The sequence below is a fragment of the Mesocricetus auratus genome, unplaced genomic scaffold (assembly GCF_017639785.1).
Source record: "Mesocricetus auratus isolate SY011 unplaced genomic scaffold, BCM_Maur_2.0 Super-Scaffold_100707, whole genome shotgun sequence".
Classification (NCBI taxonomy): domain Eukaryota; kingdom Metazoa; phylum Chordata; class Mammalia; order Rodentia; family Cricetidae; genus Mesocricetus; species Mesocricetus auratus.
In genome coordinates, this window is record NW_024429269.1 from 7,222,675 (window position 1) to 7,366,853 (window position 144,179).

At 43.0% G+C, this 144,179-nt stretch overlaps 2 protein-coding genes across 8 annotated transcripts; one reads left to right on the forward strand and one right to left on the reverse strand.

Annotated features, from left to right (window-relative positions):
• The first annotated feature begins 12,081 nt into the window (after positions 1 to 12,081).
• LOC101836537 (short coiled-coil protein-like) lies at positions 12,082 to 12,474 on the forward strand. The gene is given in 1 exon segment (XM_040740529.1): positions 12,082 to 12,474. A coding segment is annotated over 1 exon segment (273 nt). The 5' UTR covers positions 12,082 to 12,107; the 3' UTR covers positions 12,381 to 12,474.
• Positions 12,475 to 14,561: 2,087 nt separating this feature from the next.
• Positions 14,562 to 100,263, reverse strand: Sacs (sacsin molecular chaperone). Of its 7 annotated transcripts, none has more exons than XM_040740522.1 (11): positions 99,990 to 100,258; positions 91,968 to 92,435; positions 53,121 to 53,271; positions 48,077 to 48,164; positions 45,681 to 45,766; positions 42,781 to 42,892; positions 39,259 to 39,405; positions 36,416 to 37,913; positions 35,509 to 35,600; positions 31,765 to 31,791; positions 14,562 to 27,390 (listed from the first exon to the last, which is right to left on the reverse strand). In XM_040740522.1, the coding sequence occupies exons 2-11, from the start codon at positions 91,985 to 91,987 to the stop codon at positions 15,830 to 15,832; spliced, it is 13,782 nt and encodes a 4,593-aa protein (XP_040596456.1). In that variant the 5' UTR covers positions 91,988 to 92,435; positions 99,990 to 100,258; the 3' UTR covers positions 14,562 to 15,829. The 7 variants fall into 7 exon arrangements, with proteins under 7 accessions (XP_040596456.1, XP_040596458.1, XP_040596457.1 ...); XM_040740528.1 differs by having other exon boundaries at positions 27,208 to 27,390; positions 31,765 to 31,786; positions 99,990 to 100,263; XM_040740524.1 differs by lacking the exon at positions 31,765 to 31,791.
• Positions 100,264 to 144,179: the final 43,916 nt, after the last annotated feature.

Consider the following 144,179-nt stretch of genomic DNA (forward strand, 5'->3'; position numbering starts at 1 on the left):
CAGGAGAAAGGTGAAAAGTGAATTCATTTAATTATGTTTTAATAAGGTATTTATCTAATGCTCTCTTCCAAACCACATCTTAAGGACTATCATACAGCACACAGGAAACAGCAAAGTAAAAATACAGTACTTCTGTGAGTCCGGGGCAAACACCTGTATGTACAGTGCTCCTGGGTGTAGGAGGAAAGAGTGTGCCGCCATTAACCATGTGACTTACTAGAGGTGCACACAGATGAGGTAATAAAAGGGCTGTTTACCACACCACTAACCACACCCACTTTAGGCATGACTAAAGACGTATATGGACCTAGGCAGTGAACTACGTCACTAGCCAGGCCCACTTTTGGGCATGGCTAGGGGTGTTACGGAGGAAGGTATAAAAGCCTGAACAGCAGAAGTCTCGCTCTCTTTTCCGGCTTTCCAGCTTCCAGTTCGACAGTACACTGTTTCCTCCTACACCTGGGTCACAGTAGTGGCATTTGGGTTAAATCTTGATTTTTCTTTTTAATCTCTGATTTCTGTGACATGTCTCTCGTCAAAGTCAGTCAGTCATCTATTTTGTCTTTATTAACTCTGCTGCCCTATGCTTTTGCCTAACCAGTGTCTTCAAGACCACATAACACAGAATCACATTTATAAGTAAACTTTGTTCTCATGCAAGTCCACAAAGGCTCCAATGGTAAAGTGAGGCATAAGAGGAGGCATGAGGACAGACGATAAGATCTGGGGAGGTGGCTCAGAGGGCTGGAGTCCTGATTCCCAGAACTCACTAAATACCAGCCTTGGAATGTGGAGGCAGAATGCCCAGAGCAAGCTAGCTGGTGAGCTAGCTCTGTGTCTGACTGAGAGACCCTGCCTCAAATAAATACAATGGTAGAGCACTCAAGGAAGATTCCTGACATAAAAACTTTGAGCCTGTATAGGCAGATGCACATTGGTAGTGGTGTACACACACACACACACACACACACACAGAGAGAGAGAGAGAGAGAGAATAAAATGTTTAATTTTTTGTGCTCTTTGGCTTTATAGACTTACATTAGAAGATTTTTTTGCAAGGAGCCCATTCTCCAGAGTGATAAGTACTTTATCCTTTGTTAGGACCAAGAACTTCAGATGAATCCTAATATAAAATTATAGATACTTGTAATTAAAACTTTCACACATTCGGTCCAGGGAAACAGCTCTTCCGGCGGCAGCATCAGGTAAACAGGCCTGCTTCTGGGCCTGTGTTCCATTGCCTGGGGTTTGCCTGGGAAATGCACAGAGCTTCCAATCCTGGTGGGAGCTAAGCACCCCAGACTCCAGGTCTTCTCTCCCACCAAGGAGACCAGGAAACCAGAGGAGCCAGGGAGACCAGGGGAGCAGCTGTTCCAGCCACAGGATCAGGTACAACAGGATCCAGCATAGGGTCCAGGGGACCAGGTAGGAGGCTAAGCGCCCCAGATTCCTGTTCTTCTTCTCCACCCACGGGACCAGAACAAGGACAAGGAATAGAAGAACCACCAGATTATTGGACTTGCTAGCACCCACCAAAAGGGAACTCTGGTCCCCAGACCAGTAAGGGGATCTTTCTGCACCCACTAGAAGAAGAGATGGGAAAGAGACAACACAAAAACACACTCAGCAACAGAAAAACAAATATGACACCACCAGATTCTAGAGACTCCACACCAGCAAGACTCCAACATTCCTATGCGAACGAAGCAGCAAAGAACGACCTTAAAACCACTTTCATGAAAATGATAGAGGCCCTAAAAGAGGATATAGGAAAATCCCTCAAAGAAATGGAAGAAGAAACGAAGCAAAAAAATGCAAGAAATGGAAGAAAAAACAAAGCAAAAAATGCAATAATTGGAAGAAGAAGAAACATACCAAAAAAGGCAGGAAATGGAAGAAGAAACAAAGCAAAAAATGCAAGAAATGGCAGAAAAAACAAAGCAAAAAATGAAAGAAATGGAAGAAGAAACAAACCAAAAAATGCAAGAAATGGAAGAAGAAACAAACCAAAAAATGCAAGAAATGGAAGAAAGAACAAACCAAAAAATTCATAAAAGGCAACAAATGGACGAAAAGATAAACCGAAAATTGCAAGAAGCAAAGCAAACACTGCAAGGGTTGAAAACTGAAATAGAGACAACAACAAAAAAAAACACAATCTGAAGAAAGGCAGGAAATAGAAAAGCTGGGCAAACGGTCAGGTACTACCGATACAAGCATTACCAACAGAATAGAAGAGCTGGAAGAGAGAATCTCAAGTGTTGAAGATACACTAGAGAAATGGATTCATCAACCAAAGAAAACCTTAAGTCCAACAAATCCTTAACACAAAACATCCAGGAAATATGGGACACCATGAAAAAGACCAAACCTAAGAATAATAGGTATAGAAGAAGGGAAGAAAACCACTTCAAAGGGGCAGAAGACATATTCAACAAAATCATAGAAGAAAACTTTCCCAACCTTAAGAAAGACATGCCAATGAAGGTACAAGAAGCTTACAGAACACCAAATAGAGTGGACCACAAAAAAAAAATTCCCTCGCCACATAATAATCAAGACCCCAAATATACAGAATAAAGAAAGAATATTAAGAGCAGCTAAGGAAAAAGGTCAAGTAACATATAAAGGCAGACCTATCAGAATTACACCTGACTTCTCCATGGAAACTCTGAAAGCCAGAAGGCCCTAGATACCAACACTAAGAGACCATCGATGCCAGCCCAGACTACTATACCCGGCAAAGCTCTCAATCACTATAGATGGAGAAAACAAGATATTCCATGACAAAACTAGATTCAAGCAAAACGTATCTACTAACCCAGCCCTACAGAAAATTTTGGAAGGAAAACTCCAACCCAAGGAAGCTAACTACAACCAGAAAAATATAGGCATTAGAGAATCCCTCTCTACCAACAGCCAAAAGAACAAAGTGGTGAAATTCCACACATAATTCCACCAACAACAACCATTGCAAATCGAAGAAGGATGAGCAATCAATAGTCATTAATCCCTCAACATTAATGGCCTTAACTCACCCATAAAAAGACACAGGCTTGCATAATGGATTCTAAGACAGAACCCTTCCTTCTGCTGCATACAAGAAACACACCTCACCCTCAAAGACAGACATTACCTGAGAGTTAAAGGTTGGGAAAAAATTTTTCAATCAAATGGACCCAAGAAACAAGCAGGGGTAGCAATCCTAATATCTAACAAACTAGACTTTAAAATAAAATCAATCAAAAGAGATGAAGGAGGTCATTACATACTCATCACAGGTGAAACCCACCGAGATGAAGTGTCTATCCTGAACATCTATGCCCCAAATACAAAGGCATCCACATTCGTAAAAGAAACATTATTAGAACTTAAATCACATCTAAAGCCCCACACAGTTATAGTGGGAGATTTCAACACACCACTCTCACCACTAGACAGGCATACCAGACAGAAACTCAACAAAGAAGGAAAGGGTCTAATAGAAGTAATGACCCAACTGGGATTAACAGACATCTATAGAACATTTCATCCACAAAAAAAAAAGAATATACCGTCTTCTCACCACCACATGGAACCTTCTCAAAAATCGACCGCATACTTGGCAACATATCAAACCTCAGCAGCTACAAAAAATTGGAATAACTCCATGCATCTTATCAGACCACCATGCTTTAAAATTAGAATTCAACAACAACACAAAATGCAGAAAACCTACAAACTCATGGAAATTGAATAATGCTCAACTGTACCATCCCTGGGTCAAAGAAGAAATAAAAAAGAAATTAAAGACTTCTTCGAATTCAATGAGAATGAAGACACAGCATACGCAAACCTATGGGACACTTTGAAAGCAGTGCTACAGGGGAAGTTCATAGCACTAAGTGCCCACATGAAGAAACTGGAGAACAGTTATACTAGAGAATTAACAGCACAGCTGAAAGCTCTAGAACACAAAGAAGCAAACTCCCCCAGGAGGAGTAGACGCCAGGAAATAATCAAATTGAGGGCTGAAATCAATGAAGTAGAAACTAGGAAAACAATACAAAGAATCAATGAAACGAAGAGTTGGTTCTTTGAGAAAATCAACAAGATAGACAAACCTTTGTCCAAACTTACCAAGCAGCAGAGAGTGAACACGCAAATTAACAAAATCAAAAATGAAAAGGGGGACATAACAACGGACTCTGAGGAAATCCAGAGAATCATCAGGTCATACTTTGAAAACCTGTACTCCACAAAATTTGAAGGAAATGGACGACTTCCTGGATAGCTATCACTTGCCAAAACTAAATCAAGAACAGATAAGCAATTTAAATAGACCTATAACTCCTATGGAAATAGAAGCAGTCATCAAAAGTCTCCCAACCAAAAAAAGTCCAGGTCCAGATGGCCTCAGTGCAGAATTCTACCAGAAATTCAAAGAACAGCTTATACCAATTCTTCTCAAAGTATTCCACACAATAGAAGCAGAAGGGTCTTTGCCAAACTCTTTCTATGAAGCTTCAATAACCTTGATCCCCAAACCACACAAAGACACAACTGAGAAAGAGAACTTCAGACCAATATCCCTCATGAACATTGATGCAAAAATACTCAATAAAATACTGGCAAATCGGATCCAAGAACACATCAAAACAATCATTCACCATGATCAAGTAGGTTTCATCCCAGGGATGCAGGGATGGTTCAACATACGAAAATCCATCAACGTAATTCACCATATAAACAATCTGAAAAACAAAAATCACATGATCATCTCACTAGATGCTGAAAAAGCCTTCGACAAAATCCAACACCCCTTCATGATAAAGGTCTTGGAGAGATCTGGGATAGCAGGGACATACTTAAACATAATAAGCTATATACAGTAAACCAACAGCCAACATCAAACTAAATAGACAGAAACTCAACGCAATTCCTCTAAAATCAGGAACAAAACAAGGCTGTCCACTCTCTCCATACCTTTTCAACATGGTACTTGAAGTTCTAGCCAGAGCCATATGACAACAAAAGGGGACCAAGGGGATGCAAATTGGGAAGGAAGAGGTCAAACTTTCACTGTTTGCAGATATGATAGTTTACATCAATGACCCAAAGAACTCTACCAGGGAACTCTTACAGCTGATTAACACCTTCAGCAAATTGGCAGGCTACAAGATCAACTCAAGAAAATCAGTAGCCCTACTATGTACAGATGATAAAAGGACTGAAAAAGAAATCAGAGAAACATCACTCTTTACAATTGCCACAAACAACATAAAATACCTTGGGGTAACACTAACCAAACAAGACCTGTATCGCAAGAACTTTGAATCTTTAAAGAAAGAAATTAAAGAAGCCCTCAGAAAATGGAAAGATCTCCCATACTCTTGGATAGGTAGGATCAATGTAGTAAAAATGGCAATCCTGCCAAAAGCAATCTACAGATTCAATGCAATCCCCATTAAAATCCCAGCACAATTCTTCACAGACCTTGAAAGAACAATAATCAATTTTGTATGGAAAAACAAAAAACCCAGGATAGCCAAAACAACCCTGTTCAACAAGGCAAAGTCCGGAGGCATCACCATCCCTGACCTCAAGCTCTATTATAGAGCTATAGCCCTGAAAACAGCTTGGTGTTGGCACAAAAATAGACAGGTAGACCAATGGAATCAAATTGAAAACCCGGATATTAACCCACACACGTATGAACATCTGATCCTTGACAAAGAAGCTAAAAATATACAATGGAATAAAGAAAGCATCTTCAACAAATGGTGCTGGCATAATTGGAGACTGGCACGTAGAAGAATGCGGATCGATCCATGTTTATCGCCATGCACAAAACTTAAGTCCAAATGGATCAAAGACCTCAACATAAATCCAGCCACACTGAACCTCTTAGAAGAGAAAGTGGGTGGTACCCTTGAATGAATTGGTATAGGAGACAGCTTCCTGAACATAACACCAGTAGCACAGACAGTGAGATCAACAATTAATAAATGGGACCTCCTGAAACTGAAAAGCTTCTGTAAGGCAAAGGACACAGTCAGCAAGACAAAAAGGCAGCCCACAGAATGGGAAAAAATATTCACTAATCCCACATCTGACAGAGGGTTGATCTCCAAAATTTACAAAGAACTCAAGAAGCATGTCTCTAAAACACCAAAGGACCCAATTAAAAAGTGGGCTGCAGAACTAAATAGAGAGTTTTCAATAGAGGAGTCTAAAATGGCTGAGAGGCACTTGAGAAAGTGCTCAACATCCTTAGCCATCCGGGAAATGCAAATCAAAACAACTCTGAGATACCATCTCACTCCTGTCAGAATGGCTAAAATCAAAAACACCAACGACAATTTATGCTGGAGAGGATGTGGTGAAAGGGGGACACTCCTCCATTGCTGGTGGGAGTGCCAACTGGTTCAGCTACTTTGGAAATCAGTATGGAGATTCCTCAGAAAAATTGGGAATAAACCTACCACAAGACCCAGCAACTCCACTCTTAGGCATATATCCAAAAGACGCCCATTCATACAACAAAGATGTCTGTTCCACTATGTTCATAGCGGCATTACTTGTAATAGCCAGAACTTGGAAGCAACCTAGATGCCCCTCAACTGAAGAGTGGATAGAGAAAATGTGGTACATTTACACAATGGAGTACTATTCAGCAGAAAAAAACAATGGAATTCTGAGGGTTAGGGTTAGGGTTAGCAGATCAGTACCCATCCGACTATACACACGGACTTTGGACTCCCATTCAACAATGTGAGGTGCACTCTCACCCTGAACTCTTGGGGAAGGGTCTAGGCCCTGCCCTATATGAAATGACAGACTATGGACACCCCCATGGAGGGCCTCACCCTCCCTGGGGAAATGAGGGGATAATGGGGGAGGTTGGGGGGGAGGGCACGGGAGGAGGGGAGGGAAAGGGAGAGGGACCTGGAACTGACTTGTGAAGCAACCTTGTTTCTTATCTAAATTTAAACTGAAAAATAAAAAAAAAAAGAATTTCACACATTCAAGAACATACCTATACTTATAAAGGCTAATACTTGGTCTTGGGTTTCTTTTTGTCAACTTGACACAAGGTAGTGTTATCTTAGAGGACAGAGTCAGACCTGAGAAAATCCTTTCATAAGATTTCCCTGAAGGCAGAAAGATTATAGGAGCCAGAGTTTGTTATGAGACTGAGAGAAAATATGAGTTTGAGAGAGAGCAAGGAGAGGTATATGTGAGGATTCACAGGGAGGGAAGAGAAGTGAGAAATGATGTAATTGTATTATAATCTCAAAAGTAAAGAACAATATTGGCTTTAGCCAAACCTAGAGGGCATTTTAAAGCTAATGAACAACAGGGGATGGCCCAGCCCACTGTGGGTGTGGCCAGCCCTTTACCTGGGTTCTATAAGAAAGAAATCTGAGAGAGTCATGGGAAGCAGACCAAAAAGCACTGCTCTCCCATGGTCTCTGCTTCAGTTCCTGCCTCCAGGTTCCTGACTTGAATTCCTGCCCTGACTTCCTTCATGATAGATTATGATGTGGCTGTGTAAGCTGAAATAAACTCTCCTCCAGAGTTGCTTTTGGTCATGATGTTTCATCACAGAGTTAGAAAGTGAGACAGAAATTGGTACCAGGAAGGGCTATTTTTGTGACAGATCAGTAAGTTTTGGTAAGATTGTGGAAGGACATTAGGACATTGGATTAGAGAAGCCACTGAGTGTCTGGGACTTAATGAGCTGTTGTGGAAACACAGAAGATCATACCAAGAGCAGTGCAGACAACAGACCCCTGGCTGTGAAGCTTCAGAGGGAGTTTGAGAGTCCTTTGAAGACTTTATCAGGCATGATCATGTAATTGTGAATTAAGAACCACTCAAGTGAAAATTTTGTTTTGCTGGGACAATAAATACTGGTCATCTGGGCCTGATGAATCAACTGTGATTAAGAAGAGACCAGCATCCCCAAGGTAAATCTGCTGGAAGAGACTTGATCCACTCCAGGTCACAGCTTCTGTGTGCTGACACTGAGGAAACATTTCCTACAAGATTTTGCTTCATCCATCTCTCTCTCTCTCTCTCTCTCTCTCTCTCTCTCTCTCTCTCTCTCTCTCTCTCTCTCTCTCTCTCTCTCTCATCACAAGAAGCTGTGATCCAGAGGGGGTCAGGCTGAACCTGTGCTGGCAGGTGAACATGGTAATGCATGAGAGTCTCCCAGGTCTCTTCCCCCTTCTCCAAGGCAGGAGGAGGTCTTGGAGAACATCTGGGGCTTGCTACCAGGAGAGGCCATCGGTGAAGCTGCAGCCTTGGTGCAGTAGAAGTCTCAGTAGTTAAAGGGGTCATAAACTGAGGTTTGGCACCACGTGGCAGGGTCAGCAGAGGCTACTGATGAAGGTACAGCCCAAGTGCAGCAGAGAGCTCAGAATTTTGGAGATGCTAGTACCATGAGGCAGTCACCAAGGACAGCAGCACATCATCTGCTCATGGGCCCCATGCAGCCCCAGCCAGGGACCTTGGAAGGCCCCTTTACCCACAAAATAAATAACCACCACTATTGATGGCTGACCAAGGACGGGCTCCCTTCTGATGATTTCACCCCCCTAAGACAGGAGCTTTGAAGGCTGACAAAGTAATCCGATGACAGGTAAGGGGTGAAACCTCTCAGATCGATCCTAAGGCAGGCTCCATCATCCTTGTGGTTTTTCAGGTAACTTACACTCCGGCTGCACCTAATTTTTGTTTAACCAGAAAGGGGGAGATGTCAGGGGCCTCCAGCCATCAGTCAGCTAGGCTGTATCACGTACTCATAGAGAAGTCGTGACACTAAGACCACCCTGCCACCTCTTCTGACATAAAGCAAATTCCAAGAAACAAGCCTGCAGTTTATCTGTTAATTAAAGATTAGCCTAATTGGAAAGTCCTCAGGAGATAGGCCTGAGCAACAGCAAATTGTAATAGATAGGATAGGACCCTGCTGTCAGGTTAGCAAACAACATAGAAGGTCTTACCCCTGACCTCTTGCCCTGTAGATTAGGCCGCCAGGCAACACAGTAGACCACCTCTCCCACTGACCTCTTGCCCTGCGGTTACAAATACACCTTAACCCCTTTCCCCTCCCCACTTCTCCTATATAAATCCCTTTGTGATGAATAAAGATATCGCCTTGATCAAAATCCTGTCTTGGCATCCATTCTTGTATCCCCCTGTCCCCCATCTTTCTCCTAGGTTCCCTCCAGCCCCCACGTTGAATGTCCCGAGGATCGGGGCAATAGGGTAGAGCCATGATGGCAGAGCTCTCCCTCAATTCACCCATAGCTGTCCTGAGGAACAGCAAATAAAGGTAGAATGTCTGATATGGCATGGTTTTCATGTATCTGTTTTGTGTGGGTGTTGTCCCTTCCCTGATTTAAAATAACAGTGGGTGTAGACTACATGTTTTAAATTTCACTATCTACATTTTTATAGCTTAGAACACAATGAACTTTGCATCAAATGTAAGCCAACAATTTAAATAGTGTGAGCACTGCATATGAAAAGCATACTATTAACAGAGTAGAGTTCAAGCTCATTTCTGGCTTCTTAGAGGCTTTGGCTTGTGTTATCCCCTTTCCCCTCAAGGTCTGTTGGCCACCAGTCTGTAAGGACAAAGGGGCAAAAGGGGCAACAGAGAGTTTTGTATGGACTGTGAACACAGGTGGAAATAAGCTTCTGGGAGCCAGCTTCAGTGACAGCTCTTTATTCCAGAGTGAGGAGAGATATAAAGGATGGGGACAGAGACTGGAGCATCGCCTAATTTGCATTAAATGGCATGTTCCTATCATAATGCTCCTAGTGCAAATCTGGTTACCATATGGGCAGCAGAGGGAAAGCTTCTGTAGGGGCCTGTGTCCCCTCCCACACTGGAAATAAGTCAGGCATCCAGGCCTAGAGACATTCTCCAAATAAAGGCAAGAGAGCAGGAAGTCTCACTGGGGAAGGAGTCCTCCAGGCTACCAAGCTTGGAGAGAGCTGCCTGGGCTGGCCATCGTAGACTGCAACCTCTAACCAACAGGTCCTCCCAACAATGGCTTTGTATTCAGAAGAGGTAGCAAAGAACATACTTTCCTGAACCATGTTCCACAATTCCTTTTTTTTGGGGGGGTTGGTGTTTTGAGACAGTGTTTCTCTGTGTAACAGCCCTGACTGTCCTGAACTTTGTAGCCCAAGCTGGCCTCGATTTCACAGAGATCTATTTGTTTCTGCCTCTCTAGTGCTGGGATTAAAGGTATACACCACCACTGCCCAGCTCCACTATTCCCCAATTACACTCATGATCTTTAAAGTTAACTAATTTGGCTTTAGAAAGTATGCAGATCATTTTTGTAATGTTGATAGGTAAAGCATGCCAGGCTTTTGTCTGATTGAGACAGCCAGGCTGGAATGCCCTCACCATATGCCCAGGCCTAATACAAGGGACACCTACAATGTGCTAAGGGGTTTGTGTGATTGTCAACTAGATTACATTTGGAAGCAATTAAAACTCAAGCAGCTGGATGCACTCATGGGGGATTTTTCTTGGATTATTTGAGGTGGAAGACCCACCCTCCATTGCAATCATTTGTGATGAGAAGACCCACTTAAATCTAGGCCACATCTTCTGGTGTTAGCCCACATAAAAGGACACAGAAGGAAGCTTGTAATCTGTCTACTTACCCTCACTTCTCACTGGAATGTTCATTTATCCTGACCCATTTATTCTTTTACTGGTGTTAGAATCTACTTCTTTAGGGTCCCAATGTGAACTGAACACTGGCAGCTCTCTGGGACTTCTAAAACATCCAGTCTCAGGAACTGAACAACTACTGGATCACTGGCCTTTCCATCAGGAGAAAGCCACTGTTGAACTACTCAGACCACAGCCTGTAAGCCACTCTGATAAATCCCTAACATTTAAGTATATATTAGTTTGTTCTATCAGTTCTGTTCCTCGGAGAACCCCAGTACAATTTTTTTTTTGTAAATGAGTTGTAACCTTAAGTCATAGTAAGACAAATGGGCAATAAATTTAGAAATCAAAGTGTTGAGAAATCCTATCTGTAGAATGTGCCTGAGCCTTTCCAGCCTTTAGGTGAATCATTATATTCTAGATTTCTGCCCAGTCACCAGGCAATGCCAGGCAGTGAATCTCCTCACACACACACACTATTGGTTCTGACTGATACATAACTAGAAGTTACAATGACTTCCATTTTCTATGGGAACTACAGATGAATCATGGGGGTGGTGTAAGATTTAAAGAGCACAGCTTATGAGCAGCACTGATAGAATAAACGTCACCCATCCCCAAGTCAACTAAACATTTCACTGGAATACTTCTTTGGGCTCAACATCCTTGTTCTCCTCTCTGCTGTACTGAATTTAGTGTACAGACTTGCCTGTTTCACCCAGGACACCCATCCTTGCTAGATGCCCTGTCTCATCCCGAGTGAAGGCATTACTCCTACCCCATCTTAACCAAGAGCTACCCAGGAGCACCTGCTTCTGGCATTCAGTTTCCATTATCATAAAAAGAAAAGAAGCAAATAGATTTTTTAAATCATAAGACATAAGTGTATAAATTTATTCAGGGTAGAAATTCTTTATTCTCAATTTCAATATCTGGAGGGGAGAAGACTTTTCAAATACACTTGCTACAGCAGCTACTGCTGCTGCTGCTGTCAAAACCTGATCTCAATTCTGCAAGGCTATTTATAAAGATTTTGTAGTCAAGCTAGGGTGAATATTCACAGGCTTACTGCAGAAGATTGAAGAGTGTTGTCAAGCCCCATGAAGATGTTTCATTAAAAGTACACATGAGCTCACAGGCCTAGAGAGATGGCTCAGCAGTTAACACACCTGGTTGCTCTACGAAAGGACCCTGGTTCAATTCCCAGTACCCACATAGTGGCTTATAACCAACCATAATTCCAGTTCCATGGGATCTAATTCTTCTGGCCTCCATGGGCGTTCAACATATGTACATGGTGCATAAACATACATACAAGTAAAGCATCCATACACATAAAATAGTGAAATAAAATAAATTAAAAATAGGAGAGCCGCAGCCTGAGGCATCTCACCCATCCCGCCCCCTCCTGCCACCTCAGATGCAAGACCATTCATCAAAGAGTGTGCATCCAAGAGCTGAAAGTCTGTTACCCAAGATGATGAATGCTGACATGGATGCAGTTGATGCTGAGACTCAGGTAGAACTTGAAGAAAAGACTCGACTTATTAATCAAGTGTTGGAACTCCAGCAGTTAAGGAAGAAAATCTGAAGCTAAAAATCAGAAAATCAAGCTCTTGGACAATATATAAAGAACCTCATGTCTGCTTCTAGTGTTTTTCAAACAACTGATACAAAAAGCAAAAGGAAGTAAAGGGTTCACTTCCCTCTCTTCTATGGAGTTGCTTTTTTTCTTAAAGCTTAGGTATGATTCAAAAGATACAGTATTCTTTGCTTCCTTGAGTATTTATAAGGAGAATGTCAGATATAGGTAATATTAACTGCTTAACAGGAAACATCCCTGAGTTAATGTTAGTCTATGAAAATGTGTAAATGTAGAGACTTTGTAATTAGAATGACAGATACTTATAAAACTTGAAGAAAAATATTTTGCCAATGCTTATATATCTATAGGTTTAGCACTGTCCTTTATCGTATGCCTAACTAGTAAACTATACAAGAGAATAACCATGTTGTGAACAGTGACCAAAAACATGTACTGAATGCACAGCTTCTGTACCCTGTCCACCATCATGTGCCTCTCCCCCATCTGCCTCTTCCTCCCCATCTCCCTGATGGTAACTTCAGTAGTTGTCACTTACCAGAGTAACCTGAACTGTAACTGTTGACACTTAACCAAAATAAGCTACTTTCTTAGCTAAGGCTTGCCATTTGTAATATTTAGTAATAAGATAGGATCGATGGTTTCTCTTTAATCAATTGAAGATAGATTGAAGCTATAAAAATGAAGGGTTTTCTTTGAAATGTAAATTGTCCCATTGAGAAGCTAAAACTCCCTTTTTATACAAAATAGCTCATTTGGTGTTGAAAAGATAAGAGTGCCGGTCACATGTATGTGAGAAATAGAAAATCTTGAGGAAAGATAGAAATAGGGAGGAAAACTGGATAACAGAAGTAACCAACTCCAAATATTTTCTCTCCAGATGCATGCCACCTCTGGCCCACAGCTGCAATTTTGGGACAGTATGAAATCAGACTAAGTCTGATGTAAGCAGGTTAAGTAAGTCACAAATAAGAGGGACCAGTTAAGAGTTTGGTCTCAAGGTTTGTACCCAGGAAATAAACTTTTGCAAAAATTGAGAGTATGTTAGTATATGAATCATAAATATATAAGAGAGTTTTGTATATGTGATAATTGTTAACCTTAGTATTTTATCTCAGTTGTTTTTCCCAGAATTTCTGTAAACGCAACGACTTTGCAGAATTTTAGTAATTTCTTTCAACAATTTTAAAATTGTTTGGTTTGTAGCTTCCATTTGATAAAGGAGTTGATATTAAGAATAATGTTAAAATGTTACAATAGGAAAGACCCACTAGTGCAGCTGATGGCTCTCAGGTTGGGCTGTGTTGACTTGTGGGATCATCTAATGTATTAGTGACAGTAGCTATATGGACATGTAATCATCACATTGCAGATATATTGCAACCCTTTTTTTGACTGCATTACAAATATTTAAAATTGTGTTCTGATTTGCTGTTTAATAAAAAGCTGTTTCAGAAAAAAATACATTAAAAATAAATCTAAAAATTAAACAAACATCCTAACATGCTCTCAGATTAGCTCACTGAAGTGAAAATCTGAATCACATCTGGACCCAATATTTCATATAAGGGATTGTGAACCTGAGTTGCTAGGTTTGTTTTCAACTAGATCAAATGTCACAAAGGCCAGGCAGTTTCCTGTATAATTTTAGTGCTGAAATTTCTAAGTACTAAATCTAAACATCAAAATAACACACTTTTTAAGTAATTCAGAATTTGCTAGTACAACATTACTTAGCATCAGAAGTCTGGTGCCCGAAATGTGAACCAGCTCCAAATACATTGCTGTCCTAAGACACAGGAACTGTCAAGAAATGGTAGACATGGTGCAGTTATTTTCAAATCCACACCAACAGAAGTATCAACTAATTCTGTTTCCTACAGAGGCAAAGCAAGCTCTTAACTAAATCAGTGAACACCTAGTAAGGCTGCACACATCATGTACTTTCTATTAGTTAACCATGAGAAAAACCTAACATCTCAGCATGAAACATACAGGACAATGCTATCCAGAAACTCACAATGAAAGAACACATGCAGATGCACCCCAAAACTCAAAACGTGGGAAACACTAAGTTTGATTTCCAACAACTGTATTATTTCTCAGGTTCAGTTCCTAGTATCCCCATGGTGGCTAACAATCATTTCTAACTCTTGTCGCAGAGGATCTGATGCCCTCTTCTGGACTCTTAGGGCACTGCATGCAGATGGTACACAGACACATAAAATAAAAATAAAATCTCAAAACAAAAATTTAAAAAACAAATCAAAATGATTTTCTATATACATTTTCTTTATTAAAATTATGGCATTTAATATTAACAGCATAAAATATTCATGATTCACATCCAGAAGCAATTAACATTCCTTATTACAAATGAAGTAAAAAAAAAAAAAACTAACATGTTCTGTAAGCCCTTAATTGCCTAAAATATATTTAAGCATCATTTACAGCCAGTGCACTTATAAGCTATTATTTCCTTTCTTTGACATTATGCAAAAGAATATGTTACATATGTATGTTAGGACATTTGAACTTCATGAAAATTAATTGTCAGTTCTCAGTCATCTGGGGGACAGGACACACTGATAATTCCCTTTGTAAACTACTGCACATCACCTCAATGATCTGAGCAATTTTAATGTACTTAAAGTAAAATTTTTTTAAATTCCTGCTAAGTTCCATATTGAAAGACAGTTCTTTTTCACTGAAGCACCTTTAGATAGCAAAAGATTGCATCCTGCTCAGCCGTACTATACAAATATTGACATTTGTGAAAAGTATGTACACAAAACATAATGTTAATGTTATTTTGATAAATGTCATGTTGGTAAGCAGTTTTAGAAACAATTATCTGGTAGTAGGAACCAACACTTTGAGATTCCCATAAGTTATATCTTCATGAGTCAGGAAGCTTGCAAACACAAGGTATAAAAAAATCAAAATAAAGATGTAAAGTACACCCAGTGCACTCCAAGGACCATCTTCACACTCTTAGTCAAGTAATAATCAGGGTTAAATACTGTACCATTTTAAAATGTACAACTTAAGATGTGAAACTGCAACAAATTCATAATCAGATCCAGCTGATAAGAAAAATTGCATCTAAAAGTGTCCACTTAGAAAGTGATAAGTCCCAAAGACCTAATTCCCCTCATATATCCAAATCAGTATGTCCAGTGTTTCCTTAACCACTTCAAAAACATGTTTAAAAACATAAAATTAACCTCCTCCTTACCAGAGATGCGTAGGCTCTTATCTAACAAACTGCTAAGCTTTGGTTACATAAAGTGCAGTTCACTAATGTGCCACCCAACTGTTCAAACACACCTAGGAACTCTGCAGTTCACTGCCATCCTCAAAGTCCATTTTCAACTCTGTGAAGGTTTCTGTAAGGAGTCATACAGCTTCACAATGTTTTCAGCACACTCCACTGTGTGCTCCACAGTTCCCAGATACTGGCAATGAAGATGAATGAAGTACAGAAATCATATTTGTGCTATAACAAGATTTGGCTCTGCTTTTTTCTTTAAATACTTTCATGCTTTTTGTTGTATAAAATTTTCAAGTTTTATGATGATACAGGCTGTACATTCCATCACCCTCATAGCAACCTCAGATGTGAACCTGTCGTTGGGAATCTGTGGAAAAGGAAGCAAATCGGGATATCTAGTTTTTAAGCTATCTACGCCATAAGCTTCCAATGTGTGGACATCATTCGTCAGTCCTTCCAGCTGCTCACTGTACTCCTCTATCTTCTGTGCAAGTGCAGCTGGCTTTACGTCTTTATCGGATTTCCCCCTAACGGCATAGTCAGCTGCAATCAAAGCTAACTTGGTGGAAAGGTAGCACTTGAAACACACCCATTCATTGGCGTTCTTGTGAAGGTCATTCCTGGCAGCTGAGAAGTTTGCTCTGGCTTGTCTTAGCCATCTCCGGGCTTCCACTGGATTGCCCACACATTTGAAGGTGGGAGGGACAAAGAACCTTTGAGAGTATGTCTGTCCAGCAGAAGGAGGACATTTTTCTTTACTTTGCTGTTGCCTTTCAGATTTATGGCTTGTGGCTTCTTGATTCCATGAAGTATAAAATCTTTGAAATGAGTACTTGTCTGACTGAAATCGGGTTGCAGAGGTTGAAAATGTTCTTCTCGAAGCTCTGTCTGCATTTTGATCTAGAAAAGCCTGTTTTTCTAATCTGTTGATTTCATTCTGCAGATGTTTGAAAACTTCATTAGCAATGTCATGATTCTCTGGATTTTTGTCAGGGTGCCACTTCAAATATAACCGTCTAATGATCTTTTTTCGTTCTGATTCTGGAAGTTTCCAAGCTTGCTCAACCACTGATGTCACTTCTTTTAAGATTTCTGGTAAAGTATTCACCTTGAGCTTTTTGGGGGAGTGGTGTTTGGAGGAGGGAGACTTGTGGTTCTCCCTGCCACAGAAAAGAGGAGGAATGCTTCTCAGACCAGGAGTCAGGAATTCTGTGGGGCTTGTTGGTGTGGTAGGAGCACTGTCTCTGTTTTGAGAGCTTTCATCGGGCCTTGAGAACTTGTACAAATCAAGAGAGCTGACTATCTTATATTCACTGTAGCCAATATCAATCTGATAGATCTTTCCTAGGAAACTAGTATTGTCAGCATCTTCCCTTTCAACTTCTTGCACAATAATTGCATATGTGTATGTTGGCTGGTATGACCCATAAATATCACCACCTTCAGCATCCACAAGGTACCCAACATATTCTCCAGGATAAAAAACATTCATTGGATCCATAAGCAGAGTATAATGGATCTCAGCAGGTATTGGTGTGCCAGGCATGGGAAGTTCCAGTTTTGATGGTTCAGAAGAGTCATATTTTACCCCTAAGCTGTCAAGTTTCTCGCTGATCCTGTAAATGTCGTTGCATCCCAGCATAGCAATTAAATATGATGTGTCAGAAATCAAGTTGTCAGTTGCTGATTTAAGCGTCATTGCTAAGGCTAGCAGGAAGTTAATGTCTTTACTGTCTGAATGCTGGATGTACAGCAAGATGACTGCATTGCCAAATCGCTTCAAGAAAGCAAAAGTTTCACTCCTGCTATGGGGAATAGGATTAAAACCTTTAACCCTTAATGTTGTTTGAAGCTTTTCAAAACAGGACACTTTCAGCCCTTCTCTTAGAGCTTTGCAAAGTCTGATGGCTTTTTCTTCATTGGCCAGGAAAGCATTATCATTTTCATGCTTCATGATTCTGATGAGGCCTGTGATGAACTGCTCTGAAGACAAGAGAAGCTGCAGTCTTCCCTGAAGCGAGCACAGGGCTCCAAACTGGCACACTTTGGGGGTCTCTTCATCGAGTTGCTCTTCAAGTATACTGCTCAGCAGACGAGGTCGAAGTTTTTGAGGAAAAAGCATTATCAGCTTAGTGTGGAACCCATGGTCTTTCCCTAAGTAGCACTGGCTAAGATCAACTAGCATTTGCACCCCAATGTTGCCTTGGATTCTACTCTTATAGTGTGGTGCATCATCAAACACCAAGATGCTGGATTTCACCAACCTACCATCTTGGCTTGGAAGGTAGAGTGCGAGATCCCGGACATTCTCCAGATCACCCCTCACCTTGACTGAATCATTTTGTAGACTCTTGAATAGACCAGAAACTACTCTCTTAACTGTACGCATTTCATTAGGATCCAACTGCTTTCCTTCAGAGTTTTTGAATATGCGGCTTAATACTTCAACATATTGCTTAGTTGAAATAATATCTTCAGTGCCTAAATGTTTGAACAGCTGATGAAATGTGCCAAGCTCTAGAGGCAGCTTGTACAAATAAGGTTTAAAATCAGCTTCATATTCTAGGTTTATCACTACTTCCTCAGGCTTCAGAAGTTTCCAGCCATCTTCAACCATCACAAAGGCAACACCTCGAAGCTGAAAACGGAACTCCCGTTTTTCTGCACTGAGAAATTCATATATGCTCCTTAAGACCTTTGCTCTAGTTTTTACCATTTCTTCATCCAAAGTTGTTATGTTGCATATGTTTCTGCAATTATTAATGACTTTATCAAGAGGGGGGTCCAAATTAACATTAAGCATATTTAAAACTTGTTCAAGCTGTTCCTGTGGACCAAGGTCACTGCCTTCTTGTTCTTTGATGCTCAAGGGTGTGGCTTTCTCTGGAAGAATAGGGCAGGATGTCCACAGCAGCTGGAGCACATCACACTGCTTGAACTTTGGATTCACTTGTGCTCCATTGAACTTTATAAGAGGAAGTGTCCCATTTACTTCCTGGTACTGAGGGTGAAATCGAATGTATTCAGCAGGTGCCCGTTCAGGACACAAGAATGGAATTAAGGATAGTTCCTTCAGAAAATTTCCAGATAACAAATCCATTCTTTCTTGGAATATGTGATGGAGAAGAATGTCAACTGTATTCTGTAGTGTTTCTTTAGACCAGTTTTCTGTATTTGCCCTCACACTGATTTCCTTGGCAAACTGTAACAACTGCTGCTGGGAAAGTATGTACTTTAGTCCAACATTTCTCAAGAATTCCACCCAAGATGTCATAAATGCAACTTGATTTTTAGGTTTTATTACTTGTTCCAATTTTTTAAAGAACTCCTTAGGAATAAATAATTTTTCAGGAAGCATAACTTCAAAAACTCTCACAGTTCTATCATAGAAATGTTTTGCTTGTTTTAGTCGATTGTTGGCATCATGGATAATCAATAAGCTTTCCAGTTTTTCAAAAAGTTGTTCCTTAATCTCTGACAGCTCTTCAATGCTTGACAATCTATTCTTCAGATAGATCAAGTGCTCTAATTTTGCATCATAAGAGAGATTTTCAATTTTTGGCAGAAGGTGTTTCAAATACACCTCCAGATCATCTACTGGCACACAGCCAAGGACCTCGTACAGTTCTTTTAAATGTACCTTTTCTTCAAGAAATGCAGATGATGATGACTGTGTCCATTTTTCCACTTCAGCTGAAGGGATACTTTTGGTAAGCACATAGCACGTTCCAAACTTTGCAATGCTCATATAGCGGCCACTGATGGATTTGTAGCATGGAAGGGACTTTAAAATTTTTATGTCATCTTGGGACATCAAATGACTCAAATTACAGTTGAAATACATCAAAAGTGCTTCAAAGTCATTTTCTACTAGTTTTTCAGTCCTAAATGTTGAAGTCTGAACCATGTAATGTACAGCCTTCAAGATGCTTGTGGGGCTATCTATGTTTGCTGTGTGGCATGACAACAGAGGAACTAATGCACTGTCTTTTGAGCAGATTTTGTTCAAAGCAAGCTGAATGCAGCCAGCTTTCATTAGAGCATGAAACACCTTATCACTCTGAGCATTTGGGAAAACGGCAATGTGCATGAGACTCAGGGGAATCAGCACATCTCCTTCAGGAACCACAAGCTGACTGGACGACACAGTGAACTTTGTTCCTGGAAGCAATGCCCAGTCTTTGAGGATGTCAACAATGACATCAAATGATGGCTTTGGTTCTTCCTGATCTTCTGTCACACTTACAGATTCACTGATAAAATGCCAAGCATTCTTAAGCCAAGATTCACTGGCAAAATTGTCTTTCCACTTTGTACAGTTTTTGGTCTTATATTCACGAGGCAACACAGAAGAGAGTAAGTCAGCAAAGCTGGAAATGTCAAATACTTTTGCAACTTTGCAGTTCAACAAAACGCTACTATATTTCAAGTATAAGGTGTTCATAAATAAGTCTTTACGTGATGGAATTAATTCGTGATATGTTGTTAGAAATTTGGGTCGTTTACCATCAAAAATCTGTAAAACACTGTCCAGTGTGATGAGCAGGGGCAGTCCCTCAACTTCAAACTCATTTTCTTCAGCATCTTTAAAACAGTAATCAACTAAAAGTTTTAAACTATGAAAAAGTTTTAGGTTAGTTTGCTGAAGACGACAAGGCAGCTTCCCAATATGGCAGTTAGTATCAGGAGAAGAGAAAGTCATTAAGAAGGACCTAACATCAGCAGGAGTCACATAGCTAACAGGAATGTCTGCATCTATAAGGCAATGGTAAAGATTAGCAGTTTCATCACAATTATAAACCAAGTTGAAACCAATTTCTAAAAGCAAGTGCTTTAGCCTGTAGACATTCTCTGCAACTGTTTTTCGAGTTGTGATGTTGTAATCTGCATTTTTAAGGTGCTGTAATTCATCTTGTAGCAAGTTATCAAAAAATGGTTTGGTTTTATTCAAAGTAGACATATTGATCCAAGTAATTATGACTGCAGAGTGCAAATCAGAGCCATCAATATTTGGAGCACGAACAACAGGTAAAAGACGTTTCATGTCTTCATGAATGCAACAGTAAAGTGCCTTTACTAAGCAATATAAATCTGGCTGCAGATCAAGCCTGTTAACTGGAAAGAAGGACAGAAACTTCTTTAATGTGTCCTTTACAACATGAATGGGTGTGTTCTGTAAAACTGATAATGTTGGGTCAGAACCAGGGAAATACCTTTTTTTTAGTTGAATTAGTAATTCAACATAAGCAGGTGCTATTAATGCTGTCATTAAACTATTATTCCAGTCACTTCGAACACCAACCCCATTATCATCACGCCACAAGTTTCTTCTGGCTGAATCTAGAGCAAAGTGGCCATTCACATGAAATGGCAGCCCTGTTTCCAAAGAGAGAGGCAGAAAACAGAAGGCCCTGTGGGGCTTTTTATAGTTGTGAGTAACGCAGGCAGCTACTCCACCACGTGGGAAGAGGGTGATATCTTGATTCTTGTGAGCTGATATAACACTCTTGGATACTTTGTCCATACTTGAAAATCCTGATCTATTGCAGATCAGCCATGTGGTCAAATTTCCTTCAGAATCCTCAGTATCCATAGTGTAGGTTATTTGTTGAACTGGTATGTCCTTGAGCTGCCTCTTTTTAGTAACACTATCAATTACAGATGCGTGGAATTGCTTTCTCTTCAATCGGTCTCCATCTGTAATCTTGCCTTTTACTGAATAGAGAACATTTAAACCTCCTGTGGCCTTATCTATTTCACAAATAGATATTTTTTCCATGTGATTGAGAAACATAAGAAGTTCTGCCCCATCAGAGCGCAATTTGTCCAAAAGATTCTGAACCATTCTGTCTGATGATGGTACTGAGGAAATTTCTGAAACTTGTGCCATTTCTGCATTACGCAAAGGAAACCTAAACATTGTACAATTGTCCAGTTTAAAGTGATCTCCCAAGTAAAGATCCAGAACATCCGAAAACTGGGTTCTAAAATCTGCATCCAAATCTCTAAACATGCGTCCAGGACTAACTGATGTGGCTCCTGGTGCATATCTGGCATGGGGATCAAAAATACACAGGATATCATTGCCAGAAATAAAAGAAGGGCAGTCTGTAATGTGATACACAGAATTGAACCCAATTCCATATTGTCCTGTTTTGCAAGGGTTTCCTTCTTTGGTGCCTTTCCCAAGATTCTGAATTCCTCTTACATCATCTTCTGTAAATGGCTGGTTGTTGTACACACACAGCGCTGGCCCTTGCAATGGGGCCCACTTATCATCAAATATTCGGTCAACAGGATGTTGTCTGGGATCAAACACAAAACAGATTTCTGTGGCCTTTGCATCATCAGCATTTTGAAGAAGCTCTTTCAGCATTTCCTTTTCTGAAGGATAGGCATTGAGTATGCTCTTAATTCTGCTGGTCAGTTTTTCTTTCTGCCCAAATTCCGTACCTAGAGCTGTGAAACAGATGTTGGATGCATATCTTTCTAAGGCTTTGTGTCTCTTTGGTATTGCTCCTAGTTTTACCGCTACTTCACGGGGTATGTCAGCATGGCAATATTTAACAGTAGAATCCTTTACTTTTATCCAAGGACAGTCATTATAGCATAATGACTTAGCAGGGAGAAGTAGGAGATTAGTATCTGGCAGTAATATTTTGCCATAATTTTTCTCACAGAATTCTTGTCTCTTTTCTCTAATGAGACTCCAGATTCCTTCACTGATTATTCGTCGGCAAAGTTGAAAATTCTCTTCTGTTATTTGTTTTCTTCCTCTTTCTTGATCAATAGTCTCTAAAACTAGGGCAAAATCTTCAACTGTAAATGACTGACGCACACCCACACTTTCAAAAAGTTCACGGAAATTATTTTTATACTTGTTAGGTAACTGATAAAGGTATGGTGCTGCTTCAAAATTCAAATGAAAAGAAACCTTTTCTGACTCAACATACACATTCTCAACCAGAATGAAATGAAATGGTTTTAGCTTTTCAATAATTGCTGCCTTGGCCATTTCATTCTGCATCATTGCTTCATGGAGGTACTTGTAGCAAGCATTGGTGATATTTTCCTGATACAATGTAATGCCATCGTCTACTGATTTTGCAACTTGCTTCAACTGCTTTATTACCAAATCAACTGTTGGCTTCTTCAGTAAACCCAAAAACTCTTTAACAGCCAATGACACTGAACCACAGCCTCTAAAAGAATGGGAATTTTCATTGAGAATTGGTTGCAAAAGACAGACTGTATCTTGATGTTCAGCTGTGTAAAGGTCAGTTGCTGCAAACATGGTTTCAGGCTTAAAACTGTTTCCTTTCCATTCTAAAGAGAAACCTGCTGGCTTTGTTAGAAATGGAAGGAAGGGAATTGTTTGGTATTTTGCAGCAAAATCCTTTGCTCTAGGATCCCTTATTTTTAGCTTCTCATCAATAAGGCTTAGTAGAATACTACTCCTTAGACAGGCAGCAGCATGGTCACTTTTATTAATCTCAGCTACTGACTCTGCACGCTCTAGCATGTCATCCCACAGAATATCATCTTTTGCCATACCTAACTGAACTAGTTTAATCAAAATAATAGGATTGAGGTAATCCTGTGTAGATCCATAAGGGAACCTCCCATCTTTAGTATCAAATAACTTTGCAACTCGTCCTTCTGGGTGGATCAATCTTGATGGTAAAACCAAAGGATGGCCCTCCAAGGAGCAAGGAACACATGGTGTAACACGAAGAATTCCTGAGAATTCATCAAGTTTCTCATTTAGGACAAAATTCATTAAAGGATCTCTCAGTTCTGCGTCAATTTCCTGAATATTAGGAAAAAAGACTTCTGAAAAAAACTGTTTTTCTGAAAATGTATTTTCAAGCAGTATCTGTTTGCAGCCAGCCTCCTCAAATCCTGCCTTTACTGATGAAGGAAGCTCAACAGCACAGAGGTTTTTAGAGCCTGTTTTCTTGAGGTACTTCAGAAATATCTTGAAGGCTGCTGAACCAACATCTTTCCTTTGAAGTATAGAGTCATCTAGAAATCTCACATTCTTCATGGAAACCCAAGTAGAGCCATCAGAGAAGACTCTGGTCAACTCCTTCCCCTTCCCATGAGCTATATCTTCATAAAATCCTTGACAAATCACAGAGAAGTCATCATGAACCTGATCGGGATCAGGCCACACAGCATAGTAAGTATAATCAGTCAGCTCACCACTAGTGGCTAGGTCCCGCAAGACACTGAGTGCTTGTAAGTAAGCTTTCACAATGACATGCCTCATGAATGTGGTATTCCATCGCCCTTTTGTATCTGTCTTCCAGATTTCTTTCCTATTTGAAGTAACAGCAAAGCACCCATTGATGTGAATTGGCAACCCTGTTTTTATTCGTAGAGGTAAATAGCAAAACACCTCTCCTATGTGTGATTTCACGGCCCACTTCTGTTCCTGGGTTTCATGCAAAAGAACACCTACTGCCCCACAAGGAACCAGCCCTAGTCTCTTTCCACTTTCATTCAAGGAAAACTTGAGAGCCTCTCCCGTATCCATGCAGGTGCATATAAGCCATGTGGTGCAATCTACTGTCTTCTGTGGCAACTCATCTGATGGCTTTTTTGGTTGGCCAGACTTAGCTATTTCAAAGATAGTAGCTGGGTCATCATCTGGACCTCTAAACAGTGGTGACTGCAAGTCAGCAATCCTCCTAAACACATGGTGAAATTCTTCAACTGTGATCTGAAGAATGCAAGATGACTTTGGCACATCAGTGGGAAGCTTCTTGCTGCTGCTGTTGCTACAAGTCTTCATGAGTTTAGCAGCTTCTTTTAAAACACTTAAAACTGGTGTACTCAGTGCTTTGGAGGGGCAGACTTTTTTCTTAATTATTATTGTGTCTTGTGCTAAGCTAGGATTGCTTTCTTCTATCTTCAAATATTTCAAATACATTGAATTTACACTCTGAGTGAAAATGATAAGTCTGTGCCCACAAAGGCTAAATTCATCCACTAGGGAGTAAATATCTGCAGTGTTGTAACAGGTACTGCTAACTTCACTTACTTTTGCTTCCTGTTGTGTCCTAAAGGACAGTCGGAAAAGAGTTCCATTGTAGCTATAAGGGGCTTCTACAGCCAAAGGTAACTGACACCCAAATACATCTATAAATGGTTTGAACTGATTTGGAAATTTCCTAAGTCTTTTCTGCTGTTTACTCCAATTAATTTTGATTCCAGGATTAGATCTATCTTTTATGTGTTTACTGATATGATTTATGTTCGGATCAAACATAATCATAAATTCCCGACTCATAATGATGGGAATATCAGTGATGTGGTACACTGAATTAAATCCAAGACCAAATTTTCCAACTTTGTCAACTTCGCCTCTTTTCAAAGATTCCCCTAATCTGGTTATGTTTATGAAATCTGAATCTGAGAATTCAGAGTTGTTGAATGACCACAAAGCAGGTCCATGGCAAGCTGCCATTCCTGGGTCTAGGAGATTCTCCCTGATGTCCATATTTCTTCTCATATCAATCATGAAACTGCATTCTGTAGCATTTGCATCATCAGCATTTTGAAGCAGCTCTTTAAAAATATCTGACACAGAAGGGTATTCTTCCAAAATATTTTTAATCCTTACAGTAAGAGGCTCTCTTTGTCCTGACTGCTCAAACCCCATGTTTTCAGGGTTGATCAGCCTTGTACTAAGACAGGGAACTTTTAGCCACTCTGCAGTTTTCATGGGTATGTCTTCATGTACCAAAATGATTGGTTCCACTGAATCTTCAAGTAAATCATTGAGATCATCAACTTTGATGTCACAATAGCAGCATTCATGAATTGGCTTCATGACAAGTTTGGAAGTATTTTTGCTATGATAAATAGGAACTGGTGTATTAGGGCTTGCTGGAATCTGGTTGCTATAGAGCCATCGCATAATATTCAACATAAGATGAAGATTTTGTTTACTTTCTTGTTCACTCAACTCCTGTTCACTTGTGAGATAAACCTTCTGAATGACCATAGAAATATGATCTGATGTCAACTCTTCTATTGAGCCACAGGCCTTAAATAGCTGGTGGAATTTTGCCATCGTTTTAGGCACATTATATAAGTAAGGCTGAAGATCCAGATCATGGATTGGTTTTATCACAGCCTGGGCAAGAGGACAAAAGTTTTTGCCAGTCCAAACCCATGGAAATTTCAAGGCTTTAAAAGAATCCTTCCCTTCATTCAGATGATCATGCATGAACCCATAAATTTCAAGCAAAATATGTTGGAACTGATAGTAATCTTCATCGCTAAAGGTTTTTGAAGTATACCAGTCAACAACAATCTTAAAGTGTTTTAAGACAGCACTGATGCTAGGCTTTGTGAAGATGCCTAGCGCCTTCTCCAAGTTTACATGAGCACTTTCAACAAGAGGAAGTGAGGAGCCCACAAGAACTGCATGGGCTGCATCACACATGTCTGGAGGTGCACAGAGATTACAGAGGTCCCCTTTCCAGACCAAGGATCCTGGGTAATTTGGAGGTCTTTCCTTGTAGGCTGGAACCCATTTTATTTTTTTCAATGTCATCTTCCCTTCAGACGACTGTAAGAGTGCAGGGTTTTTACTCAAGAATAGCAAGAGCGTTTTCGCTTTCTTCAGGAGAACATCCTGATTCTGACAGGAACTGACCTGCAAAGCTTCGATTGTTTTTGCCACTTGCACAACATCTTTCTCTTTCAGGCTGGCTTCATTTTTTAAACCAATCTGTCTCAAAGAGTGAAGAATATCTGGTGAGGTAAAAATTGCAGGTGGGAAACAGGCTTCTTCCTCACTGTAAAAGAGATCCTTTAGTACTTCTATATCAGGATCAAAGAGTTCACTGGCTGCTACTACACGCTCCTGTGACATTTGAATGAATTTTAGTGGCATCAACCAATCAAGCACATTTGGGTTCTCGTTTTTAAGAGAGGATAGATTCTCTAGGATCCACAGCATAAGATGTGTTACCTCTTCCTGTGTATAAAATGCATTTTCAATATCTTTTAAAACAAACTTTAAACAGCTTGTAGTCTTTAATTTTTCGATTTTCAACATGTTTGCCAAACGAATGGTAGCTTCATCACTACTATCTATTACTGAAAGAGACAGTCGCAGATCTGCTGGAAGTTTGGCAGTATGATCCAAAACTTTACATCCTTTTAATTTAGTGTAAGAGGAAATTCCTTGATCCGATGAGTGATTAATTCTTTTGAATACTGTCAATTCTTGAATTATTCTTTTTTCTTTTTCACTGGCATCAGTTAAGCTGGCCAAAAACTTCCTTAGAGCATCTTTGTGGGTTGGAAGTAATGATGCTATTTGGTTACATAACTTCTGCAGTGGTATCTTCTCCATTATCTGCAAAATAGCACTAGGTAGTGGCGAATGAATATATTTTTTAACAAGTGGATGCTGAATAGAGGTATCTAACTTTTTCAGTACTATCCCCCCAAGTTTTTGTACAATATCTGCTAAGAATTCTGGAAGCTGGCCTTCAGTTTCATCATCTAAAATGACTACTGATGGGATCCTGAGTCTAATGAGTTCCACACACGTCTGACCTTCATCCAATGTAGCTCTGGGGATAAGTGGCATTTCATCAAATAAAGTCAAATCATCTGAAAAATGTATATATAGATTCTTCCAAACCATTTTAAGCCATGAAATGGATGGGTGGTGTTTGTCTTCACTGAATGGATACCACTGAACCACCAACTCTCTGCCGGGCCAGAATGTATTCATTACTTCTTTAATAAGACGTGCAAATCGCTCTGGATTTAGAAGCTGCAGCTGAGTACATGGTCTTCCTGTAAATCACACACAGAAATGTTATACACAATTCCACTTTAAACTCTTCTGGTCTCACATTTAAGATGGCACTAGGAAGCTGTTTTAAGAATATGCAAAAATTCAGTATAACCAATTTAAAAACAATGATAGCCTATACAGAAAATAATGCTTATAATACCTCTAAAATAAGTCATTTTCTCAACAAAGTGCTTATTTTATGTATTCAAAAGTATCTAGTGTTCTGCAGATGGAATCAACATGAAAAACGATGTGTAATGTTTAGCTGTCCACAAGTAAACACACCAAACAAATGCAGATAAATTTACATCTTTTCATTTAATGGGTAAGCATCAATAAGCAGACACAATACAAGTATCTTTGGGGGTTGTGTGTACGTACTTCCAGCACCTCACCTGCATAACTGTGTAGGAAGAAGAGAAGGGCTCAAAGTCAGAGAAAGAGACTGAGGTTTTTATTTCAGAAGCTAACACTTACTGAAATGCAGGTAGCAATGGCCCTCAAGGAATTTCCTGTCAGCCTCTAATCAGATATGAAACTGGGTGTCAGCTAATGTCTTGGAGACTGGAACTCACTCATCTGGAAAAGCAATGGGAATGAGATTCTACACTTAGACTATTCTATACAGAGCACAGCTGCAGTTTTGCCATGGTTGCTATTTACTGAAGTGTGCTCTGTAGAACCAGGGATTTTGTAGAAATGCTTCAGGGCAAACAAACTGAACATGTGGGGTGTTGCTGTCGGGGCAGATATTTCTTACCACCAAAATAACTCTATTTCTAAATGCTTGCAAACTAGGAGAGTAATAGAATTTTGCCTCCTTGTGGGGACATTTGCTTAACTTAATAGACTGTCTAGAAATTAACATTCATTTAAAATGTATTTTGTATGACAGAGTATTTTTTTGATATTTAACATCACTAACAACAAAATAGAAAACTACATACCTGTAGGTATGTGTTTGCCCATATATAGAAATAAAAAATCTCAATATTAATTCTGTGGAAACTAACATTTATCTTTCCTTTATGTGCAAGTGATTCTAGATCCTTATGAGCAATCCTGGGAAATGCTGTAACAAGAGGTGTACCTGCGGCTCTTGGGACTTTTGTATGTAACTTTGTTTGAGAATGTCATATGTGAGGTGCTTCAGAGTCCTTTTAATAGAGGCATGGAGAGTCCTGTGTGAACAGTTAAAAGCTAAACGTTTTCAGTATGAAGTAGCTAGAACTCGGAACTTCAGATTGAAGATACTGTATTCATCATCCTTCCCTCTCTGCATTCTAACACTTTTTAATCAAGGAAGGACATCTTTGTTCCAAAGGCTTTACTCTCTACTCCAAAATTACCCATCATGTTATTTTAAAAGCACTGCCATAAAAATCCCAGCAAAGACTCACTTTGGGAACTTTAGGAGAGTGATAATACCCAGATTCAGAACATTTTCTGTATCTATGTCATGTGACAGAATAATTCAAGTAACATTTTTAAAATTAAAATGTCAGTAATACAATCAATGTAGTTTTTTTGGGTTATAGAATGAATTAAACTTAATTTTACAATAATGTTTCTTAAAGTGCTTACTGAATAAAATTAGCTATAGCTTAATATCCAAGTCATAAGTAAAGGAAAGATATAATTTTAAAGATATAAAAATGTTGACAATTAAAATTCAGAATACCTAGAAAGCAAAAATTTAAATATACACCATATATGTTCCATGTAAATTGCCATATCACATGCATTCTATAGATAATCCTGCCTAATATCCTGGCATAAAATTTGGCAATTTATATAACATACCTACCTTTAGGAAAATTACTTGGTATGAATATGTAAATAAAATGTCAAGACACACACACCTCACATATAGCATGCAACTAACACATCAGTCATGCTCAACTGGAAAAACAAGAGGAAGTAAAGGAGAGAGAAAATACAGCAAGGCACAACTCTAAGTACATTAAATTAATTTAGGCTGACGTCCCGAGTTCTAGCTACTCTGTACTAAAGACAGTTAGCTTTTAGCCCTGAAATGTAAATGTTTGTACAGTCATCTCCATGCCTTCCATTAGAAGGCCTCTAAAGCACTGTTACTAGGACGAGCAAAACAATTTATAGACATTTTAATAAATGACTTGTGGGCTTTGTGGCTTTCACAACTCTCATCAATGTCAAAACACATCTAACTACGCTTCTGAAAAAAATGTTCCTAGTGACAATAAACTATTACATTCAATTTTAACTTTGGAAAAATTCTTGTGCATAGGTTTGGTTGCCATAGATGAGTCCATCTCAGATACTGGAAACAGCATCAATACAACCAGTCTCTACTGTACTATTTTGTTTCCACCTGTTTGCATGTTTATGTTCCTTGCTAACTTGGAGAAATAATAAAACATGGTCAGAAAGTAGAACTACCAATCAGTGTAAAAATTCTCTTACAACGATGTTTTTATTCTAAATGCTTTTAAGTAAATAAACTCCTCCAGAGGTGCCACTCTACTGGACAATGCTAACTCAAGGCACTGGGTACATGGCAGTTCTTTTTGCTTTTTGAGTATACTGTGGCAATGGCAGCTTTGATAACTGGTGAGTTCTAATAATGCACTACTGTATAGAAGATTCAAGTCCTTGTAACACACACAAACAACAAACTTCCAATTAAATGATTACTGTATATCAGTTATACATTTAAGGAAAAAAAATAATGAAAAAAAAGAAAAGACCAATGTAGGGGGTTGGGGGAAGTAAAGGAAAAGGCAACCCAGTGTCCAGCACTCAAGTCTAGATATGGTGCTATGGGCCCCTGGGTCTTTTAGAAGCATCTTATTCTACCTCTAATGGTTCACTGCTTCCCAGAAAGTCTGTACTGATATTCTGCCACTGACATTTTGCCTTTGGCCTTTTGTTGTTTTTCTTGTAATACTGGGCACTGACTACAATGTTTCATGCAAGCTAGGCAAAAACCCTACCACTGAGCTATGTCCCAATCCTCTTTTTTTATTAAACACATTAAGCTGTTTAATTAGGTTGATAGCAATTTAGAAAACCAGGTTGTGAGGATACATCCTGTTTGTCAGAGACCACAGGTAGCTCTGGAGCTGAGAAACAGCTTTGATCTTTGGCAATAGCTGCGAGTCCACGGTTTTCTGATCCAATCCTCTTTTTAATTTACTTTTCATAGATTCTCGCTAAATTGCCACAGGCTGGCCTTGAACTCACTTTGTAGTTCAGGTTGGCCTTGAACTTACAATCTTCTTGCCTTATCATCAGGAACAGCTGGTATTACAGGCTTGGACTTGAATAGGAGGAGATGCAGCAAAAGAGATTCAGTAACCAAAATGGGACAGTCCCCAGGGCAGGCAATAACAGGGTAGCTACTCACATCAAGGCTTTGCTGCCTCTTTCACTACACTTTCCCAATACAAGGGCATTAGATACCTTTAATATAAAGTAGAAGCCAAATTTAATATTTATAGAAATTGTCACTCTAATAATGATCCAGTTTCCAAACTAATTATACCTATGTATGTATGTATGTGTGTGTGTGTATATATATGTATATACATATATATCCTGCTTCAAATAATATATATAAAAACAATTTCTTAACAGATTTTTAGAAAAATTTTGAGATTTATGTATAGTCTACTCTATCTACATGTACAACTGAATGTCAGAAGAGGGTATCAGATCCCATTATAGATGGTTGTAAGCCACCATGTGGTTGCTGGAAATTGAACTCAGGACCTCTGGAAGAACTAGCTACCAATACTCTTAGTCACTGAACCATCTTCTAAACCCTAAAAAAAATTCTATAAATCAAATCTTACATCCTTTAAATTTCCAAGTAAAACATAAACTTGGGAAAATAATACAAAAATAATAATGATATTTATTAAAGCAAAACAAAAAGAGTGGGCAATCAATAAAATGACACACCCAGCACTGTATGATCATCTGACTGTCCTAATGAAAGTGGACTTTGGTGCTCCATGTAGTTAGACGGGGCTTTCTACTTCCACCAGTCTCTACACTGTGCTACAATCCACAGTCCAATTCTCCTCTGAGCATTTGCGGGTATAACAGAAGTGCATTCATGCCACACTCTCCCATATAAGCAGTATAAAATACAAATTTCACATGTCATTTAAACATATTTTTATCAGTGTGTGCAATAACAAATGCCTATATTAATAGTTTCCTCTCTCCTTTAAAGTTATTTCCAGCAGAAAAAAAATGGTTGACATAATTTCTAGCTATTTAGGTTAAAAACAAAACAATAACACAGGATTCAAACAAGCCAACAAATGACAATAAATCAATCAATCAAGTGTCAAATGAACACAACATTCAGTCGGTGATCCTACCTGAGTATCCCCAGAGAAGCTGCTGTGCTAGAATATAATTAAATCCATTCTTAGAAAGTCCAGAGTGTTCAATATTTCACAAACTCACTATAGAAATTACTCTACACCTTAAGGCAATGCTGTCTGCAGAATCTCCACATAGCATTATACAAAAGAAAAGGCAAAAACAAAGCTCTAAACAGTATATACAGTTACAAATTAATAATCTATTCAAATGCAAATTAACCTAAACCTTGTAAGAGCTAAGACTTAGTTCAGAAAGTAGTGACGGAGAATGCATGTGTATAAGCACAAATCACACTACATTCACAGCAATCTGCAAGCTAACCAGGGGCTATTTCACAGGCTATCACTATAAAGCAGTCAAAGGGCCTACAGAAGAACTGAGAAAGGGAGACAGAATTTTTATAAATGCCCTCATATCTATACAAAGTAAATTTACACATAATTCTCAGTTTATGATAAGGAAAGGTAAATTTATCAAACAAATTCTACTGCTTGCTTCTGATAACCACCAATAATCACAAAGTTCTAAGAACTGCTCCTATGGGCAACTAACCCTCCTATGCCTAAGGCAAGCCATTTATTCCATCAAGTATACTACTGCATCTTTGTGGAATATGTTTGTGCACTAGGGTACCTTGGACTCAATTTCAAGGCTAAGACAGGGACTGCAAGTCTTACCAGAATAATTTGTCATTCAACACCTAGACATGTTCTCAGACTTTGTGTGTATCTAATGAGGAAGGCATATTAGAGAAATTATTACAAGTAACCACACAAGTGCAGGTGTGTGGTGCTGTGTTGTGTCCAGTGTTATGAAAACATGCACAGGTCACATGAAACAAGAAGTGAAGGGGGTAGGCACAGGGAAAAAGAAAAAACAAATGTCTGCACCTAATGGAGAATCATCAGTAAACACTGATTTTAGCATTCCTGTGTACCAGGCATCTTTGTAATGCCCAGAATAAAATGAACAATGCCAAGGACTTTTTTTTAAATAAGAAAAAAAGAAGCCTTCAAAAGGTTTTTAATAAAGGTAGAAAAACGATGTTTTAGAAAAGTAAGTTCTCATAATGCTATATGAACTAGAGAAGTAAGAATGGCTGTGAGAGACACAAGGTTCTGCTTGTGTTCCAGGGAGAGATGGCAGTGGCCCACATACTGGTGAAGGTAGGTTTAGAACAGACTCTCCTAGCACAATTATGGATGTGGTAGTTCCAAACATCTCCACAGTACAAATACAGTGTCAAATACAGTGATCTGTATGCCAGAGACTAGCAATCAAAAGTGTAACCTTCGCAAGATTTGTATACATGCATATGAGGTTATCATCCTTTCAACAAACAGTGTACATCATGGTGAAGTTGTGTCAAAGTCATCACTTAAAACATGCTATCCCTGAAATATGAAGGCTGCGGTTTCTCCCCTGTGTGCACCAGACAGAATACAAAACACCCTCCTTGATTTGCCACCCAAGTCTGTAGGCCCAGTCCATTCTTAGCAGTCCCCATTGTATGAACGGCAGTGCTGATTGATACCCATGTCCTGTGCAGCTATGATCTCTTCCATCTATTTATTAATTTCATCTGGCACAAGGCTTGGTATATACAGGAAACAAACATTTAAGGACAACTCTTAAGTTACTAATTGTAACAGAGCATGTAAACTCTCTAGTAAAAAAAAATTGAAAATTAAGGAACATGTAAATAGGATCCTAATGCCACTCCAATAGGAATTTGTCTACTCGATTACTTTTTTTTCTAGTTTTTTTCCATCTAAAGCCCATTTACTAGCAGAATTTTCCAACTATTCACCTCTCATCTAATTTCTGATAATCATCCATTTACTCATGTAATTTAAACTGCAAATAATCTAATTTGCAAATAAAATGAGAAAGAACAAAAACAGAGCTGTGGTTCCAACTCTACATTTAAAGTTATCTAAACCCTTTCATTTCCTTGAGCTTTTCAAATGGAGATGATAACAGAGACTGTGCTACTTAAGGGTTGTGGAGAGCTAACAACAGAAGATACTCATCACAGATAATGTCTCCTACCTAGGGAAGGGAGAAGGAACTAAGACAAGGCCTTGGACTTGAAGCCCACTAACAAACCCACCATAATTAACATCCAAAACCAGACAGAGCTCCAAGACCATTCGCCCACACTACTACCCACAGACCTCTTAGGGTCTGCAGAATCACATTTACTGTGTGACTCAAGGGCTGCCTTCAGGACCCCTCTTCCACACTTAGGCAAAAAAAGAAATGGCAAAGATTCCATCCACTAGGAAGCATTCTGGAAAGACTAGGCCAGAACTTCACTCTGGAGTTCAGTGTTAGGTCTGCAACAATGAGACTCAGCCCCAGGCACAAAACAGAAGTCTTAGAGAACCTTCCAAGCACTGGGCAGAGATCTGTATAACAGCAGAACAGACTAATGTTCCAGTGTGTTCCACTGTCAACCTTACAGCAGGACTTCTTCCCCAGCTATCTTTTACTTATCTATTACTATCTAGCTCATGAGTACCTCCCAAGCTTTCTCTGTGGTTACCAGATGCTGGGAGAATGGGGATGGAATGTGTGGGATAGACAGATAGAGGCTGGTCAATTAGTATTGCTACAGGTCAGATTAAGTTCTGGGTACTACTTACTGCACAGTAGGGTAACTATAGATAATAATAGTATATTGTATGTTCAAAGAGCTAGACAATTCTCTATCAAGAAATAGAAGGAGGGAGGGAATCCATGTTTAGATACCTCAAAGACTTTTTGAAAAGAACAATTCACAACAAATGAGTCAAGCAGATGCTGGAAATCTGTATCCCTCTGACTCTCACATGCACAAATCCTTGTGGCAAGAAACATTTACAGGGTCATTCATGGTCTCATTTTTAACTCCAACCTTGTTTCCCTGACAAACCCCAAATCCTTTCATGAATATTTTAATGAATAAGGATATATAATGATTAACAACTCCTTGAAAAGAAAAAATCATGTAGTTTAAGACATCAAAAAGAATAAGCTCCTTGGTGGGACAAAATCTGATATCTGGGAGGCAAATATATAACCTAAGAAATTCCAGATAGTAGTTTTATAAGTGAAGGGATGTTTTCAGAAGTTGGAAGATAGAATTAAAGTCAGAACTGTAGTAATTTTTCTTCCAAATTACTGTCATTTCCCAAAAAAATCATTCCCAATAAAGGGCCTCTGTGACTTTCTAGGTCTCCTCAGTCCCCTTTCCTGGTAGCATTATGGAGCTGGATGGGCACACATTTCTTGAAAGTTGATCACATCTGGTAGCTAACAGGATCCCCCAGAATAACCACCTGTAATTGTGTCACGATGTAGTACAGTAAATAAGAGAGACAAGGTAGAACCCCAGACTTCTAGTACTCATGTGAAAACCCCGAACTTAACCTTTTTCTCCCATCTGTGAACTAATAACTTCTAAATTATCACTGATGCCGCAAGATCTAAGGATAGGAGGGTCCAAAAAGAACTAGCAAGCACTGGGAAAACACAAGAGCACTGTGCAGGCTATGACACACTTCCTGCAAATGCCCACCACCAAGAGCCATGGCATTGGATTCTTTTAGACACTAGAATGGCTCCTGACATACCTCCAACTGGACAATTCTCCTAGGTTGAGTCATGTGAGCTCAGATTTAGAGGTCTAAAATGGATCTTTTATATTTTTATAAAGAAGGTTGTTTAAGAAAAGCACTAAATGACTATAATACCTCGGGTCTGGGCAGCTTCTTTCAAAGCAGCTAGAAGGTGAGGCTTCAAGTTCTCCAAAATAAGTCTTGCTTCAAGACCTGGGAAAAGGGACCTAGAACGTGAGAGGTGTACAGCAGTTACAATTCTAAGGTTTAAAACATCCACTATATAATTTTAAGCCAGTTAAACCTGCTATTTCATTTTACATGAATTATAGTATACACATCAAACTACATTATGCAGGGTTTGTTTTAAAATATGAGAGTATCATACACTGTCAATTCAAAAACAGCCTAAATACTTAACAATAAAATGAATTTTATTCCATGAAATGTCAATACATGCCCTCAGCTGTAAAAACTTAGTTGCTAAAGCCAAGTAGGATGATGTACACCTGTAAACCCAGCTTTTGGGAGGCTGAAGCAAGAGAACTGTGCTTTCTAGGCTAGTCTGGGCTACACAACCATACCCTGTCTTAAAGATACAAAGAAATAGCTATTTCATATACTATTTTAATTTAAATTTCATCAAAAAATTCTACTAGTTAATCTTTCCTCTATTAGTACCTTATAATAATTGTTTTCAGTGTTGTGACTGAAAGGGGGCTTCTATAATAATTGTTTTTTGAGACAAGGTATTACTATGTTGTCTTGGAACTCCCACGTTCAAGCGGTCTTCCTCAGCCTCCCAAACAGCTGGGACTATAGACAAAAGGCAATAAATCCAGCCTTTATGTCATCTTTTAGCTGACAAATACTAAAATTCCTTTTACTTTTAAAATATAACATTTATCTCTTAATATTTTATGAAAAGACCTCCTAACCACACAACCCAGATACCTGGTGAATTTGGCAGTCAAGGACCCTGTGGGCAAGATAGCCCCCCCCCTCCCTAGATCAGCCAGTGTCTGAGCCACACAGTGTCTACCTTGGGAATTCTTCTGAGGTGATGTAAACAACATCTTGATCAGAGATAGATGAGGAGAAGGGGACAAAAGCCCCACTTTGTAAAGGCAGCAGCTCGAGCCCAAGAAGCTCACTGTAGGCTTGGTCAGAAAGCACGAATTCTAGAAGATGAAGCTTTTCTTCAGCATTGCCCAGGTGTGCACACTTCCGCAGCACCTGCCGCACCCATGCAGGTGTCACCTTCCTCACAGGAGTCACACTGGAGGTGGCAGAGGCTGCACTGAGCTGAACAGCAGCAGCCAGGTTCTCTGGTACCTTGGCAATCTGCTTCCCTGAGCTCTGGAGGTAGTTGAGCACAGACTGTGTGTATTCTAAACTTCTATCAAGTTCTGAGAAGTACACCTGCTCCAGCTTTACCCACTCACCACCAATTGAATAGATCACAGCATGCTGAAAAAGTTCCCTAAACAGAGGCCCCAACACTGGCTGCCAGTGTGCCTTGACTTTGCTGGCCTCAGGCCAAAGTTTGTAGATGGCATCAATGGACAAGGGGAAATCGGAGCTCTTTTCTGTCTCCAGGTGTTTTATTGAATCTAGGATCAGAGTAGCATAAGCTTTGGGAACAACATTCACAATAAGAAATTCATTCCACAAGGCTGCAGGGTCCCTCCATTGGTCCAGCTCTCTCCATTTTATGCTCCTGCGATTGTCAGTCAAGCCAAAGAAGCCACTGATATGAACTGGAAGTCCTGTTCTGCTTTCCTCACCAGGAGGCAAAGGAAGAAAACAAAATGCTTTTCCTGAGAAATCAGATACTGCTCCTTTGTCTTCATCATCTCTGCCTGATAAAGACATGGCTAGTCCAATGATTGGGATAAATTTCAGTTCATCAGCCAACGAATCCAGTTTACTACTAATGCCTCGTCCACCCACACTGTTACACACCAGCCAAGATGTCTTCTGGGCATCCTTTGCACTCTCATCCTCTAGAACTATGTTTATATGATATGTTACACAGGTGACACTGTTGCTTGGAATCTTTTTACAATAGTTGCTTATGGCTGTTCCCAGGATCTTGATAGAATTCGGCCGTTCATGTTTCAGGGCCTTATTCTCACTAGCAGTCACTCTAAATATCAGTTTTTCTGTCCCATCGGCCTCTCGGACATGTAAAGACACAGTCTGCACACTCTTCAAGAAGAGCAGCACTGTGTCTGCATCTGTCCTGAAAGAGTCAAACAACTCCAGAACCTTCTGCTTAGTGTAGAGATTGCTGCTAAGCTGAGAAGGCTGTAAGCGAAGAGGGAAACGGAAAAATGTCCCTGGAAAGCTGCCATTTGTAAATGTTTCCTTGGTGCTTCCAAAAACTCCAATGAAGGGTGCAAATTGATCTGGAAGCTCATTAATTTCTTTGCTGTCATCTTTGAGATTCCAACATTGGCCTGATTCATGGGGGCCAAAAAGTGTTTGATGAGGATCTAGCATTCCTATCTGGTCACCACTAAAGATACAAGGAACATCTGTAAAAAATGAAAACCAAGGCATAACCAACTCAGAGATCCAATGAATAAGTGTAGCCATAATGAAATGATAACTACCATAAAAATATTACATAAGAAGTAGTATGACACATAAAATTCTTCAAAAACAAGTGAATTAATACTTTGAAAGTAAGGCATAATGGCTTCTGGTTTGAGACAATCTAGTGAGAGCCAGTTATAGAAACCTTCATGATTTTGGGGAAAATCTGTGCTGTATCTTTAAACACTCATCAAGTGAAACATAAGAACACTATTTAGATATTTATACTCAGTGGTAACTGCCACAAATGCACACTTAGAAAGAGTCAAAATTTATGTTCAAAATTAAAGATTCAATGTTGTCTATGACAACGTAGGCTGTTCCACTGCCATGTAGCTCAGCAAGCTCAGACCCCAGGGGGAGTGAGAAATGAATTTTCCTGGGGAAGGACTCACAAGGTGTACAGCTAACAGTTCTTAAAGATCCACAACTTACAACATGGCCTCTAGACTGATGTCAAATGCTTCCTCTGTTCCTCAACTAAAGACAGTGGTATTTCAATACTGGCAAAACTAGATGTGTCAGATTTATTATTCTGAAAGAAACTTTTATCCATGGTACTGCTCAAACCCCACATGGATAGTTCTGATGTGCTTTGTCTCCCATGCAGACTTTAACCCCTAATCTTCATGCTCAATGTAACTCCAGTAAGTCTGTCATCTCTTTAATATCTGTGGTTGTCAAATCCAAGTTCAATTGTGACAATCACCAATTCCTAAATTCTTATGTATCTTAAGTAGCAAATGTTATATCCATTGAATCCATCAACAGTACAATCTAGGATATATTTGTCCTGAGTTCCTTCACACGGTGCCACATACCTATGCTGAAATCAGATTAGAGAGACTCTTGATATTGTAAAAGCATGACCTATGGCTTTCTCAAATCTTCAGATTGCCAAAGCGCTTTCCAGCAAATGGCCCACATCAATGTGTTCACTGTTAACTAGGGGACAAAAATAACACTGAGCTGCACACCCAGGGCAAGTGACCTGCTTTAAAATCCTGCATAATAGTCTCCACACTTGCACAATCCTCAACAGCTCCTCAACATTTATAAACCATCACCTGGAGCCCTGAAGGTGAACTTCCAAAAGGTGAGTATATAAATATAAATATAAGATTTATGTGTAACATCAACATCTTAGTATATAACCATGTAATTTTAATATATAATATATAGTTTACATTAAATATCAACATCAATGAAACACAGTAGAGTTACTAAAATTTATCTACAGTTTGGCTGACTTTACTCCCCACTTGCCCACAGTCAATACTGCACCTGTTATATGGTAGACAGAATTAAACCCAATTCCAAATCTTCCAACCTTCAAAGGATCATCTTTCTTCCTGCTTCTTGCTATTTCCTGAATTCCATGCCAGTCCTCTGGGGTGAAAACCGCATTGTTGTACACATAGAGAGCTGACCCTGGGTATTGGAATGCACAGGCAGATACTCAGCAAGAAGCATGGTCAGCTCTGTTTCAAGAGCTTCATCCGTGCAAAAAAAAATAAAGCAACAACAACAACAACAAAATCTTATTTGATGAGAAAACAGAGACAAGTGAGTACAGCAACTAAATTCTACATCATCATTCCTATTGTTTTCACGATAATAATAAAAACAAACTTGGTAAATGCTAACAGCCAGAGAAATACATTGTCGAAAATTCTGAAAGAAGAAATTAAGAGAATTATGGAGTTTAAATGCCAAAAAATACAGCTCAAACAAGGATATTATTACAGTGCACTATAATCTGTGAAAACTCTAAAAATTATTCTTTGTAGATGGAATTTCTTGAAAATAAGTGCATTAGACATCAGACTGATAAACTGTTATGGCTGTTTGAGCTCACCACGAAGCTGGCTCAGTGAGGCCCCCTTCCACTTTCGACCCAAGAATGCTTGTGTCAGTGTCTGTTCCAAGGCCTCTTGTGAGGATGGTCTAAGGCCCCCTATCTCTGTGACAGGGAGGTATAAGAACAGCAAAACAGTCCAAGAGTAAACATGCTGTGTCCTGGAGAACAGCTAGAAGGTGAAGTGTTTCTGACCAATGCTATTACCATTTTATATATTCCAATGATATAAAAAAGTTTTCAAGTGGGAAAGAGAAGCCAGTTCCACTGTGAGAGGCTAACCCTTGGAGAGAGCATTTCATGGGGAATTCCAGCCTGATTGTCTCAACTTCCTTTCTGTTGATATTGTGTCCAGTTTGATGATATCATCTCTAGCAGTTGTTATTTGTTCTTTTACTTAGACACCCATACAGAGACTCTACTCTGCCTGGAATCTCTTTTGAGAACTCCAACTGGCTGCCCTAAAGGGGCTTCTTCAGTAGATTTCTACTGGATGTTTTCAGCAAGTGTCTGTCTGTCTATCTATTTGTTGATATTTATTCTTTTACTTTTTGTGTATACTGAATAAATGCATCCATTCAAAACTGAAAGTATAGCAAGCACAGATCATTCTCTAAGACATACAGAACAATGTATTAAGGAAACAACCTACAACCTAAAGAGATGTTATTACTGTATTTTTCATAAAGTAGAAATTAATCCCTTATTAATGTCAACAATCATCTTGTAAGTATTTGGGTTATATGTTTTTGATTTTGCTTTACTTGATTCCTCTTCACAGCACTGATGGTGATTTAAATAGTCATGAATATGGTAAATATTTAAATAAGTTATTTGGAATTATAATGCTATCTTCAAAGTGGTTTCTTTAACAATATATTGTATACATAATTCTGAGCAAATACTTTGGCACTCTCCTTTAAGACCTATTTTCATAAATCCTAACATTCTCTGATTATAAACAACTATATCAACTCATTATGCTTTAAATATGGTCAATGTTTTCCTTTGAAAATTCGCTTAAGAATAACATAGACACAATTAAGTGCAGAGTCTAAATATGTACCCTTGGACCTGTGCAACCTCCATGCTAATGAACTATATGGGATGTTGGCCTGGTCTTTTTTCAATTAGTGCAACTGCTATCTTTACAGTAACCAAAGTCAGGACACGAAATTGGTCAAGGCTACAAAAGCTATTCTGAAAAGGACAAGCACACAGCTGTGAAAAACTACTCAGGAGTCAAGGGAGTCTGGTGTCACCAGATTCACTGTTACCAATTACAGCCACAGGCTCAGTTTCTTCATCTATACTGAGATAAGAGCTTTATCTCCCCAAAGGGGAGTGCTAAGGATCTATTGTGGTATTAAGAAGGACTTGCCACAGCACACATCATAGAGAAGAGCCCTTAAATTAAATTATTAGCAATTTCTATTACAGTAACTCTTCAATATAATATCAATCTTTATATCATATATAATTTTACATTATATGAAAAAATAGTCGTAAATGACTTGTTATTATCTCAGTTAACCACAGTTCATTTAAAATGGAATATGTCGAGCCAGTCGGTGGTGGCGCACGCCTTTAATCACAGCACTCGGGAGGCAGAGGCAGGCGGATCTCTGTGAGTTCGAGGCCGGGCTGGACCAACAGCCTCCAAAAGAACACAGAGAAACCCTGTCTTGTAAAACCAAAAAAATAATAATAATAATAATAATAATAAATAAATAAAATGGAATCTGTCAAATACTATACAGTTCTGCCTGCTCCGTGTTCACAAAAAATACCAGACACAGAAGGAAAGATTACAGAACAGGCCCAGGAGTGAATCTAGAAAGAACTATGTAACTTTAAGATCTATAGCAGGGAATTAAGAAATTCAGCATGGCTACCAGCACTCCAGCTGACCACCAGGGAAAGGAAGAGAAATCTTCCCTCCTAGAATCAACAGGAAAGATAAGAGCTCCTCAGTTCGGGGTGGGACTTCCTGACCACCTCCCCTCTCTATCCTGGAACACTGTTTTACTGCTGCTGCTGGCTCTTACAATATTCCCACCTCCACAGGAGGCACAGCTTTAAAAAAGCTTTGGAGGAACCGTTAAACATCCAGGCCGATTTTCTTCAAAGGAAGAAAAATGACTGAAGCCTGGTCACCTGGAAAGCTGGAGTGGATGCTGCTCTATGGAGACAGCCTTCCTGAACCCCCAAATTCTGAGCATTGTTCCGGCCCTTATCCTGAGCTTGGTCTCTCAGTGAGTTAGAACCTATCCTTAAGAAAGATGTTCCGTGCATTCTGCATCCTCCATCAATATACTCTTAGGTGACTTATATGAAAATACACCTAAGAAAATGAGCTAAGACTTCTTTTTCATGGTAAGTGTTCATCCTATGCAAGTATTCACAATCATCCATCAATTTCAGAGCTGAGCTGAGCTAAGCATGTACATTTCCCCACATTTTAGTGTACAAACAAGCTGGCAAGTCTACAGGTGATGGCTCTCTCACTGCTTTTCCTCTCATCCCCCTTCTTCCCTCTTCCTATTAAGCCTATGTTCCCACCCACAGCAGAAGGGAAACTCTGAAGTAGAAAACAATATAGAAAAGCACAGCTTCCTACAACTTCTTTCCAAACGCAGAAGAAGTGATACTTATTTAGAAGCAGTGTCCTTTATCTTATTCATAATATAAAGTACAGGCTGACTGAGAGGAATGGGAGGCTACGTAATTACACCACTAGCCATTTTATTTTAACTTTTTTCTCTAAGGATACCAACTGGTAGAAACATCTCACCAAAAGCAGAAAAAAACAAACAAACAAAAAAAAACCTGAGGTAAACATGCCAAGAAGTACAAATGAAAATTACACTGTCCATTAAATAAAGTATTATAAATCACTAAAATCATCATTAGTACAAAAAATAAAATTTACTTCAAATTATCCTTACCCTGATATTGTGCCATATCCTTTGACCAAAGAGTCTCCGTTCCATATTGTGTTTCATCATACAAAAATTTAACCTCTGTGGCCCCTGCATCTTCGGCATTCTGAATTAATTCCTAACCAGGAAAATACACCAAAAAGATATTAATATAGTCATCTACTGTCCAACTTTGTATTTACCTATAATATCTGAAATGTAAGTGGATTAAAGTGAAGAAACCTCACTATCACCATGGGTAAAGTTAAGCTCTGGTAAGGTTCCTATTGGAAGTAGTTCCTACATATACAGCAGTTGGGAAGTCTTTCCAGCAATACACACCTGCAAGCCAGCTCTGAAGTAGTTATTTTTAGCCTCTAACTACAAATCCTAGAAGTACCAACAAATCCTCACAAAGCCTTTGTTCAAAGGAAAGTACACTAGTTCAAAGACCTATACAGATTATTCTAAGATACCTTATGCTTGGATGCTTCCAAAAAAATCAACCATTAGTTCTCATTTGCTTATCAAACTTAAATGCTCTTAGAGAAAAGGATACTCAATGGCATCGTCTACATGCACCCTAACAGGCAATAATCTTGACAGCCTGCCATGCCTGAGGCAGAAAGCATGTTGGTGATGACCACCATTCAGAAAGGGAGTAATAGCGATCATTTGCAGGACTGTGGGTGAGTGGGTGGGTGCCCAGACACCTGTGATACATAAAGGAAAGGGCAAGACAACAACATTCTCAGTCCTAACCACTCCAAATACTTCTAAACACCTCACAAAACACTATGGTCAACTAGAAGTGAGTTACAGCCAAGATGAGACTCAAGTCCTAGAGATTCACCCACAATCATCAAAAGTTGATGATTGGAACTCTGGAGAGCCACCCCCGCCTTATTCTCTAGAGTCTGAATACAGTAAGGGAAAATCATCAGATGGTAAATTCATAATAGTTTCCTACTTAAAAAACAAAACAAACTGAAGGCTACTGCTTTAAATGGTTACATGGGTAGTTAGACAAACACACATACACAAATTACCCTGTATTACCAAACTACATCTGACTTTAGGGAGAGGAACGTTTTTGTCTCCCTGGAACCTTGGAATTACTAAACTGGAGAGCACTTAAGCTGATTAAAAAGCAATGTCAACAGGAAGGCCTCTAGAGGAGTACAACTGTGAAGCAACTTGGGGAAGAAGACAGACTTAAAAGCTATTGGGTTTATTAGGTTCATCAAGTGCATCCAAAGGCCTGGCTACTGCTTTAACATAGCTCAGGGTATAGTGCTCATCTAGCAGATGAAAGGCCCTGCGCGTGAACCTCGGGAGCAAAAAATGGGGGGTTCGAATGTTTAGGCCAGCAGCCAGAGGTCTAACCCTGAATGTGAACACCTGAGCCTTCTCTAACTACCCTCACATCTATGCGGTTCCTGTTTACACAGCTGCCCATTTCTCATAGGCATTTTAATGGCTTAGCCCTCATTCCTTCTCTGTTCAGTCCAAGAGAGCCTTCAAAAATGAGCAAGCTGTTAATATGAGTTAATATTAATATGATAGGCAGACATACGTAAGGACTAAGTGGCTAGCAGAATATGTCAACGTATAAAAAAATGAGAGCGCTTCAGGGATCAGAATTTGTCTTCACTATGTATGTGCATTATATATATTACATATTATTATGCATTATGTATGTGTAGGGATTGAGAAAATTGGAAATTACTAAGTTCCAGGCCCCAACTACCAACTGCAGGCTGTACAAGGGATAAAGAGCTCCCCCAAGTCAAGACTGGGCTGGTGAAACCCCCAGAAACTGCTGACCTGAACAAGAGGGAGCACATGGACCCCAGACTGAAGGCTGAGAGGCCAGCATGGGACTTATCCAGACCCCCTAAATTTGGGTATCAGTGAGGAGGCCTCGGCAATCTATGGAGCCTTGGGTGGCAGATCAGTATTTATCCATGGCATACAATGGACTTTGGGAGCCCATTCCATGTGGAAGGATGCTCTTCAGCCTGTCCTGCCTCAGATGAAATGACAGACTCTGGAGATACCCCTTAGAGGGCCTCCATAGAATGTGGAGGTTGAGCTACAAGCAATTCTAAAGGGAAAAAAATCTCTACTGCACCCATCATTAAAATAGGCCGTGCCTATCTGAGCATGACTACAGGAGCTAACAGACCTTAAAACCTTGCTAATCTAGAAGAGAAATAAGGGCTAAGACACTGAAGATGAGAATAACAAGGAAGATGCATAATAATTCATCAACTGTCCAAGTTCATTAAGGAGGTTCCTATTAAACACCAAACCTCATTTTCATAAAATCTTTTTTCCCTGCCTTTTTTGCGGATATTTAATTTTTGTTTTTCTACTAATGAGTACATTCAAACTTAAAGAACGTATCACAAACCATGTCCATAACCCTAGCACTAAGACTGATGTAGAAGCACTATGAATTTGTAGTCAGTCTGGACTACACAGAGAGTTCCACTCTATCCTGGGGAAAAACATTTCAGTATGTCAAATACAAATATAAATAAGTAAGTATTCTACTAAGGTCTCTCACAAAAACAAACCTCTAAGTCCGGAGGCCAAGCAAGCATGTGTTCCTGGCCTCTAACATGAACTTGTGTTAGGCTGCTGCATTGCTGGTTGGTTTGTTGATTGGTTGATGGCTGGTGCACAACACCAGAGCTCAATGCTCTACAAAAGCATTCCTAGAGAATACTGTATTTAAAGAGAGCATACAGCAGCTTAGTGTAATCCTATACCCCCTAACCCTATTCCCTTCATGCCAACTGTACTCTCAAATCGACTCCATTCAGCTATGTACTGTGGCTGAGGAAGCAAGGTACTACAATCAAATAAGGATCAAATGCAAACACTAAGTTTTCCCTGAAAGTAAACCTCAGATATCCTACCTTAAGGATCTGTCCTCCTTCTGGGTATCTTCTTAAAATATCCTTGAGAAAATCAACAAGTGGAGGAGTTGTTTGACCAAATCGTCCTAAAATGCAGAATATATTTTAAAAGAATTAGAAAAACAAGATTTTATGACTTACCACCTATGTGTGATTTAGACCAAAATCTACCAGGTAAAGCAACTTAATAGAAAATAAAGCCAATTCAGTGCTACCAAATCTCAAGACTTTTAACTAAATGACACATTAGGTTCCAAAAGATTTTTCCAAGATATTCTATCACAAAAGGTTAATTTAATAGCAAACAAGCAAGCAGCATGAGAGAGGAATAAAAGTGTTGCCATCTTCCAAAGAGATTAAATAGCTGGTGCTGTTTATTGTTCCTGTGCTGAAAAACATGTCAGAAATAATGTCATTTATCGTCACATTCTTACTGCTCTCAAATTCAACTGATATTCTGATGGTTCTGAAATTCACCAATTGACTAGGTTAAGAACTAAGAGCAAGACTAAGCCTAAGCAAATCAGAAGGTGGCACACACCTTTAATCCCAGCACTTGGGAGGCAGAGGCAGGTGGATCTCATTGAGTCTGAGGCCAGCCTGGTCTACAGAGTGAATGCCAGGACAGCCAGAGCTGTTACACGAGAAACTGTCTCAACAAAACAAAAAGCAAACAAGACAGAACAAATAAACAAACAAACAAAAAAAGGAAGAACTAAGAGCTGCCTACACTGTTCTACACCAACTGACCCAGCTACTTTCCAATAGGTAGCAAAAAGGTATAAAGAGAAAGAATAAGCAATTTTTAAAATCTACCTAAGAATAAAAGTAATACATAAAAAGTGCTTATACAAAGAAACTATCGCTATAGACTGGACCCAGAGTATTCCCCACTTCAGACTTCAGAATGTTTGCACTAGTTAATGAGATATCTTAAGAAACGCAAGACCAAAAATGAAATCCATGTATATTTAATACACACCTTATACCCATAGCCTGAGAACAATTATATATAATTGTTCTCTTAGTGTGCCTGAGTTTTACTATAAACTGTCATATGAGGTGAAGTATTGAATTTTTCATTGTTGACATCATGTCAGATGCCTTTGGACTCTGAGATTTCTCCATTATGGATTCTCAACCTCTATGGATTTTTGTAATTTTGACAGACTTATCCACCAAGACCAGGCCTAAGCAAGACTACGTCAACAGACTTCTTTCACTCATCACACAACTAGCTCCATCCACCTCTGGCTTGTGCTGCCCTTCCCTGAATTCTTATTTCAGTTTTAAATACAACCTTTAGTTCAGGCTACTTTATTATAGTATGCTGTGGGATATTTGCACTGTGTGAAAACATATTGCTGTGATTGGTGTAATAAAAAGCTGAAGAACCAGTATCTAGGCAGGAGGCATAGGTATGATTTCCCAGGAGAGCAGGAAGGAGCAGGATTCGAGGTCACAGGAGATGCAAAGAGAAAACAGGAGGCACAAGACACAAGAGAGAGAACAGCACATGATAGAACATATATTAATCAAATGGGTTAATTTATGTTATAAGAGCTAGTTAGGAACAAGCCTATGCTATAGGCTGACTTTCATAATAATAATAATTCTCCATGTCATTATTTGTGATCTGGCAACCCAAAGGCAAGTCCAACTACAAAAGTACATACAAAAAGCTACAGATACTTAATGCATGAGCATGAAGGTCAGCATATACCCATGAGACTATCAGATATCATTATCACTACCATGCCCAAACTTTTCTCCCAAATCCCTTTTGGTTTGATTCTTATTCTTTTTGTGGAAAAGCATTTAAGAGCTCCCTTCTTAGCAATTTTATTTTTTGTTTATATATTTATTTTTATTAATTTTTTTGTTTTTTGAGACAGGGTTTCTCTGTATTGTTTTGGAGCTGGAGTGTGTCCTGGAACTCACTGGGTAGACCAGGCTGGCTTCAAACTCACAGAGATCCACCTGTCTCTGCTTCTTGAGTGCTGGGATTAAAGGCATAAGCCACCAACACCCGGCTGTTTATATATTTATTTTAGGGCAGGGTCTTGCTAGGTAGCATAGGCTGCCTCACACTCCAAAGATCCTCCTGCTCGACTTCCGATATCTGTGATTACAGGCATGCACTACCATGCTCCACTTTTCTTAGTAGGCTTTTAGGTACATAGTACAGTAGTAGCATCGGGCCCTTCACTGTGCAGCAGATATCCAGATCTCATTTGTTTTGCATAGCTGAAATTTCATACTCTTGGAACAACACCTCTTCATCTCACCCTCCCCACAGTTCTCGGCAGCCACCATCCTCCCCTCTGTCTGCATTAAAATAAAATCTTCAATGGACTGAATTATGGCATATGCTTCTGATAGAATCAGTATTATACCTCCCCCCTTTAAGCCTTTTGATTGAAGGTTCACAAAAAGATGGCAGCTTTTGGAAGTCAGATCTCCAATCTTGATCCAGTCAGGTAACTGAAAAAGAGAACAGAAAACATGTAAGAAACAACATAGCATCCAATACTGTTATTTTCAAAACCTTACCTCAAATGCTTTTCATTCAAGTAATGCTTGTTAACCATTCTTACGAAAACGTAAGTTGCTCTGAAGGGAATGTTTCAGAAGATAGAACAAAATGCTAGTTAAAACATTTTTCTAAGCGGGGCGTTGGTGGCACAAGGCTTTACTCCCAGCACTCGGGAGGCAGAGGCAGGCGGATCTCTGTGACCTCTGAGTTCGAGGTCAGCCTGGTCTACAGAGCGAGTTCCAGGACAGGCTCCAAAACAACCCTGTCTTGAAAAACAAAACAAAACAAAAAGTTTTCTAATAAATATATTATTTAAATTTAAAGTTAGAATTTTTCTTTAAATAATTATAATTAAAAATATACCTATTTCTTCTCTACCATACAATTCTTCCCTTCCTCTGTTTCACAAACTAGACAAGCATTCTATTACTGATCTATACCCCCAGCCCAAATCATCTCAAATTCAGTTTTTAATATGCATAAGATCCTTAACATAAGCAAAACCATCTTTTTGAAAAATACTATGATTATGTATTTGGTGTGTAGCATAGATCCAGGAAAGTGCAACAGATCAAAGGACAAAAATTTTGGCATATTAATATGCATGGTAATTTTCTTGGGATTAATGTAGGCAGCATTCCCCTGAATTAGCAGCATCTTTTATTTATTTTCAGTGGTATCCCATAGACTCATGTTTCTAGGCATTCCCTTTGGGAAGCATTACTACAGATGCTCCCCCAGTAGACAGGGAGTAAGCTGTAGCTTCCTTGAAAACTGCCTCAGTGCTTGTCCCCTGCTTCTAATAAAGGCGGGTATACGATGTATTACCATGACCCTCAAAGTAGACCTCAAAACCAAATTACCTTGCTCTCCTATATGGTCTACCTAGACTGACCTCTTCAACAGTCCAAAATTCACAAATGTGACTCCAAAGCTTACCAGAAGGACACTTTCTAAGATACACTTCAGTGACAGGACCAACTGTCTCCATGTTTGAAAACTGGACCAGGGGAAAGGTGAGCTCACTAGCTTTCCCTCTAGCACCACCTTTATTTTACATTTCAACCAATAGTGTCACCACCCACCATCACTGGTGGGGTGGGACACAACGGTCCCCAAAGCTCCTCTGCAGTTACTTCTAGATCCAAGCACACAATCTTTAGTCTCTCCAATCTATCCGGCATTTCTCCACTTCCTGCAGCAGCTGTTCCATGGCTCCTGGATTTTAATAACCATCTCCCATTTGATCTCTTTACTTTCTGTTTTGCAATCCTTCTGATGGCCTTGGTTATAAAGCATATTCACATCATATAACTGCTGAAACTGGAAACTATTCTGTGAAAACTAGTGCATGTCTTGTGCAGGTGCTTAAAGAAATATAGATGAGAATATTGATGGCCATTTGCAAAAAAACTTTCTTAGAATAACCCAAATGCTATAATGTATTTGTATAGCAAAATAACACATATTAATGAATACTGAACAGCTAAGCTACATACAATTTAGATGTATATTAATATGAAATATTAAGTGAAAAATCTATCCAGCTTATTACATAAAGAATAAGCTCCTTATAATAGCATTACAAACAAAAGTAAATGGAATATTATTTGGATAATATATTTAGGTTACATACATATGAAATGCAAGCACATACACACACACACACACACACACACACACACACACACCTATAGAACAATTAAGACAACGGCAACAAAAAGGCAACAGAATAGATACAGACATGAAATAGAAAGACAGGCATACAGGAAGAGGAAAGTCAAAAGGATATCCATAACATCATCCATGGGTGATCATTCCACTGGTTAATTAACTAAAAGAAAAGTCATACATAAACCAATGATCATTAGTTCAATTTAGGACCACTAAGGTGCACTTCAAGAAAAAATGGCAGAGCAAAGGAAGGAAACCTAAGAAGTTTCCAGGTTTTAAAGAGAAGCATTGCAAGAAACCAGACACCTAATATAAGTACATTAGTTTAGCCAGACATAACTGAGGATCTGGCAATAGACAATCTGTAGACTATAATCTGTGTGGCTACACAGGGCAGTGATTCTCCTAAAGAGCCACTGGGCAGTAGAGATGTCTCCAGCAGTACTATCTTCTATGGAGTGTGCCATAGGAGCTTTGTACAGGCCCTCTCCCTTCTGTCCTGGATACTACAACTAAGCAAAGACATGTCCCTATTCTCCCCCATATGCAATGTGCCCCCTATTCAAAGTGCCCATCTCATTGTTTTTAAAATGCTTATAAAATCCTTAGAACCTTGGTCTTGTCAATCTCATTCTCCTTTACAAACCTCAGAGATATGCATCTTCAATTACTAGCAAACAGTAACCCTATCCTATTATTAAACACTATGATAATATAACTGTTCAGCAATCACCCAGCACCTCTTCCTTTTTTCCGTATCAAAGACACAGGGAGAAGTTTAAGACTCAAAAGCTGGGATTTGGGGAATGGGGGATTGGAGAGGGACATGATACACTTGTGATGAATTAAAAGACAGAAAAGCTAAAGCAACATCTACTGTCTATTATCATCTGCTGCTCACCCTGAAATATTTAGAACTTAGTAATATCAATCTAAAAAAGTTGTGAGCAGCACGGGACTGGAAGGTAAGCTCCACCAGTGGAAAGAATGCCAACACACAATGCTTCTTCTGAGCACTAAATGAGGCTGTAGATAGAGAGGTCACAGGACAGTGCCTGGAGGACAGCAGGGAGCAGAGGGCATAGAGCAGGGCACAGGAGCTCAACAGTCCTCTTCCCACACACTTTCCCAAATACAGAAAGAGAGAGAGAGGTTCTAAGCATCAGTCATGCCTTAGAATTCTATCTCCAACGCTAACCTCTCTCTCAGTTTCAGATCTGCAGCTGTGAGCTGACTTTCACTGTCTTTAGAGTCACAAACCTTAGAACTGGCTACATTAGAAGTGGGAAAGCAGAAACTGACATGGATTTTGTATACACATGGCAGCCGCAAGCAGGATCTTCTCCATTATGTGCATTTTCCCAGCTGCTTCCATGTCTCACCATTAGTTGAACAACACATAAAAGCAAACTGAATGCCACACTTCTTCCAGAGTGAGCTGCCTCTGCCATCTACTAAGGAACTGTTGGTCTCCAGACTTGGTAACATGCTCTGTAAAGGCTTTTGCCTTATTCTACATCCACTGTCCATCTTTTAGGTCAGTGGTTCTCAACTTTCCTAATGTTGCAGCCCTTTAATACAGTTTCTCAAAACATTACTGTTGTGGCTACTTCATAACTAATTTTGCTACTGTTATGGATTGTAATGTAAACATGTGATATGAAAGATGGTCTTGGGCAACCTGTGTCAAAGTGCTACAATTCTGTCCTTTACAAAGTGTCCTGTATATCCTTCCATTTACTTATTTATGGTGTGTGTGTGTGTGTGTGTGTGTGTGTGTGTGTGTGTGTGTGATGGGGCACATGTGTGGAGGTGAGAGGAGAACTTTGTAGAGATAGATCTCTCCTTTTACCTTTACATGGGTTTCGAGGATTAATTCAGATGTCAGGCTAGCACAGCACTGAACCTTTTCACTGCCGTCTCCCTCCCCACCCCATGCTTCAATTTCAGCTTCACAGTCATAGACTAGAACCTCATGACCTCAAACCAGATCAGTGCTGGACACCCAGCCCAAACAATATGGCCACTTCCACCAACCACCCCAAATCTGAGCTTTGCAAAGGTACCTGCAAAAATGGCAAGAGCTACAACTGAGTCATTTGAGCGGATGCATCTAGGGGACACAATGACAAGGTAGAAGCAGGAGTAGGTGGATACAGATGCAGAAGAGTGGACCCATAAAGGTGGACAAGGCATGGAGGCCACAGAAAGCAAAAGCAGTGTGTGCCTCTTTTCAGTTCTGCCTCAAGCCCTCGGGCAAGCCAGTGTCTTCACACCAGCAAACAAAACATCCTGGGGAAAGTGATAAGGAAGGACCTCCCTGTACAGGTGCCTAAGGACAGCAGGAATCCATGTTTAAGTGTGCGGGAAATCAGAAAACTGACCCAGGTCAATAAAACGTCAAGACCACACTGGAGAGTTCTCATTTGAGCAGATGGAAGACCAGCTAGAAAAGAAATGCCATGTATGTCGCTCAAGTTACTCCTGTAATTTCATTTGACTCTTTCAGTCCTGGGAATGATGTTCTTTATCGAACGAGAAAGGAAAGATACTAGAATTAAAGAATAAGATCATCTTCGTTAAAAAGTCATTTAAATTTCCCGTTCAAGGAAACTATAGGATTTGTCCCATCACTTAAAGAGGCATTTGAACATGTGAAATGTTGCTATTTTCCAAAGTTGTGGCCTACTAAGTCATTCATTAGCACTAAAGTTTTAAGATTTTCTCCTCAAAATAGCAGTCTGGGTATAAAATAACGTCTAAAGTTCTTTTTCAGCTGTAAATTTCCTCGATTCAAAGAAATTAGTGTAGCACCGGCAAAAATAAAGGTCTCAGCCCCTGAACCACCACGGGAGTGGAAGGGCTCCAAAATAGACCTTTTTATTTTTTAAATAGTATTCTTGTTAAATTTAGGAACAAAAATATATGAATGATGAATTACTTCCTACCAATGGCGATGTCTGTTAATTAAAAAAAAAATCCTCGGTTCACAATACCCATCAAAATACGTTCGTTTTAGGCTATGAAAATTCACAAATGTGGAAACTGCAAACGCCAAACAAACAAAAAGCCCCACAACTACCGGCAGGCGCATGCTCCTGCCATTCCGCTCCAGCTATTTGCAAAGCTCTCGTGAATCATCTGAGCATCAGTCTTCCGTGACAGACAGGAGCCCCGTTGAGTTTCCTGCCGCCCGCGCATCCACCAGGGCAGGCCCGGAGCCGACCTACCTCCCTGCCTCCGCGCCACAGCCGCTGCTCCGCCACCGGGAAGCCGGTCTCGGCGAAGATGCTCTCCTTGAGGTCCCGCGCGGTAGCGGTGGCCGGCACCTCCACGGTCCTGCAGCCCACGCAGCCGCGGAGCACGGTCACGCGGACCCACCTGCGACAGGCAAAGGGATGGTCAGCGGGGTTCGCGCGCGGCCGGCCCGCCCTCCCACGCGGGGGTCTCGTCACCTGTCCCCCATGGCAGGCTCCTCGTGGCCCCCGGGCCGCCGCCTCACACCCAGCCCGGCCGCTCTGCCAGGCCCGCCGCCGCTGGCCCTGACGCGGGGATCCTCATGGCGTAGGCCTGCACCGCCGCAGCGCTCTGCCGCAGCCCGCACGAGAGGCCGAGGAAGGCGCCGCCGCGGAGGAGGGGCGAGCCCCGGCGCGCCGCGCGCTCCCGACCGCAGACGGCCCGGCGGGCGTCGCCCGCGGGCACGCGCGGCCCCTGGACCGTTAGCTGGCGAGCCGCTCCTCCGCGCAGCCGCGCCTGCCAAGACGCGCCCTGAGGACCGCAACTGTGCCTGGAGGAACCTCAGGCCCCGCCTCAGGTCAGCCCCCTCCCGGGTGGCCAAGGGGGCCCCGCCCCCGTCCTCAGGCCACACCCCTCCCAGACACACCCCGCGGACTGCGGCAGTTCTGAGACTCAAGCCCCGCCTTGGCTCCGCCCCTCCCGCCTTGGCTCCGCCCCTCTCCTGGGAGGTTAAAAAAACGTTCTGAGTCTTCCGCTAAGCCACGCCCCTCCAGGAGCGCTGGCAGATGACAACCTTTCTAAGGAGCCTTGGGCCCCGCCTCTGCCACGCCCTCTCTCCCGGGTTAGACTCTTAAAGAACGACTCCGCCGCCTCCCACCAGGCCACGCCCTTTCCGAGCCCACGACACACCGACGTGACAGCTGCAGAGCCGCCTGGCCCTACCTAGCCTAACCGCACTGAGCAGCTGCACGACCCCACCGGCTACGCCCCACCCCACCCTGTCCAACCTGGACAGTTAACTGACAGTCTTCCGCCCCGCCCACCTGCCAGGCCCCGCCCAGTCCGGCCCAGCCACCTTCTGCGGGGATTTCAAACTGGAATTCGCAGGAAAAGAGGTGTATTGCCCTGGTTAGAGTTAACTCTGTGAGGACCAAACATTTCTACGCAAGAGCCTCATCTCCAAACAAGCAGGAAACGCTGAATTGCAATATGATTTTTTTCCTGTTTGTTTTTGAGAGCAGTAGTAGGATGGATGTTTCACACATGGAGGCAATCATTCCTGTAAACCTGGCATTCCGGAAGCCGAGGCAGGAGGATAGCCGCTAGTTTGAAGTGAGCCTGTGCTGTCTGCGAGACTGTCCTAAAGCCAAAGCATATTTGGGGGACTAGGCAGAGATTCATACATGAACTTTGCTGGAGGCAAAAGAGTACGAAACAATACCAGATAATACACATAAGATGTTTTGACATCATGAGTGCCTTAATTTGGTAGCATTATCTTACACCCGGTGACATAAGTCCCTGGGTCACATCTGCAACTCTGTAGAAGTAGGAATGGGTGATATAATAGGGTTGCCCCACAGCTTTAACAAGCTGCCCTGTAATTGTCAGTCAGTACCAGGTGCCTCCCTCCACTGTTCTCACAGATCCTGATGAAAATCACAAAACCAACCCCTCCTCATCCATTATGACAACACAAAAGCTACGTAGTAAACGAGTGATTGTTGTTTGATTCTCACCAGAACAAAAGCTGCATTTTAGAGTTAACCCACTTCTCTTCCCTCCTCTGAGTATCATCAGATTTCATCACCAGGAGTAAAAACATAGACTGCCCAGAGTGCTGTTTAGCTCTCTTTCTTAATGAAATTAACAGAGAAAAGACATCAGTCAAGACTGCCTTTTGCTATTGGAAGGGGACGGTTTCATCCACAGAGAAAAACACACTTAACAGTGTAAAGATCCTGCCAAAAAAAGCCCAATGGCCAAATACTTGATTTTTAAATTAGATAAGCCTGTACAAGTGGATGCATTTGGGGGAATCAACACATAGGAAAACAATAAGGGTTTTTGTCAAGATCTCTTCTCCTCCATCCCTCCCCCCCTCCCAGGCACCATGCTAAGCACCTGTGTCCCCAGGACAAATCTTCAGGTTAAAAGATCTCAGAGTCCAGGGTTTACCTTCTATTCTTCTGCCTTTCCATAGCTCTTTCCCTGGGCACCAACAGGATGTGGTAACAATAGAACCCAGATGTGTGGAGTGGACAGCCTAAAAGGAAGGCATGACCTCAGTCACCAGGCATGCCACAAGAGAAGCAGAGTCAGCCTGCAAGGATGCTGGTCAGAGGCAAACTGAACATGTAGGGCAGCGTGCCTTTTGGATACATCTCCCCATGTTATCACTCACAGGAAATGCAGACCTAGAGCCCGGAAGAGGTGTCAGAGTTAGCAGTGTAGACTGAGTCACTAGCTTCTTCAGATAATTCAAAGTGATTGGAAGCTGCTGTATCCCAACGGGCTACACTCCTGAATGACGAAGACACCCAAGGAATGAGACAAAGTACCTAAACAACTGTTTGAGTAGACTCAGTTTCTGTTTTCCCAGATAGAGTTTCAGACATGACCATGCTGGTGAATACACATATCATGGAACTTCACAATTCAAAATGATTCAGAAGGTAAACCTTAAGCTATATGTGCCACCATATTAAAATATAATGCCTCTGTTGGGCGGTGGTGATGCACACCTTTAATACCAGCACTCAGGAGACAGAGGCAAGAGGATCTCTGTGAGTTTGGGGCCAAACTTGTCCATATAGTGAGCTCCAGGACAGCTAGGGCTGTTACACAGAGAAACCCTGTCTCAAAAACAATAATAATGATAAAATATAGTTTACCATTTTGTTTTCTGAGACAGAGTTTAAAGCACATGGTGGTCTTGAAGTGTAGACACCTCCCACCTCTGCCTCCTAAGTGCTAGGATAGGGCATGTGGGCATGTTTCCTTTCCAATATTTTTGGAGAAGCACAGAAACACTAAAGAAGTGATAAGAACAGCTGCAAAGGTTTGCAACCAGCAAGTAAAAGGCAGGCAACAGGGCAGGGACATGAGTCATCTCACAAAGACACATTCATATTACAGATTGACTGGCAGGTAACAAGGTACAAAAGACTACATAGTTAAATAAGCAGCCAGCATGTGAATAGGACAAAGTGGCAAAATAATGACAAGGTAGTCCTCATTCTATCAAAGAGAATGACTGGTTCTGTTGGGGGTTTGTCGTACTTTCTAAATGTGCGTGGGGGATATTATTTATTCATATATTTATTTGAGACAGTCTTACCATATATCCCTGGTTGACTGGAATTCATTACATATACCAACACAGCCTTGAACTCAGAGAGACCCCTCCACCTCTGCCTCCTGAGTGCTGACTTTGAAGGTATGTGTCACCACCCCTTGCAAGGATTATGCTACCTAAATAAATGGCATGACTATCTTGACAGAAGCCATCAATAAATGGATGAGTTTGGAGAACTAGGAATCTGGGGCTGGGAAGATGGTTCACTGGGTAAACTGCTTGCCTTGTATGCAGGAAGGGCTGAGTTAAGTTTCCCACCCTACACATAAAACTGTCCCTGGTGTCAGCAATCCCTGAGCTTGCAGGGAAGTAGGGGCTGGGCAAGAGATGGATCTCTGAGGTTAGTGGCCAGCCAATCTAACCAATCAGTGAGTTCTAGGCTCACTGAAGAGATCCTGTCTCAATAATAACAACAATAATAAATAAAGCAGAAAGAAATGATGAGGACCCGCCCACACAGGAAAGACATCAGCTCTTCCAAGCCCCAAACCCCAGCGAGCCCAGCTTCAGGTGAGATTGGGTCCCCAGCTGGGATCCCCTGCCCGACACCCATCCCCTTGATCTTCCAGGCCACTCCTGGCATCCAGAAGACCCGCCCACACAGGAAAGACATCAGCTCTTCCAAGCCCCAAACCCCAGCGAGCCCAGCTTCAGGTGAGATTGGGTCTCCGGCTGGGATCCCCCCCCACTCCCATCCCTTGATCTCCCGGGCCACTCCTGGCATCCAGAAGACCCGCCCACACAGGAAAGACATCAGCTCTTCCAAGCCCCAAACCCCAGCGAGCCCAGCTTCAGGTGAGATTGGGTCTCCGGCTGGGATCCCCCCCATTCCCATCCCTTGATCTCCCGGGCCACTCCTGGCATCCAGAAGACCCGCCCACACAGGAAAGACATCAGCTCTTCCAAGCCCCAAACCCCAGCGAGCCCAGCTTCAGGTGAGATTGGGTCTCCGGCTGGGATCCCCCCCCACTCCCATCCCTTGATCTTCCGGGCCACTCCTGGCATCCAGAAGACCCGCCCACACAGGAAAGACATCAGCTCTTCCAAGCCCCAAACCCCAGCGAGCCCAGCTCCAGGTGAGATTGGGTCTCCGGGTAGGATCCCCCCCACTCCCATCCCTTGATCTTCGGGGCCGCTCCTGGCATCCAGAAGACCCGCCCACACAGGAAAGACATCAGCTCTTCCAAGCCCCAAACCCCAGCGAGTCCAGCTTCAGGTGAGATTGGGTCTCCGGCTGGGACCCCCCCCACTCCCATCCCTTGATCTCCCGGGCCACTCCTGGCATCCAGAAGACCCGCCCACACAGGAAAGACATCAGCTCTTCCCAGCCCCAAACCCCAGCGAGTCCAGCTTCTGGGATCCCCCCACGCCCATCCCCTTGATCTTTGGGGCCACTCCTGGCATCCAGAAGACCCGCCCACACAGAAAAGACATCAGCTCTTCCAAGCCCCAAACCCCAGCGAGTCCAGCTTCAGCAAGTCCAGCTTCAGGAAAGACATCAGCTCTTCCAAGCCCCAAGCCCCAAACCCCAGCGAATCCAGCTTCAGGTGAGATTGGGTCTCCGGCTGGGATCCCCCCCCACTCCCATCCCTTGATCTTCCGGGCCACTCCTGGTATCCAGAAGACCCGCCCACACAGGAAAGACATCAGCTCTTCCCAGCCCCAAACCCCAGCGAGTCCAGCTTCTGGGATCCCCCCCCCCCACTCCCATCCCTTGATCTCCCGGGCCACTCCTGGCATCCAGAAGACCCGCCCACACAGGAAAGACATCAGCTCTTCCAAGCCCCAAACCCCAGCGAGTCCAGCTTCAGGTGAGATTGGGTCTCCGGCTGGGACCCCCCCCACTCCCATCCCTTGATCTCCCGGGCCACTCCTGGCATCCAGAAGACCCGCCCACACAGGAAAGACATCAGCTCTTCCCAGCCCCAAACCCCAGCGAGTCCAGCTTCTGGGATCCCCCCACGCCCATCCCCTTGATCTTTGGGGCCACTCCTGGCATCCAGAAGACCCGCCCACACAGGAAAGACATCAGCTCTTCCAAGCCCCAAACCCCAGCGAGTCCAGCTTCAGCAAGTCCAGCTTCAGGAAAGACATCAGCTCTTCCAAGCCCCAAGCCCCAAACCCCAGCGAATCCAGCTTCAGGTGAGATTGGGTCTCCGGCTGGGATCCCTCCCCCCCCACTCCCATCCCTTGATCTTCCGGGCCACTCCTGGTATCCAGAAGACCCGCCCACACAGGAAAGACATCAGCTCTTCCCAGCCCCAAACCCCAGCGAGTCCAGCTTCTGGGATCCCCCCCCCACGCCCATCCCCTTGATCTTTGGGGCCACTCCTGGCATCCAGAAGACCCGCCCACACAGGAAAGACATCAGCTCTTCCAAGCCCCAAACCCCAGCGAGTCCAGCTTCAGCAAGTCCAGCTTCAGGAAAGACATCAGCTCTTCCAAGCCCAAGCCCCAAACCCCAGCGAATCCAGCTTCAGAAGACCCGCCCACACAGGAAAGACATCAGCTCTTCCAAGCCCCAAAACCCAGCCAGTCCAGCTTCAGGAAAGACATCAGCTCTTCCAAGCCCCAAACCCCAGCTAGTCCAGCTTCAGCTTCAGGAAGGAAGGAGACCAGTGGAGACAGAAAGACCTCACCAGCTTCCACTGGAAGAAGAGATGGGAAGAAGACAGAATAAGAGCTCACTCAGCAATAGAAAGACCAACATGACCCCACCAGAATCTAGGGATCCAACACCAGCAAGACCCGAAAAGGACTACATAGACGAAGGAGAGGAGACAGACCTTAAAAATTATTTCATGAAGATGATGGAGACCCTCAAAGAAGAAACGAGGAAATCCCTTAAAGAAATTGAAGAAAAAACAAACAAAAAAATCCATGAAATGGGGGAAAAATTCAAGAAAGAAATAATGAAAACAAGCCACATAAGCCTCCAAATGCACACACATGGACATGGACAACGCATGTGCTATTGAGGCAGGATCCGTCTTTAGTGAAGATCTTCATGGATCTGAAGGATGAAATGATTTTAACATGCTGAAAATCATGCAGATTGAAGTCAGGAAAGACAAACCAGGAAGCCAGGCCTGACTTCACCCTGCAAACTTCTCCCAAGCAGGAGAGAGTAAGACTAGTGAAGATCACGGAAATCCTTATTTTAATAAGCAATAAAAGTGACTAAAGCTGCTAATTTTATGACTACGTTCCAAGGAAGGAAGAGAAACATAGGCAAGTAGGCAAGTGATAGATGAACCCTCCCTGTAAAGTCAGGTGGCAGGACACACCATTTAAAACAGTCGACAATGGGGGGAGTGGTTGACGTGTTCCACTCTGACATGAGACTTTAATTAGAGGCCTGAAGAAAATGAAAGAAATGGAGGCTACACAGCTTCATGCATGAAGGAAGGGACCCAGAGGCACTCAACTAGAGGACACTTCTTTCACATTTGTGCTGGTCATATCATCACTTCCTCCCCTAAGCAACCTCTGCTTTCTATCCAAATCTGTCCCTTCCAGTCACATAATCATATTTTTAATTGATGTCTTAGTTAGCTTTCTATTACTGTGATAAAACAGCATGGCCAAAAGCCCTTGAGAGGGGTGGGGGATGGGAAAGGTTTATTTAATTTACAGTTGCACATCACAGACCATCCTCAAAGAAAGTCAAGAATAGTAGACAAAATGAGGAAGACAAGAAAAGAGGGATGGAGAGTAGAGAAGAGAAAGGATGGGGAAATGGAGGGAAGAATAAAGAGAGGAGGAAGGAAGGGGAAGAAAGGAGAAAGGAAGAAGGGAGGGAGTAACGGGGAAAGGGCAGAGGGATGACAAAAAGAAAAAACAGTGGTTGGAGGAGAAAGAAAGGGAAAGAGGGAAGGAAGAGAGGAGACAATGGGGAAGGGAAGAGGGAGGAAAGAGGAAGAGGAGGAGGAAGGGGAAGGAAGAAAATAGCAGAGAAGAAAAAAGGAATGGAAGGAAAAGAGGAAAGATAAAGGAATGTCAAGAAGGAAGGAATGGAAAGATGGGAGGATAGAGGATTAGAAAGAAAAGGGAAAAAGAGGAAGAAGAAAGGAGTAGAAGGGAAATAGAAGGGAGGAGGATTAATGAGTGAAAAAGAGGAAGGAAGAAGAAAGGAAGGAGGGAGGGGTGAGGCAAGTGTCTTAGTTACTGTTCTATTGCTGTGAGGAGACACCATGACCAAGGCGACTTATAAGAGAAGGCATTCATTGGGACTTACTTACACCATCATAGGGTTAGTCCATTATCATCATAGTGGGGAGTAAAGCAGTAGGCAAGTAGGTATGGCACTGGAGCAGTAGCTGAGTGCTCACATCTGGTCTATAAGCAGGATGCACAGAGAGAGGGGGGGGGAGGAGTAGGTAGGTAGATTAGATAGACAGATAGGTAGGTAGGTAGATAGATAGATAGGCAGACAGACAGACACCTACACTGACCTATAATGAGCTTTTGAAACTTCAAAGCCCACCCCCAGTGACACACTTCCTTCAACAAGGCCACACCTCTGAATCCTTCCTAAATAGTTCCACTAATTAGGACCATGAATTTTAAAATATGGGGAAATTCTTACTGAAACCACCACAAAAAGGATGGATGGAGAAAGAAGGGAAGGGGATAGGGAAATGAAAGGATGAGGGGAAAGGAAGGTAGAGGAAAAACAAAACCTTGGAAGGAAAGGGAGAGAGAATTGAAGGAAAGAAGGGCATTTTTAATAGGGGAATGAAGGAAATAGAAAGGGGAGGATGAAAGAAGAGAGGTAAAGGAAAGGGTTAGAAGGAAAAATGAGGGGTCAGGGAAAGGAGGAAAGGCATGGATGAAGGTTAAAACAGAGGAAATAAGGGACAGAAAGAGGTAAAAGGGAAGGAGGTAGAGAAATAAGAAACAGTGGAGGGATGGGAGTAAAATGGAGGCAGGAAGAGACAAAAACAAAGATGGAAGAAAATGAGGGAGGGAAGGAAGATGGAAAGATTAAGGGAAAAAGAGGGATGAAGGGGAAAGTGGCAGGGAGGGGAGAAGAGAGAAAATGGAAGGAGGAAAATGAGAGAGAGGAAAGAGGAAGAAAAAGAGGTAAAAAAGAAAAGGATATAAGAAGAGAAAATAAAAGGTGAAAGGTGAAAGGGAGGAGAGGCCACAGAAGGCATTAAGGGAGAAGAGGGAAGAAACCAGGGGAAAGACAAAGAGTGGGTGGGGAGTGTGGGAAGTGGAAAGGGGAGGGGAGAATGAAAAGGGAGAAAATCAAAAGGTAGGAAAGAAAGGGAAGGTTAAGAGGTAGGAAATGTATGAAAGGAAGGAACGGAGAAGTGGGGAGTAGAAAAAGCAAGGAAAGACAGGACAGGACGGGATGATGGAAGAAAAGAAAAGAGAGAAAGGGGAAAGGGAAAGAATGATGAATCCAGAAGAAGAGAACGGGGAGTGAGAAATGAGAGAGAGAAAAATGGAATTGGTAATGAAGAGAAGGGATGGAAGGAAGGACCCCGGGAAAGACAGGGGTGGTGAAAAAAAGAAACAGGAAGGAATAAGTGAGAGAGAAAGAAAGCAGGAAAGTTACATGGAAAATGGAAGTTGAAATGGGAAGAGGAAGAAAATGGGGAAGGTAAAGCGATATGGCAAAGGAAGGAGGATGGGAAAAGAAGGCAAGGGAAAAATGAAGAAGCAGAAGAAGAGGGAGAAAGGGGAAGAAAAAGGGAGGGAAAAAGCATGGAGGAACAGAAGAGAAAAGGGAAGAGGGAGAAAAGTACAGTGAGGATAGGCACTAGGAAGAGGATAGTAGGAGAAAGGGAAATAAGAATCAGGAAAGAAGAGAGGAAAGGAGGAAAAGAAGAAAGAAAACAGTGGGAGGAGGGAAGGATGGGGTGGTTGAAAGAGTGGAAGAAGGGGAACACAATTGAAAGAGTCTGAGAGCTAAGGGAAGAGGAAGGAAGATTGGGACAAACCAGGAGTGATGGTGGAAGGGGAGGGCATGGGAAAGAGGGAAGAAAAAGAAGGAAAGGTGGGAGGTTGGGAGGAAGAAATTATAGGAAGATGAAAGGAAGGGGGGAGGTGGGGAGAGGGAAGGGACAGAAAAGGAAGCAGAAAGGGAAAGGGTGGAGTTAGATGAAAATGGGAAGGAACAGAAAAAGAAAGGATGGAAAATAGGCAAATGGGAGGGTGAAGTGTGAGATACAAGGTAAAAGATGTAGGAAGGAGGGAGGGAAGGGAGGGAGGAAAAGGAGGGATGGAGAGGAAAGACAAGCAAGGGAGGGCACAAAGAAGGCAGAGAAAAGGGAGAGGGAGGGTTTAAAAAAGGGGGAGAGTTGTGGGAGGCAAAGGAGGGAGGAAGGACAGTAAGAGGAGAGAAGGGGAGGAAGGCAGGAAAGGAAGAGAGGGAAATTTGAGGGAGGAAAATGGGTGAAGGAGAAAGGGAACAGAAGGGCAGAAAGGGAAGTGGGCCATAAAGGGGGCTGAGGGTGGGGCGGAGGGGAAGGGGGAGAGTAAGCGGGGGTGGGGTGGGGATAGGAAGGGAGAGAGGAAAGGGGAAAGAGTGAGGGTTGTCAGGAGGGAAAGGGGGTGAGGATAGGAGGGAAAAGAAAAGAGAAGATAAGAAAGGCTTGGGTGGGTACCAGTAAGAAAATAAGGGGAAGAGTGGCAGAAGCAAAAAGAAGAAGCAAGAAAGGAAGGGGGTGAAAAAGGGGAGAGGAAGTGAGGAATAATGGAAGGAAGAAGGGGAGGATGAAAGGGAAGTAGAATAGAGGAAATACAGAATGGATGGATGGAGAGTATGAAGGACCTGGGGGGCGGGTAGGGAATAAGGGGTGGAGGGAGGGAAGTGAGAGATAAGGGAAGCACTGAGGGAAAATGAAAGCACTAGAACAAAACTGGGGGTCAGATAAGAGACAAAGATACAGGGAAGCAGAAAGTGGAGGGAAGAGAGGAAGTAGAGGAAGGGGAAAGAGACGAGCAGGATATGGGAGATGGCAAGGGGCTGTGGAAAGAGGAAGGAGCAAAATAGGAAGGAACAAATGAAAGTGAGAAGGAAAAATAAGGGAGGACAGAGAATGGCAAAAGAGGAAGGGAAAGGAAGGAAAGAGGGGGAAAGGGGAAGGAGACAGAAAATGATAGAAAAGGTTAGAAGGGAGGGGAAAGAGAATGAAAATGGAGGAAAGGGGAAAGAATGGAGGTGGAAAAGAAGAAGGAAGGGAGGGAAATGGAGGGAGGGGAGGGAGGGGAAGGAAGAAACAAAGGGAAAAAGAATGAATAGAAAGGGGTAAAGAAGAGGAAAGGGGGAGAAAGGAAAGGAAGGAAATGGAAAGATAGAAGAAATGAGAGGGTAGACCTAAGCAGGGACATGGAGAAATGAGAGGAAAGGGAGGATAAAGGGGGAACAGGATTGATGGAAAACATAGGGAAAGGAAGGAAGGAAAGGGAAATGAAGAAGGAGAGGAAATGGGGGAAGAAAATAAAGGGAAGGGACGAGGAAGGAAATGGGGTGAAGGAAGGCAGAGAAAAGAAGGGAGTAAAAGGAGTTGAAAGGCAGGAGGGAAAGGGGAAGAAATGATAAAAGAAGGAAACAGAAGTTGAAACATAAGAGAGTAGGGGAAGAGATGATAAAAGAAGGGAGGAAAGGGTATAAGTGAATTAGGGAAGCGGGAGGCAGAGAGGGACGGGAGCAGGGAAAATGGAAGAGGTGAAAGGGGAGGACAAGCAGGGAGGAAATGAGTAAGGAATGGGCATGGAAGGGTGGAGAGAAGGGGAGCCAGGCAGGGAGAGAAATTAGAAGAGGAGAGGAAAGGAAAGAAGGAAGGAACAGAGAGGGGGAAAGGGAGGGGGGGAAAGAGAAAAGGGAGGCCAAATGGGAAGGAATGAAAAGAGGGAAATGGAGGAAGAGAGAGAACAGAAGAGAGAAAGTGGGGGAATGGAAGGAAGACTGGGAGAGAAGGGGAAAGGAGGAGGAAAGGAATGAAGGCGGAATCAATGAACAAAGGAGAAAGTAGCAGAAAATAAAGTGCAGGAAGGAAAAAGAGTCAAGGTAAAAAGGATGAAAGGGAGAAAAGAGAGGAAGAAGCAAAAGGAATTCAAGGGAAAAGGGAAAAGAAGATGTGAAGAGAGGGAAAGAAAGAAGGGGAGGAAAGAAAGGGGAAGGGAGGAAGAAAGATTCCAGATGAAGTCAATACAGGTGGGAAAGGAAAAGAAAGGAAAGGGAAGAAAGAAGGGAGGGAAACAGGAAGAGGAAAAGGAATTGAGAAAGATGAGGGAAGGGAAAAGCAGAACAGTGAAGGAAAGATGGTAGGAAAGGGGGAGGGGAGGGAGGGAAGGAGGGGGTAGGAAAAAGGAAAGAAAAGAGGGAGGGATGGAGGGAGGGAAAGGGAAGGAAAGAAGAGAAAAAATGAGAAAGAAAAGAGGGCAGGAAAGGAAAAGGGGAAATGTAGGAAAGTTAGGGAAGGAGAGGAAAGGAGGGTGAAGAGAGGAAGGATGGGAAATGATCATGAAGGGGGAGAGAAAAGGGGGAGAAAGGAGAAACAAAAGAAGGAAGGGGGAAGAAAAGAAAGAAAAAATGGGAGAAGGGAAAGGGGAGGAAGGGAGGAGAAGGGGATAAAGGAGGATGAAGGAAAGGGGATGGATGAAGAGAGAAGGGAGAAAAGATGAAATGGAGAAAGAAATGAGGGGGAAAGAAGGTAGTGAAAAGTAGGAAGGAGATGACGAGGGGGGAAAGGAAGGGAGAAAAGGGAAGGAAAGAATAGAATGGAGGCTTGAGTGAAAGGAATGCATCAGGAAGGAAAGACAGGAAGGCAAGGGGGGCAAGGAGGGAAAGAGGTAGAATAAAGGAAAGGGAAAGAAAGAAGCTAGGGAAGAGATAAATGAGAAGGGATGGAAATGGTCATGAAAGAGTTAAGGGAAATAGAGAGGAAGAGAGGGAAGGAAGGGGAATGGAAGAAGGGAGTCAAAGTGATTTGAAGGGGAGAGGGAAAGAGAGGAAGGGAAGGGGGGATGAAAAGGGAGAAGGGAAGGGGGAGTAGGAAAAGAAAGGGAGGAAGGGAGAAGGGAGGTAGGGAGGAAGGGAGGAGGGAAAGGGGAGGTAAAAGGGGATGGGGAAAAAGGAGAAAAACAAGTGGAAAGGGGGGATAGAAAGGAAGGAGTCCCGGAGGAGTGGCTTTCATGGTACCAGAAGACGTCATGCAGCTTCCAAAGGCGGAAACAACCAGCGATCCTGTTCAGCTATAATGCCTATGATCTGCATTAACAACCAGCGAAGGTGGTGTAGTAGCGGCATGCTTACCTGGGCACATACCAACAGCTCTCTTATTGGACTCAAGACTGCTCAACAAGATGGGCACCATACCTGGTACTGGAAATCTAGCTAGCTATTCTAGTGCTGGTGAGTCATGGTTAGTGGAGGAGAATCTCCAACCATAAATTTACTAATCCAACATAATCCTGACAGCAATCTAAGTGTTTGTCTTTATACCCACAGATAAGTGAGTCTTCACCCTTCATCAAGGAAACTTCTCTTTGCCACAGACAGAGACCATAACAGAACACCACCACAAATCAATATGTAGAGGTGTAGAGCCCAGCCACACCCAATGGCTATGTCTACAAAACACTCCCGTACCTCAGGCTCAGGGAACATGATGGAAGAGGGGACAGAAAGACTGTAGGGGCCAGAGCATTGGGGACTTTGCTGTGAGACTGTATCTCCTAGTAACTTCAGAAGCCCTCCTAGTAACTTCAGAAGCCCAAGCTGCAAAGTCTCACCAACATGAGCACCCAAATGTGAGATGAACAAGGATGACACCAACAAACACACCAAAGTACTCAGGGAAAATCCCACGAGGCCCCCGCCCTACACACAGAACTACAGGCAACTGAGAAAAGCTGGCAGTAGAGCAGTGGTCCTCCCCAGGGACAGCCCTGAAAGCATACATGCAAGTAGCATTATATGAACTCAACAGATTATATTAGGAATATATATGGATATACATATGTGCATGTAATAGCAATGAAAAAAGAGACCTTGAATCTGAAGGAAAGTGGGGAAAGGTGATGAAAGAGTTTGGAGGGAGAAAGGGGAAGGGAGAAATACTGTAATTATAATATTAAAAATAAATTTTAAATAAAAGACAGGGAGAGGGGAATTGGTGGAAGATGGCAATAGGGAAGAAAAGGATAGGAAAGAAGTGATGAAGTAGGAGAAATAGGGGAAGGAAGAGGGGAGAAAGAGGGAAGGGGCATGAGAGAAGGGAGAGTGAAGGAGGGAGGTGGGGTGGAAGGAAGGAAATGAAATGGGAGGAAGGAAGTTGAAGGGATGGGAGGAAGAAGAGTGGAGAAAGGGAAAGGGAGCGAACGTGGGAAATGGAAGGAGAGAAATGGGAGGAAAGAGGAAAACAGGGAAGTGGGGAGGGACAGAGGAAGAGAAAAACGGAAAGAAATAGGAAGGGTAGAGGGAGTAAGGGAAAGGCACTGGAAGGAGGGGAAGGGGAGGGTGGCGTGGGAAGAGGAAAAAGAAAAGAGCAAAGTGGGAAAGGAAGAAGGAAAATGACAGGAAGGAAGGGGAATGGGAGGGAGAGGAAAGGAGAAGGAAGAGAGGAAGGGACAGGGAGGAAGGGAAGGAAGAAAGGAGGGAGGGAGGGAAAAGAGAGGAGTGAAGAGTGGGCGGAAAGGGAGAGACTGGGAGAAAAGGAAAGGAGAGGAGAAAAAGAAGAGAGGTACAGATGAAAAATGTAGGGAGAGGCAAAAGAAGGAGAAGGAAGAAGGGAAAAGGGGGAGTATGAGGTCAAAGGTGAGAATCTAAAAAGACACTGATGGAGAAGGGGAGGGAGTGGAAAGGGAGACTGGAAAAGGGAAAGAAAGAATGGAAGCTAGGGGAAATGAAGGAAGAAGGACATGAGAGAATAAGGAAGGAGAGGAGAGGAAGGTGGAGAAGAGAGGGGGAGGGAGGGGCTGCTATGACAGTGTAGAAGGGAAGAAAGGGAGGTGAAAGGAGGAAGTGGAGGAGGGGAGAAAAAGGAAGCAGGAGAGGGAAAGAGGACATGAGAAATGGGGAGGGTGAAAAGAAGTACGGGGGGGGAAGAGAAGGAGGGGGAGGTAAAAGGGAAGGAGGCAGAAAAGAGGAAAGGAAGAAGTGGGGGAAGGAAAGGAGAAAGAAAACGGACGGAAATGAAAGCAATGGGGAGACAGAAGAAAGGGATAGTAAAAGGAAGAAAACAGGAATGGAATAAGGAAGGAAGTAATAGGAAAAGAGTGGAGGAGGAGGGGAGAAGGGAACGAGAAGAGGAAGGGAAAGATAAAAGTGGGGGAAGGGGAGGAGAACGGAAGAGCGAGAGGAGAGAGGCAGAGAAACATGCAGGAGGGAAGACAGGAGGGGGACAGAGGAAATACGGAAGGATAGATGGGAGGGAGAAAGGGAAGGAAAGAGGGCAGAGGGGGCAGAGAGGGAGGGCAGAAAGGAAAAGGAGAGAATAGGGAGTGGGGGGAGGGAAATGGGAGGAGGGGAGAAAGGGAGGGGGAGAGTGGGAAGGGCGAGTCATGGGAAATGAGAAGGGAGGGGCTGGAGAGATGGCTCAGAGCACTGGCTACTCTTCCAGAAGTCCTAAGTTCAATTCCCAGCAACCACATGCATGGTGGTTCACAACCATCCATAATGAGATCTGGTGCCCTCTTCTGGCCTGCAGCACAGGCCTACATACAGACAAAAATGAAAGAGAGGGGGAGAAGGGGGTCCTAGTTTTTTGTTTGGTTTGGTTTGGTTTGGTTTGGTTTAGTTTGGTTGGTTGGTTTTTGTCAACTTGCCTCAAGTCAGGATCATCGGGGAGGAGGGAACTTCAACTGAGAAAATGCTTCCATCAAATTGGCCCTTAGGGAAATAAGCGGGGGTGAGGAAAGGATTAAGAGGGAGGAAAAAAGGGAGAGAGGGAAGGAGGAAAGGAAACAAGGAAGAATGCAATGCCCAGAAAACATAGAAACATGAAAAAAAAAACCAAGTTCAAAATGTGCATATATCTTCTACTTGGAATGAGGAGGAGAGTGATCCCAGGGACGTGGTGCTGAGTCTGTGGGTTGAGTCTCACAGCATTTCTTCATGGTAGAGAACCATCAAGGCTTCCCCTCTCAAGTTAGGCAGAGACAAAGAGAGAACTAATTATTGTTCCTTTGCTTAATGAGGCAGCGCAAGACTGTTACCTTGAAAATAATAAGTGAGGTTGTGCTGGAAGAGGATTTCCGTTCAAGCCTCATGACAGATTGATCCACAGTGCCCATGTAAAAGGAGAGAGCCAACCCCGCGATACTGTCCTCTGGAATTCACACACATTCTGGGATATACGTTCCCCACATATATAATACCCCCCCTTTGGTTTGCTTTGGTTTTGGTTTTTCAAGACATGGTTTCTCTGTGTAGCCAGGGCTGTCCTGCAACTCACTCTGTAGACCAGGCTGACCTCAAACACCCAGAGATTCCCCTCCCTTTGCCTCTGCTGGGATTAAAGGCATGCACCAATACCCATCAGGGTAAAACAGTATTCTTTTAAAGTACAGATATCTCAATAATCCTAAGAAGGAGAGAAAGGTACCAGCCACATGGGCAAAGTGTTATTTTCCGTGCTCGAGAACAGACCACAAGATATAAAATAAAACCCACTTTAAGAGTTTATTAGTAAGGGTTGCGCGGGCCTGTCTGGAAGAAACCGGGTAAGAGAGGAAGTAGCGCTGGCATGTCGCATGGGTGTTTATGTAGCTAACGCCACGCATACGCATGGATTAAACACACACACTGCGCAGGCGCATAAGGTCCTGGGACGACTAGGCATTTTATCTTAATGCTGATAGCGAATGCACAGCCACCCCTGGAAATGCTAACACCTGAGATGACTGAGCATTTTGCCTGAATGCTGACGACCCCGTGGGTGGCCGTGGCACCCCGAAATGACAACACAAAGTAAAAGCCCTTTAAGACAAGGAGCAGCACCCGTGAAACCATGAAGGCCCAGAGCCCAGAGAAGCCCACTGCAGTGAGGCTCTGCAAGAGACAAGCAGAGCACAGGAGGACTTGAGAGTGGGCCCACGGGAAGCTTTGGGACTCTGCGTCACACACGGGTTTCTTGAACTTGCTTTCCCATGTCCATCCTGTGTGATGGTCCTCCCTAGTGAGCTCTAAACTAGCAAGTGCTGATTTTTCTCACATGCCCAGCAACCATGGGAGGGTCACCCCTCAGCCCTGTTATGATCAGAGACTTGGTGATACGTTAAGTATCTTTGTGTCTTAAAATAGCCAATACCAGCTAGGGAGGGTGGCTCACACACATAATCCTAGCACTTGAGAGGCTGAAGCAGGAGGATGACTGTGAATTTGACCTTACCCTGGGTTACACAGTACCAGGCCAGCCAGGGCTACATTATTATAAACTGATAAAAAGGGAGAGGGAGAGAGAGGGAGGGGGAGGGAGAGAGGGAGGGAGGGAGGGGGAGAGGGAGAGAGAGAGGGAGGGAGGGGGAGAGGGAGGGAGAGGGAGAGAGAGAGGGAGGGAGGGGGAGAGAGGGAGGGAGGGGGAGAGAGGGAGGGAGGGGGAGAGAGGGAGGGAGGGGGAGAGAGAGGAGAGGAGAGAAGAGGGGAGAGAGGGAGGGGGAGGGAGAGAGAGGGAGGGAGGGGAGAGGAGGGGAGAGAGGGAGGGAGGGGGAGAGAGAGGGGAGGGAGGGGGAGAGAGAGGGGGAGGGAGAGAGGGAGGGAGGGAGAGAGAGAGGGAGGGAGGGGAGAGGAGGGAGAGAGGGGGAGAGAAGGAGGGAGAGAGGGAGGGAGGGGGAGAGAGGGAGGGAAGGGGAGAGGGAGGGAGAGGAGAGGAGAGAGAGGAGAGGAGAGAAGAGGGGGAGAGAGAGAGAGGGAGGGAGAGAGAGAAAGAGAGAGAGAGAGGAGAGAGAGAGGGAGGATTGAGGCCAACCTAGACTAGAGTGAAAAAAAAAGAAAAGAAGAGAATAGCAGGTTCTAATTTACTCAAACTCAATGTAAGGAGCAGCAGAGTCTGAGGAAAGCAGGAATTTTTCCAGAAGTCTCCTGTTTCTTCTGATTGGCCAGAACTGGGTCACCCGATCAACTATAGCAGCAAGGCCTGCAGAAGTGACATAGATTTCCAGGCCTGTGTAGCAGACAGAGCGGATGGGGAATGCTAGCAGACTCATCCAGCTGTGTCATCTACAGTGCTGCTGTGGATGAAAACCACTGGGAAGAATATCAGAGAGGGGTAGCTGGAACTCCGCCAAAGCTGCCTACATAAAACACGTTTTCAAAGATGCCAGGGAGGGAGTACTTTCCATGCAGGGGACTTTTGCTCACCTTGGGGCACAACTTTGACAGATCATGATTTTTCTAACTTTTCTTCTGGAATGACACATCAATTCTGTGACTAGGGCAAACTCAGTCAAAGTCATGAATTCCGACCTCCCATCTCCTTCAAAGATCACCTCTCCTCACTCTGGCCATCTCTACCCTGGAAGGAGGCAGCTGTCTCACAGGCCAGAGCTGGAGAGCTGGGAAAGAAAGGCTAAGACTGCCCCTGCCTGGTCAAGACAGATACATAACGTTAAAACAGATCCTAGGGATAAACACTGTGGGTCAAGTAACAGAAAATATCCACATCCATTAGGCTACTCTGAAAGGCATGTCATCTGTGAAAAGAACCAAACGCAGTGAGGACACCTGAAAAAAGCACTAAGATGACGTTGGTGACATTGGAAACACAGCTTGCCCAAGGGCAAGGGCAAGGGCAAGGGAATGACTTCTCCTTAAAAGGAAATTATGAATAGCTATCTGGTTCATTCAACTTAATTAGCCTCATTATACAACCTCTGCTGAAAGTACATAAAATTGAGGTAAAAATCATACTAGAAGCCCATCCAGTACAAATTTGTTGCACAGAATATCGAATTTTCTGCCCACTTCAAGTTTATTTATGGAATATTAAGTTTCATATCCACTACAAATCTCTGCATGAAAATATCTCTACTGTCAAACCACCTACTTAGTTGAGGAATCCTTCAAACTGATGTGTATTCCTGTATACTATTAGTTTTTGTCTTTTGACCAAACACTAGACAAGGGCAACTTAAAGAAGGGAGGGCTTGTTTTGGTTCATAGTTTGAGATTACAGCCCATCACAGAGGGAAAGGCATGGTGGTAGCTGGTCACATTACATCCACAATTAGGAAGCAGAGAGAAATGAATGCTGGTGTTCGGCTCACTTCCCCCTTTCTCCTTTTTAATCCAGTCCAGAACTCCAGCCCGTGGAAACATGCCATCCACACTGTCGGTGGGTCTCCGTTCCTCAGTCAAACATCTCTGGAAACACCTCCACAAATACACCCAGAGGCCTGTCTCATAGGTGGTTCCAATTCCATTCAGGTTGACGATGAAAACCAACCAGCAAGCACAATGTTTATCTCTTTAGAAGGAAGAATTGTACGTGTATTTGTTCCTGCAAGACAACTTGTGTGTACAAGGTTGTATGCATGCAAGTGTGTGTGTGCTTTGGAGTGTGGAGGTGATTGTCACTTGTTTTAACACATCACAAGCCTTTGGGACTCTGTTGTGAACTATGAGCACTGATGGAAGCAAATTCAGGACCAACAGCTGGAGTTTAGACCATCTGTACCAGATGCAGTTGGTACGTGTGGATGAGAAGAGGCCACATGGGTGTCCCCACTAGTCCTTGCCTTGGACTGCAGGCAGCACCCAGACCCATGACAACAAGGCAGGGCCCGGTGCTGCCTGGTTATTCTAGTGACATTTCACCTTGGCCAGTGTGAAGCTATGCATTGGCAAATCCAATGTCCACACAAAAGAATGACTGAGGCCTGCAGGTGGTGGCAGTCACGGTCTTTAGAAAGAACCCAACTTCAGAGAGAAGCCAGTGTGGACTATCACAAGAACCAGAGTCAGCAACCTAATTGATCCTGTGGGTCTTGGTGGTCAATCACTTCTTCATACCAGCTTCCTCTTCCCAGAATGAGTCTGCCCCCAGCTCTCTGATCTCAGCGTACCACAGTCACATTTGTCACCAGAGGTCTCGGGTATCAAAGGACATTCTCTCACCCAGGGTCTTCACACATTTTGGTTTGATCTTCCAGAGGACCCCTCTCACTCCCTCATCAACTTTTGTCTACGCTTAGGCATCATCCTTTGACTGACAGTCAGAAAGCTGCCTTCACTACTCTACAAAGACAGTAACACCCCAATGCAATCTCACTTCTTTCCACAGTTTCCTTTAAATTGCCCTCTCCTCCCATCACCTATCCTCAGATGTGTGTTCTTCCATTTTTGTGTGTGACACCCACAAGGTTGCTGTGTGCTCCCCCAGAGCAAGCCTGACGTGTTCCCTTGGCAAGGGAGGAAGGGCAGGTGGCAAGGCTTACTGTGCCACAGAGCCTTGGAGTGCTTGCAGTTGCCAATACAGAACACCACAGACAGACTGGACTGAACTACACACTCCTCACAGTACTGAGGGCTGGGAGTTCAAGGTCAAAGTGCTTGTGAGGTAGGCCTCCCACCCCTAGCTCAGCCACATAGCCTCTTTGCTATGTGTCTCTGTAGTCTCTGTTATGAGGGTACTAATCCCATCATGTATTCACACCCATACAAAACCCTAATCACCCTTCTCAAACGCCTTACCTTTGAGGATTTCTGAGGTTGCCAGGAATCAGGAAAAATTTAGTTACCTGGGACCCCCGCACACATCTGCATCAAGCCACATGCTTTACTTGAATAATGGAAATAAGTGATTCCCCTTAGCGATCTCTTGATAACACCTGTTTCTACTCAGACATGTCCCTGGGTATATCTGGGATTGGGAGACATGCGGCAGGTCTGACCTAAAATGGCTTTTGGATACATGCTCAGCAAGGCAAACTCTGTCTTCAGAGTTAACTCTTTAAAAATCCTCTGTTTGGCTGGGTGTTGGTGGCACATGCCTTTAATCCCAGCACTTGGGAGGCAGATGCAGGCGGATCTCTGTGAGTTCGAGGCCAGCCTGGTCTACATATCAAGTTCCAGGACAGCCTCTAAAACAATACAGAGAAACCCTGTCTCAACCCCACCACCACCAATTCCTCTGTTTGCCAACCTATGCCTATGAGGGATATACATCTAATTAAAATCAGAGGTACCATGGGAAAGGACATGAACAGTAGGGGAAGGGGGAAGTTATGTAACCCAAACCTGCCAATCAAAACAGAGAACCACCAGAGCTACAGTCCTGGAAATCAGCTTCTCCTTGCCTTGGATCCCATAAATGGAATTCTCAAAACATCCAAGTCCCTTAAGTATTCTGTCACTCAGAAGGTCCAATGCCTTTCTTGGCAGTGTATCTTTCACTTCCCTCTTAATAAAACTTCTTGCTGCCTTTCTCCCTCTGTGTGTCTTTGTATCTGTCTCTCTCTCTGTGTCTCTGTGTCTGTCTCTCTGTGTGTCTCTGTGTCTGTCTCTCTTTGTCTCTCTCTGTCTCTGTCTCTGTCTCTGTGTGTGTGTGTGTGTGTGTGTGTGTGTGTGTGTGTGTGTGTGTGTGTGTGTGTGTGTGTGTGTATTTCAATTCTCTAAACAAAACACCAAGAATTGGGAAACATGGAGTCCAGCCAGTGACTTCCAGTAACGCTATTACCTTGAAGACTTGAAACATAAATTTTAAAGAGACACAGCATTAAGTCAGTCTCCAGCACAAGAAATTCTCAATAAACATGGCTGAACAACTGGCTAGATCACTGCCTACATGTATGCTGTGCCTCCTCACACGGCATGCTGGGGGGAATCTTTATTAGGATCCTTCCCCCAACTTGAGGCCCTTGGTGGAAGACCATAAACTGGTAGAGTTAGGTGGATTACTGAGTAATACAAAGATGACTGAAAACATTTCACTAACTGGGAAATCCAGCTGTGAATGATCACATACTCTATGACTGCATTTGTTTACATGTCCAGAACTGGTCTATAGAAATCAAATGCAGAGGGATGGCTGCCAGAGACCTGAGGAGGAGGAATTACATGTGGATGCTCATGAGTTTGGGTTTCCTTTGCAGGATGGTGAATGTAGTCTAGAGTTAGAGGGTGGCAATAGTTTTTTGCAATGTTTTGAATAGTCTAAAAAACTATATTCATTAAAATGACATGTTTCATAGTGTGAAATAACATCTGAGAAAACAACAAAACCCATAACTGCTGTGAAAGCAGAGACTGCTCCCCAGGCTATCATGTGCAGGTTCTCTTGGAACAAAACATCCTGACTTAGCTACACTGGCTTTTCTGAGTAGCTCAGTGGTTGTCGTTGTTGGTTTTTGGTTTTTTGTTGTTTAGTTTTTGGTTTACTGTTAGCTGTCTTTCAATATACTCAGCCCACTACCAGAATAGTCAAACACAGGCATCTTTGCTCTCTCATGCACACAAAGCAAGCTGCAACAAACCCAGCTCATCAACACATCGGGTCCTTTCACTCTTATTATGTCCTGCTTCCCACAGTGTCTTCCTCTCCTTCTTGCTTCATGCTGGGCCCCAGGACATCTAGTTCCCCAGTTTTCCTACATAGCCTTTGTGTACATCCTTCTGTCCATCTCTGTCATTTCTCCCAGTTCAATGCAGGTGTCCTTGCAAGGGGGGCCTGATGCTTCAGGAGTCATCATCATCATCATCATCATCTCTCTCTCTCTCTCTCTCTCTCTCTCTCTCTCTCTCTCTCTCTCTCTCTCTCTCCTGTTTGGACCATATTTCCTCCATAGGTAGGATCTGCATCTCAGGCACATGCCTCAGCAGCTTGGCAGTCCCAGAGGACCTAGGCAAAACTCATCTGGAAGGCCACACACACTCCCTAGTAAGCCAGACAAGGGGCTGGACCTCCCTTGTCCTTGTGCTCACAGAGACACAGGCAGTCAAGGTTTATTTTTAGAGTCATTAAACATGCCTTGGGAAATGAGGTCATGCTTCTGAGTTAGCATTCCTGCCTTTTCGACTTCCAAAGAGGGGCATTAAGAATTCCCTGGAGTGCTGTGAAGTCATCTTAAAATAGTACGGTACAGGTTTTACATGAGGCTTTTGACTACACCATTAATTCAATAAGAGCTAGATGTTTGGATGCCAAAATTTTTGAGTTAGTCAAAGGCAGCTCTGCCAAAATAACGCTAACCAGTAAGGGCCTTGTGTACATACACATGGCAATTAAGTGATACAAGGGTACTTTGCATTAGAAAGAGAGCCATGACTTGAGCCCCCAGACTTTGTGTGGTGACACATCTTGAGCTGTACTGGCCCGGGAATGCTAAGCCCACGGGTGGTTTTTGAGCTTATGATGGATGCCGATTAAACATTCCATCCTGTGATTATGACAGGAAATACAGCACTGTCGTGAGCTGGCTACCCAGGAATGGGATGAGCTGGCTATAGCAGGAGTGTGTTCAGACGAACAATGTATCATAGGAGAGTCTCAGTTCCAGGCACCATCATAGAAAAGTCCTTCCACCATGAAACTGATGAAACTGAGCACAGTGCAGAAGGGAGCGCGGGCCAAGAATCCCCACAGCCGTCAATCTGAGCGTTCAGTGCACGCCAAACCCTTCCTATTCAATCTCAGGATGCTCTATAAACACCTTATCGGGCTGCTGCAGCAATGTATTCACATTTTACAGCGGAGAAGAGAGAAATGTTGGGTTTGGTGAAGGGAAAGCAAGGCAGTAATCAGAACAGTTCTCATTTTTAATCATCACCCAATATATTCCAAACCCTCCACACCCACACTGTCACATTTAACTCCCAGAAAACCCTGCTGTGTCTGTGTTCTCATTACAGACATAGCCAAGGCTCAGCACCCGGAGTGAATGCGCGCTTGGCTAAGCTCCCTGGAACGTGCAAGTGTAAGAGAAGACGCGAAGCTCGGGACCGGCCTGTCTCTCCTGCACTTTCCACGTTGGAGGGGTTGGTTATACTCCACTCAGGTGCTGAGACTACCATCAGAGTTCTCTAGGGACAGCAGCATCCTCAGTGCTCTCCTAAGGGCTAAGGACAATTTAAATCCCCAAGAACATTCTTAGAGTAGATAACACGTAGATAGCACATAGATAGCACGAAGCCCTCACACACAGCATGGAAAGCATGTCTGCCGTGTACACCTTACAAGAAATACTTGGGACCAGAAGTGTTTGAGATCTGGGGGGGTTTCCAGTTTTGAAATATTTGTGCATGTATAACGAATTCTTCTGCCATGACTCCTGAGTCTAAACAGGAAATTCATTTGTGATTCAGATACATCTTCATGTGCATAGGCTAAAAGTAATTTTGCACCATTACTTATAGCATACCTTCCTCTGACTGGAATGTTCCATCCCAGATCTTGGGGAAAAAAGGGGGAGGGATTTTTGAGCATTTACAACTGTAATTAAAGACTATCAATTTATACTTATGGGATAGGATAAATGTACAAGTAGAGATTACAAAGTAGAGATATTCAGCAAAAATCTTATAACCATCTACTTACCTATAAGATCGTACAACTGTCTATTTCCACTCAGCTGAGCTACTTGTCTAAAAATACACTCACCTCTACTTTACTTGGAAATAGCATATCAGAGACAATCCCAGGAGCCTAAGTTGATAAATATTCTCTGACTAGAAATCACTGAGAAAGAAAGGCTATTTATAAAAACAAAATGGACTGGTTTTTTTCATTTCTTTTTAAAAATGTTCTTGCTTATGTTCACAACAGGGATTTTTACTATTGGTGCAGAAGGGTCTTGTTTTTATGGCTGGGGATCAAGCTGGGGGCCTTACGGTAGGCAAATCCCTACTGCTGAGCTACACCCTTGTCCCAGCTACAGATTTTTCAAAATAATACACCAACACGCCATTTATGCCATTTCTAAATATCTGGGTTTGTCAAGACATGGTTCCTACTCCATGTCTCGAGGACCCGTTGCCACAGTAACTTGGAACAATGAGTTGTGGAAACCACACACACAGAACTAGACCTGAGGACTGACAGGTCTAGTGAAAAGAACACAGGCCACCACCTTCCTCATGTAGCCGAGGGGTGGGGGGGGGTGCTATACAGTACGTGCATTTGCTGTCTTAGAATAATTACAGTCATCGGCAGGCATCTGCTAGAGAAAAGGTCAGTTAAAACTGGGTCAACAGAGTTTTATTTTTCTGAGGAAAACTGGGGGTGAATCTACAAAAACTGGAATGACTGAATCTATCCCTATCACTGCACTCCACCAGAAGCTCCGTCTCCAAATCCCATCATCTCCTCACTTCCAGAGCCGTTTCTCCACAGATTCTCACTGTTCATGTTAGACAGGTATGAAACAGAAAAGATATCTATTTTCTCACTGGTGATTAAGATAAATGTTGTGAAGCACCAAGAATAAGGTTTCAAATAGAGGATGCCAACCACAATGCTTCAATCTACATTTTATTTAAAACTCTCTCAAAAAGTATCATTGTCTACCATTTCTTTACTTATTATAAATATAGTAGTTAAGTAATTTACACAAAGATCTTATAAACAAGGAATCATTTAGGAAAGGGAATATAGCTCAGAAAAATAATTGTTTAATTCATAGAACTCCCCAGAGACCGGCTGCTGCCTCTGGTCACCCTCACCATTTCTTTCTGCTTTTTGCGTACGGCTGGTGTTCAGCTGTTGATCTGTGACTGGCTGGGTAGGGTGGTGTTTGGTGCAGCGATACAGCTTGTAGGTAGGGTCTCTGCTGTCTATTTGTGCACAGTGGGGTTCGGAGATTGCTGTTGGTGAGCATGAAGTGCAACTTGACTTTAATGATCAGCTACATAGCTGATGTTTTAAATGTTTATACAGACAACCTTTCGCAGTAAGACAACTTTTTAGAAGGATTAAGAAACTGTGATCATCAGTCACTTTTTCAATATTTAAAACTAAAAAGAGACCACTAGCAACTAGGCATGGCTTAATCAGCCAACTGACTGGTTCCAGAGTGTCAGTTTTTCATTTGAGAATCTACCTTAGGAGCCACAGTGGGCTAAAGAGCTGTAGTTTTAACACCTTCAGACTTCTCTAAGGGATTGGCAGGAAACTCAGGTAGGAGTTGTTTTAAAACCCCTAGTAAGAGCTCCCTTTTGTGAGTCAAAGAAGAGAAGGAAGAATGTAAGAGCTGAAGGATGAAGATAAGCACCACCTTGTGGCCACAACATGACTGATGCACCCCTGCTGTAGTTACCTGTGCAAGACCAAGTTAGCAAAATTAGTCCTATTCCAAAAGGAAGCACTGACTGAGCAGGCGTGGTGGTCCCTGCCATTAGTCCCAGCACTCCAGATGCAGGAGCTGACAGATCTCTATGAGTTCAAGGCTACCCTGGTCTATATGAGTTCCAGACCAGTCAAGCCTACATAGTTACACCCTGTGTCAAACAAACAAACAAAAAAAAACAGACAAAGTAAAAGAAAGAAAACAGAAGTACATACTGAAATCAGCAGGTTTCAAAACTTAGGACTCAAAGGTGAGGAGAGAATATGTTGGGGTAGAGGTGTCCAGAGAGGGAGTTGGGAGCAGGTATTACCAAGATTTATTGTATACATGTAAGAAACTGTCAAAGCACAATAGTAAAGTGTAAATGAGTCTCTGAGTGTTTGTGTTTTCCAGTGACCCTGGTCAATAGATGGAAGAAAGGACAGTTGCTATTTTTTTTCTGAGTTTAGAAAGGACTGATTCTGTAGCTACCCTAATTAAGAACAAAAAATATAATAGTTGTAATACATGGTACTGTTTGAAGAATGTACTTATTCCCTTTTCTCCTCCACAGAGATAAATTAGTGGCTGAGTCTGTTCTTCCTGGGCTTTGCATTTAGTCATTTTTTCTATTCACATATGACCAATGCTAGAGCTCCTCAGCCCTCATCCTCTTGTTGAGGATGGTGGTTTCAGTGGAGGAGAGTCGAGCATCTCTGTCTTTTGTTAAAACCACAAAAGTGTTGTCTATACTTCCCAGGTCTCAGCAACATAAAATTCTCTTTCTCATTATTTTTTCTCATCCTCTCCATAGTGATTTGGGAACAGTTTTCCTAGAAGAACTGTTCACTTGGTCTAGGAGTTACAAACTGTGTAGATCTTGGCATGACTCTATAAAAAGATAGGTGTCTTGTTTGTCTATTAGTTACCTTATTTATATTTGTTGGGGGATTGTTAATGGAGATTTGGGGGATATCTGGCCTTGAGTGTTTGTTTGTTTGTTTGTTTGTTTGTTTTGCTAGCCTGAGTCTCACATTGTAGCCCAGATTCCCTTTAACTCCCTGTAATCCACCTGCCTTTGCCTCCCCAGTACTGAGATTACAGGCGTGAGCCACAGCACCTGACTCCTGTTTTTCTTATGGCCACTGCATTAAACCAACTAGCATAGTGCAAATGAGATTAATTTACTCTAAAGAATCAGTCGGGTGGCGGTGGTGCATGCCTTTAATCCCAGCACTTGAGAGGCAGAGGCAAGAGTATCTCTGTGAGTTCAAAGCCAGCCTGGTCTTCAAAGAGAGTTCTAGGACAGCCTCCAAAGCCACAGAGAAACCCTGTCTCAAAAAGAGAGAGAGAGAGAGAGAGAGAGAGAGAGAGAGAGAGAGAGAGAACCAGAGAAATCGTCTTCCCCACTCCTGTGTTACTCAGTTTGACGTATCGTTTCTAAACAGGGTTCTCTCCCCCAGGAGTGTCAGCTAATGGGTTCATTTAAAATCCTGGTGTATTTTTCATTATTCTCCCAGAAAAGCTATCAGCTGATTTTTCAGTGTCCATGGCTCAGTGAGTAAAATTTCATGTTGCTAATCTGAGGATCTGAGTTTGATCCCTGGGATTCATGCGAAAGGGTAACCCCAACTCCTGAAAGTTGCCCTCTAATCTCCAACACTATGGCACACACTCAGGCCCTCAAATACACACGATTTAAAAAAATATGTTTAACAAAGGAGGAAAGACTTAGCCGGAGATTTGGCTCAGTGGCTTCCCATCACCGACAAGAATAAAGATTACAGCACCCTAGCTGAAATGGCAGATGTGTCTATGTGAGTTACAAGTCACACTCAAGGGTTTGCTGTGGACTTAGCCTGGTCATGGAGACCAGGGCCCTGTACCATGTCTGCGACTTGCTCTAAAATTCCGAAGCACGGGGCAGAGCTCCAGTGGGAGGTGACGGTGTGGGAGCCCCTCCATAGGAGTCAGCGTCTGGGTGCTCCTTGGAGCATTTTCCCCTTTCTCTCCAGGCATGCCTGAAAATTTTCAGGATAACAGTTTTTAAAGGTAAAGAGGCACCAAGAACAAGCTCAGGGTCTGTCACAGGGTCTGTCCAGCGCAGCTGAAGGAGAAGCGTGTCTCTGCACACGGCCTCTTGACCCTCCTTCACCCAGCTAACCTTCAAGGACAGCAGGACACTGGGCATTCTGTTAACTGTGAACCACGTGCGGTCTCAGAAAGTGAGTTCACAAATCCACTGCCCAACACCCACCTTGAACGTCACCATGGCTTGACTTGAGCCTTCAAGTCAAGGTGACCACCCTCCTCCAGGAGCCTCGCTCTGTCTTATCACACCTGGGCTTCAAGTCCTGACTGAGTCTGAAATGTTTGCAGTTGGAACTATTTCTGAATTGGGATATTTTTCAATGTGGAAACATTAGCGTTACACAATGCAACTTGCAGATAGGCACAAGCTGTACCAGTTTGCTTTTGTCAACTTGATACAAACTAAGGTCACCTAGGAGGTAGGAACTTCGATTCAGGAAATGTCTCCATCAGATGGGTCTGTGGGCCTATCTGTGGGGTATTTTCTTGATTATGATTGAAGGGGAAAGGCCTAGCCTGCTATGGGTGGTGTCTTCCGGGGCAGGGGTCCTGGATAGTATAAGAAAGCAGGCTGAGCAAGTCACGGGGAGCAAGCCAGTGAGCAGCACCCTTCCATGGCCTCTGCTTCAGTTCCTGCCTCCAGGTTCCTGCCCTGTTTGAGAGCCTGTCCTGACTTCCCTCAATGATGAATTATGTGACCTGGGAGTTGTAAAATGAAACAACCCGTCTCCCCCTGGTTTTGGTCAGCATTTTATCATGGCACCAGAAACCTAACTAGGACACAAGTTTAAACTCAAAGTCATTTGTACTTCAGGTATTTCTCAAATAGCCTGGCTATGGTTTCATGCCTGTTTTCGTACCCTTTGCACTTTAACTCCGCACATGAGATCCTGAGGAGTTTTCCACTGATAGCAGCATTTCAGATTCCTCATGTTGGGACCAGGGTGCTCAACCTGTCGGTTCCTATGCTTGTCTCTAGAGGCTTAAGAGGTAAGAAAGCTGCTGCTGCTGGCCTCCAGGGCCTCGGGGATGCTTCTAAGTGCCTCGTTTCAGCCTCTCCCTATTGGTCTGTTACTTCTCTGGTCGTGGTGACAGAATGCCTGGCGGAAGTTCCTGGAGGAGGAAGGGTTGATTCTGTTCATGGTGTCCGTCAGGCAAGGCTGGAGTGTGCAGTAGCTCCTCACACCGCACCAGACGAGGAAGCAGGAAGCTTGGGTGAGAGGCAGTGGCAGACAGGCCTTCAGGGTCTAATCCCAGAACCTCACTTCTAGCTGGGCCACACAACTTGGAGGTTCCATAGCTTCCCCCAAACACCACCACCAGCTGAGTCAGGTGTTCAAACTGGAGAGGCCACTCACTGTTATAACAAGGAGCCATGAGTTGAGACAGGCACTCCTCTGTGTGGTGTCACAGGTCCAACTCATCAGGATTGTGGGGATGATTTTTCTCGCAGTGTGGAAACAGTCACTGATTCGTGGCCACAGCACTACAAATGGCCAAGCTGAGAGTCACGGCAAGCAGGGTCATCTTGGCTTGTACCATTGCATGACACTGTTTCCTCTCACAGAGGTGGAAGGGTACTTACAAGGAGTTTGTTTTGCACTGTTTGGATGTGGCTGTTCCTAAGGCAAAGGGGAGAAAGGGGACAGGGCAAGTCCCACATTCCTCCTTCCCGGGACATGTAAGGCAATGGCTCTGAGCCTGGGACAACTCAAGGTGAAGCCACAGTGCCCAGGAAACAAGGGACAGAGACTTGGAAAGATAAATGTCACATGCATCTTGTCACAGGCAGAATGCAGAAGAAAGAATTATACACATGAAAGCAGAAAGGGGACCAGAGGGATGGGGACAGGAAAAGACGTGGGAGAAGTGGCTATGGTAAGCTTTAATGGAAAATGCCATGACAAAACACATTATTTTCTGTAATAAATACACAGTAATAAAAATTATGATAAAAAATAAACAGTGAGCAAGACTGACTTCACACAGCACTGTCACAAGGGCCCTGGCCACTGCCCCACCCCACTCCCAGCCCCACCCCCACACTCCAAGTAGCTTTGGGCTCGAGAACTCCACTGGGGGCATGACATCTTGCCCAGGACACCAGCTGTAGAAGCATGGCACAGACTCCAGGGCCAAGGGGCTCAAGTGGAAAGAACATGAACAAACTTATCCCTGAGCCCTTGAGAGTTATCCCTGTCCCACGCACACCCAGAAATAGCTGGGGGAAAATGAAGCAGATGACAGAAGCAAGGGGCTTGCAGTCCTGTCACACAAGAGAAAGTTTGGAGTCCGTGAAACGTGAGGTGCACACTAATTGCCCTTACTTGTACTTGTGAGCTTCTGTGACCTAGGAGGCATGGGATAATCTCTAAAACACTGGCCCAGTCTTGTCCCCAGTGCTGGACACTGCCACTTGATCATGGCCTCAAGCCTGAATGACTCCCATGCCCATCCTTCATCAGGCACGCTGGCTTGGCACGGCGTCTTGGCCCTCCGCTGCCCACCTGCTCCTCCCTGTCTGTACTTGTTTCCAGACACCAGGGCTGCAGATCTGCCCGTCGTCCAGAGACTGCTCTGCCATCTGCATTTTTGTTACTTCCATTTGGGGAATCATACAAACATACATATTTGGTTTCAGTCTCCGGTTCCTGGCACAGAAGCACCTGAAACCTTTGACTCTTGCTGAGTAACACAAGTGTGTTTAGTTATTCACAGTGGACACCGAGTGTAGATGCAGAGGTGACTCTTAGTCTCCAGGAAGAACAAATCGTGTCATTAAGCCTCCCTCTCCTCCGAGCCCCTAAGAAACCCCAGGGAGAAAACATGGGATGGAGACTGAATTCAGGCACCAATGGATGACTAAGTCATTTCACTCTAATGGAAGTTTAGTACAAACTCTGAAACAATGGAGATGAAGGAGCTTGAATTTGGTGAATGGATCAAAGTCCTGGGAGGGTGGCTGCGCAGAGGGGTCAGGAAAGATCCATACCAGCACCCCTCACCACACCACACCTCTGTATTTCTTCCAGTTGGCTGTTGCTGAAATACATAGAACATATAGAATCCTTCACAGTAAATTTCAATCTTAGGGAAAGTGCTTTCCTAATACCAATTACACAGATTACGAAACCCTGGTTTGGGGGCAATCTTCAGCATCCTCCAATTTGCAGTCAGTTTGGCAGAAGCCTAGGTGTTCTGGGGTCCCACCCATTGGTAGCTGACATCTCCGTAGGTGCAGTCTTGTGGGACTGAGGCGTTGATGTCAGGGCTTGTGTTAACTCTGGGCAGAGAGAGTCAAAACTGAAGTGTGGGCCACCCAATTGGTGCTGGGGAACTAGGGGATCATAACCTGGTGTTGATATTCCTTAGTTAACATTCTGATGCAGCCCGGGGGTATGGAGATACATTCTCTTTGGAGAGACCGACAAGTGAGCCAGCACACAGCCATTGGGTGAATACCTCCAATACCCAACCCGCTGACCAGAGCCACTGTCACCTCTTGGCTGGAGTGTTACATCTTGTAACGGACTCCCAAACTTCTACCTCTGCCCTCAGCAGAACATTGAGAATGGTTCTCTTCTCCATCACAGAGATCCAGGTCCTGGCTACTGGAATGTTCTTCCCCACACAACTTACGACCAAATCTCTCCTTGCTTTCAGTGCTTGCTCAGATGTCCTGGCCATGCTATTTAAAACGGTCCCTCTTGGTCCCACCGAGACTCAGCAGGTGTCCCCTTTCCCACGCTTTCCTTTTGTTCCATCATACCATACATTGTACAATTTGTTATTTTTTGTTTTGTTTGGCTTTGCCCCGTGTCCTTGTTTACTTTCTATTGATGTGACAAACACCATGGCCAAAAGCAACTAGGGATCATAAGGGTTTATTTGGGTTAGGGTTTATGGGTCCCAGCCATAGTCCATCACTGAGGGAGGTCAGGGCAGAGATAGGAGCAGAGCTGGGTACCATGGAGAAATGCTGTTAGGTAGATTGCTCCCCATGGCTTGCTCAGCCTGCTTTCTTATACAACCTGTCCAATTGTGTCACCACCTACAGTGAACTGGGCCCTCCTATATCAGTCAGTCAGTCAGTCAGTCAGTCAGTCAGTCAAGAAAATGCCCCACAGACATGCCCACAGGCCAATCTGATGGAGGCAATTCCTCAATTAAGGTTTCCTTTTCCCAGGTGTTTTTAGTTTGTGTCAAGTTGACAAAAACCATCCAGCACACCCTGCTAGTATGTAAGATTCAAAAAAATTGGTGTCTGTATCCATTTTATTCCTGCATATAATCCATGGATTTGGCGCATAACAAATCCTTAATCTGTGATAAGTGAATGCATGATTCAGAGGACAGAGCTGGTTAGGAAAGTCCCAGCATACTGGGGTCCTGAGATCAATGTAAAGTCTGGCACATAGGGCTGGCTCGCAGAAAGACAGTGGGGGAGGCTGGGAATGCCTCTGTGTGAATTTGATGAGGTATTCTTCTTGACCAAACCCAGTAGCTCCTTGACCAACTACAGACAGAGCCCTATTCAACAGGCTCCATCAGTAGACTCTTGTTGTCCTATCTAAGGTCAGTCATGGTAGGAATCTTTCAGTTAGTTCAGGGAGAATGTCCTGGTCCAGATCACTCTTCTTCCTGCCTCAGGAATCCTGTGGAGTCTATTTATCCCTTCATGGTTTTCCATAGATCCTCCCCCTGCCCGTTGGCTGGAATGCTCAGCTATCTTGATGTTTTAGAAGTTGAGCTGGCATTCCACCTCCATTTTTGAAATCTTGGTACCTGTCATTATGGTCCTAAATTGTCTTCCTCACTAATGTAACTAGAGTCAGAAGCAACATGGTCTTTAACACACATGGTACTGTGACTTGTGCAAGGTCAGGTTCATCACTGGGCTCTTAGAGTCCTCACCAGGAGTCTGGATGCACAGTTTTGAAACTTTTGCCCCCTTCCCTGGCTGACTGATCAGCAATAGTTGGGAAATCACATCCCTGAGCCACTGCTTCCCATGGCAGCCCATGGAATAGAGTGCGGAGTGAGCCTACTTCCCACAGTCCTGAGTGGAACACTGTAGAGACTGTGTGGAGTCTTGAGCCGATAGAGGCTCCATCAGAGTCCCAAGCTCCTAGAGGCTGGGCTTGTGCATACAGACAGCTGGTTGGTGTCCCGAGTATCTCCGTTTGCACGGTCCCTTTAGTTACTGTAGGAACTCCTCTGAAGTCATAATTTTCCGTCTCCATATGTGGCCTGTGTACTCCACGCCCCTACCACTCTCGCTGAAGTTTCCTTCTTGCGTCTGATTTTAACTAAGGATGACTTTGAGCACCGATGATGTCCTCAGACTGGCTCCCCTCAGACCTGTCCCTTTCCACCAGCTGTGTCCCCATCCTCCTCTCATCACACCTCAGCCTTCTTTCCAGTTCCTTCCACTCCTCTGCTATTCTCCTAGTCTTGCTCTCACCTCCTCAGCCCTCAGCCTCCCATGCCAGCCCCTCCGTCCCCCATAGTCACTTGAATTTTAAACTACTGCCACAAGGTGTTCTCACAGGACTCAAGAGATCCCCAAAGTCAGGTGTCAGGACAAACAGCATCCCAAGAATACCCTCCATGAGTATCAGTAGAAAAGCAATGGTTTTCTGGGAGCATGACAAACACGATCATATAAAGATGAAAAGTGAGAAGAAGGGAGCCAGCTATCCCACATAAGCCAGTGACTGTCAACTGTTCTGCTTGCCACATGTGGGTAAGATCTTAGAACGACAGCTGCGGGCTTTATCTGCACCTGTGTATTTACACGTGTTAGACATACATGGTTTTCGCCAAGTTAGTTTATGAATCCCCTCAGCGGGGTGCAGTCAAAAACTGCCTTAGCAACAGTAAAACACAAGGGTGAAATTCCCAGCTCCCTATAAGGATAGAAATGAATTCAAAGTTTTTCAGGTTCAAATGAGTTAAATATATTTGTAATAAACAAGGCCAGTTTGGAATTACTGCTTTAGTAAACGTGTTTTCAGCTGTCTGTATTAAGTTTAATGCAAGAATTGTGCTTGGATTTACTAGTCAATAATATCATAACAACGTGTTTGAAATTATTTTGAGGGGATTAAGAGATGGCCCAGTAGTTAAGAGCCATCTTAACCTTTCAGGGGACTCAAGTTCAGTTTCTAGTATCCGCATGCTGTGGTTCACAACCAGCAGTAACTCAGGGAACCCAACATCCTCTTCTGGCTTCTGTGCGTACCTGTGCCAACACGTGCGTACCTATACATATACATACACACATACACACAATCAACAGTAAATAAACCCTCAAAGTTAAATTATGAATTTAACCTACAACAAATATGTAAGTAAATTATGAGTTGCTGGATACCAGATACTGCATAGACATCAAGAACAGCAAGGAAACAATTAAAAATTTATGTATTTGGTATCTTCATGTTTTTTGCTTCCTTTCTCCCTCCCTTCTCTTTCCTAATATTTGTCTGACATACATATACTGTACAGAGTTAACAGGGCAGTAACTTAGGGTGGTAGCGAGGGTTCTTATGTTATAACATTCCTGCTGAAAAGGTTCCAAAATCTCTTTGCAACTTACAACCTTAGAATTGTGATAACTAATTTCTAAATAAAACACATTGCTGCTGACACACCAATTACTGCGTACATGTTTGTGTGGGTTTGGATTATTTTTATACTGTAAAGAGATGCCAGCTATATCTTAGTCTGTTGAGAAATATGAACCCTTGTACTACAAATGTCTACAAAAACTGTGTGATAGTGTTGGAAGAATATTAGGTGACTTGCTCTATAATGTTGGCTAATGGCAGGCATTTCACAATGTATATGTGCTATTTTGTTAAAATAATTATAGAGGGCTACCAGAGAGCTGCAAATATCTCAGTCCATGAAGTACTTGCCATGCAAATATAAGGACCTGAGTTTGCTCTTAAGAAACCAGGTAAAAAGTCAGACATGGTAGAGCCTGCCTATAATGCCAGATCTGGATCCCTGGAGCATGACGGGCAGCCAGCATCGCCTCCTCAGCACGCTCTGGGCCAGTGAGACCCTGTCTCAAAGTAAACGGGGTGGATGGCTCCTGAAGAGTAATGCTTGAGGTTGGCCTCTGGACGTCACATGCATGTACTCACATGAGTATACACCCAAACACATGGACACTCAATAAGAGGATTATCCGTTGTTAAAAGTTATAAGTGATTTGAGGCTGAAGGGATGGCTCCACAGTTAAGAGCATGTGCTACTTTTCGGAGTTCAGTTCCCAGCAGCCCTGTGGGCAGCTCACAACTGCCTCTAACTCCAGCTCCAGGGGGATCTGATGCCTCTGGCTTGTTTGTATACCTGCACTCGTGTGCACATACCCCCCACACACATAATTAAAAATAATGAAAAACTGAACAGTCATAACGAATATATAAATGAAGCTATTAAAATAATAATATAAGCAACTTTGTGTGTTAAAGGTTTTCCTTTAGAGATTTAAAGTATTTTTTCTGAAGTAAAATGACTGGTTTTTTTCAGAATGAACAACAGAAAAATATAGAACAAAAAGCTGAGTGGGTGCAAACAGTTGAAGAAGTTTTGAAAAGAAAACACAAAATAAATCTTACCTGTGAAGTCTTGCCAACATAAGATAGATACATTAATTTAAAGTTTAAGTTTTTATTATTTTGAGTTGTATGTTCTTTTGTTTTTGATTGTCTTCTCTTAATAAAAAAGATTACAAAGAGATGGGGGGGTTGTTATTTGTCTGTTTTGGTTTATTGTTTTGGTTTTTGTTTGTTTGTTTGTTTTAAAGCACAGTCTCACTATGTAGACCAGGCTGACCAATAGATCCTTCTGCCTCTGCCTCCTTAGTGTTGGGATTTAGCATGTACCACCACATAAAGCTGGAAATGTCTTTACTCTTTGAGTAATTCTTTTAAAGGAAGGAAGTTTTTTTTCCTTAAGGATTTTTTAACTTAAGTACATGTGTGTGCCTGCCTTGGTTTATGGGCATCACATGTATGCAGGAGTCCTCAGAGGACCAAAGAGGGTTTTGGACCCCTTGGAACTGGAATTGTAGCCAGTTGTAAGCCACGGTGTGCGTGGTGGGAACCAAACCCAAGTCCTATGCAAAAACATCTGGTGTGTTTAACCGTTGAGCCATCTCTCTAGCCTATCCAGGGTGGCTTGTTTGTTTTTCACATATAACCGTTACCTCCTTTGGAATCTTTGTTAATTTGGTTTCAGTAGACAGACAAAAATTTTGTCACAGTAACCTAAGATCCTATTTAGTTAAACGTTGAAACACATTTTTTTTTGCCTACCCCAAACTGGATCCTAAGATCTCAACCTGAACTTGAGATCTCTTGGGGAGTAAAGTAACCTTCCCAAATGTGTTCTTTTGCCTTATGAAATGAGTGCTTATTATTATAAGACTAATAAATGTGTATTTGGCTTGCTGAATTGAGTACAAGACATTATCAAATCTTCTGAAAATTTCCAGGCTTTCTCTTATCTAGACAATATTCACATGGGGAAGCGAGGCTAATTTCATGACTACTGCCGAAGTTCTACCACAGGCCTAGAGTATTTCTTTTCCACAACATATCCTGGCATCATGCTGTTTATCACAGTTCTGGTCATTATTCGCAAATGTTAGGTGCTACAGAAATAACAGTATTCTCCTGTTACATAGTCTCTGCTCTTTAACTGAAACAGCCCAGGTCTCCTGTCAATCATGCAGACGCGCTCATATGCTTTGATTATTCCTGGAAAACCACTCTTGGTCCCTCTGCCTCCTCTGCCTTCCCCGTGCTCTGTTCCAGGCAGGGACCATGACTGGCACTGGTGTCTGTTCCATCTCTGGGGAAGTCCACTAAATCTGTGGTGTCCTGACTCCATCACCTGAAGAAGCATCTGTCTCCACATCTAGAAACTGCCACCTTCCAGACTCAAAGATTAGATTTATAATCTATCCCAAAGGTTTTTGCCTTTCTTTTAATTTGCATAGAAATCCCCTCACTAAATGCCTGATTTCTTGAACCGTGGAGTCTCAAGAGATGCATTTGATGATCCTCAATCAACATAAGGATGGGATGAGGGATAGACTTAGAGAAAGGTAGCTCATCTTTCTTGGAATAAGAGGAGGGATGAAAAGACTCTCCTTAACCAAATTCCAGTCTGTCTCTTTCTCTATTCAACCTGGTTTTGTCCTAGCCTGCCTGACCCAACTGGACAAACATCCCACTAACTCCACTTAAGAATTCACCTCTGTTATCTTGTCACCTTTACCCAAACCATGTGATCAGTTTGTCAGATCCAGTTTAGCAAGAATCCTCCTTCCTCTGATGTCTCTTCTTAGTCATTTTTCTACTGCCTCTGGTAGTATTCACTCAGTTCAGCTCAAGTCTGAACACCAGCAGAGACATTGGGAATCTACAGCCAGTAAACCAAATGAAGCTGTCTGGGGATGTACACTCGTGTATGTTGACATGTATTCATGTGTTCATACGCATGTGTGTGTTGCTAGTCACTGACATCTTAGTTTTCAATAAAGTGAGAGTTCTAAAGTGCCCACAGCCTGTATAATGTCCTTCTCTGAAAAAATACACTCAAATTTAATTCATATTTCCTTTTAGATATAAATAGAAATTTTAATTTCTCACCCATGAGTGAGAAACTGTAGGTTGCAGGTTGCAGAATCATAGGTTGCAGAACAATCTACATTATTGGGCTTTGCCCTGATGATTGACAATTTGTAGTTAGGGTCAGGACCAGCGAATGATCTATATCGTTATTGCCAATGAAATTTCTTAAAACAAATCAACCAACTGTTAAACAAAAACTGTTCACTTTTCATTTGTAAAAGCATGTGCTTCCAAAATTAAGGGGACAGGAAGTACTTGAGAAAATGCTATGGGAGTACTCCAGAAAACTTTTAAAAATCTAAAGAATACTGCAGAGAGTGGTGAAAGTTATGCACATGCCTCTCATGTCTAACAACAGCATCAGTGATGATAAAGAAATTAGTTTCAGGTGATTCCTCTGAGTCCTAGCAAATACAGAAGATAACTGAATGTGCCAATTGTTTGATGGCACCCACATGTGTTCGTACACTTTAAAAGCAACCAAGTGTGATGGCTCAAGCATATAATCCCAGCACTTAGAGAGGGGACAAGTTCAAGGTCAGCCTGAGTTTCTAAATACTCCTGACAACGCTAGGGACCAATGGCTCCTGCAAAAGCAACAGTGCTCCTATTCACTGTGCAGTTACGGAATAGGAGCTATTACAGAACCACTTTTGTTGTTCTTGTTGGGTTTTTCTTTAATTCCTTTAGTATTTCAAGTTTGGAAAGGAAAATAAAATTTGAAGTCTCTTAATCTGTTGATGTCACTAGGTTAAGATGCGAAGTCTACCTGGTGTTCATGGTACTAAAAGTTCAGTTTTTGAACATATCACTTTAACACATCATTTGAATAAGAGTAGAACTCTGAGCTGGTGGAGGTGGCACACACCTTTGATCCCAGCACTCAGGTGGCAGAGTCAGGTGGATCTCTGAGTTCAAGGCCAGCATGGTCTACTGATCAAGTTCCAGGACAGCTAGGACTACACAGAAACTCTGTCTTGACAAACAAACAAAAAAGGAAACAAAACAAAACAAAAAAGAGTAGCACTCTGTTACATGTTTAGGGAAAAAGCATGTGTGTGTGTGTATATATATATATGTGTATATATATTTGTACATACACATACATATGTATGTATGTAACAATAATCATCAAAGGAAAATAAGCTATTTACATAGGGGGCATTCGAGGGGTTCAAGAAAGGGGTTGGAGGGAGAAAAAGGAGAAGGAAAGTGATGTAATTCTATTTCAGTTTAAAACATTTAAAAAGAAAAAGCACATATAAACAAACACATAGTTTTGTAGTATAAGCCCGTAAGCTGGTAAGACAAGGCATACACTCATAAGACAGCAACCATATGGACAGCAAGACAAAGGAGACCTCTACCCTCTAACCAAGGTTGATGACCTGAATTTGATTCCTAAAACCCACATGGGAGAAAGACAACTGACTTCTAAAACTAGTCACTTGACCTCCACACTCACAGGTGTACACACACACAAGTAAGTGAATAAATTATCACGTAAAACATTAGCTATTTACCTAGTCTCCTGGGTCTCCATGATCCCTCCTTCTGAAACAGTTGTCCGTGAAAACCACAGCCGTTTCCCGTCTCCTTCTGCTTAAGGCTGGTGTGTGTTTCCTTTCAATGCGAGCTCTGAGCGAGGCTCTTCCTGGCTGGAGAAAAGCCAGTTTCTCCCAGCATCTGTTGTCATCTGACGTCAGAAAACATTGTGTTTTGTGCCTGTGTTCTTCGTGCTTCTCTGGTCCAGTAAGGTCAGCCTTTTAAAGCAAACCAATATTAGCTGGCTGGGGTTTCCGGCTTTCCAGAGAGGCAAACTTAACTTCCTATTTGAGTCTCTTCTGTATGGAAGGAGCAGGGTGAAGATGCTGTAGGGGTGCTGGGCAGGGCAGAGCCCACGCTCACCTCAGGAAATAGAAAATACTGGCTTTTGAGAGCACTTCTCTCAGTTTGGGAGCTGCAGGCATCTTGGCTTTACTTCAAGGACCCTTAAAGAAAAAGAAAAAAAAACAAGGTAAAGAAAAGAATAAGGAGAATACAGAAGATGGTCAGGACCTTAGCTTCAGTGACCTCTGCCAACCAGCATGACATTGTCCCCTGTCCCCAGCCTCCCAACAAGACACACACCAAGAAACACACAGGCATTACTAGATATGGAGGCCTCTGAAACCATAAATTTGTCTATTTATCAACCAACTCATGGGTTCAGTTTCGCTGATTTCTTCCTGCTGTCAATCATACTTCTCACACAATATACCTTCTTTGAAGAACAACACTCTCTGAAATCCAAGCCTGCAACTTAACACAGACAACATCTCATGCTTGAAAGGCAAACGTTAATTTCTGGAGATGGTCCAGTGAGCAAAGTTCCTGTTGATCAAGTATGAAGACCTGAGTTCGGATACCCATAACCCATGAGGAAAAGTGTGTACATGTGGGAATCTGCGTGTAGTATACATACAGGCACACCACACGCACAAACCCCAGAAATACTTGCCTTAGAAATAGAAAATGTGCCTGTTGGAAAGGCTTAAAACTACTAATCCTTGAAATAAACTCACCTTTTAAGAAATAAAATGGAGAAATGACAACCTTGGACGATGATAATAAGTCAGGACATAGGAGACCAAATTTTCTATTTATGCAAATATCACAATTATAACATACTTTATAATTTCAAAGTTTTCTTAGACATGACCACCTGTAAGAGCTGTTTGAAGGAAGGTGGGATTGGTAATGTGTTAAGGAAATTTGGAAAATGTGATCTTGTTTGAATACATTCCAGGAAGAAGGTGAAGGGCTGAAACCATAGGAATCATCTCCTGGGCCTTCCATTTGTACAACATAGCATCCTTATTTATCTATATTGGTGATGCTAATGATAGAACCCAGGGCCTCACGCATACTCGGTAGGCACTCTCCCACTAAGCAATGTTCCAACTTTCCAACTTTTTCACTGGATGAAATGTCTGAGTGATAATCACTTAAACTACAGTGAGTCATCATAGATTGTTGGGTGACCAATAAAATCTAGGAAAACTCAAAATACAATGTAATCCCATCTCTGAAAACAGTTTCTCAGTGATTTGCTGTAATTAAATTTTATAGGGTATTTTTATTGGCATTCATCAAAGCCAATCAGTGCAATTAAAATAGAGCAGATGTGGGTCTGCTAGAGTTTGGAGCTGGCTTACTCCCTCTACCACACATGCTGAAGTTTCATCCATGATGTAAAACCCATAGAATGAAGGGACTTAACCCAGCTATGGCCTCAGAGGGGCACTTGGGAGCTGACATGATAAACAGCAAGAGTAGTGTGACCATGACTAAATGCTAGAGCTTGCACCAGAAGAGGAAAAGAATAGAGGAGACTCATGCACTCCTTGTCTCCTGCTACATGCTAGCCTGAGCAGCCTTGAGACTCTGCCAGCAAGAAGCAACAAGACCACACCAAATGCGCCATTTGACCTTCGACCTGATCTGTGAGGTTCGATAGACCTCTTTTCTTCATAATTTACCCAGTCTATGATGTCCTGTTGGTAGCAACAGAAAATAAACTAAAGCACCCTCAGTTCCAATAAACGCATTTTGCATGGAAATACTCCATCTCTGTATACAGGAATGCAGTGTTATGTGCCACAGAGCACCTAAAACTAACTAAAATGAACAAACAAGGCCTGGTACATTCAGACTGGAGACACATGCCTTCTGAAGACAGTCCTCGATTGTGCATTATTCATTAAGAATTTGGAGTAGTACATTTATGGGAAAAGTTTGATGATTTCATTCAGAGGAAAGAATGGTTGAAGACTGGGTTAAGTTTTAATTTCTAGGGCTGAGAAATAAATTCATGGGATTAACCCTAAAGAAAATATGAAGCTGGGAGTCAGAGGTAGGCGGATCTCTGTGAGTTCAAGGTCAGCCTGGTCTACAGAGTGAGTTCCAGGACAGGCTCCAATCAATACAGAGAAACACTGTCTCGACAAAACAAAAAGGAAAGAAAATATGAATGAAGATGGAATGATAATTAGTGAATTAGGGAGCAAGGATGCTTAAAAAAAACAGCACCAGTTAGTTCTAGAAAGACACTACTGACATTGGCAAACTCTGTGAGAACAAGTATGAAGTTAGAAAAATGCTGAGGATGAAAACTGGGCTATTGTACCAGCAGTCCATCAGAGAAGACCAGTTCCCTGGGAACAACAAAGCATTTAGAGGGTCTCTGGCCCTCCCCTACCTCCCTCAGAGGAAAGAGCAGCCACTGGTCTCTGTCATTGGGAAAGAACAAAACATCCAGCCTTCTAGAGCCTTCTCACCACTTGTGAATTCTGCAGTCTCTTTGTGCTTAACTGTCTGCATCTGTAAAACACGGCCACGTGCCATCCATGACCAGTGTCTCCAAAGAATCAAGTGAGCTGTGTCTAAAAGCAGCTAGCAGAGTGGCTTAGTTTGTGAAAATTCTAGATGACGCTGTCTTTGCTCATGAACACTACATTACATGTACCTGTGAAATGGCATGAGATGGCTTCAGTCCACCAATTCATACACTTCCTTCAGGCCAAAGCAATGGGTGCCCTTCGGTGGCTGTGAGGGAACAAGGCTGGACACTTCTCTGGGCCAGCTGCTGAATCAATCATTCATTTGGCTCTGAAACCTGGAGCTTCTGTCCATGACTGACATTAGCATCGTGGCTATGTCGTGACCTCTTTGCCTTCTAAGCAAAAACATTCTATTTTGGCAACCTGAGCTCCACAGCAAGATTTGGCACTGAGAAGCTTCAGCTGGGGACTAGGAAGAAAGACATGCCAGCTTCACTCTCTAACAGATGCTAAAGTGTGTGTGTGTGTGTGTGTGTGTGTGTGTGTGTGTGTGTGTGAATTACACGGCTTGCAATCAACAGCCATGAGTTCGTGTGTAAGGCATGATCCCTAAACAAGGATCCCTTACTCCAAAGCTGTGCTTCAGCGGAGGTGAGCAGCGAGCAGAGTATGGAAAACAAAAGGAATCCAGGTTGCTGCCAAGTGAACTGAAGCAGCAAGGTCAAATCGGAACTCCTAGGAGCTGGGGCACAGGAGCTGTTTACCCAGGAAATGAGAAGAGAGGCTTTCCCCCTGGGATTGGCACAAAACACAGCTAGGACCACCTTAGTGTTTTATGCTATGTGGGGTTTCTGCTAGATGGCAGAGCCTTTTGAATAGACTTGAAACACTTGGGGACAAGTGAAGCAAAGGCTGTGTGAGAAGGACATGGGTGGGACACAGACACTGTCTTCTGCTGAGGCCCTTCATGGTGCTGCAGTACTTCTGGGCTGCCACAGCTTTCTGCAGCTTAACCTATCAGAACACCAGAAACAGTCGTTTAACCCGTTCATAGCAAACAGGCATAGCACTGCGTCTGGCCCTCTCCTGACATCAGGGTACACATTCATCTGTGGATGAGAACTAAAAATTCACACTGCTAAACAAAATCGCAAGCAGTAAATTCCCAGGCATGGCAAACACTCACCCTTGAATATCTTCAACACAGAAACGAGAAGCCAAATGCAGGCCCTCAGCCTCCACCGATTTACCGGGAGTGAGCACCCCATCCCCTCAGGTCAGAGCAAAGCATGAGTCAGCAAAGAACGGAACAGGCTTGAAACAGAATCTTTGCAAGATGGAAGAGTCAGATGAATTCACGCTATGAGTCAATAGACCACAGACTAGCACAGAAGGCACTACCTGTGTCACTAATGGCAGTACTTTGAGCCATATGCTGTATGTAGAAAAGGTCATGGCCACCACAGCCAGCTTCAGTCTCATAGGCCTCTTCATTCAATGCAGAAATAAAATGCATTTACACACCACCACAATGAGAAGCTCAAGGTGAAAGGTACTCAGTGTGTACACATGCACATAGGGATTTCCACGGAACCAATAGAGCTGTGAAAATATCCTACTTCAGGTTAAATGAGGAAAATACCGAAGTTTCCCCTGGTGTTCTGAAGCCCCTTGTGTGACCCAGGCCTTTCTCATTTCCTTTGTTGCCAATTCTCAAAGCTGTCTGGCTCCTCTTAGGCTCTCTGTTTCAAGTTCTGGACCACGGATACAGGAGGCACTTGATAGTGTGAGCAATTTAGCCCCTTTGTATTCAAATTGTACCAATGTGCATAAGCTTTAATTTCCAGGTCATAAGAACAAACACTTGATTTTATATCTTTAATCAAGTTCAAGTTGATCATGTGTCATCATGTCTCAGTCAACCAGTAGAGCTGACTGTGGTAAGCAGAGGTTTGTGGGTCTTGCACTGGCAAAAAAAGAAAAAAAAAAGAAAGAAAAAAATCCATCTACATTCATAGATAAAATTTTACATAAACATAATGTGGAATCATCCATATGTCATATGGATAATATCTCAGTAAAGCTGCTAAGAATAGCATTAAAATAAATATGGTTATAATCTACCAAGTTTGACAGGAGTTGATGAATATTATATACTTTTGGAAGACATAAAGAATTCATTCATCTTTTTAGAAAGATGCTGAAGAAACCTACACTATGTGCCACCATGCCAGAGGTTACCTAACCTCTGAGGTGGGGTTGGTGATCTGGTCTCAAGCTCACTCAAAAGCTAAAAGCCTGGAGCACCACTGTGTTAAATACCAGAATCTCTGTGGTAAGAAGCTGCTTTTTCTGAACAAATCCACTCAGAGCCTTGGACTTTTTCTTTTTTTCTTTTTTCATTTCAGCGTGTCTCTGAGGAATATAATGAATTGAACAAATATGTTCTTCTGGATTACAATTTTCCTAAGCAGTCACTCAGTACAAACGTTTAACAAAAATGCTGATAAATAAAAATAAGTGGGGGTTTTGATGGGAAGCTGACATAGATTCAACAGAATTTACAGGCTAAGCTTCAAGATAAAACAGATTCTTATCTTTAAGGGCAAAGCAGCTACTGTTTAATCCAACAAAAATGTTTGCTTTTTGCTGTATTGTAAGATTTAGAAGGCAAAAGTTATAAACATATGTATACCTCATTAAGCTCTAATTTCAGGTAGTGATTAATGTTTTAGTGTGTGTACATTTTATCTGGCATTTCCTTTGTTTTACTGGGAAACTTTAATGGTTAAGTGTATCATCATGTTAAGCAAGAGGAAATGTTAAACCTACTATGGTATACAAGTGTACACAAATTCCAGGTACGTAGGAGATTCACATGCATTCCCCTTTCTAGTTCTCGGTAGGGATGGAATGAAGATGCTTATGAAACTTAAACCACCTACCAGGTGGCTGACTTACTTTAAGCTTTTATCATTTCAGAAAAAGTGAAAGACTATGTAGACTGCAGAACCCCTTTTTACTGGCTCAGGTGGCAGACATACAGCACAAATGGATGCAGAATTTTTAAAACAAATGTCTGTTTGGATACTATGTTGCTGTAAGAGAACCAAAGATAGGCCCACCAAAAACTAGCAATCACTGTAATTTCTCAGACTTCCTGTCACCCCAAATCCTAAGTGCATCAGGAAGAGCACCACACCAAGAGGTAGAACTTTGGGTTTGGGGTCTGAGAACTCAGCAATCTTCAGCAAGAAAAGCTACGCTGAGTCCATCTCTCCCTTTTCAAAGAAGAACATGTTGGGCTTCTATTCCCTTGATCTTGTATTTTGCAACCTATAGTATGGGAGTATTGAATCATTTCTGATTTTGATCCCACAAGTGAAAAGTATTTTATTTGATTAACTATTTCTGAGACAATGAGGATGGTCCAAAGAGAGATTCCCAGATCATATACTTAGGACTTTCACAATAGTTAAGGAAACTCTCCCTCAAACCTCTTATCTTAGCGATGAGAATAAATAGTTTTCGGATTGACACAAAGAGAAACCAAGAGACCCAATGCCACACTTTCTGGTCCCCAATTCTGAGCTTCTTCCAGTTTCTGTGTGTTCCATCTCTCAGGCAAGGGTACAACATCTCCCTCCTAGACACTGAAATCCAGCACATGCTAGGCATAGAATTTAAAGCCAAATAGCAAAGAGAAAGGAGAAAGACAAAGAAGAAATTAAAAATAGTCACAGCATTGGCAATACCTTTAAAGATTGAATGGCCTCCTGGGCTGTCCAAGATCACAATAGCAGCGGGATTTACTCTCCCTTCCAAGTTGGCACATTTGACCACATTTAACTGTTCTGACTTGGGTTCCTCCACAATATATGCTCACTGCTAGTGCCACCATAGTGTATGCAAGAGGAATCAGACTTCCTCTCCCCTCCCCCAGAGAAGAGATGTGTGACCATGAGGAAATTTCAGCATTGCTTTCATAGATCAAAGATACAAAAACAGTTTGGTAGAGCAGTGGATAGCATTTAGCCCAAAGCAAGAGCTGGTTAAGATGCACTCAGCCAAAAGTCTACTTCTAAATTCAGTTTTTGAGAGAGAACTAAAATACGAAGCTATTTGACTTGTTTCATAGGTAAGTGGATAGACATATGTATGTGTGGGTATATTGTGGATGTATGGAAGGTGAATGAGACAAATACTAACTAGCTACACTCTTCCTACTCCAAGCTAGCTGTCTTCACAATGTTTGATGTTTCAATAACACCACCGTCATGTGAACAATGGCCATCAGTGTCTTGGACAGAGGAGAAACTGAGACACAGAGTGTAAGTGACCTTTGGGGGTCTATGGCATGAAGATCCAGTGTCTTGAGAATCATGGGGGGGCGACTTGGGCAGCCACAAATCAGGAGAGTTAGAGAAAGGATAAAGAGGAAAAGGAACAGCTTAGGATGGAGCTAAGTGGCAAGACAAAGGAAAGAAAGCTGGTTAGTCATCGGGGAAACTCAGGAGACATGAGAACACTCAGGCCTCCCTAATACATATTTGGCTACCAGTGGGTGGTTTAAAATTTGTCATGACAGATAAGACTGCGTGTGATTTACCTGGGTTGGTGCAGAAATAGAGTTTTCATAGGTTTATGACAGCCTGTGCTTGGAAAACCCTTGGAATCAACTCCCACCCTGTCTTTGGCTAAAATGGAAGAGACTTTCTGCCATTTTCAGAGACTCAGGGAGGAAGAGTAAAACCAAAATTATCAGCATATTAGGCTTGAAGGCAACACTCTTTCTTCCCTGAGATACTCACCTTGTCTCAAGAAAAACACAGGCAAGCAAAGAGGACAGCAGAGCGGGAGAGAATTTTGCTAAAATTACAGAACTCTTTCTAAGAATTTAATTATTTACTAGAACGAAATAAAATAAGAAAAACGTTTTTCACCAAAAAGCTTTCAAGTATCATTACATAAGGTAACTGGTTAAAAACATGCTATTAAAATTAGGGCGACTACAGATTAAGCAATAAACTATTCTGAGACTACCACTGTATGAGTCCCAAGAGTTCAGGTCCCCACTCATTACAGCATGGGCCCATTGTGACCACCCTCTGCAATCTGGAGTGCAAATTAAAAAGACAAACCCTGCAGTCAGAGCCCCTCTGTAACTAAGGCCACGGAGCGGGCGCCACCCCACCCGAGGGTGCAATGGCAACAATTTCTCACCGGTGCACTGTGTCCCCCACACGCCAGGGCTGCTCTGTCCTCCCCGGGGCAGATGCTGAGGACAGTGGTCCAGGGCCTGGGGCCAGCAGCAGCTGCAGGGGCGACTGTGCCGCCCGCCCGGCTCCAGCAGGACTCAGCGCTCAATGCAGCTGCTCCTAGACCAGACACACCCCGAAGGGCCCTCAGAGACTCGGGGTGGCTGTCATCAATCCGGTTGCTGGGTCTTTGTGTGTTTTTTGTACTACCAGCAGGTCCCAGCGTGACCGCCACTGCATCCAGCGCAGGAGAGTGCTGCAGTCACAGCTCCCCCTACCTAGCTGCCTTTTTTTTTTTAAAGCGATAGAACCATATCAGTCTCAGAAAATGCCATAATGCCACAGACTCAGTCCTGTGGGTCACTGAGGTAAAAAATCACGGTGGAAGCTTTGTTTTCTTTGTTTTGCAAAGATTAATTTTAAGGAAGTCACGTGGCTTAAAACGAAGATACTCCTATAGCAGTTGGGGGCCTTGGACCTCTCACAAGGGCTTCCTTAGCCTGGTGAAGAGTTCTTAACAGACAATGCCCAGTCTGAAGATTCTATAATATGCTTAAAATAAAACCAAAATGCTGCCGTGGTGATACTAATCTGTAGTCCCACCCAGCACTTAGAAGGTAGAGGCAGGAGATTCAAGAGTTCAAGGATAGCTAGTTCCAAAATGGATGGATGAATGGATGGATAGGTGGGTGGGTGGGTGGATGGATGGATGAGTGGGTGGATGGATGGATTGATGGATGGGTGGATGGGTGGGTAGGTGGGTGGATGGATAGGTGGGTGGGTGGATGGATGGATGGATGGATGGGTGGGTGGATGGGTGGGTAGGTGGGTGGATGGATAGGTGGGTGGGTGGATGGATGGATGGATGGGTGGGTGGGTGGGTGGATGGATGGATGGATGGATAGATGGATGGATGGATAGGTGGGTGAGTGAATGGATGGATGGATGGATAGGTGGGTGGGTGAATGGATGGATGGATGAGTGGGTGGATGGATGGATTGATGGATGGGTGGATGGGTGGGTAGGTGGGTGGATGGATGGATGGATGGGTAGATGGATGTATGGGTGGGTGGATGGGTGGATAGATGGGTGGGTGGGTGGGTGGATGGATGGATGGGTGGGTGGGTGGATGGATGGATGGATGAGTGGGTGGGTGGATGGATGGATGGATGGATGATGGATGGGTGATGGGTGGGTGGGTGGATGGATGGATGGATGAGTGGGTGGGTGGATGGATGGATGGATGATGGATGGATGGATAGGTGGGTGGGTGGATGGATGGATGGATGGATGGATGGGTGGGTGGATGGATGGATGGATAGATAGGTGGGCTGGTGAGTGGATGCATGCATGCATGCATGACAGGTAACAGCTAGATGATAGCACTAGCAGCACATTGGCTGATAAAACAACAGGTTGTGTGTCACATCTCATGGTGCCTTTGTTCACTGTTGCATGCAGACATGAGGGTCCAAATAACAATTTTTTAAAGCATTCACTCAATATGTGCTGCTTACTGTAAAATGCCCTGCAATTGTAAACTGGTATCAATGTTAATTGCTCCTGTCAGTTTAGTGGTGGAGACACAGCCATAAATGCCTGCTTCCCACAAACCAGGACTGGAATCCCAACTGCCCCTGGCTTTGTGAGCAGATCTGCTCCACTGCCCTTGGGTGCACTGTGTTCTAGTTATAGTATCAGGTCGAAGAGCCTGCTGCGTCCTATGAATGGAGAGTGTGGACCAGCCACAGCTTCAGGAGATTGGAAGCTCCTGTTTACTGTGCCCTTGGGGAAATTACCTAATTCAGCTCAGCCAGTTCCAGACTGTGCAGGCTCAAATGATGCCTCTGGGGAGAGGCACTGACTTCAGAAAGGATGCTTGTCTTGCTGTAGTCTGGCCCTTCCCAGAGGGCCACTGGAGACATCAAATCTAACAGAATTTATCCCAAGCCATAGACTCATAGAATCCTATGAGTATCCATGGAGATTGTTTTCTTAAAGCAGCCAAAATCAAATATGCTCAAGGTCCTTAACTATAAAGGGGCAGTAGAGAGCTGGGTTTGAAATGGCACAGTGGGAATGAGAGATGCTCTCTCAGCCTGGACTCTTGGGGGAGGGCCTAGGCTCTGCCCTGGATGAAAGACAGGCTATGGACACCCCCATGGAAGGCCTCACCCTCCCTGGGGAAAGGTGTGGGGATTGGGGGAGAGGGTGTGGGGGATTAGTGGGAGGGCATGGGAAGAGAGGAGGGAGAGGGAGAGGGGCTTGGGATTGACATGTGAAGCAACTTTGTTTCTAATTTAAATTTAAAAATAAAAAAATCAATTCCTAAAAAAAAATAAATGGGTCAAAATGTGGCAGTTGATGAAGGAGGTGAGGAGTGCAGAAGCTGACACACCATTCTATTCTGAGCATGTTACAATTTTTCCATGATAAAAGCCCTTTTAAAAATCCCCCCCAAAAAGAAATGGCACAGTGGGTAAGGCCACTTTTATACAAACATGAGGACCTGAGTTCAAATGCCCAGTACCCACAAAAAGTGTTCTGGGGCTACGTAACTGTAAGCCCATAACTCCAGGAAGTTGAGACAGGTTGAGTTTCCAATCGCCTGAGCTCTCTGGAGGGAGCTTGACAGATCAGTGAGAAACCCTGTTTCACGAAGATAAGACAGGGGTCTTCCACTGACTTTGGAGTATACTCCTGCGTGTATACTCACGGGGGGGGGTGATAAAAATAAATACATATAGTATAAATTTACACGGAACCTATGTACCTCCCTGGAGTCCTTGTAGGAACATGTTTACACAGTTGGTGTACTGCCTACTCAGCGGTTAACAGCAAGGGCAAAAGTCTGCACATTTGGAAACATTTACAGCTTTTATAAACTCTATTTTCACATATGCAGCTTTTATAAACTATTTTCACACATGCAGCTTTTATAAACTCTATTCTCACATATTCAGCTTTTATAAACTCTATTTTCACATATGCAGCTTTTATAAACTATATTCTCACATACGCAGCTTTTATAAACTATATTTTCACTCCACAGTTGGTTTGGACATCCAGATGGGTGCAGACGTGAGAGACGGTGGTGTCTCAAATGAACCCACCTGGGATTCTCGTCAGAGTGATGTGAGGACTGGGCACAGTGTGGCTCATAGCAGTGTGCTCTTGTGGGGTGCGGTCTGTCTCCTTTCAGCTCCTGGGTCCTAATGGTACAGTTCAGATCTAGTTAACTGTGAAGCCAGTGAGTCGGAAGCCATGTAAGATTCTTTGCCGCCTGGCTCCCCCAGCAAGGAGGTCCTGAGGAAGATCATTTGTTTCGTTCCATGTGGGAATGCTGAGATCCCTGAACTGCCACCAGGAACTGCACCAGTGACCTCAACAGTGACAACTATAGGATCAGAGGGGTCCCTGGGCCAGTGACATGTCTCGGCAGCTGGGAGGGGAAGGGAAGGCTGGAGAGAGAAAGGAAAGATGAGAGAAGGGCTGCTGTATTGCTTTGGCAGATGACTTGTGAGAGACACAGGTGGTGATCTTCCCACCCACCCCACCCCTGTTTTGAAAATGGATTATTCTGTGTGGGGACACCAGACCTTGAGCAGAAATCCACTTCCCCTTCGGCCTGGGAGCAGGCAACTGTGAGATAATGTTTACTGAAAACAATTCAGTGCTATAAAGCTCTTGATAGGGCTCAGATAAGGGCTTGCTCACTGAAATACCTTGACTTTGACACCCCCTACGGCTAGATGCTTCTTCCTGTCCCCCCCTGCTGTGTCTCCCCCCCCCCCCCCCATTCTGGGGCCGGAGATTAAACCACCAGCCAGGAGGGTGAGAAGTCTGGAAAGAATTGTATGTAGATGGATGACAGAAGTCCTTAAAAAGGGAAGCTCTTTTTTCCTGGAGAGACTTCTCTCTCCTAAGCGGACTTGGAATCTCCTCCTAAAGCTGACTTGGGAAGCATAAAGTTTTTCTTAAAGCAACCGACCGGTCTCTGTGTCATCTATCCCGACAACCTCGCTACATTCTCGGATGCAGGCCGCACAGCAGGTGCGACAATTGGAGGATCCCACCGAGATTGTGAAAGCGAGGTAAGTGAGCGGGTTCGTCTCTTTTTCTGGCCAGGGACAGATTGGGGAAAAAAGAAAAGAAACCATGGGGAATAGTCCTGGGAAGCTTGAGTTACAGTATCAAGTTAAAAAGTTACTTGAAGGACATGGGACTACAGTAAAGTCTAAAACCTTAGAAGGCTTTTTAAAATGGATTGAACGTGCAAGTCCATGGTTCATTACTGGGGGAGGCTTAAATGTCCCAGATTGGAAGGATGTTCACTATGATCTTTAGAGTCGGGTGTTGGTGGCATATGCCTTTAATCCCAACACTCGAGAGACAGAGGTAGGTAGGATGGAGGCCATCCTTGTATATAGAGTGAGTTCCAGGACAGCCTCCAAAAGGATAGAGAGAAACCCAGTCCAAAAAAAAAAAAAAAAGGAGGGTAAAATAAGAAATAAAATAAAAATCTCCAGTCTTTCACCTGATCCACTGAGGTCAGGAAAGTAAAGGAAAACTGAGAGATTTAAAAGACTGGCCAACAAGTAAGGCTATAGGGATGTATTAAAAAGGGGGTACCAAGCTAGGGGTACCAAATTAAATGTCTAGGCCTTTGCCTAACAAGGGTCAAGAAAGAAAAGCAAAACCTAAGAAGTTGCCCTCAGTTGGAGGGTGGATTGGAAAATCATCCTCAATGGGAGGATGGATTAAAGATAGATAAATTTAAAACATTGGTGAAGTTAATAAATAAGGCCAGTCTTTCACCTGATCCACTAAGGTCAGAAAAGTAAAGGAAAACTCAGAGATCTAAAAGGATAGCCAACAAGTAAGGCTATAAGTATGTATTAAAAAGGGGTACCAAGCTAGGGGTACCAGATTAAATGTTTAGGACCTTGCCTGACAAAGGTCAGGAAAGAAAGGGAATTTAAGAGATCACCCTCAGTTAAAGGGTGGATTGGATTAAATGTCTAGGCCCTCACCTAACAAAGGTCAGGAAAAAAAAGGGAACCTAAGATAAGAAGTTGCCCTCAGTTGGAGGGTGGATTGGAGGATCATCCTCAATGGGAGGATAGATTAAAGATGGGTAAATTTAAAAAAAAATTGGTAAAGTTAATAAGTGAGGTGTTAGTATTCAGTAAAGAAAAAGGCAAAGGTATATAAAATAAAAATGTTTGGTTACATTTATATGGGGTAGGTTATTGAATTTTGTGAGTCATCTCTAAAAACTTTTGGCAAAAGCCTGGCCTTTCCACTTTGCATCTACAGAATTACAAGGAGTGGGTATGGCTGTAGCCCCTGAGTGTAGCTCAAAACTTCTCTAATGAAGAAATGATGAGGGACATACAGGACTTTTTCAACCTTTTGTCTTAATTCAAAGATTGACTGGAATTGTTCTGTTAAAGAAGTTTCAGTTCAACAAACTAATCATAACCTAGGCAAAAGGAGAGATATGTATGCATGGTCTGTGTGTATGGACGTGGCCACGTCAGTATGTATGAAGTGTGAAATGTAAATGCGTGAATGTTGACAAAAGCAACTGTTCCAACTGCCTTGGATATGATTAAAGGGATACTTAAATCCCTTCAAACAGTTAAAAACTACCTAAATCGATTTAGATATAGCCAAAAGAAACATCCAGTCAGTCGGTTAATATTTTAACAAAAAATTCAAGTTAAGCCCTCAGAGCCAGTCAGAGAGAGAGAGAGAAAGAGAGGTTTTTTTTCAGGGAACTGTCCTGCCACTTTGGCAGGCCCCCACCCCCAAAGGCGTCTGTGTAGATGCAAATTAGGCCTTGTCAGTTCAGATGCAAACGAGGCCTTGTCAGCTAGTGAGAGCTACAGGTTAAAAAAAAAAAAAAAGGGACTATTTGGGACATAGTATAGTTTACAATCCTTAAATGATTCTCAAAGGTACTTAATGGTTATGTCCCTTTTAAAGGACATCTACTAATACTTTAAATAGTGATCCCAATTCACCTAGATAGTTGACTAAGGAGGGTAGACAAATCCTTCTACTGTTATGGTCCAACTTCAACAGTTCAAACAAAATTTAAAAATAAAAGGGGGAGTAATGTCTCCAGTCCCCACATGATTCATTAAATAATCCACTCCTCATTTAAAAATTTTTAAAATGTAAATGCCAGTGAGGAATCTGCTTCAGACAGATTCTGATGTAATGGAAGTTAAACAACTATTGCTCAGGTCAAATGGAAACATCCATACACTAGACAGTAGAGAAGACCCTAATTTGGGGTCGAGGGCATGTTTGTGTTTTCTTACAGGAAAAGAATAAAGCTTCAGTAGCTGTCACAACATTTGGTGAGATGCATGAAGCAGAGAAAACTGGACCTGAGACCGTGGGAGCCTGCTCAAGCCAGTTCGAGATCTCCTAAGTCGGTGTTCCTGACCCTTGATGTCATCAAATCTACAGCCCGAGAAAGAAATAAAACAGTCAGTTCGAGATTTCCAGTTTCTCATCAGGCTTGCTACATCAACCTCCTGGACCCGTGAGTTTTCATCCCAAAGCCAACAAAACTGGAAGATTAGCAGCTAGCCTTTGATACACCTTAAAACAACAGAATTCATTTTGCCAGCTTTTCCCTTTGGGGGAGAAAGGACCCATTTAAAACATTTGGACATTGGTATGGACTGTGATGAGTGGCAAAAGCCTCTTTTCAGTATTTGAACAGGACATGGTCACTTGAAATATCAGACTTGGTAGTTCCTGTTTCTGGAATCACACCTATGCCAGTGTGTTTTTCTGGAGAAATGTGGTTTGTCCTGGTGCGACAAAAAGACTTTGACTCGGGTTACATGTTCGGCTGATACTACTGACATTAAATCGACAGACTACATCACCACAGGAACAAATTGGTACTCTGTAAATAGTGCAACAAGCCTCTTGTTCATATTTTTTATAATGCTACATGTGTAACATCAATGATTGTACCTAATGTATCTGTGCAAGTGCACTATCTAATGCTTTCCTAAGTAGATCTTAAAATGATTGTAAACTTTATCACTGTTTTAACCATCAAATTGTAACTATAAATCACCCTTGTAGCAAAGAAAGGCTGGTGGTAGAATGCTAAGGCCCAGATCGGGGGATGGGCAGGTGACAGAGAGGCGCTAGCTATGTCAGTGGGGGTCCTAGGAATGGTAACAGTGACAGTAGGCATTCTGGCTTCATGCTGAGTTCAAAGTGCCTTAACCCATGGCAATCCCGATAGCCATAAAGCCTTATTACAGATGATTCTAAGGTTGGGGTCTCTCCAAAGACGGACAACCTGTGGGGAAGACCTCCTCCCACCTAAGACAGGGGTTCAAGGAACTGTCACATTGATTTCCATCCTTACTGTACAAATTTTCACTCCCACACAACAATGGAGGAGTGTTCACCTTGCTCCACATCCTCACCAGCATGAGCTGTCTGTCACTTGTGTTATTGACCTACCATTCTGATGGATGTAAGATGGAAACTCAAAGCAGTTTTGATTTTCATTTCCCTGATGGATAAGGATACTGAACATTTCTTATGTTTTTCAGCCATGTGAGATTACTCTATTGAGAATTCTCTGTTTAGATCTGTACCACATTTTTCAACTTGTTTGTTGTTGCTTTTTTAAAATATCTAGTTTCTTGAGTTCTTTACATATTTTGGATATTGGTCCTCTATTGGTTGTAGAGTTAGTAAACATCTTTTTCCATTCTGTAGGCTGCCACTTTGTTCAGTTGAAATTTCCCTTTGCCTTACAGAAGCTTTTCAGTTTCATGAGTTCCCATTTATTAATTGTTGATCTTAGTGCCAGTGTTGTCAGTGTTCTTTTCAAGAAGTTGTCTCCTGTGCCAAAGTGTTCAAGGTTGTACTCCACTTTCTCTTCTCTCAGATTCAGCATATCTTGTTTTATGTTGAGATCTTTATCCACTTAGACCTGAGTTTTATGCAGGGTGATAAATATGGGTGTGTTTGCCTTCTTCTACATGTGGATACCCAGTTTGACAAGCACCATTCATTGAAGATGCTATCTTTTCCAGTGTGCATTTTTGGCTTAGTTTTGCTTGTTTGTTTTGTTTTTATCAAAAATCAGATGTCCATAGGTATATGGATTTATGTCTAGGTCTTCAACTAAATTCCACTGATCAATGTGCCTGTTTTTATAATACCACTCAGTTTTTATTTCTTTAATTCTGTGGTACAACTTGAAATCAGGGATGGTGATACCTCCAGTAGTTCTTCTATTGTACAGCATTGTTTTAACTATCCTGGGATTTTTGTTTTTCCATATGAAACTAAGAATTGTCCTTTAAAGGTGTGTAAAAATTGTGTTGAGATTTGTTGGGGATTGCATTGAATCTATAGATTATTTTTGGTAGAGGGGCAATTTTTACTATGTTAGTTCTACTGATCCATGAGCATGGGACATCTTTCCATCTTCTGATATCTTCTTCAGTTTCTTTCTTCAAAGACTTGAAGTTTTTCTCATACAAGTCTTTCACTTGCTTGGTTAGAGTTACCCAAGGTACTTTATATTACTTGAGGCTAATGTGAAAGGTGTTGTTTCCCTGACTTCTTTCTCAGTTTCCTTGACATTTGTATATAGGAGAGTTACTGATTTTTTTAGTTAATCTTGTATCTAGCTACTTTGGTGAAAGTGTTTATCAGCTGTAGTTCATTGATGGAATTTCTATGAATACTATTATATAGCTTACAAATAGTGATACTTTGACTTCTTCCTTTCTAATTTGTATCCCCTTGATCTCCTTTTGTTTTCTTATTGCTCTAACTAAAATTTCAAGTACTATATTGAATAGATATGGAGAGAGTGGATGGACAACCCTGTCTTGTTCCTGATATTAGTGAAATTGCTTTGTGTTTCTTTCCATTTAATTTGATGATGTCTGTAGGCTTGCTATATATTGCCTTTATTATGTTTAGGCATGTCCCTTGTATCCCTAATCTCTCTAGTACTTTTATCATGAAGGGATGTTAAATTTTGTCGAAGGCCTTTTCTGCATCTAATGAGCTATCAGGTGTTTTTCAGTTTGTTTACGTGATATATTATGTTGACAGATATTTGAATATTGAACCATTGCTGCATCTCTGGGATGAAGCCTACTTGGTCACTGTGGATGATCTTTCTGATGTGTTCTTAGATTTGGCTTACAAGTATTTTATTGAGTAGTTTTACATCTATGTTCGTAGGGGAAATTGATCTGTAATTGTCTTTATTTGTTGAGTGTTGAGTCTTTATGTAGTTTGTGTATCAGTGTAGCTGTGTCTTCATAAAATGAATTAGGTGGTGTCTCTTCTGTTTCCTGGAATCATTTGAGAAGTATTGGCATCAATGCTTCTTTGAAAGTCCGATAGAATACTGGGCTAAAACCATCTGAGCCTGGGCTTTTTTTGGTTGGGGAGTTTTAACAACTGCTTCTATTTCACTTTTTACTAGAAGTGCACTGGATCCTCTGTATAGGTAGGCTGCCCCACTGAAGGCGGCTCCAAGATCAGAGAGAGGGGTCCCTGGGACAGTGAAATCCAGGCAGCTGAGAGGGGAAGGGAAGGTTGGTGAGAGAAAGGAAAGATGAGAGAAGAGCTGAGGTGTTGCTTTGGTAGCTGACTTGTAAAAAGAGACACAGAAGGTGAACTTTAAAGAAAGTCATGGGCAAGCCCCGCCTTCACAGCCCCTCCCACCACGCCTTCCCTTCCCCTCTGACCTTTCTTCTATTCACCTCTCACTTCTTGGTAGGATGAACGCTTCATTCCATGAGCACAATGTGGGGCCCATCTCAGCAGAATCAGAGAGATGAAAAGGACATCCTCTCAAAGCCCTGAGGTTTGTTTGTTTGTTTTTTATAACCAACTCTTCTACAAAAATAAATGCAGATTTAGTACTTGTGGAGAGCATAGCCTCAGAACTGCGTCCCCAGGACAGGAAATCACAGGTAAGAGGGTGCCTTTGTCTACAGAGCCCATCATGCCATCCTCCGGGCCCTCTGCTGGGAAAGTAGAACCAAGTCTCAAGTGATTCCACCTCTGGTGTTGCAGATGGAAGGCAGCTCTGCACTCCATCTACCTGAGGGTGTAAAACATCCTGCATCCTCCTCTCGATGCGCATAGATGGCACTGCTTTCTCAGAGTTTTTAACGATGTTATTGCATGTGTTCTTTGCAGGTGATGACTGAGAAGCTAATTAAAAAAAAAAAAAACAAACAAAACACCAGTCACATAACAGCAACAAACGTGCTGATTTCTGGGATTTTTGTTTTTCCTTTTTTCAAAAATGGAGGACACTGAATGTCTCTACAATTTTGTTCAAATAAGCTGCAGAACCTGGAAAAGCTGCTGCTGTCACTACACACATACACACACACACACACACACACACACATATGTATATGTATATATATGTATATATAATTGGAATTTTGAAATTTTAGCCATGCTGTTAACTTTGGCAAAACACATCCCAAATTACCATGTTAGGTTATCATTCACAGAAATCGATAGCCATATTGGTCTTGAACATTTAAACTTATTTTTTTCCCATTTGTATAAGGGTAAAATACAGTTCTAATTACGTGAGATACTATCTGAGGTTTGCTTGCAGAAACTAATAAAGTATTCTTCAAATTAAAAGCATAAACACACTGAATAAGAAACAAGTAATTTCTACCCAAATACACCTGATTTTACTTCCTGCTACTGTTTAAATGTCTTCATCAGAACTTTATTGGAAAGCTAATCTCTCTGTGAGTGTCAGAAAGTAGGAAATTACTCCAACAATTGTGTTCTGTGGTGGAGCCTTAGCAGAGACTAAGGTTGGGAGAGTCCATAGAGGTGGCCCTGACCCGGCGGGATTGTGGCTTTCTGATAAGAAGAGGGCTGAACTTGTGTGCTCTGACTTGCAGTGCGGTGTCTTGTGTCACCATGGAACCCTGCCTAAAGTCCCCACCATTGCAGCCTTCTTCTGATGGCCCAGGAGCAGCTGTCTCGGGTCACACAGTGACATATGTTGGTGAATCCCTCTACAAATGGCGACCCGGTAAGTGTTGGAATAGCCTCATGGTGAATGGGTCTGGAATGCAGAGAAGACACACTTATGAAAACACAAGCACAAAGCTAGGACACAGCAGCTGCAGAATCACACAAAGCCTGAAGGGGGAGCCGTTGAGAAGCCAGGCCAGGCCAGCCGGAGCAGCCTCAGCCTCCCTGGTGCACCTGCCACAGTCTATCTGAGGACGCCCTTCCCTCCTCAGCCTGCTCTCTGCTCTGGACTCCACTAGCAAATGTTCTGCGTCCCCTTAGTACCGAGAGAAGTACGACTGGACCCTGCTCTGGGGGCCATTCAGTCTCAAGAGAAAGGGGAATCTCACACAACAGCTGTGACCTACACACAACTGCGCATATTTACCAAGTGCTAGGGACAAGAAGCAAGGACAATCGACAATGACACACGGTTAAATATTCCCAGGAGAGGTTTTCACAAACCAGAATATTACTTGTTTTCAAAATTAATATTCATTTAATTTGCTACAAGATTTCAAATCTGATTTTCCTTTAATTTGTAATCCAGTTTATAAATCTTATTTTAGAAAATGAATAGTAGGATGCTAAGTGAGTTTCAACTCACTACTGAGTAAAAACATTACAATTAAATGACAAACAGTTCTGCCTCATAACTGTAAAACTGCACCTATTGTTGATAAGTATTGGATCGCTGGTTACTGGGGATCCTCCACCACTGATGTAATAAGCCAATCAAGCCGAATTAGTAAATGAGTCAGATTTAATAAGCAGAGCAAAGCAAAACAGAGCACTCCTGAGTGACTCTCGGGAAGGCAGGAGGAGAGAAGGAGAGCACACGGCAGCTCTGGTCTTAAGACCAGGTCTTAAGTAGCTACAGGCACTGTCTTGATCAGCCCCAGAGGAGGAGCTGACCCTTGGCGGGCTTTCTGAGGGATGGTGTCTAGAATGGGAGGATTGAGAGCCGAGCATAGAATGCCCCCCCAAACTAGAGATCCCCAACACTTGTAAGCACTATAGTTTAATAAAACATTTCTGTATACTTTTTTTAAAAACCTCATATAAATCAGATAAACATGTGATGCAAAGTCACAAATGATCTTAAATGTGTATTGTTTGAGTAAAAATTGAACAAACTAGCGTGAGTTTGTTCAACAGCAGCATCAGGTTAGCATGGATATGCCAATGCTTGAAAACATTACAACTGTAATTGACCCTCCACATGTGTGGGCTCCGTATTGGTAAAGTCAATCAACTGTGGACTGATGTGGGATGTCCTTCTGTGTGCTGTGAATACGTGTTTCTCTTCTTGGTTGATGAATAAAGCTGTTTCGGCCAATGGACAGTCAGGATGTAGCCAGGCAGTAAGTATAGGTGGGGCTACCAGACAAGAATTCTGGGGAGAGGAAGACGAGGAGCGAGTTGAGAGAAAGGGATGCCATGATGTAGCTGACAAAAAAGCAAGAGATCCAAGCATCAATGGTAAAGTCAAGAGCATGTGGAGATACACAGATTAGTAGAAGTGGGTTAATAATTAGAGAGAGCTAGCCAGTAAGAGCCCTGAGCCATCAGTCAAACGGTTTATAATTAATATAAACCTCTGTGTGTTTATTGGGGACTAAATGGCTCCAGGACCAGGCAGGACAGAAACTTCCATCTACAGTGGATCAGAAATATATACAGAGGGGAAAAGCCAATCTACTGTGAACATGTCCGCAATGAACATGTACATGGTGAGCATGTACACAGTGAACATGAACATGCGCATGTGAGTACATACACAGTGAACATGAACATGTGAGCACATACACAGTGAACATGAACATATGAGTATGTACACAGTGAACATGAACATGCGCATGTGAGTACATACACAGTGAACATGCACATGTGAGCACATACACAGTGATCATGAACATGTGAGTATGTACACAGTGAACATGAACATGCACATGTGAGTACATACACAGTGAACATGAACATGCGCATGTGAGTACATACACAGTGAACATGAACATGTGAGCACGTACACAGTGAACATGAACATGCGCATGTGAGTATGTACACAGTGAACATGAACATGCACATGTGATCACGTACACAGTGAACATGAGCATGTGAGTATGTACACAGTGAACATGAACATGTGAGCATGTACACAGTGAGCATGAACATGCGCATGTGAGTACATACATAGTGAACATGAACATGTGAGTATGTACACAGTGAACATGAACATGTGAGTATGTACACAGTGAACATGAACATGTGAGCATGTACACAGTGAACATGAACATGCACATGTGAGCATGTACACAGTGATCATGAACATGCACATGTGAGCACGTAACAGTGAACATGAACATGCACATGTGAGCATGTAACAGTGAACATGAACATGCACATGTGAGCATGTAACAGTGAACATGAACATGCACATGTGAGCATGTAACAGTGAACATGAACATGCACATGTGAGCACATACACAGTGAACATGAACATGCACATGTGAGCACATACACAGTGAACATGAACATGTGAGCATGTACACAGTGAACATGAACATGCGCATGTGAGTACATACACAGTGAACATGAACATGTGAGCACGTACACAGTGAACATGAACATGTGTAGATGCAAATAGGCTTTGTCAGTTCAGACGCAAATGAGGCCTTGTCAGCTAGTAAAAACTCTACCCGATAGAAAGAAATAACTGCTCACAGACTTCAAATAATTTTCAAAAGTTATTTGGGACATAGTATAGTTTACAATCCTTAAATGATTCTCAAAAATTTTTGAAAAAAACTTAATGGTTATGTCCTTTTTAAGGGCATCTACTAGTAATTTAGATAGTGATCCCAATTCACCTAGTTAACTAAGGAGGGTAGACAAATCCTTCTACTGTTATAGTCCACCATCAACAGATGTTAACAAACAATTCAAACAAAATTTAAAAAAAATAAAAAAGGGGGAGTAATGTCCCCAGTTCCCACATGATTCATTAAATAATACGCTCCTCATTTAAAAATTTTTAAAATGTGGATGCCAGTGAGCAATCTGCTACAGACAGATTCTGGTATGCTGGAACTTGAGGAAAAGTTGCTCAGGTCAAAAGGAGACATCCATGCACTAGACAGTGGAGAAAACCCGATTCTGCCCTAATTTGGGGTCGAGGGCATGTTTTTGTTTTCTTGCAGGAAAAGAATAAAGCAGGGTGCTGGATGAATTTAGTGGAGGCTCTTCCCACCAGGACTCGGGTGGCTTATTGCTTTCTGCCAGTTGGTACAGGTGGACCCTGTGGGATGGTGGAGTCAACTGCATACTCTTTTCTTAATCCTGGTATGATGGTTAATATTATTATCAGCTTGACAAGAAATGAATTGTGCTGTAAGCTCCCACCACCATGACAGAGCCACTCCAGCTCTATGCCAACTGCCATGTTGGACTATGAAATCACAAGGCAAAATTAATCACATCAACCTTGGCAGTTGCCTCTGTCAGGTATTTTTATCAGTCATGAGAAAAGCCAATGTGCTGTAAATGGCTGTTACATTGCCATATTTGGGGAGTATGGTTAAAATGAAAGGAACAGTGTGTAATGTTCACTGTGAATAAAATCACCATGTTCATGTTCATTGTGTACATGCTCACATGTGCATGTTCATATTTGTCGTGCCTGCTGCGCCGTCTGTGTCCGAGAATGTGTGGTGGGGAGAGCCTCCACTAAATGCATCCAGCACCCTGCTCGCTGTGCAGCCTGCACAGTGTCTGCTCTTTAACTGACTGCAGTATCAGACACAAACTCAGTTAGGTGATGCAACAAATGGGGGCTGGAGATATCCCTGGGTGAGCAAGCAAATTAGTGAAGGAGGTAGGTCAAGGCAAAGCTCGGGTGTGTGGGCTGCACAGACATCCCTTTCCATGGGTGGTGGAGTCCATCTTCTCAGAGCTCTGCCTGGTATCTGAGGGCAATTGATCTAGATGTGTGGAGCCTCTTAGCCTGGGTCCTTGTATGTCTCTGTATGGTCCCTTCAAGATAAAAATTTGCCTCGAAGGTGCTTGATCCACTATGAAAACAATTTTGCAACTACAGCCATTTTATATGAAATCCTTGAGCCTCTGTGGATACTAGTCTCTGTTCTGAGCCCATCTCCATTGGAAATCATTCTTTAAATACCAAACAAGCACTCATTCTTTAACCAAACATGTACAATGTATTTTACAGCACCAATATCCAGACAGTCGTTGGGTTTGATGTTCTGAAATATTTCTTTAATTTACATCTTCCTTATTTTATCTTCTTTGTCAGCTTGACAGGATTTAGCATTGCCACAGAGACACATCACCCAGTGCATTAATGACTGAGGAGGAAGATTCACCCTGAACGTGGGTAAAGGGTAACTACTAACCTGGAACCTACGCAGGTCCCCTTCAAGTTACTGGGTAGATGGGGCTTTGGCAGAATTCTGTAATTACCAACAAACAGCACCGCAGATAACGCGTAATCAGCAGCCTTTGGCCAGATCATTAGTTATAACAGCTATTAGTAATAGGGAACTTTTGTCAACATCTTCTTTTTTGCCATGTCCCAAGCGCACTATATATGATGTCTCATTTGGCACTTTCAGCTCTATGAGGCAAGAATCACTCCATTTTGTTGAATTATTAAAACCATTTATTGTAACAATTGTGAGGTTACGCATAGTGTTTAATGGAAATCATCTTACATCGGGCTTTGCATATTTCCTGACATTTTCCATAACTTTTGGGGGAAGTATGATCTAAAATGAAAATCACCAGAAAATGTATACACTCACATAAGGGGTAGGCTGCTTTCTTTCATTATAATTTTGGTTTTAGTGAACTTTTACTGTGAACAAGAAAGCAGCACATGTTTAATGAGTTCAAGTTCACAAATGGCCTAAAATGCATTGCGTCCATGCTATCTTTAAATTTCATTGTTAATGTGGGTGATGGAGGTAGGGGCATCTGTGGAGGTCATAGAACAACTCTGTGGAGTCAATTCTCTCCTTCCTCCTTTAGGACGTTCCTAAAGATATAACTTGGGTTTTCAGGCTTGAGCTGCAAGCCCCTTTATCAGTTGAGCCATGTTGCTGACCCCTTGTGCTATTTTTATTAATATTTTTAGTTAGCATGCAAAGTAACAGACTTCATTATAGCCTTTTACCATGTATATGCCATTATACCTGTGCAGCTCCATTTCTTGGCGAGAACGTTAGTGAGCACGCAGGTGTAGGACCATGTCGGAAGTCCAGCCCTGAGGAGACTCCAGGTCCCCTGCAGCTGCACAGTCCTAGCACCCTCCTTCTCCACTGCCTCGTTGTAAAGCTTCATTATTAACCGCCCCCATCAAGCTCAAATCACAGAGAACGTTAGCTGCAGTTTTAGAGATCTGAAAAACACATTTCCTAAGTGTTAGTTGAGTATCAATCACCCAAAAGCAGTGAGTGTAATACAATAAAGAGAATAGGAGGTTTGGAGACAACTCTGACTGTACATGTTGCTGAATATGTGGCCCCAGCCTTAACCCTTTATGCCCTAGGCCCGCCGGCTTTATCTCTCAGAGCTGTTCTTCTCTGGCGGAGAAATGGGATAAAAATCCCAACTTTCAAAGGTCATCTAAGATCTGTAAAGCTCCTCGCTCAGCCTGCAGCTGTGTCTCTTACTCCTCTTGGGGACACAATGAGACTGACATCCTTACCCTGTGCTGTGTAAGCTGATGGATCCTGCTTGTAGACGCTCCTCATGGCTGGCCAGGTTCTTGGTACTTAAGATGCGAATTCTTCTCTGACCTGTTGTTGCCACAACTTGATTTTATTCTGAATGTCCAGGTCATTACTTATCCCAAGGTGGTCTTCTCAAACACACAGCATCCTTGGAACAGAACATTCAGACACTGAAAGACAATTCAAGAATTTTTAACTAGAAGGCAGGATGGAAAATTCATTTTCCAAATTTGGAAACCACTCTTGTCATTTTTATTCTAAATTTAGAAATGGTCTCAACTTTAGAACTTGCAAAAGTGCAAAACACTAGCTAGGCAGGTCCTAAGGAGCTGTGTTAGAGTAAGAAACAGTGTAGACCAAGATGCTGACCAGCTGGGAAAACTGGACAGTGTGTGTGTGTGTGTGTGCGTGTGTCTGTCTGTCTGTCTGTCTGTCTGTCTGTCTGTGTGTTATTGTGTGTGTGTATCTGTGTGTGTGTATGTGTGTGTGTATCTGCGTGTGTTGCTGAGGATGGAATCCATGCTAGACAAGTGCTCTATCATGGAGTTGCATCTCCAGAACTGCCTTAAGCTCTGTAATTCTGTTTCCTCACCCATGAAACAGCAGTTGCAATCACGCCTCCCCTTTCTATGTCAATCAGAACAGAGGGTGCCATGAAGGCACCAAATGGAGCCACTCCATAGGTAGAAAGAAAGGTTTATTGGGCCTCAAACTGCCAAGGCTGTCTGGGAGTGGGGGTGGGGCGAAGAGAAAATCAAAAGGCTGGAAAAGCAAGTGAATTTCATGAGACAGCAGGGTAGTTGACCTTCAGGGAGGATCAAAGGAGGCTCCTGGTGATTTAAGGGAGGACCCTGGCAAACAGATCTTCATCTTCAGGCCCCTGTTTACCTAATAACAGTCCCTCAGTTTATCTGGTCAAAGTCTTTCTGCTTAGGACATTGTTGCCAACACTGCCATTTGGGGGCAGCTTTGGACCTGACACTCAGGAGAGGAAGGCAGTCTTGTTCCAAAGCAGCAGGAGGTGTCTGGTGAAGAGCTCCTGTTTGACAGCAGGGAGGGAGGCAATGAGCCCCACAAGGCTGCCTGGAGTCTGGTATCAAGATCCAACGTGAACCAAAATTTAAAGTCATTGTTCATAAACCCCCACCAGTCTACTGAAGATGAAAGCTGTAAGCACAGTAACACTGAGGGAAATCACTCTGAAATCTCTCCATTCTATTCCTTTGATTTCAGTGGGGATTAGGTTTGAATACCTCAGTTGGTTTGATAAATGAGTGTGTGTCGTGAAATCTGGGCATAGGTCATTTGTGTGTCCTTTGCAAGGAACTTGCTGTAAGGAACTTTCTAGCATATGATAATTTCAAAACTATAATCTGGGGGCACTTACATGGGTTATTTTATATCATATGCAGAACAATATATCATCTTTCAATTCAGTACTCTACTCTGTACATAATGCTTTTATATGCTTTAAAATAATTGCACTATTAGAGAATATTCCTATTCTTTGAATAGATGATCTTATTCATTGTTCTAATTTTTCCCATTTACTTATTCATGTGTGCCAACAGTACCCATGTGGAAATAAGAGGACAACTCTTAGGTCAGTTTTCTCCTTCCACCATATGGGTTTCCTGGCTCAAACTCAGGGCCTCAGGCTTGGCTCCAGACACCTTAACCCACTGGGCCATCGCATAGTGTGAAACCCAGAATCCGTGCAAAAAAAAAAAGACAATGCAAAGTGCTTGTGTTACAAACAAGAGTGGATACTGAAAAGAGGGATAGAAAATCAAATTCAAGTACATATAGAGAGGAAAGTATGTAAAATACGATGGTGAAAAATACAACATAATAGAATGCAGAAGAGCCTGAGTGGAGAGCAGTATGTCTGTGACACTCTAACTGATGACATCATGTGCGTGTGATCTTAAAATGAGAGTCACATTCAGTGTCTGCCACATATAGTGAATAAACTATAACTCATAAAATCATTCTAATTCAATAATAATATAATAACTGATCGACAGGAAATTCTAGCAGTGGGAAGAGAAATGACCACTGACTGAATGAGACTCAGTTTTAAACTTTTATAATCTAAAATCAGAGCAGGGTGGACCAATGAGATCCTATGTTCACCTAATAGCAAAAGCCCTGAAAATGTCAAATGCAGAGATGCAGGTGTATACCGTGTGCTCCAGCAAGGAGAATGTGGTTTCCCTGTGGGCTGAGTGTGTGTGGTGGGTGCCTGGATCTCCGATTCCTACTGCAGGGGACTATGGTCTCCACCTTGGAAGAGAATGCAGCCTCACCATAGACCGTGCCTACCTCTCCCATATTGCACATCCAAGAGGTTCCCTCCTGTGTCTGATGCTCACCTGTGACCCTTGAATCAAGTTTGGAAACATGATTGGATTTTCTGTGTGGTGGCATGTTGGTGGTGCCTGGCTGAATGTTGCCAGTCTCCCGAATGGGCCTGGTTAACCTGTGCAAAGTGGCCCCTCTTCATGGTCGCTGCTGACTCCTGAGTTTTCCAATGGTGTTTTGACTTTAGGGCTGGTTGCCCAGGGGATTGGCCCCTGAGGAGGCAGAAACCTCTTCCCTATGCTGGTCCTTGCCTCATTATAGGGGAGATCGGACAAAAGAGGGATCATCTAAGCTCTGCACACCACAGAGGACGGTGTGTACAGATGCTTTGCTCTCCGCCTCCTGAGTGGGAACTTTAGGTAATTACGGCTGCTGATGGCCACCTCCTGCCCTCTGGATTCCTATGGCACTGAAGGGCCAGGTTGCCACTTCTTCCCAGGCAGCCACAGCCAAAGATCTGGCGTGGGACTGACTTACAGAACATGGGTGGTTAGAAACTCTCCAGCAAGATTCGAGATCACATCTGAGGAAGGAGTTGGGAAAGTGGGACAAAACACAGGCTATTTCTGTTGAGTGGGATGCATTTGGGCCCACAGTCTCTGTCCAGGCCCTGGGATCTTGAGTTCTTCCCCCAAAGGGGAGTCATGAGGCTGTGGCCCCAGAGATGGAATTCCAGGTGAATCTCCCACTGAGAGAGTGCTCCCATTGAGAGAGTGCTCAGTGGTCCCCACTGCAGTGGCAGGGGTGCCGTGCCCAAAGGGAGATATGGACATGCCTCCAAACACACCGCTGTTACTTGAACAAGTTCTAGTGGCTCCACAGATGACCATAGACATAGAAGGGAAGAGAACGGATGAGACGTGATAACTAAGAACACGCAGGGAGGGTGACACAGTATGCCGAGACAGCACAGTGTGCGTGCAGGGAAGGCTGGCTGGTGCTGAGAGATGCTGACCTCCCCGGTGGCCACCGCACTCAGGGTGTCTGTGTAGCTTGGAGAACTACTTCCATGAAGCCTCTAGGGATGCTGAACACCATGCGAGAGCACACACGTCTATGACTGAAGACAAACGGTGACGACAGAAGAATGGTGGCCACCCTGGGGGAAACTTCTAGAGTGTTTGTTTCTCTCTTCTCCTGCAGCTTTTGTGACAATTTGACACCATTTCCTTTAAAGGTCAAAAGTGATGTCTTGGGAATCTGGGAAAAATATCTCAACCACTGTGGAAGAGTATGGAGGTTCCTCAAAGCAGTTGACACTGAATCACCATACAGTCTCCTGTGCACATCCCAAAGGACCAAAGAGCACGGGCTCGGATGTGTGCACAGTCATGTTCTTAGCTTCATTATTCACAGTAGGCAAAAGTGGAAGCCGTGTGAGTCTCTGCTTAGGACAGATAAGTGAAACTTGACCGCTGCACACAGTGGAATAGGATTTGGCATTCGAAATGAATGAAGTCTGCTGGTTATGGTAACGAATGCCTTTCTCCCGGCACATGGGAGACAGAGGCAGGTAGATCACTGAGTTCAAAGCCAGCCTGGTCTACATATAGCATTCCAGGTCAGCCAAGATACGTAGTGAGACACTGCCTCACAATAAAATTAAAGGTGGGCTGAGCATGGTGGCACACACCTTTAATCCCAGCATTTGGGAGGTCAGGGCAGGTGGATCTCTGAGAGATCAAGGCCAGCTTGATCTACAGAGCAAGTTGCAGGACAGCTACATAGAAATCCTGTCTTGAAAAAACAAATTAAATAAATAAAATTAAAGAAAGCAGCTCTAAAACATACTACAACATGGATGAACCCCAGACACATGGTAAGTAAATTAAGGACGAAGTGAATAAAACCCTTTTGAACAGTCAAGGTCCTATTGCTAGAGGCTTTTGAGGTAGAGAAGGGGAGGAAAGATGTTTGGTGGCAATGAAGTTTCAGTTTTGCAAGATAAAGAATGTTCTAGATACTGAGTACAGGGACTGATATGAGCAATTCTATAATCACTGATAAGATGATAATTTTTTATATCTTTTAGCACAACTTTTGATTGGAAATGTATTTGTGGTTGTTTCTTAGAGCATAAATCTTACGGAGGTCAGAAAACATGTCTTTTGATCTATAGTATATTTTGGAACCAAAAGTCAGGGTCCAGGGACAGATCTGTACCTGACTGCTCCAGAAGGGAACCCCTTTGGCCAGCATTGGGCTCCAGGGCTATCTGAGAGTGCCTAGGGTCTAGAGCTGCTCAGATTGCACCTGTCATGGCCGCTTCATAAGGGGTTTGTCTCCAGCTTCAGGGACAGCTGCCCGCCTGACCTCTGGCCACATGGGGGCGGTGCAGGATCATTTTAAGAGCAAAGAGGCTGCCGATAAACTCAAACTGAGATTGCTGAGAATCCACAAGCTTCTAGGTTTTCTTTGCAAACTGAGAACGATGCAAGGAGGCCACCCCACCCTCATACCTCCCACAGAACCACAGGGTTAGACCATCCTGGATTTCAACAACACTTGCCGGCCTAGGAGAAAGGGAGCACAAAGGCCGGGTTGCAGCCCCTGGGGCTTCTCAGTCCCAGGGCCCTCAACCATATTCGTTGCTGCTCTGTTCATAATAGCTACAAGCTGGAAACAGATGTCTGTCAACAGAGGAATGGATAAAGAAAACGTGCTACATTTATACAGTGGAATGTTATTCAGCTATTTTGAACATCATGAAATTTGCAGGCAAATGATGGAGCTAGAAAATAATCATCCTGAGTGCCACACAAAAACACAAATATGGTGTCTATCCATTTGTATGCAGATGTTAGCTGCTAAGTCTTCAATACGCAGGCTGCAATCCATATGACCACCGAGGTTAGGTATAAAGGCCATGGGAGGCAAGTTTCCTTTGAGGTAGGGGAATTGGACAGAGAAGGAGAGGACATGTGGGAGACTTGGATCAAATGAAGAGGGAGGGACAATGATATACCCATGGATCAATGCCGTGCTCAGCCGCCGTGGGGGAAGCTTCCTCCTGCAGCAGATGGGAACAAATATAGAGACCTTGGAACACTCAGTACTCAATGGGATGTTTCCATGAAATCAACACACACACACACACCACACACACACACACCACACACACACACACACACACACACACACACACACACACACACACACACACACACACACACGTCTTCAGGGCTCAGGGAACTCTGAAGAAAAGGAAGCAGATTGTAAGAGCCAGAGGGGATGAAGGAAACAAAGGTTTCTAAACACAACTGGGCTGGCACACACATGAACCTGATATGCTAAGTACACTGAAGGGCAGACCCCACGGCCAACAGGAGAGGCCGGCCCATGAAGAGCGTGGTGGTATTTGGGGAGGTTTCTTGTCTCACAGTGCTTTCTCTGGGCTTTCTCTCCTGACCCTATAGAATCTTTGCTTATATATTATGGTTTCTGGGTTTTTTTAAATAGCTTTATGTATTGTGAATGTTTGTGTTTCTTGTGATTTTCTTTGGCTCCTTTCCCCCTATTTGTATCATATGTATTATTATTTATTTTAAATGCTTGCTTGTGTTCTAATGAGGGTGAGGAAATAAGAAGGAGCAAGGAAGAGCTAAGGGGGGCTAAGGGAAGGAAACTTATCAGAATATAGTGTATGGAGAAGTTTGTTTTCAATAAAATAAATAAAAACAATAAGCTGGCATGGTGTCACATGCCCTTAGTTCCTGAACCCAGGAGACAGAGGCAGGTGGACCTCTGTGAGTTTAAAGACAGCCTGGTCTATACAGCAAGTTCCAGGTCAGTCAGAGTGGCATGGTGAGACCCTGTCTCAAAAAAAATTTGTTCCTAGAAATTGAATGTAAAAATAATTTCTGTTAGTAATAACTCTTGCATATAGTTTTGGGTGAATAAGCCATAAAGAATATTCCTCCTTGGGCTTGTGTGTGAATGGGCAGGGTAGGGATTCCCACTACAGTATGACACGATGACATTAACCCTGTGAGAGGTAGGTTAGCATGAGCAAGCCCCTGGGTAAGAGCGTTGGTGAAGAGAGGACCGGGGACTGTCCCCACTATGTCACTGCGGCTGAGGTCAGTCCCAGCATCCACTCAAATGGGACTGCCAAACGGAGTCTGCAGGAACGCAGCGCTGGTCTGAGACGGTGACTGGGTCTCCTTGGTCCTGTGTCTGTCCCATCTGGCAGCACTGCACGAGTGGAGGCTGTCCACATGCTGGTGTGTGATGCAGCTCTGGGTCATCTAACACGTCTGGGTTGAATTTTGACCAGATGTTCTCTGTTTCCTTTATAAGTGTTTGAAGGGACACAAATAAAAAGTAAGGCGCTGGGATTTTAAATTAAAAAGCACCTTTCAAAAATCAGGTTTGTTCCAGTGCTATCCATCCTGGGTGAGGTAACCCAGTCACAAAAAGACAAACATGGTATGTACTCACTCATATATGGATTTTAGACATGGATCAGGAGAGTGCCAGTCTGCACTTCCACTGACAGAGAGTCTGGGAAACAGGAAAGAAACTAAAAGATATGCATGGTACCCAAGAGAAGAGAAATGAGCCAAGATCCTCTGAACAGATGGGGAACACGGCGAGGGGTGGAGGAGGGGGACCTGGGAAATAGAGATGGGGAGAAGTGGAAGAGAGAGTAGGATGTGGAGGAACAGGAAGGTTGGCTGGGGGCGGTAGAATAGGGGGAAGAGGGAATCATAGGTTAGAAGACAGATCAGGCACCATTGTGACCTCTAGTGATCTAAACGGATGACACCAATTGGCAAGCTAAGCAATAGTGTAGAGACCACCTCGAATGTCCATTCCTGATAGTGAACTTGATGTCTATAACCATCCTGGAGCCTTCATCCAGTGACTGATGGAAGCAGAGGCAAACACCCACAGTTAAATACTGAACAGAACCCAAGGAACCCAGCGACAGAGAGAGGAGCGATGAGCGAATGGGCTGGCAAAACCAGCAGAGACAGCTGATCGGAACAGGGGAAAGCTCTTGGACCCCAGACCAACAGCTGGGAGGCCAGCATGGGACCGACCCAGACTCCCTGAATGTGAGAGTCAGTGAGGAGGCCTGGGCTACCTATGGGGTCCTGAGCAGTGGATCAGTGTTTATCCCTCGAATACTAACAGACATCGTGTGTCCATAGCACAAAGAGCGATGCTCTCTCAGCCTGGACTCTTAGGGGAGTGCCTGGGCCCTACCCTGAGTGAAAAGATAGACTCTAAATATCCCCTATGCAGAAGGAATTGACAATATGGTGGGAGGATGGGGAGGATAGTGGGGGAGTGCAGGAGGAGGGGAGGGAGAGGGAACTGGGATTGACATGTAAAACAAGCTATTTAAAATTAAAATAAAAAAATAAATTAAAAAATCAGGTTTGGAGCCAGTAAGATGGCTCAGTAGGCAAGGCATGTGACAGCCTGTGCAAGTGTGGCAACCCGAGATGTGATAAGAGGACCCTCTAGAGCTCTGGGATCAGCAAGCCTGGAGCAGAAGGCATGACAGGAGCAAGAGAGCCTCTGCCTCGATGAGGAAGGGCACACCTGACCCCAAAGTTCTCTTCTGTTCTCCACAGAAGTGCAGAGGCATGCCTGAATCTACACACACACGCACACACACACACACACACACACACTCACTCACACACTCACACTCACATACTCAGTCACACATTCACACACATACACATTCACTCACACACTCATACACACTCACACACTCAGTCACACATACACACACTCACACACATACACATACTCACACACATGCGTCCACATACACAAACAGACACTCACACTCATGCACACACAATCAATGCACACATACTCTCAAACACAAATAAATAAATTAAAATTATTTGGGGCTTTTCACTTTCCCCCTATGCGTTAATGCTCTGTTCTCTGCAGCAAAATATTCTACTGAAAATCCAACATGCCCATCACATTCCTAAAAAAAAAAAACATCTGTGGGAAGTTTCAGCTAACTAAAAGACAAATTCCTCACCATTTATTTTTATTTCTTAACAATCATTTCTATATGTCATATGTACTTGTGATAAATTAAGTTGTCATGATTTGGCTCAATGTTGCTCAAAGGCCTGGATGTTGAAGGCTTGGTCCCCTGACTAGGAGCCTTTAGGAGGGCTAGTGACAGGAAGTTGGGTCCTGGGACATCTCCTTTAAAGGGTACTGGGGTCCTGTCTTTTCCTCCCTCTTTACTTCCTGTCACCACAAGTCATCAGTGTCCTCTGGTAGTGCCCCCACCACAGTGCCCTGTCACCTCATCATTGGGCCCCAGGCCGAGGACAAGCCTAACGACCGTGGGCTAAGCCTCTGGAGCCATGGATTGAAAATACCCATTCCTTCCTTGAACTTGTTTTTCTCGGGCATTTTGTCATAGAAGCAGAACACTGACTGACATACTAATTAAAATGCGTCCCTAACTAGATATGGGCTAGACTAATAATATAAGCAAACAATGCTTCATTCCATTCTTAAAGATGCCGGATCTCACAGAGAGCTTAAGGCCTCTGTGATGGACTGGAGGGCTAGAAGGATGAAGCTTGTGGGAAGGAGCTCAGAGAAGAATGTGTGGTGTTTCGCAGTCATGATCATCCTTCACTTTCCTCCAATGGGACAAATACTTACCCAGATCCAAGCTAACTCTCAAAACTTAGTGTGGATCCCTGTTTCCTGCTAGCCATAACAAACAAAACAACCTTGCATGAAGTGAGTCAAGAGAAAGTCTTGTCTGTGGACGATGCACAGGCCCTGCAGAGAGCCAGCAACCCCCACCCCCACCTCATCATTCCAGCATGGTGTCCCGAGCACTTTCTCACATTCTCGCTCCTAATCCATGCTTGGCGCCCTTCCACTCAGACATCATCTTTTGTGCAGGGAACCAGGCACGTTTCTCAGCGTCATTAATCCTCCATTTAGCACACACATAGCAGGCTGGGGCGAGTGCCCCACGCTGGGACTGCCTGCAGAAAAACGAAGCTTGGGCTGCTGACACAGCCTTGGCCATAGCACCTCTGCCCTAGCACGAGAAGCTGTGCTGCAAACTGTGGCTGTGAGACACAGACTGTGCCAGCTTCAGCTCACCCCCACACACACACTGTAAATAAAAACAATGTAAACTAACAGTGACGTATGCTCAAAGCCTGAGCATATACAGCCGTATTCCTTCTGCAACTCCCACAGGCAAGACAGCAAGCTTGTTTATAAGAAGGAGATCTGGACTTCCATCATACCCCAGGTGGCCTGGAAGCGCCCAGTGCTCTCACTGAGTCTCTCAGCAGTCCTTTGAGATGTAGCTTCAGAAGCCACAAAGCCATACAAAGGACAAGTATGAAGACGGCCACCAGGCTTGGGTGTTTTCTCCTTTCCCTGAACACCCCTCTTCCTATTAACTCCCATGTTTAAACCTATGCTTTAAAAAATTCCCCTCAATACACTGCAGTTGTATTTCACACTGGCTCCTCCTGAAATTCTCCTGTGAGGTGAGGTCAGGAATCCAGGCTTGCCCAGCAGTGGGCCATAGAATTCCTATCAGGAATGGGAAGCTAACGTTGGGGATGGTACGGTCACCTATGTGCTGTGTGTGCTGGTGGGCACGCTGTCGCTTGCTACCATGGTCTACTAAGACAGCGTCTCATGCTGCACCTAGAGTGTGATGGCCAGTAAGTGCCAGCTGTGGTGTGACAGCCGTGGCCACACCACACCTTCCCGTGAGTGCTGCAGATCCAGACAGGTCCTCCTGCTTTCACAGGAAGTGCACGGCGCACTCACCCAGTCATCTGCTCAACCCTGGTGCAACATCAGGCACTAAACCACAGACCTTCTATGACTGTCACCACTTCTGCTCCCAGACACTGTGCGGACCCTGCATTCATTTACCCATGTTTTATGATTCCCGTTAAGGAGAGAAGAAAGCTCTGGAACTGCCAAAAAGAGTGAGTGACCATCAGACTCTACAGAAAACCCCTGGTGTCTAGTGACCATCAGACTCTACAGAAAACCTCTGGTGTCTAGTGACCATCAGACTCTACAGAAAACCTCTGGTGTCTGAGGACAGAGGCTGCTCAAAAGCAGGTGCTAACAGGTAGCGCTTTGGACTGGACTGGCAGGTCCCTGAAGCTGCCAGTAATGACCCCTGTCAGACATTTACTGTATTTTAGCCAGGAGTGATAGTGTAAGCCAAAAGGCGAAGGCAAGGGGGTCACAAGTTCAAGGGCAGTCTGGACTACCTATTATGGTTTATTCTGTGTTGTATTTCTCATTTTCCAGATGTGAGGATTAGAGGTCAGTCTTCTTTGCTTGGATAGCATTGAATATCATTCGTGTCCTCATTCTAGGCCATGTGACTAGTGGCCACCTCCCCTTGGGTAACAGCAGTTATGTATGGAAGCATTATGGAAAGGTGAGCTCAGACAAGGTGGCCCTGAGGCAGAGTCCTGTTCTAGAGGTTAGCCAGTACATGCGGTAGGAAGGGGAGAGGGAGGGAAAAGGCTTCGGGGGACAAGTCTTTCAGAGAGAACAAGGGGAGCTGTGGTGGTTTAAAAGAAAATGGCCCCCAAAGAGAGTGGCACTATTAGGAGGTATGGCTTTGTTGTAGTAGGTGTGGTCTTGTTAGAGGAAGTGTGTCACTGTGGAGGCGGGCTTTGAGGTCTCATATATGCTCAAGATACCACCCAGTGTCTCAGACCACTTCCTGTTGCCTGCAAGAGGCAGAGGCAGGCGGATCTCTGTGAGTTCGAGACCAGCCTGGACTACCAAGCGAGTTCCAGGACAGCCTCCAAAGCCACAGAGAAACCTTGTCTCGAAAAACCAAAAAAAAAAAAATGCTGGTTATAGACTTTGTTTTTCCTTACTGGTTTAGTAGAAGACTAAAGAGAGACGGAAGCAGAGCAACCAGTGTGTGGAACTTTTGCTACTGAACTCTATCCATTAGCTGGTGTTGAAATTATTATACACAAGGGCCGGGAGACAGCCCAGCCCTGAAGGCTCCCACTCAGCAAACATGAGAACCAGAGTCCTATTCCCCATGTCCCACTGATGTGGTGGCAGGCATTGTAATCCCAGCTCTAGGGAAGAAAGACAGGGATGTACAAGTCATCAAATCTTGAATTTTATTTTACATTTTAAAATGATGGCTTCAGAATTGGGGCTGTAGTTCAGTTGCAGAACACTTGCCTAGTAGGCATGAGACCCCAGGTTCAATTCCCAGACTCAAAATATAAAATAAAATGCTAACATCAAATGTTAATTTTCTGGGGTGTGGTGTGGGAATTGGGACTTTTAGAGACTCTCCATAGAATTTTACATGCAGTCACGTGTAAGCCACTCTTCCAGCCTTGGGGACTTCACAGGTAAGTTCCTGTTACTCCAGTGGTGGCAAACAATTCACCAGTTACAAAGGAAGCTTATGAGTCCTTTTGTGCTACATCTATCCCAGTAACAAAAGAGAAATGATAGAAATATCATAAAGGGCACAAAACTCTATATTGAAACTTTATGAATAAAGGTATAGAAATGATAAAGAAAATAATGTAGAAACATTTAAGCTATAAAAGAAAAGACCAAATAGGATTTGTGTCAAGACTTGAAAGACGGAGCTGGGCGTGGGAGCTCATGCCTATAATCCCAGTGCCCAGGAGGCTGAAGCAGGAGTGCTTGGATTTTAGGCCAACCTGCGCTACAACGGTGAGTTCCAGACCAACGTGTCATGTATGTAAAAGGATAGAGGACTGAATCTCTTCCAACTTTGTAGAATGCAGATAGACAAACCAATAAAAATGAGCTGGTTTGGTACTGAATACACATAAGAAAATATGAAGGTGAAAGGTTAGTCAACACATTAGTACTTAGAGAAAATGAACAAGGCCAGCACAGTGGCACACACCTGTAATCCTGGAGGAGTCCTGTTGAGTTTGAGGCCAGCCTGGGCTACACAGCAAGTTCAGGTTGATGAAGGCTACAGAGTGTGACCATGGATCAAAACAAAGCAAATCACACTAGATTGTGTCTATCCACCAAGTCAGACAGTGTCAAAGCCAAATCCACTCCATTTCAGTGCTTCTGGGATTTTCTGTGCTGTCAGACCAGTTTTTAATTTTTAAATGTTTAGGCTATTGTTGGCTGTTCCTTCCTACAATACAATTTTTAAGACTTGGGAGAAAGTTTATCCCAAGTGCAAGGGTAAGAGTACAGCTCGGCTGGTGTAATGAGAACAAGCCCAGGACACAGAAAGTGTTACCAAACAACACATCTATTGAAAGTGTGCACAAAGTTCTTTAAAACAGGCAGTTCTTACATTGATATGTGTGTATGTCAGCCGGGTATGGGGCTCACTTGTAAATCCAGGCTTTGGGAAGCTTTATTGGGAAGATGACGAGTTCAAGACCAGCCTGAGCTATGGAGCCGAAGTGTGCACCACCCCCAAGTGTGCCGATGCTTGCTTTGTGACTTAGAGCACCTGTGCATTGTTGACAGTGCAGTTCACAGAAGAGGGCGTGCGTGAGTTGTCTTTAATTTTTTTCCTTTGTGTTGTGAAGTACATGACATACTATGAAACCTTCCAGTTTGAGGTCTGTGCTTCAGTGGGTCCTGGTGTCTATCCCAGGGTTGTTTTCAACACTCAACATCTCATACTTAATACCACTCATTCTCTGTTGTCCCCTTTCCCCAGCTCCAGATTATTGCTAATTTATTCTTTGTCTTCATGGCTTGCCTATAACATTTATGCAATGAAGTAATACACAGTAGTCATCTACGCTTTGCTTCCTTTGTGAAGCTAACAAAGGGTTTTCAAGCTTCATGCATGTGGTAGCATATGCTGATTACTCATTCCTCTTTGTGGGTGGATAATATTCCCTCTTTTTGGACGTAGCACAGTTTGCTTAGTTACTCATCTGTTAATGGAAAGTTAGCCTACTTCCACTTTTTTGCCTTTATGAGCGAGCAATGCTGCTATGAGTATATATATATATATATATATATATATATATATATATATATATATATGTTTTCCTGTGAACATGAATGTTCTATTTTCCTGATCATACTCATAAGAATGAGATGGTAACTTTATTTTGAACTCTTTCATGAGCTATCAAGTTATTCTCTACACTGAACATATTTTATAGTCCATTGGTAATTAGTGAGCATTTCCAATTCTCAATGTCTTTGCCAACATTTGCTATTTCCCCTTCTAAAATGTTCATTTTAGGCATCTTAGTATATGTTTAGTACCTCACTATTTCTGTTACTTGCATTTCTCTAGTGATTGACAACCGGTGTCTTTGCTTATTAATCTCTCGCATGTGTTCTTTAGAGAAATGTCAATGTAAATCATTTGCCCCTTTTTCTTTAATTGGCATGTCATACAAGTAGAGGCATTTGTATGCACCCATGTGTTCTGGATTAAAGATGCTCATCAGACAGATGGTTTGCAGATAATTTGTTTCATTCTGTGATCTTCCTTCACGGCACCCTTTAACACACAAAAGATGTCTGATGTTGACAATTTTGGTTTTGGTTACTTATGTATTTGAGATCATATTGAAGAAACATTAACTAAATCATAAAGATCTGTGTGTGCTTTCTTGTAGGAATCTTGTACATATAGCTCTTAAATGTAGACCTTATCCATTGTGAGTTGGTATTTTAGAATGCTGTGAGGTGGGAGCCCAGGCTCGTTCTTTATTTTGGGATGTCTGACTCTACAGCCAGATGCTGGAGAGATGACTTGGCCCCACTTAGTGAACTTAGTGTTTCTGTTGGGGTCAGTTGTCCATGGTGCAGAAGCTTACCTCTGAGCTGTCACCATGGCCTTCTGTATGAATATCTCTTGTTATCTCTCTACCACACTGTCTTAATGACTGCAACTTTGCAGTAAAATTTGAAACTGGAAAGTGTGAATTTATGAGCATTATTGGCAAATTGTAGAGGTTTAATAGTTGTCACAGGGACAGTCTAGATTTGTCAGATGGACAAATTTCCATTGTAATGTATTGTCTTCAGACCTGTGAGCACAGGGCCTTAGAGTTTCATTTTGCTGCAAATACCAGGCTTTCTTTCCCCATTCGTCTGCTGATAGATACACTGGCTGATTCCGTGTCTTGACCATTGTGAACAGTGCTGTAAGAAACACTTGAGCTGTAGATGTGTCTTAGATATGGGGAGAAATGGTTTGATTTGCTGTAACAATACACCTGGAAGTAGTGTAGCCGAATTGCATGGTAGACCCTTTTAGTTTTTTTTTTTCAGGAACTTCCTACTGTGCACCATAGTAACTGGACTTAATTACATGTCACTAACTGTGTATAAGACCTCCCTTTTCTCTACACCCTTCCCAGAATTTGATTTTATTTTTTTCTTTTACTAGTGCCCATTCCAACTGGTGGGAGATAGGAAAGTGATTTGAAACTCCAATTCTAGCTCCAGATGAGCTATAAACTATAGAAACAAACAATTCATGTGCTATTGGCAATCTGCTTCCTCACACCCCCTTCCCCAGGAATTCACAACATAGGCCATTAAAGAAAGTCGAACCCCAATAAAGGGACATTATAGAGTATAACATGGGTCCCAGAATCCAGCACACAGAGGCCTAGTTAATGACTCACACATTTAGCCCAGAGAAATCTCACTTAAAACTAGAACATTTGAGGACTATGGAGAAGAGGCTTCACACAAGAGATTAAGAGATAAATGGTGGGCCAGCGAGACAGCTCAGCAGGTAAAGACGCTTGCTGTCCAACCTTGTGGTTTGAGCTCAATTCCTAGGAGCTGCATGATGGAGCAGGTAGGCAGATATCTCTGAGTTGAGGTCAGCCGGTCTACAGAGTGAGTTCTAGGACAGCCAGGGCTGTTACACAAAGAAACCCTATCTCAAAACAAAAAAAGGCCATTAGAAACTGGAGTGGGGAGGCAAAGAGATGAGAGGATAAAGGGATGGTATGAAGGAATGGCTGGCCTGGGACATTTCTGCACTGCAAAATGACTGGAGATCCCAAGAAGGACACAGGAAGGAGCCACACTGGACTCTGAAATGGGCACACTGCCTTTGGAATGTGACTGCATCTTCACTGGACCGAAGAGAAATAGATGGTCCCCGGTTCTTGTCCCTGGTCTACACTGAATGATACACAAAAGTTCATCAAGGATGCATCAAGCTATAATCATGCAAGACTTAATCATGGTTGCATAGTAAAAGGTAAAATATTATTAGCCTTAGCCATGGTGCAGCATGCCTACAGTCCCAGCACTCTGGAAGATCATAAGTTTGATGCCAGCCTGGGCTGCACAGTGAGTTCAAGGATAGCCTAAGCTATGTAGCAAGACCATATCTCTAATCAAACTAACAAAATCTCAAAACAAAAAAAAATGTTGGCGTTAATCATTATGAAAGGAGTCTTATTGAGTAGACACACACACACACACACACACACACACACAGAGGCTGGAGAACAGTCTCCGTTCTCATCCTTAGGTATTGAAATGGTTGGTTTTTGTCAATTTGTCAATTTTGTCAACTGGGAAGAAGGAACTTCAATCAGGGATGGTTTCCACCAGATTTTTCTGTGAGCATGTCTGTGAAGATATTTTATTTTTATATTCTTAACTTTACAAAGTTTTGCTGTGTGGCATTGGCTGGCTTGAAACTTGCTATGTAGATTAGGCTGGCCTTGAACACACAGAGATCTGTTCAAGCCTGAATATGCTTCCTAAATGCTGGGACTAAAGCAGTGTTTTACCAATATTAGCCTGGCATTTCTTAACTGATGATTGATGTGGGAGAGCCTAACCCACTGTAGGAGGTGCCACCCCTGGTCAGGAGGTCCTGGATTATATAAGAAGACAAGCCACGGCCAGCAGGCCAGTGAGCAGCACTCCTCCATGGTCTCTACCTCAGTTCTGCCTTCAGATTCCTGCCTCTGCCTCTGTTTCACTGCCTGCTCTGACTTCCCTGGATGAAGGACTGTGATTAGAATGTGAAGCAAATAATCCTTTCACCCAAAGATGCTTTTGGTGATAGTGTTTATCTTGGTAACAGAAGCTAAGCCAGGAAAGATTGCATCCACCTTGGTTTTTGAAATAGGGTTTCCCACTGGAACTCACCAGGTAGGACAAATGGCCAGCCTGCAGGCCCCAGGGCTGGGATTGCAGAGATATGCCATGATTTCCAGCTTTTTGTGTGGATTCTAGGGCTCAAACTAAAGCCCCTTTAAGTGAAAAACAAGCAGTTTGCCAACTGAGCAATCTTCCAGCCCCCAATAGGTCCACTTTCAAGGACCTTCTAGGATCTCTGGGCTGGTGGAGTATGAAAGGCAGGCACTGCTTTTGATCATTTATAGTGTTCTGTACTTGCTGATTTTGCTTATCAATGCGTGAATTTCTGTGGCCACAATTCATCTTTATTTTTTTATTGTTCGCAAGAGTGTAGTGTTTGTATGTATATAAGTGTGGCTTGCACATGCCGGAACCATGTGCTTGGTCAGAGGACAACTTTCAGGAGTAAATTCTTTTCACTGTGGACTCCAAGACTCAAACCTAGGTTGGCAGGCTTGTACACTAAGCACTTTTATCCACTGAGCTATCTAGCCAGCCCTCTACCGTGAAAACAAATTAGACATTTAGATTCCTTGATGCAAGAAGAAAGCATTGTCTATTTCTACCCTTTGAAATTGAACCACGGATAATAATGCCTTTGGGGCAAATGAGCAGAATTGACTTTTTTTTCTATTTAAGTTCAGACCCAAATAGGAGACTATTTTACAAGGCACCCCTGGTGACTTTGTGGGGGCAAGAACTCAAGCCAGCATGGTTGGAAGTCCGCATCTCTCCCAGAATAGAACCGTGAAGAGGAGACTAAGCAACTGTTGGTGTCGGGAGGGGCACTGGGTAGCTGTGTTACACGGTTGCCATGGATGAACACAGCAAACACAAATAATTCTCAGGGAAGCACTGGCCCCAGAAAAAGGAGAAGACAAACAAAGTCGCTAATGTCACTGGCTGCCATCATCTGTGCAAGAACACTGCCAAAGTCACCTTCATGGGCTTGGGCTTTATTCTCAGGGACGTCTTCTAACTTGGGCAGACATTGAGAAGGTGCTGGCTGAGGGACCGCTGGCCTTGAGGCTGGGTTAACAAATCCCTGAGGCCACTGCAAAGCACATGGGAGCTTCCAGGACAATTTTGAGTAGTCGGCTTTCAAACATAGACTCCTTATCAAACAAAGCGGAATGAGAACAGTGGGGATGAAGCCACGGGGGGTACCCACACAGCCAAGCAGGCCCACACTTGTGACTTTTCTCAGTGGAAGCAAAAGAAGAGGGCTCTGCCTGCCTTTCGCTCAAATCCAGCCACACTCCCCATGTAAAGGTGCAAGCTTTCCTCCCAAGGACTGCTTGTTGCTGGAGTTGTCTGGAACCAATACAGTTTACCCTCCACATCTCTGGGCTCTGCAGCTTCTGACTCGATGACCTGTATGTAAGTTAAAACGGAAGGGATAAGAGTCAGCACAAGACACCCCAAGTCTAGGTTCCCAGCACAAAGGAGATTTATTTGCCCCAAAAGGACAAAGGGCAGGGACTAAGAGACAATGACAGAGATAGAAGTCAAGGGAGAGTGCGGAGGAATATTTGCCCTGGAGGGAACAAAGGACTGCCTCTGGGTAGATGTGGCTCATAGGCAAATGGCAGGTTATAAAGGTAAAGGGGGAACCCCATCTTAGGATGAAGTACTTAATTTTGACTGGGCATGTTAGTTAGGGTAACCAACGGGGGCTTTTGATTCCTGAACTTTAATACTTTGGTAGCTGGACCACAGTAGTTAGCTTCAGGAAAAAGAAGTGGTCAAATAAGGAAATAGGCCTCGGTGGCTAATTTTAGGAATGACTTATCAAGGAAGAGGGAAGACGGCAGAGTAAGGTCTTCCGGAGCCATGTTTGCTGTGCTTATGCCTAATAGAGCCCTTCAAAAACCAGTTTTTAAATATTAGCATCTATGCTGAACATGGTCTTTTCTCTTATGGGTTTTCTGGTTTGTTTTTTGCTTTTTTTTTTTTCTTGTAAGCCGTATGGTGTAACAGCTAGTCACATAGCACTCATATTACATTAGGCAACATGCTTCATGAGGTGTGTTTAAATTTGCAGGCAAGTGTACATATAATCTACACAAATAATATATACCACTTTATTTGAGAACCTTGGGTGCTGGTGGATGTTAGTGTCTGCAAGGGTTCTCCAACAATTCCCCTGTGGATATCAAGGATGGTTCTATTTTCTACAAGGTTGGCCTCATTGTCTGGGTATGCTAAGTCCTTTAACCACAGAGGATCAAGTTGATTTGCTCTTTGTGCATATGTTCCTTCCGGGTCTCTGTTCTGGGGATGGGTAGGACAACAACACGCCTGCAAAGCCGAGTTACCCTTACCCCTGGGGTTATTAGATGGGATGGACGGCTTTAATTGTGAACTTGACACAACCTAGAGCCACAAGAAGGAAAGTCTCAATGAGAGATTGTCTCGATCACATGGTGTTGCTGGGTTAACGGCTCCCTGGGATGGGGGTGAGAAGATACAGCATCAACATCACCGACACTGGGAGTCAGGTGAAAGGGAAGCAGCAAGGGGGAGAACCTTAAATACCCTCCCAGCACCCAGGCATTCTGATCCCTTGACATTCTGTGATCGCCCCTCATTGGCTAGGCACAATCAGGCCCTCTGACAGTAAGAGACAGACTCCAGCTTGCCTCATCTCTTGGCCTTATAGGTTTTCTCTTCCTACAACATGTGTCTGTGATCTGCCTTGATTCTATTAATCAAGGTCATAAGGCTTGCCTGTAGTGAATGGTATCGTTCCCCAAGATCGAGCCCTGGACTCTACAAGAGTAGAGAAAATGAGCTGAGGACTAAGAAGTATACATGCAGCAATCTCTTTCCATTCTTGGCGATGGATGTAACTAGCAACTTCTAGTTCCTGCCTTGACATCCCTACAACAGTGAACTGTAATCTTTTCTTTCCTTCTCAGGGTTGTTTTTTGTTAAGATATTTTGTCACAGCTACAGAAATGTTATTAACACACTAGACAAAGTCAGAGGTTTTATGAAGAGGAAATGTTTCCCTCCAGGACTGAGTGGAAGGAACCAGTTTCATTTGCTTATGATGGTAAAATGATCCAAAAGAGAGGAAAAAAAAAATGTCCAGGTACCACTTCAGTTAGACAATAGTTAGCAAGATGTTTTTTCGGTGGGGTGGTTTTCGAAACAGGGTTTCTCTGTGACTTTGGAACTAGCTCTTTTAAACCAGGCTGATCTGGAATTCATAGAGATCCACCTGCCTCTGCCTCCCGAGTGCTGGGATTAAAGGTGTGCACCACCACTTCCCGGCTGAAAGATTTTTTTTAAATGCACTATACTTCCATGGAAAAGAGAACCATTTAGATATACATACGACAAAAAGGATGGATATTAAATGAGATGCAAATATGGGATTCTGCTCTAAAGTCTTTCTATTGCTGTCAGTACTTAGTGATGAGTGGTTGTTATAGCTTGCTTTCTTTTTTCTTTCTTTTTTTTTTTGTTTTTGTTTTTGTTTTTCGAGACAGGGTTTCTCTGTATTGTTTTGGAGGCTGTCCTGAAACTCACTGTGTAGACCAGGCTGGCCTTGAATTCACAGAGATCCGCCTGCCTCTGCTTCCCGAGTGTTGGGATTAAAGGTGTGGCCACCAACGCCCAGTATAGCTTGCTTTCTATCACTTGATAAAGCACCATGACCAAAACAAATTGGTGAATAATGGGTTTATTTCAGCTTAAAACACTCAGGTCATACTCCATCATTGAGGAAAGTCAGGGCAGGAACTCAAGGCAGGAACTACAGAGACCATGGAGGAGTACTCCTTACTGGCTTACTCCTCATGGCTTGCTCAGCATGCTTTCTTATGCAACCCAGGACCACAACCAGGGGTGTCACCTCTCACAGTGGTCTGAACCATCCCACATCACTCATTAATAAAGAAAATTCCCCAACAGACTTGACTACAAGCCACTCTTGTAGAAGCAGTTTCTCAGTGGAGGGTCTGTCTTCCCAGATGACCCTAGCCTGTGCCAGGTTGCACTTGATACCAAGACTGGTGTCAGATAGATATCAGTAAGTACCACCTACAATATCAGCATCTAAAGTAATTCTACAGGAAGAACTATTCTACCAATAAAGTCAAAAGCTAAACATTTCTCACTGGGCCAAAATGAACAGATTTTATTATAGCAGATGGGAATGGACAGGAGACTTCTTACTTCTGAGAGAATAAGAAGTCCCTGAAAGATACTGCAGGGAGGCAGCCAGTGTCACCTTTCTTTTTGCTTCCCTGAGGGCTGCCAATCATTTAAATACTCACATTCATGCTTAGTGGTTGAGTGTGTGTGCTCACTGGCTTGAGGACAGCCATGGTGACTTGATGTGCGATAATGCTCTTGTTCACTGTAAAGATTTGTCATTCATATTGGTTTAATAAAATGCTAATTGGCCACTAGCCAGGCAGGAAGTATAGGTGGGGCAACGAGACTAGGTGAATTCTTGGAAGAAGGAAGGCAGAGACACAATCACCCAGCCAGACGCAGAAGAAGCAGGATGAGAATGCCTTACTGAGAAAAGGTACCAAGCCACATGGCTAAACACAGATAAGAATTATGGGTTAATTTTTTTTTTTGTTTTTACGAGCTAGGGTTTCCCTGTATTATTTTGGAGGCTGTCGGTCCAGCCTAGCCTCGAACTCTCAGAGATCTACCTGCCTCTGCCTCCCGAGTGCTGGGATTAAAGGCGTGCACCACCACCGCCCGGCTAGAATTATGGGTTAATTTAAGTGTAAGAGATTGTTAGTAATAAGCCTGAGCAATAGGTCAAACAGTTTATAATTAATATAAAATCTCTGTGTGTTTATTTGGGACTGAATAGCTGCAGGACTGTGTGGGATAGAAACTTCCATCTACAATAACTGGCATACTGTTACAAAGATCCCTCTGTTCTTATCTTTTTGAAGGAAAGAATTCAGTTGAAAAATACAGTTTAAGCAGATGTTTAGCAAAGCAGAGTAAAGCAAATACTCCAAAGAGAGCAGACTGTCATACTTCCAAGCAGACCAGCCACTCAGTCAGTTTTGCATTGTGAATTTAAAGAAATTGTTATGATTACTCATGAGATTCAAATGTATGTATGGGTTAAGGTAGTCCCTCCAAAATCATGGTGGAATGATCTCTCTTTTAGAGTGTTTCTGCCCATGATCCTGTATACCAGTGGTTCTCAACCTTCCTAATGCTGTGACCCTTTAATACAGTTCTTCATGCTATGGTGACCCCCACCAATAAAATTATCATTGCTACTTTATAATTGCAGTTTTGCTACTATTATGAATTGTAATGTAAATATCTGTGTTTTCTGATGGTCTTAGGTGACCCTGTTGAAGGGTTATTCCATACCCCCTCAAAGGGGTCCCAGCCCACAGGTGGATAATTGCTGCTTTAGATAAACCTATGAGGGAGGGAAAGGGATGTCAGAGCATGCAATGAAAATGATATTACAATTAAGTCACTTATGAGGGCCGGCCAGGATGATCCAGGGTCTTTGCTGTGCTTGTCTGGCAAGTGGGGAAGTACCTTGGTGGCTGAGTTTTCAGTGTAGCAGGACCCTACCTGCAGCTTCAAGGATGCCTTGCACAAGAGACATCTGGCCTTCAGGAGACAGAGCCACCAAGACGCAGCAGTTTTCTGGGTCAGCTCATGTCTAATTTCTTGCCTCCCCAGAATCATCGCTGTTCACTAGCCACAGGGTTTCATGTGAGGGTCTTTACTTTTCTGGGCTTTCATTTCCTCCATCTTTGCACCTTACGTAACAGTGCTGAGCTTAAATGACATTTGTAAGACTGAGGCAGAGGAAATGTAGCTCAGCTGGAGATGCTTGCCCAAGGTTCCACAGCAGCATGATAAACAGACACTGACCAAAAGGCACAGCAACCAAAACACAGTCCAAAGTGTTTTCCGTTGATGCCCATCTTGCTATGCAATTGAGGGCCCAGAGAAACAGAGTGGCTCCTAGCATCAAAGCCTGCGTGGGACTGGGCAGGCAGGATAACTTGTGCCGTAACAAACAAACCCACTATGGAAAAGTCCCAGTCGTGAGAGATTAGTGGCTTCTAAGAAATTCCTTCTTTTATTATAGCTTCATTTGTCCCATGCTATTGAAGCCCTTTCCTCCTCTTTATCTCAAGAATGAGGCCTACAGCTTGGGGACAGACCAATGTGAGAGCACTTATCCAGCATGTATATAAGCCTGAGTTCTAGCCCCATAATAATAACAACATAATAATGGGCCTGGCAAGCCTGTGCTCATAGTCTTAAATTCATTATACTTTGAACCTACCTCATTTGTAGGACTTCGTAGCTCAGGTTTTCAGTAAATCTATATTCCTGGGGGTTATGAGATGCAGATGGCATGTAATGGTCTCATATGTGTGTATTTACACATGACTTTTCCAATTGTAGAGAAGTTATGGATGAATAAATATATACAAATTTTTGCTTTGGAGATTCTAACTGCTTACACAATGAGTTTGTCTTCAATGAAACGTGATGTTGGTGCTTAGATTTCAGAACTATCCCTGTAAACTTGACCTGTTTATATGTAACAAAAGGGAAAAGATGTATGAGATGTTTTAAACTGAGAGCCTGTTTTACAAGGCGAATATTGGTAGCAAGTGCTGCAGATACTGAAGGACAGCCCTGTGGAATGAACTGAGGTCTGCGGGTCCCAGTGCAATACACCGGGTGGAGGGTCCATGGAGCTGCACTCAGAGGGGATTCTAAGAACCAAGTCCTGCACTTGTCCAGCTTTCACAGTAACTAAGCATTAGGGCTTTAGAGAGGCTCTTCCTGTTCTGTGGGATAAAGACAGAAGTAATCTCCTATGTTGGTGCAAGGGTTAAGTGAGATAATGTCCCACAGCATAAGAAAAGTGCTCAGAACACTGATTATCTATTACTGTAATCACCTATGCACTTGGTCAAAATGCTTCAGCAGGCCTGGAGAGACGGCCCAGTAGTTAGGAACACTTGCTGCCCTTCCAGAGGACCCAAGTTCAGTTCCCAGCACCCATGTTAGTAGCTTGCAACCATCTAAAACTCCAGCTCCAGGAAATCTGATGCCTCTGGTGTATGTGGATACTTGTACTTGCACACACATACACACACATGCAGATACATACACTTACACAAAATAATAATGTGGTAGCTTGAATGTAAATGGCCCTGTAGTCTCATAGGGAGTGGCACTATTAGGACTAGTAGCTTTATTGAAGTGGGTACCAGCCTGTTGAAGGAAGTGAGTTGCTGTGGGGGCAGGCTGTGAGGTTTTCTATGATCCAGTGAGCCAGTCAACTTCCTGTTGCCTGTAGGACTCTCAGCTACTCCTGCACACATCTGCCTGCCTGCTGCCATGCTCCCCACGGTGATGATAATAACGGACTGAACCTCTGAAACTGTAAGCTGCCCCTTCAGTTTTCCTTTATAAGAGTTGCCATGTTCGTGTTGTCTTTTCACAGCAATAGAAACCCAAACTACTACTACTACTACTAATAATAACAATAATAAACGTTTCTCAGCAGCAAGACTCTATATTCACTGCGGCAGTTGAACGACACCTAGGAGGCTGCAGCGCTGCCCACACCAAACCCATGCATTCTTCCTAGAACTGGAAAGAGATGAAGCAGATTCAGTTCTTTAGCTCCATTTCCTTTGAGATGTAAAGCACAACACCTTAGATTTCTCTTTTTTTCACATTTTTAAAATTTAGAGATACTCTTATTTACATATCCATCCCCACCTTCCCTCGCCCTCCCATCCTCCCATGCTTCCCACTGACCCCCCCACCCACCCTCCACCCATTCCCCAGGGACAGAGAGATCCTCCAGGGGGGAATCATCAAAGTCTATCACATTATTTGGGGGAGGGCCCAGGCCTTTCCGTATCTCACCTAGGATTTCTAAAGCAGAGCATGCGTGTGAGTGAGTGTGTGTGTGTGTGTGTGTGTATGCGTGTATGTACTTCTTCCTTCTGAAAGCTGAGTCTAGCAAGCAGAGGCCTTTCTGCTCAGCAGCTCAGGCCTTGGAATGCCGGCATTCAGCATCTGCCGCTGTCCCTGACAGTTCCCTGCAGGCATCTCAGCTCGCCTAGAACCGTGCCTTCCACGCTCTTTAGCTTCTTTTAACTTCCCACAAGGAGTTCTTCACATAACAAATTTCTCAGTTTTGTTCACTGTAGTTACAAACGAATTCATATGTGGAGATCTCAGATTAGCTGATCAGGAGGGCCGAGACCCAGGGAGACATCCCATCAATGAATTGCATTGGACCCATCAGTCATCCACTCACTTGCTAATGGGGAAGTAGCTTCCCTAGCTGCACTTATCTGGGTTGGAAGCCTACTTTCACTCCTTGTGGTTGCTTTGAATGCTGTTTGTCATCCAAAGGATAAGGATAAGAAGCTTTATTCCAAACATGACATCAGTGACAGGTGACGAATCTTTCGGGTCTGAAGCCCAAAGGGAAATACCATCCCTGATGGAATTGGTAGAGTTTTCCTTGGATCAGACCAGTTCCCAAAAGTGGTTTGCTATAAAAGCATAAGCCTAGTTGGGTGTGGTGTCACACACTGTAATCCCTGCCTGTGAGAGACTAAGACAGGAAGGTTCCAAGTTTCAGGCCAACTTGAGCTACATGAAATGTTTAAGATCAGCCTGGGTTATGTACATAGCACCGCCCTGTCTAAGACACTGATGGCCCCTCCACAGCCTCAATAGTCTGGTCTCTTGTTTCCTGTCTTATCACATGGCATCTCCCTTCACACATGCTCCCTTCACATAATATCACCTCCCATGCCATGCCACTTCCAGAGGAATGTCACCAGTTGATAGTAGTGACTTGATTTAGAGCTTCAGAACTGTGAGATTAAATCAACCTTTTAATCAACCTTGGGTATTTTGTTATAGCAAGACAAAATGGACTGAAACATTCATCATTGGTTACCAGACTATGCTTCTTATCATGACAGACTCTCCTGAAATTGGATTGACACACCAGGCAGACAATGAACCCCTTCTGCTGTTCTTCAACACAGAGGAGATTATAGGAACTCGTGATCAACTACAGGGCATTGCACAAAGCATAAATGATTCCTTTGTTCTCAGCAGCTTAGTTATAGAAACTACATTAGTAAAGTGGCAACAATAGAGGCTAGAGGATTGTGTCAAGCGTAAGAATGAGCCAGGTTCAGTGGTGCACGACTATAATCCTAGCATTTGGGAGACAAGTCAAGAAGATCAATAGAGCAGACTATCCTTGTCTTTATTGCAAAACGAAGGCCTATCTGGGTAATGCATCCCAGAAACAAGCATGTGCTTTGATACATTTGAGGTTTGTTCAGCTCTTATTGTGTTAGCCATGAGAGCCCATCACTGTGTGTGCATATGTGCACCTAAGACAGTGCTCATGATGCTGAACATCTTATGAAACAAAAATTAGGAGGAAATGAATAACGATCGATGACAACAGTGGTTCTCTCTCATTCAGGGATGTTCTCTTCTCTTGGCATGTCACTTCCTCCTGAGGCCCAGAACTAATCAATTGCTGAACTCAAAGATTAAAAAGTTTAGCACAGCTATCCTACAATTTCTCTAGTCTGAAGTCCCCTAAACTCCAATGAAAAAGTGTTATTACCTGTAAATCCTAAAGACAGGAGAAGGAGATGGGTCTATTCCATGTACTTCCACACCTCTCCAGGCCCATAGGAATTTTTTAAAACATGCTCAGGGAAGTATTTGAAATGTTGATTCCAATCAAATCTCTTTTATTATTAAAGAAAGGAAAATATCTGACATAGGGGCTCATACCTGTACATGCAAGAGGATTGATATGGTTTGAGCACAGTTTGGCCTACACAGTAAGAGCCTATTTTAAAGGAAAGAAAGGGAAGAAAGAAAGAGGGAGGGAGAAGTCTTGTGGGATGGTTGTACATTGTGTGAAAATGTATCACTGTGGTTGGTGTAATAGAAAACTAACAGTCAATAGCTAGGCAGGAGGTGTTAGGAAGAGAGAGAGGAAACAGGAGATGAATCTAGATGTGCAAGAGATGCTGGGAAACACAGAAGTGGCATGGGCAGAATGTAACAGACCACAGATTAGTAGACATGGGCTAATTTAAGTTACCAGCCAGTGGGATACGCCTAAGCTAAAGCCAAGGTTAGTTAATAAGTCTCCATGTCACTATATGGGAGCTGATAGGACAGAGAAAGACTCGTTACAAATGGTGCCCTATGTGGGGCACACACACAGAGCCCACTGTTCGCACTGTACAGAGGCACACCTTTCTTAAGAGGCCAAATGCCTGTGGCTGGGACTTGATGAATTCCCAGAGCTGGGGCTGTAAACTCAGCTCCTGTCCGGTACTGCTGGCATGAGGCTAGGCCCTCAGGGCAGAGACAGCGCCTGAACTGTGCAGCAGCTTCTTAGATTTGTCTAGCAGGCAGAGAATGGTAAAGATGCACAGAAAGCCAGTCCAGACTGAGAAAACCTCTGAAAAGGTAGAGCATTCTTAAAAATGTGCTTAGATGCTAAAGAAAGAAAAGAAAATGGGTATAGACGGTCATAGAAAAGGTAAGTAGAGGGGAATAATTAAGTAAAGCCTTTAAAAAGAGAGTAAAGTATGAGCTGGAGAGGTGGCTCAGGGATTAAGAGCACTGACTGCTCCTCCAGAGGTCCTGAGTTCAATTCCCAGCAACCACATGGTGGCTCACAACTCAATCTGGTGCCCTCTTCTGGCAGAACACTGTATATGTAATAAATAAATAAATAAATCTGAGAGAGAGAGAGAGAGAGAGAGAGAGAGAGAGTGAGAGAGTGTGAGAGA

What these genes read in the sequence shown, in the direction of transcription:
- Sacs (XM_040740522.1), bottom strand. Translation starts at nt 91,987, where the DNA reads ATGGAGACCCAGGAGACTAG. An exon ending in GGATATGGCACAATATCAGG is followed by an intron (nt 39,406 to 42,780) that starts GTAAGGATAATT and finishes TCCAATACCCAG; the next exon opens with GGTCAGCTCTCTATGTGTAC. An exon ending in AGAAGCTGCCCAGACCCGAG is followed by an intron (nt 31,792 to 35,508) that starts GTATTATAGTCA and finishes ATTATATTCTAG; the next exon opens with CACAGCAGCTTCTCTGGGGA.